General features: G+C 34.9%; 8 protein-coding genes and 5 pseudogenes across 15 annotated transcripts in view; 5 read left to right on the top strand and 8 right to left on the bottom strand.

Annotated features, from left to right (window-relative positions):
• The first annotated feature begins 5279 nt into the window (after nt 1-5279).
• On the top strand, nt 5280-6026 carry LOC148584345 (zinc finger BED domain-containing protein RICESLEEPER 1-like). Its single transcript, XM_088518161.1, has 2 exons — nt 5280-5891; nt 5991-6026. The coding sequence occupies exons 1-2, from the start codon at nt 5280-5282 to the stop codon at nt 6024-6026; spliced, it is 648 nt and encodes a 215-aa protein (XP_088374287.1).
• Nucleotides 6027-15835: 9809 nt separating this feature from the next.
• On the top strand, nt 15836-27610 carry LOC148584346 (lupeol synthase-like; annotated as a pseudogene). The gene is made up of 18 exons (XR_015912805.1): nt 15836-16030; nt 22550-22735; nt 22830-22919; nt 23025-23222; nt 23435-23519; nt 23661-23827; nt 24015-24203; nt 24370-24483; nt 24720-24839; nt 24923-25043; nt 25130-25230; nt 25389-25445; nt 25536-25586; nt 25676-25819; nt 26129-26306; nt 26590-26670; nt 26947-27030; nt 27500-27610. The product of XR_015912805.1 is annotated as a lupeol synthase-like (transcript).
• A 2504-nt stretch (nt 27611-30114) lies between these two features.
• LOC132185457 (beta-amyrin 28-monooxygenase-like) lies at nt 30115-32148 on the bottom strand (annotated as a pseudogene).
• A 661-nt stretch (nt 32149-32809) lies between these two features.
• Nucleotides 32810-39634, bottom strand: LOC132184413 (prefoldin subunit 1). Its single transcript, XM_088518099.1, has 6 exons — nt 39558-39634; nt 39393-39446; nt 35548-35653; nt 35268-35274; nt 34180-34264; nt 32810-33210 (listed from the first exon to the last, which is right to left on the bottom strand). Exons 1-6 carry the CDS (start codon nt 39579-39581, stop codon nt 33097-33099), a joined length of 390 nt encoding a protein of 129 aa, XP_088374225.1. The 5' UTR covers nt 39582-39634; the 3' UTR covers nt 32810-33096.
• Nucleotides 39635-47136: 7502 nt separating this feature from the next.
• Nucleotides 47137-49671, bottom strand: LOC148584347 (beta-amyrin 28-monooxygenase-like; annotated as a pseudogene).
• A 2153-nt stretch (nt 49672-51824) lies between these two features.
• LOC132184533 (prefoldin subunit 1-like) lies at nt 51825-58057 on the bottom strand (annotated as a pseudogene). The gene is made up of 6 exons (XR_015912853.1): nt 57977-58057; nt 57812-57865; nt 54476-54581; nt 54208-54214; nt 53100-53184; nt 51825-52126 (listed from the first exon to the last, which is right to left on the bottom strand). The product of XR_015912853.1 is annotated as a prefoldin subunit 1-like (transcript).
• Nucleotides 58058-63733: 5676 nt separating this feature from the next.
• LOC132184770 (Protein kinase superfamily protein) lies at nt 63734-69931 on the top strand. 2 transcript variants are annotated; one of them, XM_059598513.2, is made up of 6 exons: nt 63734-64342; nt 65025-65329; nt 65564-65699; nt 67663-67799; nt 68236-68359; nt 69123-69931. In XM_059598513.2, the coding sequence occupies exons 1-6, from the start codon at nt 64231-64233 to the stop codon at nt 69674-69676; spliced, it is 1368 nt and encodes a 455-aa protein (XP_059454496.1). In that variant the 5' UTR covers nt 63734-64230; the 3' UTR covers nt 69677-69931. The 2 variants fall into 2 exon arrangements, with proteins under 2 accessions (XP_059454496.1, XP_059454497.1); XM_059598514.2 differs by having other exon boundaries at nt 63735-64342; nt 65028-65329.
• Nucleotides 69932-71314: 1383 nt separating this feature from the next.
• Nucleotides 71315-83301, bottom strand: LOC132184768 (ARM repeat superfamily protein). 3 transcript variants are annotated; one of them, XM_059598511.2, is made up of 8 exons: nt 83248-83301; nt 81173-82000; nt 77923-78117; nt 77732-77834; nt 74579-75234; nt 73507-74217; nt 71887-72052; nt 71315-71593 (listed from the first exon to the last, which is right to left on the bottom strand). In XM_059598511.2, the coding sequence occupies exons 2-8, from the start codon at nt 81821-81823 to the stop codon at nt 71586-71588; spliced, it is 2490 nt and encodes an 829-aa protein (XP_059454494.2). In that variant the 5' UTR covers nt 81824-82000; nt 83248-83301; the 3' UTR covers nt 71315-71585. The 3 variants fall into 3 exon arrangements, with proteins under 3 accessions (XP_059454494.2, XP_059454493.2, XP_059454495.2); XM_059598510.2 differs by lacking the exon at nt 83248-83301 and adding an exon at nt 83039-83213; XM_059598512.2 differs by lacking the exon at nt 83248-83301 and adding an exon at nt 82612-82723.
• A 3095-nt stretch (nt 83302-86396) lies between these two features.
• LOC132183742 (cycloartenol synthase 2) lies at nt 86397-98780 on the bottom strand. Of its 2 annotated transcripts, XM_059597149.2 has the most exons (18): nt 98336-98780; nt 96819-97004; nt 96512-96601; nt 96149-96343; nt 95961-96045; nt 95151-95317; nt 93625-93813; nt 93173-93286; nt 92908-93030; nt 92671-92793; nt 92494-92592; nt 92135-92191; nt 90458-90504; nt 90223-90366; nt 89872-90049; nt 88236-88316; nt 87530-87613; nt 86397-86860 (listed from the first exon to the last, which is right to left on the bottom strand). In XM_059597149.2, exons 1-18 carry the CDS (start codon nt 98531-98533, stop codon nt 86747-86749), a joined length of 2274 nt encoding a protein of 757 aa, XP_059453132.1. In that variant the 5' UTR covers nt 98534-98780; the 3' UTR covers nt 86397-86746. The 2 variants fall into 2 exon arrangements, with proteins under 2 accessions (XP_059453132.1, XP_059453133.1); XM_059597150.2 differs by lacking the exon at nt 92494-92592.
• A 12094-nt stretch (nt 98781-110874) lies between these two features.
• LOC148584348 (uncharacterized) lies at nt 110875-111426 on the top strand. The gene has a single exon (XM_088518162.1). It carries the CDS (start codon nt 110875-110877, stop codon nt 111424-111426), a length of 552 nt encoding a protein of 183 aa, XP_088374288.1.
• A 4742-nt stretch (nt 111427-116168) lies between these two features.
• LOC132185459 (cycloartenol synthase-like) lies at nt 116169-131258 on the bottom strand. The gene is made up of 18 exons (XM_059599228.2): nt 131061-131258; nt 129915-130100; nt 128305-128394; nt 128004-128198; nt 127403-127487; nt 126391-126557; nt 125257-125445; nt 123757-123870; nt 122991-123113; nt 122723-122845; nt 121325-121423; nt 121079-121135; nt 120946-120992; nt 120166-120309; nt 118813-118990; nt 117176-117256; nt 116841-116924; nt 116169-116294 (listed from the first exon to the last, which is right to left on the bottom strand). The coding sequence occupies exons 1-18, from the start codon at nt 131256-131258 to the stop codon at nt 116169-116171; spliced, it is 2286 nt and encodes a 761-aa protein (XP_059455211.2).
• Nucleotides 131259-133739: 2481 nt separating this feature from the next.
• On the top strand, nt 133740-134994 carry LOC148584349 (uncharacterized; annotated as a pseudogene).
• Nucleotides 134995-140923: 5929 nt separating this feature from the next.
• The window catches only part of LOC132184386 (transducin family protein / WD-40 repeat family protein), a 17254-nt gene continuing 13998 nt past the window's right edge, over nt 140924-144179 (bottom strand). Inside the window, exons 13-19 of one of the 2 annotated variants that reach the window (XM_059598007.2) lie at nt 143411-143495; nt 142982-143276; nt 142416-142686; nt 142033-142252; nt 141656-141870; nt 141409-141558; nt 140924-141324 (exon numbers count right to left, since the gene is read on the bottom strand). In XM_059598007.2, coding sequence (XP_059453990.2) covers nt 141409-141558; nt 141656-141870; nt 142033-142252; nt 142416-142686; nt 142982-143276; nt 143411-143495 — 1236 coding nt within the window. In that variant the 3' untranslated portion in view covers nt 140924-141324. Of the gene's footprint in view, nt 141325-141408; nt 141559-141655; nt 141871-142032; nt 142253-142415; nt 142687-142981; nt 143277-143410; nt 143511-144179 lie in introns of both variants that reach the window. The other variant, XM_059598006.2, reaches the window with a different exon arrangement.

Genomic DNA, 144179 nt, shown 5'->3' on the forward strand with positions numbered 1-144179 from the left:
TGTTATTATTTATAGGTTTAATGTTCATCGTTCAATTCAAAAATAATAATAATAATAATAATAACAATCATAGGTTCAATGTGTGTACAATTAAATAATTAAGATCTAAGGGTATAATATAAGTTACATTATATGGACTATGTAACTATGTTATTATTTATAGGTTTAATGTCCATTGTTCAATTCAATAATAATAACAATAATAATCATAGGTTCAATGTGTGTACAATTAACTAATTAAGATCTAAGGGTATAATATAACTAACATTATATGGACTATGTAACTATATTATTATTTATAGGTTTAATGTCCATTATTCAATTCAAAAATAATAATATTAATAATAATAATCATAGGTTCAATGTGTGTACAATTAAATAATTAAGATCTAAGAATATAGTATAACTAACATTATATGGACTATGTAACTATGTTATTATTTATAGGTTTAATGTCCATTGTTCAATTCAAAAATAATAATAATAATAATAATAATAATAATAATAATAATCATAGGTTCAATGTGTGTACAATTAATTAATTAAGATCTAAGGATATAGTATAACTAACATTATATGGACTATGTTATTATTTATAGGTTTTTAATGTCCAATGTCCAATTCAAAAATAATAATAATAATAATAATCATAGTTCAATGTGTGTACAATTAACTAATTAAGATCTAAGGGTATAATATAGGTGTATAACTAACATTATATATACTATATTATTATTTATAGGTTTAATGTCTATTGTCCAATTAATAAGTTATTTAAAAACATTAAATTATATGGTACTAATTTTTTTTTTTAAAAAAAAAAAAATGTATTAAATAGTATTTAAGTTTTTAACTTTTAAGTATTGTTTAAATTTGTTAACTAATGTCTAATGGTATTGTAAAACAAATGCCAATAATGCTATTAATTCCTATAAACTAAAAGTCTAGAACCATTGTAAAATAATGGTATCTTCATAGTTTAGAGTTATGTATCTTCAAATGTATTAATTCCTAACAAATTCCTTCGTAACAAATGTATCTTCATAGTTCTAAAATAATGGTATTGGTCCAAACACACGTTTTTCAGGAAAAAAAAAAAAAAAAACCAAAAAACCAAACACACGTTTAGAGTTATTTTTAGGGTACTATTAACTAACAACTTGTTAACTTAAATAAACGGTTGTGGTTGAATTGATTGAATTTTATTAAAGATCAACGGTTTAGATCATTTATGGGAAAACAAAGAGGGGAGCTCATCTATAATTGCGCACACGGTATAATTATTTTTTTTTAATTTTGAAAAAATCAAACGTTTATCTAGATTGATTGTAGCCGTCCGATTAATTTGCATTAATCCGTAGCCGTTCGATCGTGGAAGTGGACGACAGCTGTAAACCACCCCACAAAGATATTTATCCAGTACTCCACACTACACCATAGGGTATTAATCGCACGGTCTTAACTTGAATAAAATTAATAAGATCAGAATAAACGGTCAAAAATAGTTCACGTGCAGAAAGGAAACTGGGTTCAGTCAGTCATGCCGCAGAGAATCATTTTCGGCTTCACATTTTTGCACGCAGTGCACGCGAAACGAGACTAACGCGTCTTGATAGCTTCCAGCCGTCCCTTTTTTTTAGATTAAACTGCAGCCGTTGGATTGGGAAAATGGAAGGCAGCTGTAGAGCAATCCCCGCGTGATTATTGTCCGGTGTTCCACAATACACATGAGCTCACTAATCCGAAATAAATTTTAAAATCAATCTGAGAATCAACGGTCAAGATGAAATATTGAGTATAGATTGCACCGGATTCTCCAACTCACGCACGTGGTGGATTAATTTCCAGTCTCGTTTCTTCACGCAAGCACGACAAACGAGACTGACACAACTGACTTGTATTTCAGCCATCCAATTTTTGGCGATTAAACTTCAGCTGTTAGATCAAGCTAATGGATGCCAACTATAACCCACGCCCAACCTGAGAGTAATCTAGTGTTCTGCAGAACACAATAAGCTTGCTAGAATTGACTGATCGAACGACTAAAATAAAATCAATAAATTAATCTATATAATCGACGAACTATCTAAAAGGATTACACGAGAATTTATTAGACACAGCCGTATTGGATTAAAAACTTATAAACGCATAAGTGCGACATGCGGCACGCTAGGAAAAATTTACAAAGATTTGATCAAATCCAACCGTTCATTACTAAAATTGAAATCAGATCCAACGACTGGGACTCGTTTCAGAGAAAACTAACCTAAAAAAGTAAAAATCATCTAGAACTCTCCTCTCTCGCTCAGTCGCTTGCTTTGTTCTCTATCACTTCTCTCCAAGTCTTCATTTCACTTAGAACCCTAACCAGCCAGTAACCAGGCTAACCAGAGAGGCAGAAATGCCAGAAACGATTTAAACGAAGAGACTAGAGAGGGAGCATTCAATGCATATCCTATTGTGGATTCATGGTTGGTTGAATACTTGAATGCTTGCAATAAATCCTTCTCAACCCCCTACCTACACCCCATTCATTTTAGATCCTCAATCAAGCCGTTGATGGATCATCTAATATCCATCCAATGGATTTCTAACCACTCGTACAAGTTTTGTGAGACAAACTCTCTTGATCAATCGCGTGAATCGCTGCTATTGTGAACCAGAAAAGTTCTCCTAGCCCATCCAATCTCGCCGCCTAATCCTCATTTTCTTATCTTAGTTACATTGTTTTTATTTGATTATTTGTGTTTTTTCAAGTTTTCAACTGTTCTTCTGTTCTGTGACTTTTTTGGTTGTGGTGTGGAAGAGACAAAGATGATTGCTCTTGATCTGACTGTGACGGAAATGGAAATCGAGTACTAGGCTATCAAGTACTCGATTACCATTTTTTTCTTCATTCCCAAATCCCCCTATGATCCATCCCCTTTATATACTCGAGTGTATGAACCTGATGCATCATGTATGCAAGACTTGCTTGCACGTTCCTCAAGTTGTTTGAATTTGTTTGCTCTTGCTTGCTGCTTGCTAACAAGATTCGAATCAGAAAACATTCTGATTTCTAAAGAGCCTCTTCTGCCTTTAACTTTAAGTTAAGTTTTTTTTCCTGAACCCTAATCCGAACTTTTTATATTTTTCGAGTATTCTTAATTTATTATTCCATTCTGGTTTACTGTTTTTGTTGTTCAAAAATGCACTAACTAGTAACTAATGTTGCTAATTTCATCATTTTAGGGAGTCTGGTAGCACTGAATTTGCAAATTACAACAATTTCATTTGCTTGAAGCTTCAGGTTTTTTTTTAAAAGAAACATGTTCCGTCTGTTTTCATTAATTGCTATGTTAACATCAATTGCTACATTATAAATATGACTCTGACTCTGTTAACATGAATTGCTATGTTAGGACTATGATTCTATTATGTTAAAATGTTTGCTATGTCTATCTATGATTCTGATTTTTTAAAATTAATTGATTAAAATTATTTGCTATATTAGAACTATGATTCTATTAGCATGAATTGCTATGTTAGAGCTATGTTTTTGTTATGTTAAAATGTTTGCTATGTCTATCTATGATTCTGATTTTTTAAAATTAATTTATTAAAATTGTTTGCTATGTTAGAACTTAGAACTCATGAATCTGTTTTAACATTTGCTCTCTAATTACTTATTTTATTATGTTATTTATCAAGCTTTTAAATTTTAAAAATTATTAACAGTTATGGAGAATACATTTCAACTTAATGCATTCAATGATGTTGATTTGGGTTATGATTCACTTACTGCCAACCCTACTCCTGGATCTAGTGTGTCTGCTAGTACTGAATGCACACCAGATGAACATGTTAATCTAGTTTTTCCTATTGTTGTTGAATCTGGGGATGGGGGGGATGCGGATGCGGATGCGGATGGGGCAGATGGGGATGGGGATGGGGCTGGGGCTGCGGATGAAGGTAGGTCAGCTGCCTTCCAAAGGAAGGAAAGGCAAAAGACTTCCAAAGTCTGGAATGACTTTTCTTCTATTACAGTAAATGGTGTAAAAAAATTCCAAAGTAATCAGTGTAAGAGGTTGTTTTCTGTAGGGAAATCTAGTACTACCTCCACCCTTAGTAGGCATTTAACTGGTTGTGTGAAGTTTGTGGAGTTGAATAGCCTTAAGAAGCAAAAGGCTTTGTCATTTGAACCTAGTGATGACAATGATGGTTTAGGAACTTTGACAAACTTTACTTTCAATGAGAAGTTAGAGAACTTGCTGCCCATATGGTACTTCTACATGAATATCCCTTTAATATGATGGAGCATGAACTTTTTAACAAGTTCATGAGGGCTTGCACACCATACTAAAAAAATATATATATATATTAGCAGTGCCACTGTAAAAGGTGATTGCATTGCCACTTATAACATTGAAAATAAAAAGTTGAAAACACTTCTAAATGGGATTGATAGGGTAAACATAACTACTGATATGTGGACCTCCTCCCAAAGGGTTTCATTTATGGTAGTTACTTGTCATTTTGTGGATTCTAATTGGCTACTGCAAAAGAGGATTTTAAATTTTTGTAATGTACCTCCTTCACATTCGGTTGTTGTTATTGCTGAAGCCTTAAGAAACAGTTTTATTGAATGTGGCATTTTGGATAAAGTATTTACAATAACTATTGATAATGCAAGTGCTAATGCTGCTGCCATTGACATTTTGAGAGATGATATTGAGTTGAGGGGTAGTTTACCTATTGGGGGGCTTATGTTTCATGTTAGGTGTTGTGCTCATATTGCTAATTTGTTGGTGCAAGCAGGGCTTTCAGAAATAGGGAACAAAATAGATTCTGTTAGGCAAGGGATTAAGTATATAGTGGCTTCTGAGAGGCGGTTGAATGTATTTAGTGATATAGCAAAGCATTTGGACTTGGGTTATAATAAACTTATTTTAGATGTTCCTACCCGATGGAATAGCACCTACTTGATGTTGAAGACTGCAATTAGGTTCAAGGAAGTGTTTCCTAGATACCATAGAGTAGAGCATGCTTTTCTATGGGTGGTAAGTCCTGAACAGTGGGATAAGGTTGAGAATGTGAACCAAGTTTTAGCTATTTTTAATGATGTGACCAATATTGTCTCTGGAAGTGACTACCCTACATCCAATCTGTTTCTACCTGAGGTGTGGAGAATGAAAGAAATTATGGATATTAAGGTTGTGGATAGGAATGAATATATAAGATTAATGGCAGCTAAGATGAGTGATAAATTTGATAAGTATTAGGGTGAATCTAATATGTTGATGGCCTTAGCTGCTGTGTTGGATCCTAGATACAAAATGAAGTTGATTAGGTTATGTTTTCCTATCATTTATCCACTCGATGTTCATGGTGATAACATAAAGGCTGTACTGGATACTTTGAAAGAGTTGTTTGAGGTTTATGTTGCTGCCCATAATGCATCTATCATTCAACAACAAGCAACTGCTGAAGTCAATGCTTCTACTACTACAACTGCCTCTGTTACAGAGGTAGTTTCTGGTGGTAGATCACGGTTTAGGCAACATGTTAGAAGCAATGACATCATCCGACCCATAAAAACTAATTTGGATGTTTATCTTGAAGAAGATGTATTCATTTCTGATAGTGAGAATGGTGAAGATAGTGATGCAAACTTTGACACTTTGGGATGGTGGAAATCCAATATCATAAAGTACCGCATCTTATCTAAGATGGCACGAGATGTATTGGCTGTTCCAATCAATACAGTTGCTTCAGAATCATCTTTCAGTGTGGGTGGTAGAGTTATTGAACCCCATAGAGCATCATTATCAATTGATACTGTTCAAATGCTCCTATGTGATTTAGATTGGGTTAGAGCACTTCATGGCGTTAAGAAAAAATATCGAATACATGTAAGTTACTTTATGATTCTGTTATTTTATTTATTTCCATTTTCCAAGCTCTTTTTCACTTATAATTTCACCTTATTAACTTTGTGTTTGTGTTTGTAGAAAATGGTGGAAGTGGAATTGCCAAATTTGCCGTGAATGCTATTTTCTCATTTCTGTGAGGTTATGATTCTGTTATTTTATTTATTTGAATTTTCCAAGCTCTTTTTTACTTATAATTTCACCTTATTATCTTTGTGTTTGTGTTTGTAGAAAATGGTGGAAGTGGAATTGCCAAATTTGCCGTGAATGATGTTTTCTCATTTCTGTGAGGGATTCTCTGAAAAAACTAAATCTGTTTACCGTTTTTCTTTGCTTATTAAATATGTAATTTGAATGTCACATTATATTTTAATGTTATGTTCTGTATTAATTGTTATACTTTGCTGGCTTTATTGGAACTTGGAATATTGGACATTTGGATTACCTGTTTTAAGCTTTATTATAAGTTATAACTTATAACTGCATGGAGACTCGGAATTGAGGTAATATACTAATATACTTTGTTCACTTTTCCAATTCCCTTTTGTTGTTTTCAAGTTTATCTACATTGCATATACTGGTTTTTCTTATGTGTAATCTTTATTATAAGTTCATTTTGAGTTTGCTTGTAATCTATTAGCCTATATCATGCATCAACTTGTGTTCATTCTACCCTCCCATTGTTTTTGCAAATCTGGTTTTTGAATAATCATTAAAAGCTCTATCTGAAATTTTTAATTACCAAATCTTAAGTGATAATTCTCCCTTGACATCTTGCAAGGGAGTTAAAAACATCTAACAATTTTTTTTTTCTCATTGAATGCAGTGATTGTCTGTGTGGGCCTGTGACAACTAGGGCTGTGTAATTTAGTTGCATTTTTCTCATTCGTCTAATCTTTTATCTCTTTTTTAATTTGATTATATTAACTTGTTCATGTAACTAATTTTAAATCATTGAATGTAAGTTCTTTATGATTCTGTTATTTTATTTATTTCCATTTTCCAAGCTCTTTTTTTACTTATAATTTCACCTTATTAACTTTGTGTTTGTGTTTGGGAAAAATGTTGGAAGTGGAATTGCAAAATTTGTCGTGAATGCTATTTTCTCATTTCTGTGAGGGAATCTGTTTACTGCTTTCCTTTGCTTATTAAATATGTAATTTGAATGTCACATTATATTTTGACGTTATGTTCTGTAATAATTGTTATACCTTTGCTAGCTTTGTTGGAACTTGGAATATTGGACATTTGGACAACCTGTTTTAATTGTTATACCTTTTTTGCCCTCCCATTGTTTTTACAGATCTGGTTTTTGAACAATCATTAAAATGTCCATTTGCATAATCTTAAGTAATAATTATCCCTTGACAACTTGCGAGGGAGTTAAAAACATCTAACAATTTTTTTTTTTCATTGAATGCGGTGACTCTGTGGGCCTGTGGCAACTAGGGCTATGTAATTTAGTTGTATGTTTCTTATTGGTCTAATCTTTTATCTCTTTCTAAATTTGATTATATTAACTTGTTCATGTAACTATTTTTAAATCATTGAATGCAGAGACTCAAAGAGCCAGTTTGTGGCAACTGCAAGGCTGCAACTGGGAACCAAAATTGATGTATTTTGTTTTAAGTAATCTTGTTGTTCATGTTCATTTTGAATTTGCTTGTAATCTTTATTATAGGTTTATTTTGAGTTTGCTTGTAATCTCTATTATAGGTTCATTTTGAGTTTGCTTGTAATCTCTATTATTTGTTCATTTTGAGCTTCCTTGTAATCTCTATTATAGGTTCATTTTGAATTTGCTTGTAATCTCTATTATAGGTTCATTTTGAGTTTCCTTGTAATCTCTATTATTGGTTCATTTTGAGTTTCCTTGTAATCTCTATTTTTGGTTCATTTTGAGTTTCCTTGTAATCTCTATTATAGGTTCATTTTGAGTTTCCTTGTAATCTCTATTATTGGTTCATTTTGAGTTTCCTTGTAATCTCTATTTTTGGTTCATTTTGAGTTTTCTTGTAATCTCTAATTCTCTATTATAGATTCATTTTGTGTTTGCTTGTAATCCTTGTTTTTGGTTTATTTTGAATTTGCTTGTAATCTCTATTATAGGTTCATTTTCAATTAGCTTGTAATCTCTATTAAAGGTTCATTTAAAATTTGCTTTGTAATCTCTATTATGTTTATATGTTCATTTCCAATTTGCTTGTAGTTTGTCACATGGCTGGTTGTTTGCTGATGTTGATACAATTATACAATTATATTAAATTTTTGTAATGAATGTTGTGTTTTTCTTCACTGAATTAGACTTTTTAGTGATTTTAATTTTTACTATTTTTTTATCCATTAAACAAGCCTTAAACAGGCCGAGCCACACATTTAAGGCTCGTGTGGCCCGTTAACCGGGCTCGAACTCAAAATAACTGGACCATTAAACGAGCCTTAAACGGGCCGAGCCACACATTTAAGGCTCATGTGGCCAGTTAACCGGGCTTGGGCTCGAAAAACTGGAAAAAAATCTCCTCATTTTCAAGCTCGAGCCGAGTCGAGCCACTCGAGTACTCGACTCGGCTCGAATTTCCCATTCTAGTGAGCCCAAGCTCGATCCTGAGCCAATGTAGTTTCCAATGAGCCGAGTTTGGGCAATGGTTTTCTAGCTCGGCTCGAGCTCGAGACCGGCTCGATTATTTACCCTCTGTAATGAGCCGACCCAGTATTGGCAAAGCTCGACTCGACTCGGCTCATTTACAGCCCTAGCCACACGGTGGTAGTATGGGAGGTTCTACTGTCACGTTTTAAAGTTTGAAAGTGTAAGTGCAAAAAGGGTAATCGGTCAAGGGGCTAAGGTTTGGAATATTTTCTTTTATTTCCACCAAAATCATATTTGCAAAGAATTTACTCAATTTCGTAGAGAAGAACCATCTCTATAGTAAATAAGAAACCTTTTAGGACGTAAATTCTTTATGACTTTCTCGATAACATGCCATATTTTTAATACGTGGCATTTTCTAAGTATTTTAGTGTAAAGAAACGGATTAAATTCCATAATTTAAGAATCTACAATTTATTTGAAATGGTAATAAATCATAATCCCTTATAAGACTATTTACAAATTGTTTTTACCATATTAAGAACATAAAACAATCTTTTATTGAAAAAACTTTTATTGTATAATTATTAATTAGAGGGGGAAAATCCACTTTACCCTCCTAAAGTTTTAAGGGTTTTTCAATTTGAACCCCAAAGTTTAAAAATTAGCAATGTACCCCCCCAATGTTTCAAAAATTTTTAATTTAAACCTTCCGTTACTAATTTCCGTTAAATTTGACGAAAATTTTTTAAAAAAAGCCTGAGGGTAATTATGTAATTTTAGAGATTTCCGTCCAATTTGATGGAAATTAGTTACGGGAGGTTTAAATTGAAAATTTTAGAAACATTAGAGGGGTACATTGCCAATTTTTAAACTTTGGGGTTCAAATTGAAAAATTCCTGAAACTTCAGGGGGGTGAAGTGGATTTTTCCCTAATTAGAGGCTTTAAACGACTGCCTAAGTCACCTAAGGTTGAACCGGCCTGTGAATAGGGTTTATCCTTTTTTTTTTTTGTTAGGTTCTGTGAACAAGTTTTATCAATCCTCACGGTCACGGATAGGCTGAGGAGGACGCCTAGTGGACAAGCCTTTCTTCCTCTTTATTTTCTTCCCAAGAGTCATCTTAGCATATGCAAAGAGTGTGAAATGGAGTGAAGTATAAGTCAAACTGAAATTATGGATTTGACTTATTTGAAGGGGTAATGCTACATGTCACTCTCATATTTTTCTTATATCTCCTTAAAATTAAAATCATCATTAGATTTGTGATAAATCACTATTAAATTTTGATCTAATAATAATTTTAAAATTCACATCAATTTTAAAAAGACACAAAAGGAAACATAGGGTAAAATTTAGAATTAATCCAATTAAACCACCGCGATGTGATGACACGTCAGACAACAAGACCTAAGAAGACAATCTTGTTCAAATACCTATTCAAACAAGTAGGTTCTATCAAATCAAGATCTCTCTCATTAGGGGTTGAATACCTACTACGTATTCCTCCATCAAAACTTTTCTCATTAAAGATTCAAGTTATCCAAATATCTTGTCCAAACAAGTAAGTTCTATCAAGATCTCTCTCATTACACTAGATTTCATATTTATATGTTGAAAGAAACTTAACCAACTGAATACGTTATTAATACTTGTAAACCCCAAAAAATGTTGGAAAAAAGCATTTGAAATAGACTTTTATCTCCCTTTTATAAAGTGATGTGATTTTTAACATTATTATTGGATCATCATTCAGTTTGGAATAGATCAATATTGAATTTTGATCTAATGATGATTAATTTTAAAAGTCACATCATTTTTAGGAAATAATAGGAAAATAAAAGTCACACGCATAACATTATTGTGACATATATATTAATTTAATCCGAATGCCATAATTGATTATCAACTTAATTAATTCAAGCAAGCTAACGAGCAAGATGGGGATAGCTATTACATCAGCAATGGTTATAAACCTTAAGGGATCGAAAAATCTCGTCTGCTTACTTTTCAAGTTGATATTTGTCACTTGTCAGTAACAAATATGACAGGAAAGGAAGATGGAGATTTTTCAAAGCAAACTACAAATATGGCTCCTTGTGGTGGATGTTGAACCCTTATGGGGAAAGCTGGATTTGTTGTACGTATTCTTTGAGTCACATGCAAGCTTCATAATTTCTTATTTTGTCAACTTGAAATGACCAGAAATCATTGAATTGGGGCAATGATGCAAGCCTTTCCACATCCAAAAGATTGCAATGACAGTTCAAGTACCACTTGTACTAATCTAATTGGTGGATTAATTTGTATATGGGCCCTAGATTATTTGTCTCCTTCACACCATTTACAAGCCTTTATTGCTTTTTCTAACCTAGCAACTTTAATGTAACCTACTAGCAGAGACCGAATCAAGATTTTTTTTGTGAAAGCATAAACAAAAATATATTAAGATTTACAATTAAAAAATAAAACTAGTATCCATTGGATGTTAAAAATATATATATATAAACAACATAAAACAAATAATATAATTATTTCTTAATATATTTCAATTTTCACCTTAATTATCTATCAAAATGCAATCTATGTTCTTTTTCTTTTGCTTGATGAGTGAAAAAAGGTAACACCTTTTTCCAACTCCTGAACATGTCAAATCGCCTAATAATTGGCTACGAAATGTGCATGGTAGTTTGTTACAATCTTAAGTGTTTCACATGACTTATGTACAATTTTAAATGTGTGTATATAAATAAGTTTTTGGGCACTCTCTCATTGCAAGATAATTTTTAAAAGTTAATTAGTTCTACCCAATATTTGAATTTCTGTAAAGCTCGAAAAAAACGAGCTAACTATATATATTCAAAACGAATGTTCTCTCGTGCTACTTGATGATCAAGGGGCAATTACAAGTATGATAACCCTCAATCATTATACTTAAATCGATGAATTCATATATGTATGGCCAACAGAATGCCTGACCAAATTTGATGATCAGATGGGCAAGAGCTGGTTTTTGGACCGACTCTACAATATAAATTACCCAATAAGTCAAAAAAATCATGATCATAACTAATTTGGAGTGTTCTTGATATAGCCTTCTCCCTACGAATTAAACAACCATGTTTGTTGTTATATTTGGATTACCCTAAAGTTAAGAATTTGATGAGATTGATGAAGATTAGATTACCCTAAAATTAAAGATTTGATGACTTGATGTGATTGAATCACCCTAAATTAAGAGATTTGATTTTCATCAATCTCATCAAATCCCTAACTTTAGGGTCATCCAAGTAAGCTCTCACATTTGTCCCATGCATGGATCATGCATGTGATTTGGGTTGATTTTTTGGGGCCTTCATCAGAATAATTGGAAATTTGGAAGGCTACAAGATTGACCTGGTCTTGTTGTCCATTGTCGAGTGGTATTATTGTTCTGAAAATAAGTTAGAATATTAATTAATAATTCATTTATCATTTCTTACAAATTAAGTTTTTAAATAATTGACAATTTCAAATGATTTCGTACAAGTAATCTTGAGTTTGAAATATGCCTCTGTAATTTACTTTCCATCTTTGTCAATCTCTGCAAGGTTAAGCATTTGAAGAACTGGCAATTGAACAAAAGCAATAAATGAATAAATTAAGAAATACAGAAAGAAAGTGGGACTTTAAAGATAGAAAGCCAATACGAATTGTAAATGGAGTAAAATTCTTCCCCGAGTAACGTTATATACTATATTTTTATTTTTGCAACTATCCCATAATATTTTGACACTCGCTTGCTGTTTATTAAATGATCCTTCTAGTCTTTGTAGCTTTAATGCTTTTTGATTGTTGGTTCCATGAATCACCACAAAGCTGCTCCAAATTTGGCTTGGTTCCAAGATGTAGAATCTATTTAGCTTAAAAGCACTATACTAAAGGCAATAGAGAAGATCTGCAGTAAAGACAAAAAACCAAAAACGCTCTCTTCTCTCTCCTCCAGAAAACATCTCCCTCCAAGCTCATCCTCGGCAGACATGGAGGAGGAAGCCGACCCTTTTTTCTCTATTCCCATTTTTCCCCCTCCCCCACCCTTTCTAGCCTCCTCAGAGGCCAAAATCGTCTCTTTGGAGACCCTATTTGCCTCCTCGGAGGCTTTATCTCTATCCGAAAATTGCAACGACCCATCCTCCACCACAAAACCTTCAACCATCACCATCTTCAACTACTCCAAGTCTGGGTTTAGTTTTTTTCTTGAAATCTTTGGATGTGTGTTTTTAAAAACCTGTTCTCTTGATTTCAGGAAGTCTTGGATGCACACGAGCCACTCCACAGGGTTCCTGACCGTCTCCGTCTTCACCTGCCACCAGCGATCCACCCATCTGACCTCCACACGCCGATGCGTGTTCAACACGCGCCTGCGAGTAGATCTTACTCGCGGGAGCGTGTCCCCCACGCGCCGGCATGTGAGACCTCTTTCTTGCCGCTCCATGTCTACCCACCTCCTACGCCAGTCTTCTGGTTCCCTCTCCTGTTCGTGGACCCGAGTGTCTCTGACTACTCTACCGTTGCTGGTTTTTGGACATTTTACTCTGCTTTTTAGCTTGCTTTTCTTTTCTGTAACAATGTTGTGTTTTTATTCTGTAATATGTTTGTATTGCTGTCTGTTTACCCCGATCCGGTTAGGTTTTAGACTCCTCATAAGTGCTATGGATGTTTTTTTCCTTTCTTTTTGGTTTCTTTTTGGAAACCTTTTTTCCACTGTTACTGTTACTATGCATCTAAATCTCCACGGCTTTTGTGAAAGTCTGTTTAGATGCTTCATTGGAGTATTCGTACTCTCGATGGTTTTGTCCATCAGATTGCGCCGTGGTAAGGGTTTTCTCGAGCTGCATTCGCAGACGTATTCCATCTTCACCACCTTCTTTGAGGAGTTTGTAGTCTGTTTGGATTGGGTTAAATTGTTTAAGCTGTTTAGCTTATGTGTCTGTCCTGTAACCTTCTTATGTTTTAATGAATTTTGGTACGTTACCAAAAAAAAAAAAAAAAAAAAAAGGCAGTAGAGAAGAAAGAAAGATAGGGCATTATAGCTTCAACTCAAGAAGTAGCATTCTCATCCGTATCCATTGAAGAACTATATTACAATATTGACGTGGCAATCCCAATTAGTTAGCCACGTAGACAGCAAATCACAATAAAATATCTTTGAGTAAAATTCATGGTTCTATGACTTCATGCTTTTTACAACTTGAATTTCAAATACCAACTTGAAATTGCACACAATGGGAACAACTAAGTGAGACGAGCACAAAAAACATCCAAACTAGGGGCGAGAGTGTGGCCACCTGTTTAATTATCAAGGCTTCAAAGCTAAAACCGATAAATTTTTCTCTAAATTTGATTGAAGGAATTTCTTTCAATTCAATCTATCAAATTGAGATATGTTTAAAATGCATGTGAAAATCAAATATATTTTTAACACGTCAGTTTAATATACTGAATAGGAGATATGTGGTGATCTCCAGATTAACTCCAATTCTTTTGTGACTTCTTATGCCAATAAAATGCATGTGCAATAAGACTCTTAACCACACTTATCTCATAAACAGGTAATTGAGTCATATGCCCGGCAGAATTAGGAATTAGGATTGTTCTGTTAGAGTATGACTGCAACAAAAATTAAGAATTGAAAATTGAAAAGAGAACTCATATGGAAAAATGATACGCTAATTATACCATGGGGAATAGGATGATGGGTAAGGAGGCTGAGAAATTAAAAGTTTTCTCACTTATGAGAACTCTCTCCTTTATTTAGTGAAGTCAAAACATCTAGTAAAATTAATCTATTAATCCAACGTTTGCGCCTTAATAACTCTAAGGGCATGACATTAGAAATCATCTCATCGTATAAATGTAAGATGGTTAAAATTAATTTTCTCACAAATTCTAAATATTTTTTATGGACATTTGTTGGAGAAAATTAGTAGAAAAATATTTTTTAAAAATAAATATATATATTGAGTCGCATTAGTGAAAAGTATAAGGTTCTGAAACTTTGCTAAACACTTATATGATGAGAACAATTAGCACGTAATATTGTGACTACCTTGCTGAGAACGTACGGTATGCATGTTAGGTTGATAATGGCGCAAAATATTAGTCTCACGACGGTATCGAATATTTTATGTATATTTCTAACACTAAACCACTCAAGTCTAAGAATAAGAATAATAAGTTCTTTGTTTCATATATATATATATAGTAACCTTTCTAAGGTAAGGCTACTTCGTGTACCTATTCATATGGAGCAAACTCCAGACCCATAATATTTACTTGTCATCCACAGCCTAGAACAAATAAGGTTTACAGTTGAACTAAAATGCTAGTACTCCTGTCCTTTGATTCTTTTAAATATTTTGCCTTTCTTTTTCACTCAAGTTGCCAATAGAAAAGTTGATAAAAAAAAAATTTTAAAAAAATTTAAAAAAAAAAATCATAATAATTCTAACCATGTGATATGATCGAGAGTGCTCTCATAATAATTCTACTCTTAGGCTTTGTTTGGTATCCTTTGGCCTTTGTTTGACATTTTCCTGTAGCAAGATTTGATTGATGTGAAAAAAATAAAATAAGAATTTTTTGTATGAAAAATTAAAAATAAAAATAAAAAAAATTGTTTTATAATAAATTTTTTATTTGAATAATAGTAAAAAGTGATTGATATGATGTAAAAAATAAAAATATTGAAAGTTGAATTTTAGGTCAATATTATAGAGCCATTTTTTGGCCATTGCCAAATTTGACATAAGAATGTCAAATAAGCAAACAGGAGAAGATTAGGTTAGGTGGATTTAAAATAATAGTAATAGAATAATCTATAGAAAAACATATTAGAATTTTGCTTCCAATCACCAAGCAAACTTCTTTACCTACCACACGATCTCTTCTCCCCTCTCTTTATATATATATATATATATATATATATATATATATATATATATATATATAGGGAGAGAGTCTTATGGCTTTCATGCATCTCAGTCAAGTGTTCATTTCTCTAGACGTACGTGCCAGTACTGCCACCCTTTTGTTTGTCTCTGGGGAACAAACTCAGAATTTATGTTCCTCTTAAAAAAACACTTTCAAGGTACCTCTCTTTCTTTTTTATAAATGATATCTAAGGCCATTTCAGCTGCAAATTAACACATGGCTAACTTCTTTTACCATGTTTTTTTGTTTGCTACATAATTTCTTTCCGACACTGCAAATGATCTCTCGTTTCATATATACAATATACTTGAAAATCATCTTGCATGTCTGAGTAGTAGTGTCGGTTATTTGTTACATTAATATAGAGGATGTGGAAGTTAAAGATAACCGAAGGAGGGCCGGGGCTGGTGAGCGTAAACAACTTCGTCGGACGGCAACACTGGGAATTCGACCCTGACGTCGGCACTCCCGAAGAACGTGCTCAAGTTGAAAAGGCCTGCCACAACTTCAAGAATAATCGGTTTCGGATGAGACAGAGCGCTGATCTTTTGATGAGAATGCAAGTAAGTTAAAGTATCTAATTAAATGATTAAATTTACTTCTTATTATAATTAAGTTCAAATCTTTAAATAAATATTCTACGTACGTGTTGGGTGATTTCACTTATTAAAAAGGGAATTTAAGTTCACAAATGAAAGGAAATGTTAAGTATTGATTAAACGATTCAATTTATCTCTTTTTACCAACTTAAACTTTTAAAACAAGTGATTAATGGAACCAACTCAAATCCTCACATGGCAACCAAAGCAACGTCCATATTCTCCACAAGGCAAGTGCGTGACCTGCAAGATCACAATCCTCACAAGGAATCTCAAGCAACGGCTACATCCCAAATAAGGCAAATGAAATCCTACAATCAGCCCAACGGCTAGTGCTCAACAAGGAAAACCAAGAATTTGTCATTCATTTTGTAAAATACTTTCCTTTGTAAATCTCTCAAAGAACGTGTATAAATTTAGCATGCATCAATGAAAAATACAGGCAAGCAATCACACAGAAATATCAAACTCTTTATGGTATCAGAGCTTTGAACGAGCGACTCACGTCGTCTTTTTTTTTCTCCCTTGTCTCTGAAGCATTTTTTCAAACACCTGCTGCTCTTCTCAAATGGCCTCTGCCTCCACTGAAACCACCTCCACCGAAACCACCCCAACCACTACTCCCATCAATACCCAACAAGCCCTTCCCGTAGCTCCTCTCTCCAGTTTTGCCCAATCCATCACCAAGCTCAACAAAACCAATTACATGACCTAACGTGGCCTTGTGGAGCCATTCCTCCAAGGTCATGATCTCTATGGGTTCATCGACGGCACCAATACCCCCAGCCCGCCCATCTCCACCTCCCCTGGCGGCACTTCCACCATCTCCACAGACCCAGACACCCTTCGATGCCTCCGTCAAGATCAATTGGTTCTTAGCATGTTAATGTCCTCCATCTCCGATGAATTGCTGCCTCAGGTCCTTGGTTGCAAGACTGCCCAGGAGCTATGGAAGACACTTGATAAATCCTTCACTTCAGAATCTCAAGCCCGTATATTAACCCTCCGTCTTCAACTCACCACTGCCAAGAAAGGAAATCTGAGTATCTCAGATTATTATCATCAAATCAAGCACACCACTGCCACTCTTGCTGCTGCCGGACACAAAATCAGTGATGAAGAATTCACCTCCTATCTCCTCGGCGGTTTGGGTTCCGAATACGACCCATTTGTAACCTCCGTAACCACTCGTGTGGAGCCCCTCTCCATTGACACGCTGTTTGGGCATCTCCTTGCCCACGAATCTCGGCTTGCAAAACATCATCATGAAGACTCCTCTTTTCCGACAGCCAAAGTCGCAGCTCGGAGCCCCAACTTCCACCGCAGCCGTAACAGTCATCGAGCTTTCCAGCGCTCCTCCGGCCAAGGGCAACGATGACGGGGGCGCCCTCATCAATTTCACGCTTCTGCATCCAGAAGTCAGGGAGGACCTTTAGGTAGGGGTGGGCAAAAACCCGACCGACCCGCAAACCCGCCCCGCCCCGCCCCGAGCAGTTTTTAGGCATATTTTTGCGGGTTCGGGTAGGATCTCTCCAACCCGTGCGGGGCGGGGCGGGGCGGGTTGCGGGTATAGAGATTTATTTCATGCGGGTACCCGCCCCGCCCCGATCCGACCCGCCCAACTATAAAAATATTAAAACTAAAAAAACCCTAACCTAATTTCCTAACTCTCTCTTTCAGTTTCAGCCGCCTCTCTCCCTCCCTTCCTCTCTCAGCCTCTCGTCTCTTGCTCTCTCTCCATCTCTCCATCTCTCTTGCTCTCGCTCTCGCTCTCTCTCCGTCACTCTTGCTTGCTCGTCTGCGCCGCCGCTCCACCTCAAATCACTGGCTCTTGCGCCGCTCCCACCTCCACTCCACAGACCACGATCCACGATCCAGGTTTTTCTCTCTCTCTCTAGGCCTCTTTCATGAATGGGAACCAAAAGATCTTTTATCATTCAGATCTAATCATTCTTTGGTTTTCTATTCCATTGTTTATAGGTTTGATGTTGGGTTGGGTTGTGTTTCATTGTTTCTTGGTATTCTAATGTAGGGTTTGTTTGAAAATGGAGGACAAGAAACCTGCAGAAGAGACGAAAATGGAGGAGAAGAACCCAACCCGCACAACCCGCATGAACCCGCCCCGTCCCCCCCCGCCCCGCACAACCCGAACCCGCGCGGTTTTGTTAATTTTGCTCGGGTGACGGGTTGAAAAATTCAAAACCTGCAGGGTGCGGGGCGGGTGGAAAAAAAGCCCATACCCGCCCCGCCCCGACCCGTGCCCACCCCTACCTTTAGGTCCCTTTCCCTTTCAATATAGCCCACATCAACAAATGGGCTCCTCACGGTCCAGCCCACATATGGGCTCCTCAAGGTCCAAACCCACATGTCAAGTTTGTGGCAAATTGGGCCATTCAGCCCTCACCTGCTACAACAGATTTAATCAAGCTTACCAAGCCCCTGGCCCAAGTTTCACAGCTTATAATGCAATGGCCACATCATCTCGGGATCTCAATTGGTATCCCGACACTGGTGCTTCTCACCACGTCACCTCCGATTCAAATCAATTGAATATTCAATCATAAGAGTACGATGGCCCCGATCAAATTCAAGTGGGCAATGGTACCCGCTTAGCCATTAAAAACATTGGCACTTCTCTATTCTCTCAACCTAATTTTATTTTACGTAATGTTTTGCATGTTCCAAAAATTACAAAAAATTTATTATCTGTGCAAAAATTTACTTTAGATAATAATGCTTTCATGGAATTTCACCCTTCTTGTTTTTTTGTTAAGGATCGCATCTCCGGGAAGATTTTACACAAAGGCCCGAGTAAGAATGGACTTTATCAATGGTCCCCTTCTACATCAGCAGCACCACCTAGTGTTTTTTCTAGTGAACGTGCTTCTCATCACGATTGGCACGCGCGTCTCGGTCATCCTGCTGATCGAATACTTCGTCAAGTTGTGTCTCAATTTCACCTACCCGTCACGTCTAATAAGAAGCTACCACTTTGCCCCGCCTGTCGTCGTGGCAAAAGTCACCAGCTTCCTTTTTCCATATCAGATCACCCATCACATGTTCCTCTAGAATTAATTTTTTCTGATGTTTGGGGACCTTCCCCTGTTTTATCAAATAATGGTGCTCGTTATTATGTTATTTTTGTTGATCACTTTAGCAAATTTTCTTGCTTATATCCCATCCAATGCAAATCTGATGTTTTCACCATATTTCCTAAGTTTCAGGCATATGTCGAAAGACTTTTTGATCGTAAAATTAAATCCATTCAAACCGATGGCGGTGGCGAATTTCAAAAACTCCGACATCTTTTTACATCACATGGCATCCATCATCGTTTAGCATGCCCTCACACTCACGAACAAAATGGGTCTGTAGAACGCAAGCACAGGCACATAGTCGAAATGGGCCTTACTCTACTAGCCCATTCTTCCACTCCTTTAACCTATTGGGCTGAAGCTTTCCAAACAGCGTCCTATCTCATTAATAGATTGCCCACTCCAGTCCTCAATCACCTCTCCCCCTTTCAAACACTTTTCAACCTTCGCCCAAACTACATTTTTTTACGGGTTTTCGGATGCGCGTGTTGGCCACACCTGCGCCCATATAACCGACACAAATTGGATTATCTATCTGCTGAATGCGTCTTTCTCGGCTATAGTCCCTCCCATCGTGGCTACAAATATCTTCATCTTCCTTCCGGTCGCATCTATATTTCCCGACATGTCATTTTCAATGAATCTTCTTTCCCCTTTTCTCGCCCCTCCCCTTCCACTTCGAACCCACCCTCTCAACACACTCTCCTCTATTCTCTCCCTCCTTCCCCTAACCCACCCTTCCACACTCCTCAACACCCCCATAACCCACGGAGTCACCCCCCAACTCCACCACCACCTCCCACTTTCGCTGAGGTCACCTCCCCCCCTTCATTAGCACCTACTACTACTAACACTAGTTCTCCTTCTTGTCCATAGGTTGCACCTGCAGAAACTGCTCCACCAGCTCCTCCTCCCCGACAACATGGCATGCAAACTCGCTCCAGGAACAACATTTTCAAGCCAAAGAACCTTCCAGAGGGACTCATCCAGTATCCTCTCCCAAAAGCACTCATTGCCACCACCTGCTCGAATGATGTCGAACCGACCAGCTACTCCTCTGCTGCTCCACATCCTGCCTGGCGAGCTGCCATGAATACTGAATTTGATGCATTACTCACCAATGGCACTTGGACCTTGGTCTCTCCACCCCCCAATACCAACATCGTTGGATGCAAATGGGTTTTTCGTCTGAAACGTAAAGCTGACGGCACCATTGATCGCTACAAAGCCCGACTCGTCGCCAAGGGATTTCACCAACAACCTGGCATTGACTATGGCGAGACCTACAGTCCGGTGGTTAAGCCCACCACCATTCGCTTAGTTCTTTCTCTGGCAATTTCATCCGGATGGTCTATTCGCCAGATTGATGTACAAAATGCCTTCCTTCACGGATGGCTTTCCGAAGATGTCTATATGGATCAACCTCCTGGTTTTATTCATCCCAACTACCCCAATCATGTTTGCAAGCTACACAAGGCACTGTATGGTTTAAAGCAAGCTCCCCGCGCTTGGTTTTCTCGTCTCAGTGATCGACTTCTTGAGCTTGGTTTTGTCGGATCTCGCTCCGACTCCTCCCTATTCACTCGGTGTACACCTCAACATACCACATACATCCTCATCTACGTCGATGACATACTTATCACCAGTTCCACTCCTCACGAGACCACCTCCCTTCTGCAATCCCTCCGAGTTGACTTTGCAATTAAAGACCTTGGCTCCCTTCACTTCTTCCTTGGCATGGAAGCCATTACTACACCTGATGGTCTCATTCTCTCTCAACAACGCTATATCTTGGATCTCCTTCGCAAAAGCAACATGACTGATGCTAAACCCGTCAAGTCACCCATGTCTACTGCACATACCCTATCTCTACTCTCTGGGGATCCACTCAATGACCCATCCTCTTACCGCAGCCTTGTTGGCGGCCTCCAATATCTCTCCCTCACCCACCCTGACATTTCCTTTGCAGTCAACAAAGTTTCTCAATTCATGCACCGCCCCACCTCTATCCACCTCCAAGCCGTAAAGCGCATCCTTCGCTACCTCAAATTCACCATCACCTATGGACTACTCCTCCGTCGGTCCCCCTCCCGCACCCTACAAGCTTTCTCTGATGCTGACTGGGCCGGCTGCCCCGATGACCGAAAATCCACTGGTGGCTTTTGTGTATTCCTTGGCCCTAACCTCATCTCATGGTCCTCTCGCAAACATCGCACTGTTGCCCGCTCAAGCACTGAATCTGAATATCGCACCCTCGCCATTACCGCTGCCGAACTCATTTGGCTCCAATCCTTGCTCCGTGACCTTGGCATTTTTCTTCCCCATCCCCCTACACTTTGGTGCGACAATATTGGTGCCACCTACTTATCTGCCAACCCCGCCTTCCATGCACGCACAAAACACATTGAAATCGACTTCCACTTTGTCCGCGATAAAGTCGCCTCCAACACCCTTGTCGTGCGTTTCATCTCTAGCAAAGACAACCTCGCTGACATCTTCACTAAACCCACCGCTTTCTCTCCTTTCTCTCTCATGCGAACCAAGCTCAACGTCGTGTGCCACGTGTCTCGCTTGCGGGGGCGTAATGGAACCAACTCAAATCCTCACATGGCAACCAAAGCAACGTCCATATTCTCCACAAGGCAAGTGCGTGACCTGCAAGATCACAATCCTCACAAGGAATCTCAAGCAACGGCTACATCCCAAATAAGGCAAATGAAATCCTACAATCAGCCCAACGGCTAGTGCTCAACAAGAAAGGAAAACCAAGAATTTGTCATTCATTTTGTAAAATACTTTCCTTTGTAAATCTCTCAAAGAACGTGTATAAATTTAGCATGCATCAATGAAAAATACAGGCAAGCAATCACACAGAAATATCAAACTCTTTAGTGATAACTTAAGGTTACATACCTTTACAGCTTTACCTATATATCTCTGCATGCATGCATGTCTCTTCATTCTCATATAGTTTCTTTGAGAACCATGATAGGCTGGCAGTCTGTTACGGTTAACGTGCCATAGAAGTTACTATATACTGTTGGAGGTTACTTTTTATGTAGGTTGTATTTTTGTCAACATTGGTTTGTAGAAGATCGGTGAAAATGTATGAATTCAGTGATCCCACGTGTGTGTGTTTTAGAAACTTGTATTCTCAAAATTAGGTTACCGGCTGGTAACTTGTATGAAAAGTTGCTGCAGAAGAAAATCAGATAAGAAAAAATAGACATGAGAGCCAAGTATGTTTACCTCATCCTCCCCTGTTCTTTGCATCAATGATAAGATCATATGGTTGTGATTTGTGTTAGAATCTACAAAATTTCAATTGTGAGGGCTTTGACTTATTTTTTACTTGGACATTTCTCTGTTTGATATGGAAAACTCACAGCTTAGGAAGGAGAATCCATGTCCACGAATTCCAGCACCAGTGGAAGTGAAAGAAACAGAGGCGATAACAAAAGAAGCAGTGATTATTATAATGAGAAGAGCACTGAGCTTTTATTCCTCCATTCAAGCCCATGATGGCCACTGGCCTGCTGAATCTGCTGGCCCCTTGTTTTTCCTTCAACCCTTTGTATGTTTTTTTCTCACCATTCTATATACAAATATATATGCATCCTTATTGTTGTTTCTTATCTAGCTTAATTTCATATTATTATGATATGCAGGTAATGGCATTATACATCACTGGAGGTCTCAACGCTATATTTTCACCAGCACACCAGAAGGAAATTATTCAATACTTGTATAATCATCAGGTTTTATTCTTTTATTCTTTTCTGAACATAAGTTTGTGTCTTTGAAGTCCTAGCTAGAAAACTAAAAAGTTGGCTAATTTTTAAACATGTGTATTTGTTGGATAGAACGAAGATGGAGGTTGGGGCTTCCATATAGAGGGTCACAGCACAATGTTTGGGTCAGCATTGAGCTATATTGCCTTGAGAATACTTGGAGAGGGACCTGAAGATGGTGAAGATGGGGCAGTGGCTAGAGGCTAGAAATCGATTCTTGACCATGGTGGTTTAGTGGCTATTCCTTCATGGGGAAAGTTTTGGGTCACGGTATATATGACCATTTGAAAGTTGAAACCATTACCATATGTTAGTTTTAACAAATTAGCTAACAAAACACCTAACGAGAATGATGGTAGCATATTCACTTTCAACTGTAATATATAATCTTTAGCATATTGTGATTCGTGAACTTGTGATGTAAAGTAGTCTCATTGAGTTATCTGTCAAGTGAAAACTCAAATGTCTCATCTCATGTGAAGGTACTGGGAGTGTATGAGTGGTCAGGCTACAATCCACTTCCCCTAGAGTTCTGTCTTCTTCCTAAAATCTTCCCCATGCATCCAAGTTTTTTCCACTCACGTACATCTTTTTGTTGGAAAGCACATAATAAGATATATATATATATACTACTAAAGGTGTGTGTATCAAAGAGTTAGCCTTGGTGCATGTATCTAATACTCAAGGTGTTCATTACATGAAATGTAGGCAAAATGTTATGCTATTGTCGCTTGGTTTACATGCCAATGTCTTATTTATATGGGAAGAGGTTTGTTGGTCCAATCACTGGATTGATTCAATCGCTAAGACAAGAGTTATATAATGAGCCTTACCATCAAATTAACTGGGATAAAGCCCGGAATACAATTGCAAAGGTTTGTTGAATCTTAATCCTTCTGCATTTCTTTTTTATCAGAAGCCTCTGCACAAGGCTTTTGCAAAAATGCGTTCAGCCAAGACAATAAATCATTATCACCATACATATTCAAATTACACAAGCAATTGTGAAGATTCCTGGTGAAGTTAATTCATACATAAAACTCACCCATGTTGCTAATTTAGGAGGATCTCTACTATCCGCATCCCCTCATACAAGATATGCTATGGGGATTTCTTCACCATGTAGTCGAGCCTATCCTGAGCTATTGGCCATTTTCAATGATGAGAGAGAAAGCACTCAAAGCTGCAATTGGTCATGTGCATTATGAGGATGAGAACAGCAGATACCTTTGCATTGGAAGCGTTGAAAAGGTCAATAACTAGTGTGCTAGGGTTGCAGATACAATATATATATATATATATATATATATATATATATATATATATATATATCAAATTAAGTATTTGATATTTTCATCAATGAACTGAATTTTCAAGGTTATTTTTATTACAGGTACTATGTTTGATTTTACTACAGGTACTATGTTTGATTGCCTGTTGGGCTGAAGATCCAAATGGGGAGGCATACAAGCTTCATCTAGGCAGGATTCCAGACAACTATTGGGTTGCTGAAGATGGCTTAAAAATTCAGGTTCTATATATTATCACCCCTTGCCTTTCATCTAGACTAAAGAAGAGAAAAAATCATAAAATAAAATATTCTAACATGGTCTTATGTGGAACAAGAACAAACCAATTAATTATCACATCGAGGAACATATTGAAGCATTTACCCAAAAGTCAAGCCTGCAAAATCTTGGTCCATTTAAAATCAAATATTTTATTTTGAAATGTAGTAATAAATGATACCTGGTTTATCCGATGCAGAGTTTCGAGTGTCAGATGTGGGATGCGGGTTTTGCTATTCAAGCAATTCTCTCTTGTAATCTAAACAAAGAGTATTGGCCAACCCTTCGTAAAGCACATGAATTTGTAAAGGCTTCACAGGTCAGTAAAATATATATATATACTCCTTACATTGTTTTTCCAAAGATAATGTGCTTTAACATAATAATCATGTTATTTTCTAGGTTCTAGAAAACCCTTATGGGGACTTCAAAGCTATGTATCGCCACATAAGCAAAGGAGCATGGACATTTTCCATGCAGGACCATGGCTGGCAAGTCTCTAATAGCACTGCTGAAGGGCTGAAGGTAATCACTCAACTCTATCAAAATAAATTACCAAAAATTTGTTTCATAGCAGAATCTGACATTTGGCAAAACCTTCTCTTTTGCAAGTTGCAATCTTGTTCTCAAAAAGGCTTGCAGACCTTGTTGGGGAGAAAATGGAGACAAAGCGGTTTTATGATGCTGTGAATGTCATTCTTTCTCTACAAGTAACAAGTCAACCTTCCAAATTCTATTTTTGACTCAGTTAGAAATTAAGGATACATAAAATGTTGTTTAATTGGTTTCACTTCTGAAACTTCATTATGTTTAAGCTTTCCCAAATGCTTCACATGAATAATTGAAATTCTTTCAATTGCCACTACAGAGTAATAATGGTGGCTTCCCAGCATGGGAGACTCGAAGAGCATATGCTTGGTTGGAGGTAACTTCTCAAAGCTTGACAATTAAAAATCTTCTTCTTCTATATATACCCTGCACTAGTTAACATAATTTTTTGTATCTAATTTCTCAGAAGTTCAACCCCACAGCTAGAGTTCTTTGAAGATGCCCTTATTGAGAGAGAGTAAAAATCTTCAACACAACAACGTACATATACAAAGGTTTTGCTCATATTTGCTTCCTAACAACAAGGTTGTGGCATGCACCTTATAGGTATGTAGAGTGCACTTCAGCTGCATTTCAAGCTCTGGTACTCTTTAGGAAGCTCTATCCCATGCACCGGAGGACAGAGATAGACAGTAGCATTTCTAGGGGAATTCAATACATTGAAGACATCCAAGAACCTGATGGATTATGGTAATTTAGCTCTATATTAAATTTGGAGACAATGTTCAAAACTCAGAACATTTGCTTTAATATCAAGTTGAATCATCAATCAGTTGTCTCCATACACTTGAGATGATGGTGACAGTGAAAAGCAGTCATTGGTTTTATATATATAAGATCTGATATAAAGGCTGATTTTCACTACGTACTAAATCATCAAGTTTTATTACAGTCATATCCCATTCTACTAAATAGCATTACTCTGTAGGAAATGAATAATTTAATAAATATTTTAACCTATATTAAGTATTATTGAAGGATAAAAGATCATTTTTACAGGTATGGTTGTTGGGGGATTTGCTACACCTATGGTACATGGTTTGCTGTAGGGGCACTGGCAGCCTGTGGAAAAAGCTACAAAAATTGTCCTGCATTGCGCAAAGCTTGTGAATTTTTGCTATCAAAGCAGCTACCTAATGGTGGTTGGGGAGAAAGTTACCTATCAAGCCAAAACAAGGTATGAAACAGATCATTTCAATTTGAATTTAGATTCTCAGGCAACAAATATAAGAAAGTTTTTATAAAGTTCATTTGTCCGAACAAGGAACGAGTTGCCCAAAACCTATTTAGACAGATGGGTCCTATAAGAGCGAGTGCGAATTGCTAACAAGTGAGACAACAAGATTGTTGAGAATCTCTATCCAATTATAAATATGTATACTACCAAACCATATAAAAAAAAATAAAAAAAAATTGGAGAATGAAAAGAAAGAACTCAAGTTTGTTTCTTTGTGAAATAGGTTTGGACGAATATAGAAGGAAATCATTCAAATCTAGTCCAAACCACGTGGGCTTTGTTGTCCCTCATTGAGGCTGGGCAGGTCGGTGCATCATTTTCTCTTCAAATAGTCAACTATTTGCACTGCACTATAACATAGCATTGCTAATGCTGCATAAGAAGACCAAAGAATGTAATAATATTTCGTTATAGAAAGAAAAAATATTACCAAAAAACTCTACATGCATGCATGCATATGAATAGAAAAATTAAGATCATTTACACAAATAAAGTCAAGAAAGTATGAAGCTTAGGTATTCAACTTTTAGGAAATACAAACATACCCATATGTTGATTTTGAATGTTTTCACAACTTTAGGCCGAGATATACCCAACACCAATTCATCGTGGAGTAAGAGTATTAATCAATTCACAGATAGAAGATGGTGACTTCCCTCAACAGGTAATTCATGTCTATATATTTAGAATCCAACACATTAAGATAAGTTCACAAAGTATTCCTACGGTCCATGCTATTAAATTAACATATGTCTTTACATTAGCAACGATTCTCACGTGCTTTTGAAGACATGTGTCAATTTAATAAGTAATGATACTCTTCACACTGACGTGTTTTAAATAGTTTTCATTTTTCCTAAATGGCTTACATAGAAAGCTACTTAAAATACTCAACTATAGCTGGTGTAAATTGAGTGTGCTAAATAGGTGTGAAGAGTGGCATTTCTTTCAATCCAATTTAAAGGAAAACTTTGTCCATTTAAGTGTCTGCAATTTGGTCTTTTTTTTCTTTTCTTTTTTTTCTTTTTTTTTTTCTTCCTTTTCTTTTTAATCAAAATAAGTTTTTTACATATTAAGTTTATTTTTTTAAAGCATGGTATTAGCATATAATCGATGGTTAATATTGGCAACAGGAAATCACTGGAGTATTTATGAGAAACTGTATACTAAACTACTCATCATATAGAAACATTTTTCCGATATGGGCTCTTGGAGAATATCGGAGGCGAGTTCTGTTTGCATGATAACCTGAATGCTTAACCAAATGATTGCATATTAAATGAACTTCAGGAGCCCAAGTTAGTTTGAAAGAGAATGGTCTCTCTCCAATACATATGTACAACTTTCATTCAAAGTAACAAATGTTAAGAATGCTTACCGAATAAATGCAGAAAATTCTCTGCCACTTGAAAGATGTAAATTATGTCGTAATTAGTTTGGTGTGAGACAAACAGCAACTCAATCATGTAATGCAATATAATATTAATATATGTGAGTGTTAAATGTGCAATATCATGCAATATAAACCTTATAGTTTTTTTCAAGTTTTTTTTTTTCTCTTTTTGTTTCTCTTCTAAATCTTGCATGAGGACCATGTTGCATCAATATCTTTGCATATTCAACTTTCAAATAAAGCACTTTTATTGAAGTATTAATTAAATACTTGAATTTATTATTTTTTATTAATTTAAATATATAAATAAGTGGTGATTTACCATGATATTAGATAGAGCCGAGGTACTTTTGAATTTGAATCTTAACTCTACAAATTGATTTCTCATTTCAATTAAAATAGTGTGTATTGTCTTTTGAGATAAGTAGTGATTTAAAACTTTCAATATTTTAAACTACGCCTTTCTTCCCAAAAAAAAAAAAGTTCCCGTGTTCTCTTTTTCTCTTTGAGAGGTCATTCGGTTTATAAGATGCAAACATGGAGGTAATTATCTTTGAGGAAAAAAAAATGCAAAATCAATCTCTATGGCTACATGGATTTGCAATAAACTTTATGTGGTATGCAAAAATAACAAATAAGTCTACTATTAACTTATGTGCAAAATCGTGGTGGATTATGTTAGTGAACTACGTTAGATCCAATTTTATAACGACACTTACGTGTTACTCATTATGCACATGGCACCAACTTAATTAGACCTAATTTTACACTTATTTGAAATATTTTCTTCTTCCACTCTATTTCAACTAAAAATCAATGATTCATGCCGGCCACCTAATTATTTGTAAACTGCAATTAGAGATAAATAAATAACCCAACAAAACTTAATAATAAAACACACTTCTTCATTAAAGTACTCAGTAACTATCAAATACAATAAATCAAAAATCCAAATACGTCTCTAAAATATATTCCCCCATGCAGCAACATATAGTCTGGGTCCATTAATATTTAAAAACTATAACTTCAATTGTCTCACATTCCAACTAATTAAACAAAAACAAACACTACAACACACTTATTGAAACCTCTAATTCTAATTACACTCCAACAACTCCCTCCCACATTCAGCTACCGGAGTATCTGATCAACTCGAGGAACCTGCTAATTCTGAAAAATTTACAAGAAATAAGGATGAGCGTAGGAAATGGGATTAGGGGATTTGTAAGTTTAAACAAACTAATTAATGTTTCATATTCCAAATTATTGTGAGCAAACAAAATTCCCATAGAAATATTTTTACAATAAATTTATACAAGGTCACCGTTATGCCACAAAGACATCAAATATCACAAATCAGAGATATACTTGCAAAATGTTTGTAGCTTTAACTTTCCATGTAAAAACCCATCAAGAATATAGATAAATTATATTCTTAATAAACTTTGATAATAACCAATTCTCCAAATAAAAATCCATACAATTAAGAATATAGATCAACGGTTTTAAAAAGGGGTAATACTAAACACACTCCCACTTCTTCAAACTCAATATCGCACTTCTTTGTGTAACTTTTAAAATCATCAATTAAATTACTGTTTAAAAATATTAGGTTGGGAGAGGGGGTATGGCCACCGTCCTTGCCATAAGTTAGGAGAGTGTTTGGTAAACCATTTTCCCTTTGCTACTGTAGCTAACGTGGATTAACTAATATGAATAAAAAGTAAGAATGTTTGGTATGGAAAAGTGATAAAATTTTGTTTGTAGTGATTTTTTTTATCTGAATGATAATAAAAAGTAAATTATGTGATATAAAAAATGAAAATGTGAAAATGTTTTTATGTTAATTTTTTTGGGAAAAAAGAAAATAGAGCGTGAATAGTGTTGAAGGGATGGAAAAGGGTTGCCAAACGGCGTCATGATCCTGTAAGTAAAGCTATTCAAGTTACGGTCGGTGGTGACATACAATCACATTCATGGCATGCTAAATAGCAACTAAGCTAATTAGAAACTTTGGACTAAGAGTCTGTTTGAGATTGAGTTTGAGAAATAGAGCTTTTAAATTAAAAAGAGCTTTTGAGCAAAAGCTTCATTTTTAAGCTTTTACCAAAAGTGCGTTTTGGTCATTTTTAGGCTTTTTGAACCCTTAAAAGCGCTTTTAATTTTTTTACCAAACAAGTACTTTTTTCTTCAAACGAACTTTTTGAGTGTTAAAACCACTTTTAAGCTCCTCAAACGCAATCTCAAATATGACCTAATAAAGTTATGCAACAAATTAAGTACACATTACAAGAAGAAAAATATCGATACAAGCAGAAGAAATAAATCAAATGAAATCATATCAAAAAACCCTTACTAATCCTGGAAAGGAGAAAGCCAAACTGGGGAACCCTTTGCTAGAACGGGGACCGACTCGATTTTAATTTTCTCATTGGGAAGAATTGGTTCCCATTTGGACATCTTCACTACGTAATGGAGGAAGACAAGAACAGTCACTCTAGCATACTCCTTTCCTGGGCACATCAAAGGACCTGCCCCAAAAGGAACATATGTGCAAGGAGAAGGTCCATTTTCTTCAAATCTTCTTGGATTAAACCTTTCTGGCTCCGAGAAGTATTCAGAGTTCTTCTGGGTCAAACCCACACTCCAATATATCTGAAAAAAAAAAAAAAAAAAAAAAAAAAAAAAAAAAAAATAGATAGACAAAATTTGTAATATATAATGGAAAATGAAGATGGATGAAGTAGCTAGCTATATATAATAGAAGGACATCACTTACCTTCCAAACCTTTGGAATGACAACCCTCGTAGAAAGTATCTGTCTTGGCTTCTCTAAAGGCACCTTGAACAATTGTTGTATGCCTCATCACTTCGTTCACAAAGTTCCAAGTATACTTCATCTTTTGTATGTCATCCCAACATAGTGCTTCTCTTGGCTTCATTAGCCCTATGATCTCACTTTGCTCTATCATGCAAAAGAAGTTCTACCAGCTAGTTTTGTATACATGTATGAATCAAAATAAAAACTACAAAGAGAGATATGCTTCTTAATTAGGGCTAGCAATTCGTGTTGGCATGTCGAGATCGTGGGTCAATCCACACACGAGCCATTTAGTTAACATGTCAAATCTCTAAACCCTGACACGACTTTTTTAAATAAACGGATAACACAACACAATCCGTATAACCCATTTCATAAATATATTATTTGACCAGTTTTGACTTGTATATGAATTTAAATGTAAAAAAAATGTATAATTTACTTTATACGGATTATGTGGGTCACCTATAAGTTAAGCGAGTAAGCCCATGATTGACCCGTTTAATTCAAGTCAACCCGAACTAACTCGAACTAGAACCTGTTAATTTTATGTCAGATTTATGTTGGGTCGTATTAAAAATTACTAACCATATTCTTAATACAATGCACAAATAAAAAGTAAAAATAAATAAATAAATACCTCTTACAACTTCATTATAGACGTGAGGCATCTCTGCAAGATATTTCATAGAGAGAGTGATAGTGGCAGTCGTAGTGTCATGGCCCCCAAGCAGAAATTAATGCCAAAATCTTATCTGCAATCTCCAATTCTGTCATGAACCCATCGTGGTCGCATGGCAAAGCAATCATTTGTGATAGCACACCCGGCCTGTGTTGGAGAAGCTAAATTATTTGCCAAGGCTTCCCTCCTCTCCTTCACAATCACATATATCTCTTTCCTGAGAGCTTCTGCTGCTTTTATTGCATGATAAAATGCCTTTGGTGAGATCATTGAAGTGGCACAAAAACTTGGACAATTTCTCCTTGTCATCGATGCTCATAAATAAATGGCAAGCTAAGGTGAATGTGTGCATCTTCACTAGAGGATGTACCTTAACTTCATTTTTGCCTTCCCAGTAATTCTTGAAGTGGGTTCTTGAAATGGAGTCATTTGATGCCACAAATTTGTGAGTCTCATTGAACTTGAAGAACAAGGATATGAACTTCCTGGCCTTGGCAGCGTCATTTTCAATGGGCACAAGTGCTGTGGAGGGGAAGAGCTTCTGGACCGAGGGAGGGCGCCAGCGTATGAACAACTTGCCATCATTTGAAAAGATGAATCTATTTGCAGCAGCACCAGAAAATATGATGAAATTCTCACCAAGAATACATGTTTTGAAGACTTTCGATGAGTGTTTGGTTGTTCTCTTTGAGACAAAATTTTCCAATGCTTCCTCTTGCATTGCAGCCAAAAATTGAAGGGTTTCGCCAATGATTAGCCAGCCGAAAATTCCAGGAGGGAGAGTGACATTTTCTTTGGTTGCGTAAGCTAAGGAACAAATGCCAAAAGAAATGAAAGAGGCCAAGAGTAGGGTAATGAAGAAGAAGAGGAAGAGGAGGAGCTCCATGTTGTCATTTTTAGTTAATTTTCTTTGTTATTTTTCTCTATTGTAATTACATTTTGGTGTATAAGTAAAGTATTGTAGTATCCCAAAAGGTTAAGTTGATAGAAAATGATAAATTTAAATATTTCAGGAAAAAATCAAATTTAGTTATGAATATCTTTTTATGCAATTTTAATTTATTCTCTAGGTTTTCAATTTTGCCACTTAGTCCTAAGATTTTTCTTTAATTTCAAATAAATATCTCCATCAATTTATCATTCAATTAATTTATCATGTGTCAACTGTACGTGTTGTGTGGCACAATTATTTTTAGTTACCAATGTATCCTAAATAAAAATTAAAATAATTAAATCATTTTTAACAAAAAATAATGATCGACAAGACAACCACCATTAATTGGTGAAGGGGGTTGCCTCTCACCACATGATTTTTCAAACGAGAACCATATTACATCAATTAATTAGTTTAATATAGTATATCATTAATTAATTGGACAGTAAGTTAATGGAGAAACCTACTTTAAACCTTACAGTCATGTAGGACATGTTTTCCAACTTTAAGGTCAAAATTTTGTTTTGTTACATCTAATAATGTACATGCCACATTTTTAAAAATTGTAAATGGCGTAACAATATATACACCATTAAATCCGTAAAATTTAATCTAAACCATAAAATGAATCATCTCCAATTCCCTTGAAACGAAGAGGTTTCCATATACACCATATCACTTTGAAATCTATTTGACGATTCAATAAAGACTTGTGGGAGGGATGAGAAGATAGGCATAAAAAACAAGGTCTTGCAAGAGTAGCTTCACAATTCATAACATCTCACCAGGTTTGAATACCAGACTTTTCTCAACAAACATTGCAAACTATCATTATCACTTTTTTTCCCTTTCCAAAAGGAAAATAAAGTGCACAGAAGAAAATTCTCAGAAATGTATGATTTACATTACAGTCATGGACATTATCTGCCGAGCAAGACCCGGATCTTGCTCCAAGAGCTCCTTAAGGTTGTTCTCCACCTCCACCATCTGCTTTTCTAAATATTCCTTTGATGTCTGTCCGAAGCCCAACAACAGAAAATATTGCACCAAAATTTCAGAAGAATGAGAGAAAATTAGTACATTGTCTTCCAAAAGAACGATGATTAGCTGCAGAACTCAAGCGAGGTTTCCAGGCACAGCTAAGGCCAAACAAGTAGGGGAAAGATTGGCTCATTCAAAACCTTTAGCAGTAACTAATTTCCATGGCAGTAAATAATCTACACAGTGCTAAGATCAAAAATCAACATGTAACATTTTCCTGCAAGCCTTCTTACCATAAACTCTTCTATTTGTTATTCCTTGTTAAACTAAATAATCTTGGTAACTTTTTTATGGAGATCACTCCTAGAGCAAAAATTCATTAGCCCGTTTCGCCGTTTTCACCCTACTTGTACTTCATACCTGATTGTGAATCATTTAAGGTTGCTTAAGCACACAAGGTAATCATGGTATTACAATTTCGGAATCTTTTATATAAATTCAACTGAACAAAAATTAGATCTTTCATTATCAAAAAGAAAATCAGAGGTTTCAATTTTAAAAATAAAGGGCAAAACATCTACTATTAAACAAAAAACTTTAAGCCAAACTCAGGTCAAAATTCAAAAAAAAAAAAAAAAAAAAAAAAAAAGTACCAAATGAAACGGATATGATGATTCATTATTATGATCCTCCAATCCAAATTGCTGGACTACAAACCTAAAACCTTCCAGATGGACATTATAAAAAAAACATTAGGATGGATCTAGAATTCATTTATTGCTTTCTTTGTTCATTTTGGGGGGGGGGGGGGGGGGGGGGGGGGGGGGCCTTGTGAACAATATTTAATTTCACCAGTAATTTCTCTGTAAAATGTAGTAGGAAAAATATATATTGGCCAAGAGAATATCAAAGATGAAACACAAACAAAGAAAAGGTGGGGGGGGGGAGGGGAGTGTAGAAAGAAGAGATTTTACACGGGGGAAAATGAAAAGGTTAATGCACCTGTAATGAGGCAATTGCAGTTTCGCTATCCTTCAGCTTTTGTTCCTGTTCATTCATTAAAACTGACTTGGGTTCTAACACAAACCTGGCCACCATCAGAGAGACAGAGAGAGAGATTCATCAGAGTACATCACAATGTTTTAGAAAGCAGACTGTTCAATAAACCAGAAAAGTGAAAAGGGTCAAGGGTCAGAGGTTCAACCACCAGGCTGACCGTGATCGAACCAATCATAGATATTTAATTAAAAACAAAAAGAACATATAATGACCTGTAATCCACTCAAATAAATCTATAAACTATAAAGCTTAACAGATTCTAAATTCTGCTTCAATTAGTGAAGCAAATATATACACGCACACACATGCATGTATGAATCAAAAAATAACCAAGCATTTTTGAGTGAAAGGATGCATCTAATTTATCGTTTAAACTTTATTATCTCTCACACAAGTGACCTTAAGCTATTGATGATCTAGATTATAAACAAAAACTCACCATTGGGTGAAAAAGTGGGTGAAACCATATCAATCTTCAAAGGGCACCGCCTATCTTTGTTTATCCCTTAATAATATCTATATGCAATTTTGTTTAATACTATATGCATAAATGTGTGCCAAATGATTGTTAATAATGTATGCATAAATATGGCTCATAAATAGCATTGTATTTACAGCAAAAGGTTTCCAAATGTAATTAATATTAGATAATAATATTGATTGTACCACTACTAACAAGAAGTAATGGGTGGTAATCCCTACACCCTATTGCTTTCATAAGCCTTCTTTGTGGCCGGGGGGGGCCGAGAATGAACAATCAATTGAATTGGGCCAAGGAGAGATTGGACCCCAGCCCAGGTCAAACAGCTCAATGGCTGGACCATGATTGAAAACAGCCCAATCTGGTTCATTGACCAAAATGAATAGATGGGCATGACTGGAATGGATCGAGCCCGCCGGCAGTTCATCCGGTCTCTCTGGCCAGTCCAGTCTGAATTTAAATCCTTGATCTGTCATCTATAATCTGGCAGCCCATAAATCAAGAATTTTGTGAACTTTTCTCATGCTCAAATAGATTATGCAAAACTCACGTTCTTCCTGCAAAACAAAAATAAATAAATGTCAAATTGGGAGTAGGTTGCCCAAAGTAGCACAGTTAAAACTAAAATGCCAGATATGACTGTAATTCATGATTCAAATAAAAATCAGACAGCTTCTTTTCAAAACTCTTTAGAGATAGGGATTCATTTTCTAAAACCAAAGAAAGCATTTATCATTTTAAAGCTTGAGGCACTTTGAAATACTACGTACTTATACAAAACTAGCATGGGCATTATATGCCAACTTGAGATTATGGTTTTCGTTAAATACCTATAGATTTGTAGGTATTTGTATCATCAGACAATTGTCGCAGCTCCTCCAAGGTTAGAAAAGCACGCTTTTTTTCTCCCTCCTTGTTTCGCATCTGATTCTGTACCTAAAAGACATGATAACTAAGATCAGTTCAAAGTTCTTTAATGGTAAGTAATAAATTTTATTAAGAGAAACACATAGAGGGCAACACTAGAACAAGACAAGTATACAAGAGGAACCCTTAGAGAAACAGAAGAGAAGATAAGCTCTAAAGTTACAAAGATCCAAAATCTCCACAAAAGTAAAGAGAAGCCACTAGTTGTCTTCATCCTGTTAACAAGCAATCATAAATAATAACTTCAACTAAATCACTAAAAGCTTTGTGCTGTCAGACATTCATAGCATCTCTCCCACCAAATCCAAAACCAACCTACACATATGTATAGCCCAAATAAATGCAAACAACAAAAAAAACAAGTGACCATAGTCTTCTTGCCATAGGGCAGAAGATAATAAGATCATCCGTGGTCACACCCCTCATTTACACAAACAGCACTAGTTAACTATAAAATCTTCAAGCCATACCACTGTCAACCAAAAACTACTTTCGCCATAACATTGGCTTGCCAAAAATTCCTATCAAGAAAACTTCTCTTTCTTTGCTATAACCTCTTTTTTTTTTTCTAAATACAATTGTTGCTTATTAAAATCACCAAAAGTCATATTACTAGAGGTAGAAGGCCCAGGATTTATTTTTTTTACAAGTCACAATTTTAATGAAAAGAAAAACTGGCACAACCCTCATACACAAAATGTATACAAAAGACACCACCACATTAAAGATGGCCAGAATCTAAAAAGTTTACAAGGTCTAAAAGATTCAAAAAGGAGGAAGGAAGAACATAGACTACAATCCAATCTAAGAGAGATCTTACAAAACTGGATTTTAAAGAAGGTACAGGGGTCTCACAATCCTCAAAATGGGGACAATTCCTTTCTTTCCAAATGTTCCACACTAAAAACAAAAGAATAGCTTTCCAAATAGAATATTTGGGATATCAACGTCCTTGATTCTTCCAATAATGTAACAACTCTAGGATGTTTGTAGACATAATCCATGAAACTCCAAATAAGCTGAGAACCATGTACCAAGATCAATGGTGTACTCACAGTGGATGCAGGGATGACAGTCTCCTCGTTCTTTTTGCCAAAGCAATACCAATTAATAAGAGTAAAACCACACCTTCTAAGTTTGTCAACAGTGAGGATCTACCTAAAGATGCCATCCATATAAAGAGCTATACAAGGTGGAGCCTCAACCTTCCAAATACTTTTCCAAAGAAAAGGGCAAGTCTCTCCAACTTGTAATAATTTATAATAGTTCTTCACATCAAAACTGCAACTACTAGCTAGAGTCCACAACACTCTATCTGCCTCCCCAGGATGAGTCTTTGAAGAGTATAGCAGATTGAAGAAAGAGTCTAAACATTTTAACTCCCAATCCGAACTGTCCTCATAAAACTCATATTCCAATGGGAAGAATTACTCAAGGAAACTAAATAAACTGACGCCACCTCAAAAAAAGATTTAGGAATATAGTCTTGAGAGAAGGTTCTCCACACCACTCATTATGCCAAAAGAGAAAGCGGGAACCATCCCCAACCTTGAAGGAGACAAAGTTGGAGAAATTCCCCCAGCCATTCTTGATATTCCCCCAAAGACTCACCGTAGGGCCAAGAAATTTCAGATCCAAATGTTCATATATCATATATAGAGGTTATTAATAAAGCCTTTAGTAACCCTAATATCTCAACCCTTCATGACACATATAACGAATTGGTCCTAACTATCCAAGCTCATTAAAAGTCACATACTAATCACACAATTAGCAATTTCCAACCTACAGTAAACACTCCAAAAGAATTTGAAATATTACAATCTATTAGAATTCACATTGTAGTATTTTTTTTTTAAAAATAACAAAATATTTATCAAAAAAAAAAAAAAATCACATTGTAGTAGTTGCAAGAGTTTTTATAAATCCTTTTTTTGAAGAAGAAGAAGAAGAAATGTGTTACTTTAGAACGCAAACAACCAGCAACCAGAAACAAACTCCTACATAAATTTATCTATCTCTTCAGTCCCATGGATGCAGCAATTGAGACTGCAGATAGCAAATATATATCTATGATGTTGATTACTTTGCCGAAAAAGCATGATGTGGGCAGAACTACAGCAGATAAATCTCAGCAAGATGGAAACTAAGGCTTGGATTAAAGTGATTGATTGGTGAGAAACACATAGCTGAACCAGGAAATTAAAGTGAAGGAGAAAAAGCTCACTGCACAAACTTCACTTGGACAGCAGCCTAACTAGCTCCATTAATGATTAGTTTTTCTGAATTTCTTGTTCTCTTCTCTCTCTAATTCTACTTAGGCATACTATTGTATACTGCCTGTCTAATAGAATTGCGCCCCTCTACGCGTTTGATATATACAACATTACTTAAAAAAAAGAAAAAAAAAAAAGGCTCACTGCAGATAAAGAATTAGGCCCATGTAAACACTTAAAAGAGTGAAGTATTTTATGAATCTAGTTTCAAGATCTTCAGAGGGGGCATATATACCCTTCTTAAAATGGTAACTTCAAGAAATTTCTGGGCTAACTTCTCCAATTGCACATCAATGACTAATTCTTTTGACAGCATCTCAATTTAATCATTCTAAAGGGTGAAAAGCCCTCAGGTTTGTCTCTCTAAAGCATTAACTCACATATGCAAATCAGATTCGTCATCCAATTGGCCATCAGAAACGGCAATATAACATGCTTTCAACAAGAAATTTTAGGCTTTAGGACAGCAATTTAACTTACCAGTCAGAAAACAAAAGGGAAAAGAGAGAGACTATGGGCTTTAGGATTCAGGATGAAATTTCAAAAATCATGAAGAAAACATTTTTCTCATTCCAAGACGATGAAAACTAACAATATCTTTGATTCATCTCTCGACTGAAACAAAGATACTTCCAAAATGCTAGTCAAGCAATTCCCATGAATGTTCTTTATCTTAAGCCATAACCATACAATAGTAATAACTACAACAACAACTAAAAAAGAAAAGATAAAAAATCAAATAAAGAAATGCAGAGCTGCACCAGTTGTTAGTAGCTTGAATTGTTATTTCTTGTTTATTGTTTTATTGCACATAAACCATAAAATACCAAATAATAAACCAAAAGAAAAAACAAAAACATAGGATCAATATATAGCATAATGAAATAGCGAAGTTCAACTATAAATTGAAAGGGATTTGGCTTAGGTGCTGTAAGAAAAGTATAGCACATGTGCCGTAGTTTTTCCGACTGTCCATATCTCTTTTTCAAGAAAAACTTGGAACATGTACTGTAGTGTTTTTTAACAGCGCCTAAGCCAATCCAATTGAAAGAACTATTTCACAATCCTATGAGTGTAGCAGTGTGGAAGATGGTGTTGCCATGCTTTTTGTGGTGTGTTTAGACGGAAATAAATTATAAAAGTTTTAAGGACTATGAAATGACATAGTGCAGATAAAATCTATTTTCTTAGATACTCCTTACCTTTGGGTGACAGTTGCGTTTATCTATCCTAATGCTTAGTTTATATATATATATATATATATATATATATATATATATATATATATATATATATATACTCTCTGTGTAGCTGGTTGCACAATATATTTCGATTATTTATTAAAAAAAAAAAAATCACAAGCTGCATCAAATATTCATAAATACCATGATGTAATACGAAAGAACCAAACTTTTCGTTGCAATTAAAAATAGAAAGACAAAAAAATACATATAAATCAACAGCAGACTGACCTGCTTCAGTTTTCCAGTGATCTCAATCATGCGACCTTGAATCTCTCGAAAAGCCTATGATTCCCACAAGACCCATTAGAAATTCATTCAGCTAATAAAGTTAAGGGCCCGTTTGGTTGCTGGGAAAATTGGAACGAAAATGCAAGAAAAGGTGCAAAAACTTACAGCTCTGTTCGCTTCGTCGGCCATTGCAGAAGATTAAAACGGATACCTCCGAGTAGGTAAATGAATCGGGAGTGAATACTGAGGTTCATAGTTAGATACTAGATAGTATGGATCAGATACTGGATATGGGTTTGTAATATCGGGTCGGATCTTTACTGAACTGATAGGTTTGGGTTTTGAATGGTTTAAGCCCAACTGCACCCAAAAAAAAATTCAGATTGAGCGGGCAATGGTTCAAGCCCAACTAAATATAATGATAATGCAATGTTATTTCTTTTTCTTTTTCTTTTTTTAATTTTAATCATAAAAGTAAACCCCTCCGTCAGATTTTAAATATTAAAAGTAAAACAATGACATTTATACTCCTGATTTTTTTATAAAATTTTAAATTTACCCTTAATTCCAAATTAAAAAATAAATAAATAAAAACGAAAAATCAAGTATATTTTGGTCTTTTTAGATATTTCCGTTAGAAGTTAACGGCTAAATCTGATGAAGGAGTTCAAATTGACTACAATTGAAAGTTCAGAGATTCAAATTGAGAGGTTTTAAAATTTGGAATGCTTGTCAAATTGCGTAGCAATTCAAAGGTTTAAAGTAAAGTTACCCCTTTTTTTTTTCAAAAATGATTTTCAGCGAGAACTAATCAAAACTTTCAGGAATGAGTAATGCCATAAGAAGCTCTTTTTCCTTGTATCTTCCAAAATGTGACCCGACTTTTAAAATAACCAGTAAATTAAAATTCAATGAGTATCATCTTAAATTTAATGATAATTTTAAAATCCATATCATATTTGAAATGACAAAAGGAATACTCTTGTCCCTCTTCTAGCATAAAGATATATATAGTGTTTTCATAAACATTTTGTTTTTTTTTTTTTTTTGTCAATATATTTGATTTAAAAAAATTATCAAATTGAGCCAATAGTATTTTATGATGAGAAATGCTAGGGATCAATAAGTTTTACATATTTTCCCTATATTCTCTTACAAATTCAATAGATCAATCATTAGATTTGTAAAGTCCACCATTAACTTATGTGTAATTTACATAAATTCACAAATCTAATAATTGATTTATAAGATGAAATAGGTCAAATATAAAAAAATAAAAAATAAATAAAAAAATATATTGACCCATAAACTTTGTCTTTTGTAATAAGAATGGAAAGTGGAAATAGGATAAAGCAAGATTGGGCAAATATCCAAGCCTAGGTAGGCCCAAAAAAAAAAAAAAAAAAAAAAATCCAGCCTAAATGTTTGGCTGCCTACCCTATATATATATATATATATATATATATATATATATATATATATATATATATATATAAAAGTTGAGTTTTGACGTAGAGAGTGCTTAAAATTACGACACGTGTCCATATTTTGTAATTTCTGAGAGTGCTTAGAATTGTAATACGTGTCCATGTTTTTAATATCTGAACCATTTTTTTATTTTTACCTCCGGTCTAAATCACGTCGGTCTCTCTCACTCTAAATTCACCCTCTCCTTTTACGGCAACAACATTTCAAAACTCTTTCCTATAGAAATTGACGGTTGCACAAAGTTTATTTGATCAGTTTCATGGAAATATAGAAGTTGACGGTTGAAAATTAGTATACTTTTTTCGTGCTTTTTTTTTTATGCTTTTCATTTTAAACTACACATATGGGAACGAATTTAGTTTGTTTTAATTTATTTTTTAGATTAAGGGAAGATTGAAATGATTTATTTGATTGTATTAAATATTGAGTGAAAGATTTTGTTATTTTTGTATCCATAAAAAAAATTAAAAAAAAAAAAATTGTTATTTTGCTTTACATTATTTTTTAAATGTCCAGAATTTTATGAGTTTTATTTGTATTGAAATATAATAGGTATTATACAAAAACCTATTGGGTTTAGGGTTACTTTCAATTTTGCTACCATTCTCAGTATATTGTTATAGGGTTTCGTGTTACTATTTCCTTATTTTCTGTTATAATTTATATATTATTTTTCACTCAAATTTCTTATTGTTCTTTTGTAAATTTAATTAACTTTGTTGTTCATTATGTTTTTTGTGTTCCAATATTCCTTTTACGATTTTTTATCTCTTTCTTTGATGAAAGAAATAAAACTACTCCTAGGAGAATAAATATTCTAATATGTTTTATGGGTATTATGATTTATGAGTCTTATGTTTTAACTCATTCCAACTGGTTTTAAATTATACATATAAGAATTTTTTAATATGTTTTAATTTATATGGATTAAAACTAAAATTATATATGGTTCTTTTGATAGTATATTTTTATGTGATTTATATATTCATGCAAACTTATGTGTAATTGTGTCACTATGTTCAACAATATACTTTTGAATAACCTTTAATATTTATTTATTTATTTTTATTGAAATAGGCATGATAGATTTTTTTACACAACTTTTTTAACCTATAATAAAAAATACAATGAAAATGTGTTTTAAACTTTAAAATCAAATTATAATAAATAATCTCGCGCATGGACTCTAAGCTAACTAATAATAATAATAATAATGATGAAGTTTCTAGCCTTGGCAGCATCATGTTCAATGGGCACAAGTGCCGTGGAGGCCACCATACGTATGAATTTCTTACCAAGTTTTCAATACTTTTGACTTTTGAGGAGCGCTTGCTTTTTTCTCTTTGAGAACAAATTTTCCACTGCTCTATTAAAGTAGAACGGCATTAGGACGGGCTCAACTGCCTAGGACCCTCAATTAATAAAAATATTTAAAGTCTTTATTAACGTCCATATTATTTAATTAAGGCCCCCACTACTTAAACTTTTTGTCTTAAGTATCAAAATATATCGAGCTAGCCGTAAGAGATGCATTATTTTAGTAAGATTTTAAGATTATAATTAGTAGGAGACTATATCTTATAAAACAGAGATTACTAGTTCAAATCTCTTTCCCCCAATATCAAAGCACCCAAGATGAATCCAATTGTTGGATTCAATTATCTTCACGACTTAGTAGACCTTGAATGCTCTGTGAATGATACACACAAGGTTGATGAAGTTCTTAATTAGGAGTCGATCTATTGAGAAGTTCAAGTTTAGGTATTGGTTTGGTGGTCAACACTTTTAGGTTTTTAGGACTTGTGTTGCCCCACGACAAATCTAATCATCGTTTGGTGGCCTCTTTTTAGAATGAGGGCGCTTTTTAGGTAAGCGCCTCCTTTTTTAGGCAGGCGTCCCCTTTTAAAAAAGGGGGCTCTTGCCTAAAAAGTACCCTCATTCTAAAAATGGAGTGCTTGGGCAAGCTCCCCCATTCTAAAAATGGGGCGCTCAGGTGGGCAAGCGCCCTCTTTCATAAAATAGGCGTTTACGTATAAAGCGCTCCTATTTCTATATGGGAACGCTTTCACACCGCGAAACACCTCCAATAATTAATATATAGAGAAAATATTTTTCTCATACAATCCATATATATTTTTTATTTTCTCCTGATATACAATACGCAATACAATATTGTATTGCATATTTTCTCCATAAATATTAGATTAGTCCATAAATATTTTCTTCAGAGAATGCATTGTAGCAAATCTCTACTCCCTGCCTTTGATTCTTTCAATTTTAGCTTTCTTGTTTTTTTTTTCTCAAGTTGCCAATAGAAAAGTTGATAAAAAAAAAATAAAAAATAAAAATAAAAATCATAATAATTCTGACGACATGGTGATATGATCGAGAGTGGTCTCGTAGTAATTCTATTCTTAAATAATTTGACAGAAGACTGTCAGAAAAGCAAACAGGAGATGATCAGGGGAATCGGATCCTCTCCATTTCAAATGAAATGGAGAGGATCCAGTTCACGGTTCAGATTTTTCTAAAAGATCTAACGGTGAAAAATTGTCAAGTTTTTAAAACGAAGAAAAAGCTAGTTAACGGAGGAAAATAAAACGTTGAAGTTAACGGGTTCTAAAAGTGCGTGCGCTCTCAGTCATTACCCAAAAGTTTACACTTTACACACTGGTTTCAGCTACAACGTTGACGTTTTGCCTTTGTTTTGCCGTCATGGTGGACATCATCTTCTTCGTCGTCTTCGTCTCCGAACTCCGGTTGCAGACTTAGGGGTGAGAAACGCCGTGATATTCACTAGCGATGACTCTCTCTTTAGCTGACTCCATGGCCGTACGAAACAACAGACTTCTCCGCGTTGGCAATCATTCCTTCTTTCGGGTTCTTCATCAATCATCATCATTTTTTTATAAACAGCCAAATACTAGCCTCTTTGAGGGCTTAAATAAACGCCATGTTGTCACCAAGAAAGAATTGGCTTCACATCCCTCTGATCGCAAAGGAGTAAGTTGATTCATTTGCTAACCTACTTTTATGGAGTCTCTGTCTTCATTGTTTTAATACCACCAAGTCATGTTTTACATTTGGGAATCATTAAAGCAAATAGCTTGTTGTTAAGTTGTTTGCATCATCAACAATTGCAATAGGCCACGTCTCTGACCACACTATGTATTATCAGGCACCGAAGCTTCTCTACACCCCAAAGCTCAAAGATTTGCGTCGAGCCACCTACTACTAGTGCTGAAAGAGCAACATTACTAAGTACTATTCAGTTAAAATAAGCTCGAATCCGAACATTTTCACCTCTGCACCTGCACGCACTCATACTCATACAAAGCTCACTTGTAAGTTTCAGGCAAAAGATGAGGTCCTTACATAATATACCTCCCAATGGACCCAATCTCTTTCACCACCTTACCATCAAAGCTTCTACTGTCTGTCAACTTCTGAGATGCTTAAAAGTAACAACGAAGACGAAATACTAAAAAAATAACAAATAGCGCTTTTTATTAGGCTTTTGGTGTCGTTTTGCCTTCAGTTTTTTTCTAATTTTATTTATTTATTTATTTATTTTGCGTTCAGTTGGTTGCTAGTTTTGGTGTATTTGTTTTAGTGGTATATGAAATCTAATTCATTTAAAAAAAAAAAAAAAAAATTGCAGAATTTGTTGCCTTTTCTGTTACAAGAAATTAATCATGGTCGATAATTAATCAAGGTCTATAAACTGTCCATTAAATTCACATTCTGAAATTTAGGTGACGTCAGGAAAAATTCGATTTAGCATTGGAATGGAAAAGAGAAGAAAATTCCAACATTTTTAAAAAATCATTTTTCGATTACCAATAGGAGAACCCTGCCATTTCATATGGCCATGGACGGGAGAGAGTCATTGCTACAAAACAAAGGAAAAAGGAAGATGAAGAAGAAAATTATGTCCACCATTACTACGAAACAAAGGAAAAAAGACGACTGTTGCAGCCAAGATTACTGTGTAAAGTTTCATGGGGAATGACATAGAGTGCAGACTTTTAGAACTCGTTAACTTCAACTTTTTTTCTTTTCCTCCGTTAAGTAACTTTTAAGGACGTGGCAAGTTTTCACCGTCAAATCTTTTAGAAAGATCTGAGCCGTAAACTGGATTCTCTCCATTTCAAATGAAATGGAAAGGATCCGATTCCATGATGAGGTGGGTTAGGTGGATATCCAATAATCTATAGAAAAACATATTAATTAAGTGCCAAAAATCACGTACGTTGATTTTTCACCTCTAGCTTGAATAATTAGAAGGTCCATTTCTCACAGTCACAGCCAAATTAAGGTCACGTTCTTTGGTCCAGCTAGCTAGGTTAAGTTCCAACAATACGTACAATTTGATTAAAATGAAAGTCAAAAAGAGATTAAAAAATAATAATTAAAAAAAAAAGCCAATTATATCTGGCCAGAATAGATTTGCAAAGTCGGTCAACTCTCTTATTGTTGAGCTTGTAGGGGAGCTAGATTGCTCTCTCCTTATATATATACGGATCCGGCTTCTATGCGGTAGTGAAAACTACCGCATAGAAGCTGTAGTTCAAAACGGCACCGTTTGTATCCAAACGGTGCAGTTTTGAGACCTGAAAAAGTAGGACATTTTTTAAAAATAATAAAAAACTATTAACAAATTAAAAAAATATTAAAAAAACTATAAATATTAAAACGATTAAAAAACTTTAAAAAACTAAAAATAAAAAAAGAATAAAGAAAAAGCAAAAGCAAATGAATGTCGCAACAGCATCTGAGCTGAGACCGTGGTGTTGTTGGCGGAACTGCGATCTTGACGTGGGGTCCCGGCGAACCTGAAGTGGCTTGAAGTGGGCGCCAGCAAACCTGAAGCGACATGAAGTGGGGTTCGACGAACCGATGCTTCGTCCGGCAAGAACAAATCTGAGGTGAATTTCGGTGAGATTGAGCCGAGGGTTGGCAAACCTGTGATCCGGCAAACCTATGCTGAGGTTCGGCAAGCTTGAGCCGAGGTCCGGTGAAGCTGGGGTCGTGGGGCCATTGGCGGAACTGCGAGGTTCGCTGGTTCGCCGAGGCTTGGCCGCTGGCGACTTCTGGTTCGCCGATGGTTGTCCACTGGCGAATTTGATGGTTCGCAGACGGTGAGGGTCACGATGGGAGGTGGCTCCAGCCACCCCCTTGGCCAAAATGGGGTGGCCGACCACCCCATTTTGGCCAAGGGGCCACCCCCTTTTTCTTATTTCTTATTTTTTTAATTTTTAGTTTTTTTTTTTTAAGTTTTTAATTGTTTAAATATTTATAATTTATAATTATTATTTTTTTATATTTTTTAATTTCTAAATAGTTTTTTATTATTATTTTTTTAAAATCCTATTTTTTCACTTTCCAAAACTACACCGTTTTTATCCAAACGGTGCAGTTTTGGAACTACTGCTTCCATGCGGTAGTTTTCACTACCGCATAGAAGCCGGATCCTATATATACACACACAGGAGACTCCTCTGCTAATCTTTCATCTCAGTTAAGTGTTCTTTTCTCTACACGTATCCACCCTTTTGTTTCTCTCAGGGGAACAAACTCACTTTCAAGGTGCCTCTCAAGTCTCAAGGGCTAACTTCTTTTACCATGTTTTTTTGTTTGCTGCAAATGATCTCTTGTTTCATATATATATATATATATATATTTATGTGTGTGTGTCCTTTTTTTTAAACTCATGTGAGATGCACATGAGTTTTTAATAAAATTTATTTCAATTTTGTCCCTATTATTAAAAAAAACATGTGCATCTCACATGTTAAAGGACACATGTCACTTTTATAAACTAGGTTGAAGGAAATTCCTCCAACCCAGTTTGGAGGAAAACTTTGTCTCCACAATAATTATCTACTCGAATTACTAGTAATTTGGCAAATAATGTCAAAAACTCCATATGAAACCTATTTGCACAAGTGGTTGAGCAGTTCAAAATTGATTTGGGCAAATAGAAGTCATGTAGAGTCTCTCACATTACCTACCCAAATTACTAACAATTCGAACAGGTAATTGTTGATGGCAAGGGATTGTGGGGGATCTAAATTCCCACAATGTAGCAGGTGTCAACCGTGTCATGCACATTCATGGCATGCACGCAACATGTAGCAAGCTTATGGTTAATATAGTCAACAACATACACGTTACAAGGAGAAACCTATCAATACAAACATAACAAATTAACAAAATGAAATCATATCAGAAATATAAAACCAGAAAACCTTCACTAATTATTCTGAAGAGGAGAAAGCCAAACTGGGAACCCCTTTGATGGAACAGGGGCCAACTCGATTTTAATTTTCTCGTTGGAAAGAATTGGTTCTCATTGGAACATCTTCACTACGTAATGGAGGAAGACAAGAACAGTCACTCTAGCATACTCCTTTCCTGGGCACATCAAAAGACCTATCCCATGTGTAAGGAGAAGGTCTATTTTCTTCAAATCTTCTTGGATTAAACCTTTCTGGCTCTGAGAAGTATTCAGAGTTCTTCTGGGTCGAACCCACACTCCAATATATCTGAAAAAAAATAAAAAAATAAAAATAATAAAAAAAAAAAAATGGGATAGACAAAATTTGTTATATATAATGGCAAATGACGAAGATGGATGAAGTAGCTAGAATAGAAGGACATCACTTACCTTCCAACCCTTTGGAATGACATAACCCGCGTAGGAGAAATCTATCTTGGCTTCTCTAAAAGCACCTTGAACAATTGTTGTATGCCTCATCACTTCGTTCACAAAGTTCCAAGTATGCTTCATTTTTTGTATGTCATCCCAACATAGCACTTCTCTTGGTTTCATTAGCCCTATGATCTCACTTTGCTCTATCATGCAAAAGAAGTTCTACCAGCTAGTTTTGTATACATGTATGAATCAAAATAAAAACTACAAAGAGAGACATGCTTCTTAATTAGGGCTAGCAATTCATGCTGGCATGTCGAGATCGTGGGTCAATCCACACACGAGCCATTTAGTTAACATGTCAAATCTCCCAACCTTGACACGACTTATTTAAATAAATGGGTAACACGACACAATCTGTATAACCCATTTAATAAATATATTATTTGACCAGTTTTGACTTGTATATGAATTTAAATGTAAAAACAAAACAAAAATTTAATGAATTTTAAAAATTAATTTATATGGGTTTTAGCCTTTTATTGGTTTTCTTTTTTAATTGTAAAAAAAATATAATTTACTTTATATGGGTTATGCGGGTCACCTATAAGTTAAGTGAGTAAGCACACAATTGACCCATTTAATTCAAGTCAACCCAAACTGACTCGAACTAGAACCTATTAATTTTATATGAGATTTATGTTGGGTTCGCGGGTCGTATTAAAAATTACCAACCATATTCTTAATACAATGCACAAACAAAAAATAAATACCTCTTACAACTTCATTATAGACATGAGGCATCTCTGCAAGATATTTCATAGAGAGAGTGATAGTGGCAGTCGTAGTGTCATGGCCCCCAATCAGAAATGCCAAAATCTTATCTGCAATCTCCAATTCTGTCATGAACCCATCGTGGACGCATGGCAAAGCAATCATTTGTGATAGCACATCCTGTGTTGGAGAAGCTAAATTATTTGCCAAGGCTTCCCTCCTCTCCTTCACAATCACATAAATCTCTTTCCTGAGAGCTTCTGCTGCTTTTATTGCATGATAAAATGGTGTACCCGGGACGTTTAAATGTACAGATAAAATGCCCTTGGTGAGATCATTGAAGTGGCACAAAAACTTGGACAATTTCTCCTTGTCATCGATGCTCATAAATAAATGGCAAGCTAAGGTGAATGTGTGCATTTTCACTAGAGGATGTACCTTAACTTCATTTTTGCCTTCCCAGTAATTCTTGAAGTGGGTTCTTGAAATGGAGTCAATTGATGCCACAAATTTGTGAGTCTCATTGAACTTGAAGAACAAGGATATGAACTTCCTGACCTTGGCAGCATCATTTTCAATGGGCACAAGTATCAGGAACTCAAAGTATTTTGAGTTTCTGTAACTGCGATCGAATGCAATCTCGCACTGTTAATAAGTGCGATCGATCGCACTATCAGAGAAGAAATAAAAACTCTCGGGTAGTGCAATCGATCGCCTTCATGCAGTGCGATCGATCGCCTTCATGCAATGCGATCGATCGCACTCGCAGTAGGCTAAAAACACTGAAGCACGATGACGGGATGAAGCTGCTGAAGACTAAAACTGTTATTCTTTCTGTTAAGCTTGGTTTGTAAATAACAACCTATTGTTATGTAGTTAGTAGTTAGTATATACTATATATACTGTAAATGTACAAAATCAATTGATTGAATAAAGTTTTACAAAAAGAGAATTTTTCTCTCAATAGGCAGCATCATTTTCAATGGGCACAAGTGCTATGGAGGGGAAGAGCTTCTGGACCGAGGGAGGGCGCCAGCGTATGAACAACTTGCCATCATTTGAAAAGATGAATCTATTTGCAGCAGCACCAGAAAATATGATGAAATTCTCACCAAGAATACAAGTTTTGAAGACTTTTGATGAGTGTTTGGTTGTTCTCTTTGAGACAAAATTTTCCACTGCTCCCTCTTGCACTGCAGCCAAAAATTGAAGGGTTTCGCCAATGATTGGCCAGCCGAAACTTCCAGGAGGGAGAGTGACATTTTCTTTGGTTGCATAAGCCAAGGAACAAATGCCAAAAGAAATGGAAGAAGCCAAGAGTAGGGTAATCAAGAAGAAGAAGAAGAAGAGGAGGAGCTCCATGTAGGGAATTATTGATACACACAACCTGATCCACTATTTCAAGTTTTTAGCAATTATTGAGATACACCTACCACTGACAGAAGACATGGCAAGAAATCAGTCACCAAGGGATTGGGGCCATTCATGACACCTCTCATGTGTAACTGTACGTGTCGCGTGGCACAATCATCTTCAATTACCAACGTATCCTAAATAAAAACTAAAATAATTAAATCATTTTTAACCAAAAAAAATAGTGGTCAACCAGAAAACCATCGGCCCTGTTTGTCGATGGCCTTGGAACGGTACTATTTCAGAGTTGGTACTGTAGCAACTTTTTAGGAATATGTATTTGATTGGTTTTAGTGAAAATGTTTTGTGAGGAAAAGTGAAAAAATATATTTTATATGAAAAAATGTAAAAAATTTGTTTTGTAGTGATTTTTTTATTTAAATAATAATAATAATAAATGATTGATATGGTATAAAAAGTAGAGATATTGAGATTAATTTTGAGGTAAAAATTTTTTTTTTTTTTTTGGGATTGAGGGAGGCCCTGGAACAATACCGTTCCAGGGCCATTGGCAAACACACCCATCATTAACCAGTGAAGGGGGCTGCCTCTCAACACATGTCAAACGAGAACCATATGACATCAATTAATTAGTTTAATATAGTATATCATTAATTAATTGGACAGTAAATTAATGAAGAAACCTACTTTAAATCTTATGGTCATGTAGGACACATTTTCTAACCTTACGGTCAAAATTTTGTTTTATTGCATCTAATAGTGTATATGATGTTATATTTTAAAAAGAAGAAACTTCACTTTAACTCTCTGAACTTTCCAGCCGATTTTATAAACCTCCCCTGAACTTTCAAAACTCTCACTTTGGACCCTTGAACTTTGATTTGCTCTCACTTTGGACCTCTCTGTTGGTTTTCAACGTTAAACTCAAACGGTTTAACTTTTTATGCCCATTATACCCCCACCCAGTCCACTTGAAATTCCGAAAATGCCCAAAACTATAACACCCACCTCAGCCAAAAACGACACCATTTTGGGCATTAAAATTATATTTTTTTCTTAAAAAAAAAAAAAAAAAAAACACCCCAGCCCAAAATGGTGTTGCTTTGGGCATTAAAAATAAATTGGGGTGGCTCCAATGGCCAGTCTGAGGATGGTCAAACCACCCCCAGGCCCTTAGGGGTGGTCCGACCAATCCAAAAGGCCAAAAAAAAAAAAAAAAAGGGATTGGGTGGCTTTGGGATTTTGGGGGTGGTCAAAGGCCTAGGGGTGGTTTCGGCCACCCCCTACGGCCAGTATGGGGGTGGCCGAAACCACCCCCAAGGACCGGCCACCCCTAAAAGCCCAAACCCATCCAATCAACCCCTCCCCCCCCCCCCCCCCCCCCCCTTTTTTGTGGGGGGGGGGGGGGTTGGGGTGGCCAAACCACCAAGTGCTTGGGATTGGTTCGCACACCCCCATACCGGCCATAGAGGGTGGCCTAACCACCCCCAAGCCCTTGGGGGTGGTCCGGCCACCCCCAAAAGCCCAAAACCACCTAATCCACTTTCTTTTTTTTTTTTTTTTTTTTTTTCTTCTAACCTTTTGGAGGTGGCTAAACCCACCCCCAAGGGCCTGGGAGTGGTTCGACCACCCCCAGACCGGCCAGAGAACCACCCCAATTTTTTTTATTTATTTTTTTTATTATTTTTTATATATATATTTTGCTTTTTTTTTAAATAATAATAATAATAATTTTAATGCCCAAAACGACGTCGTTTTGGATTGGGTGGGCATTGTAGTTTTGGGGCCCAAAATGATGTAGTTTTAACGTAGGAGTATAATGGGCATAAAAAGTCAAACCGTTTGAATTTAACGTTGAAAACTAACAGAGAGGTCTAAAGTGATAGAAATTTAAAGTTTATGGGTTCAAAGTGAGAGATTTGAAAGTTCAGAGAGGGTTTGTAAAATCGACTGAAAGTTTAGGGGGCTAAAAAAAAGTTTCCCCTTTCTAAAAATTGTAAATGGCGTAACAATATATACACCATTAAATCCGTAAAATTTAATCTAAACCATAAAATGAATCATCTCCAACTCCCTTAAAACGAAGAGGTTTCCATATACACCATATCACTTTGAAATCTATTTGACGATTCAATAAAGACTTGTGGGAGGATGAGAAGATAGGCATAAAAAACAAGGTCTTGCAAGAGTAGCTTCACAATTCATAACATCTCACCAGGTTTGAATACCAGACTTTTCTCAACAAACATTGCAAACTATCATTATCACTTTTTTTCCCTTTCCAAAAGGAAAATAAAGCACACACAAGAAAATTCTCAGAATGTATGATTTACATTACAGTCATGGACATTATCTGCCGAGCAAGACCCGGATCTTGCTCCAAGAGCTCCTTAAGGTTGTTATCCACCTCCACCATCTGCTTTTCTAAATATTCCTTTGATGTCTGTCCGGAGCCCAACAACAGAAAATATTTGCACAAAAATTTCTGAAGAAAGAGAGAAAATTAGTACAATGTCTTTCAAAAGAACGATGATTAGCTGCAGAACATAAGCGAGGTTTCCAGGCACAGCTAAGGCCAAACAAGTAGGGGAAAGATTGGCTATTTGGCTCATTCAAAACCTTAAACAGTAGCTAATTTCCATGGCAGTAAATAATCTACACGGTGCTAAGATCAAAAATCAACATGTACCATTTTCCTGCAAGCCTTCTTACTATAAACTCTTCTATTTGTTATTCCTTGTTAAACTAAATAATCTTGGTAACTTTTTTATGGAGATCACTCCTAGAGAAAAAATTCATTAGCCCGTTTCGCCGATTTCACCCTACTTGTACTTTATACCTGATTGTGAATCATTTAAGGTTGCTTAAGCACACAAGGAAATCATGGTATTACATTTTCAGAATCTTTTAGATAAATTCAACTGAACAAAAATTAGATCTTTCATTATCGAAAAGAAAATCAGAGGTTTCAATTTTAAAAATAAAGGGCAAAACATCTATTAAAGAAAAAACTTTAAGCCAAACTCAGGTCAAAATTCAAAAAAAAAAAAAGACCAAATGAAACGGATATGATGATTCATTATTATGATCCTCCAATCCAAATTGCTGGACTACAAACCTAAAACCTTCCAGATGGACATTATAAAAAAAAACATTAGGATGGATCTAGAATTCATGTATTGCTTTCTTTGTTCATTTTGGGTTGGGGGGGGGGGGGGGGGGGGCCTTGTGAACAATATTTAATTTCACCAGTAATTTCTCTGTAATATGTATTAGGAAAAATATATATTGGCCAAGAGAATATCAAAGATGAAACACAAACAAAGAAAAGGTAGGGGGGGGGGGGGGGGGGCGGGGTGGGGGTGAGTGTAGAAAGAAGAGATTTTGCACGGGGAAAAATGAAAAGGCTAATGTACCTGTAATGAGGCAATTGCAGTTTCGCTATCCTTCCGCTTTTGTTCCTGTTCATTCATTAAAACTGACTTGGGTTCTTACACAAACCTGGCCACCATCAGAGAGACAGAGAGAGAGATTCATCAGAGTACATCACAATGTTTTAGAAAGCAGACTGTTCAATAAACCAGAAAAGTGAAAAGGGTCAAGGGTCAGAGGTTCAACCACCAGGCTGACCGTGATCGAACCAATCATAGATATTTAATTAAAAACAAAAAGAATATATAATGACATGTAATCCATTCAAATAAATCTATAAACTATAAAGCTTAACAGATTCTAAATTCTGCTTCAATTAGTGAAGCAAATATATACACACACACACATTTACTTGGATTATGCATGTATGAATCAAAAAATAACCAAGCATTTTTGAGTGAAATGATGCATCTAATTTATCGTTTAAACTTTATTATCTCTCACACAAGTGACCTTAAGCTATTGATGATCAAGATTATAAACAAAAACTCACCATTGGGTGAAAAAGTGGGTGAAACCATATCAATCTTCATAGGGCACCGCCTATCTTATTTTATCCCTTTATAATATCTATATGCTATTTTGTGTAATACTATATGCATAAATGTGTGCCAAATGATTGTTAATAATGTGTGCATAAATATGGCTCATGAATAACTTTTGTAATTACAGCAAAAGGTTTCCAAATGTAATTAATATTAGATAATAATATTGATTGTACCACTACTAACAGAAAGTAATGGGTGGTAAATCATACACCCTATTGCTTTCATAAGCCTTCTTTTTTTTTTTTTTGTGGGGGGGCGGAGAATGAACAATCAATTGAATTGGGCCAAGGAGAGATTGGACCCCAGCCCAGGTCAAACAGCTCAATGGCTGGACCATGATTGACAACAGCCCAATCTGGTTCATTGACCAAAATGAATAGATGGGCATGACTGGAATGGATCGAGCCCGCCGGCAGTTCATCCAGTCTCTCTGGCCAGTCCAGTCTGAATTTAAATCCTTGATCTGTCATCTATAATCTGGCAGCCCATAAATCAAGAATTTTGTGAACTTTTCTCATGCTCAAATAGATTATGCAAAACTCACGTTCTCCCTGCAAAACAAAAATAAATAAATGTCAAATTGGGAGTAGGTTGCCCAAAGTAGCACAGTTAAAACTAAAATGCCAGATATGACTCTAATTCATGATTCAAATAAAAATCAGACAGCCTCTTTTCAAAACTCTTTAGAGATAGGGATTCATTTTCTAAAACCAAAGAAAGCATTTATATTTTAAAGCTTGAGGCACTTTGAAATACTACATACTTATACGAAACTAGCATGCCAACTTGAGATTATGGTTTTCTTTAAATACCTATAGATTTGTAGGTATTTGTATCATCAGACAATTGTCGCAGCTCCTCCAAGGTTAGAAAAGCACGCTTTTTGTCTCCCTCCTTGTTTCACATCTGATTCTGCACCTGAAAGACATGATAACTAAGATCAGTTCAAAGTTCTTTAATGGTAAGTAATAAATTTTATTAAGAGAAACACATAGAGGGCAACACTAGAACAAGACAAGTATACAAGAGGAACCCTTAGAAAAACAGAAGACAAGATAAGCTCTAAAGTTACAAAGATCCAAAATCTCCACATGAGAAAGTAAAAAGAAGCCACTAGTTGTCTTCATCCTGTTAACAAGCAATCATAAATAATAACTTCAACTAAATCACTAAAAGCTTTGTGCTGTCAGACATTCATAGCATTTCTCTCCCACCAAATCCAAAACCAACCTACACATATGTATAGCTCAAATAAATGCAAACAACAGAAAAACAAGTGACCATAGTCTTCTTGCCATAGGGCAGAAGATAATAAGATCATCCATGGTCACGAGCCTGATTTACACAAACAGCACTAGTTAACTATTATCTTCAAGCCATACCGCTGTCAACCAAAAACTACTTTCGCCATAACATTGGCTTGCCAAAAAGTCTTATCAAGAAAACTTCTCCTTCTTTCCTATAACGTCTTTTTTTTTTTTTTTTAAACACAATTGTTACTTATTAAAATAACCAAAAGTCATATTACTAGAGGTAGAAGGCCCAGGATTTATTTTTTTTTTATAAGTCACAATTTTAATGAAAAAAAAAAACTGGCACAACCCTCGTAAATGTATACAAAAGACACCACCACATTAAAGATGGCTAAAATCTAAAAAGTTTACAAGGTCTAAAAGATTTGAAAAGGAGGAAGGAAGAACATAGACTACAATCCAATCTAAGAGAGATCTTACAAAACTGGATTTTAAAGAAAGTACAGGGGTCTCGCAATCCTCAAAATGGGGACAATTCTTTTCTCTCCAAATGTTCCACACTTAAAAAAAAAGGAATAGCTTTCCAAATAGAATATTTGAAATATCGACGCCCTTGATTCTTCCAACAATGTAACAACTCTAGGATGTTTGTAGACATAATCCAAAAAACTGCAAATAAGCTGAGAACCATGTACTAAGATCAATGGTGTACTCAAAGTGGATGCGGGGATGACAGTCTCCTCGTTCTTTTTGCCAAAGCAACACCAATTAATAAGAGTAAAACCACACCTTCTCAGTTTGTCAACAGTGAGGATCTACCTAAAGATGTCATCCATATAAAGAGCTATACAAGGCGGAGCCTTAACCTTCCAAATACTTTTCCAAAGAAAAGGGCAAGTCTCTCCAACCTGTATTAATTTATAATAGTTCTTCACATCAAAACTGCAACTACTAGCTAGAGTCCACAACACTCTATCTGCCTCCCCAGGATGAGTCTTTGAAGAGTATAGCAGATTGAAGAAAGAGTCTAAAGATTTCAACTCCCAATCCGAACTGTCCTCATAAAACTCATATTCCAATGGGAAGAATGACTCAAGGAAACTAAGTAAACTGACACCACCTCAAAAAAAGATTTAGGAATATAGTCTTGAGATAAGGTTCTCCACACCACTCATTATGCCAAGAGAAAGCGGGAACCATCCCCAACCTTGAAGGAGACAAAGTTGGAGGAATTCCCCTAGCCTTTCTTGATATTCCTCCAAAGACTCACTGTAGGGCCAAGAAATTTCAGATCCAAATATTCATATATCATATATAGAGGTTATTAATAAAGCCTTTAGTAACCCTAATATCTCAACCCTTCATGACACATATAACGAATTGGTCCTAACTATCCAAGCTCATTAAAAGTCACATACTAATCACACAATTAGCAATTTCCAACCTACAGTAAACACTCCAAAAGAGTTTGAAATATTACGATCTATTAGAATTCACATTGTAGTAGTTGCAAGAGTTTTTATAAATCCTTTTTTTCTTTTTTGAAGAATAAGAAGAAGAAGAAAAAAATGTGTTACTTTCGAACGCAAACGACCAGCAACCAGAAACAAACTCCAGCATAACTTTATCTATCTCTTCAGTCCCATGGATGCAGCAATTGAGACTGCAGATAGCCTTCTTAAAATGGTAACTTCAAGAAATTTCTGGGCTAACTTCTCCAATTGCACATCAATGACTAATTCTTTTGACAGCATCTCAATTTAAATCATTCTAAAGGATGAAAAGCCATCAGGTTTGTCTCTCTAAAGTAAATCAGATTCCTCATCCAATTGGCCATCAGAAACAGCAATATAACATGCTTTCAACAAGAAATTTTAGGCTTTAGGACGCCAATTTAACTTACCAGTCAGAAAACAAAAGGGAAGAGAGAGAGAGAGAGAGAGAGAGAGAGAGAGAGAGAGATTTTGGGCTTTAGGATTCAGGATGAAATTTCAAAAATCATGAAGAAAACATTTTTCTCATTCCAAGACGATGAAAACTAACAATATCTTTGATTCATCTCTCAACTGAAACAAAGATACTTCCAAAATGCTAGTCAAGCAATTCCCATGAATGTTCTTTATCCTAAGCCATAACTATACAATAGTAATAACTACAACAACAACTGAAAAAGAAAAGATAAAAATCAAATAAAGAAATGCAGAGCTGCACCAGTTGTTAGTAGCTTGGATTTTTATTTCTTGTTTATTGTTTTAGTGCACATAAACCATAAAATACCAAATAATATACCAAAAGAAAAAACAAAAACATAGGATCAATATATAGCATAATGAAATATTGAAGTTCAACTATAAATTGAAACAGATTTGGCTTAGGTGCTGTAAAAGAACTGCAGCACATGTACCGTAGTTTTTTCAACGGTCCACATCTCTTTTTCATGAAAAACTTGGAACATGTACTATAGTTTTTTTTTTTTTACAGCGTCTAAGCCAATCCAATTGAAAGAACTATTTCACAATCCTCTGAGTGTAGCAGTGTGGAAGATGGTGTTGCCATGCTTTTTATGGTGTCTTTAGAGGGAAATAAATTATAAAAGTTTTAAGGACTGTGAAAGGACATAGTGCAGATAAAACCTTCTTAGATACTCCTTACCTTTGGGAGACAGTTGCGTTTAACTATCCTAATGCTTAGGTTTTATAATTTTTTTTTTTATACTTTCTGTGTAGCTGGCTGCACAACATATTTCGATTATTTATTAAAAAAATTAAAAACAAAAAATCACAAGCTGCATCAAATATTCATAAATACCATGACGTAATACGAAAGAACCAAGCTTTTCGTTGCAATTAAAAATAGAAAGACAAAAAAATACAAATAAATCAATAGCAGACTGACCTGCTTCAGTTTTCTAGTGATCTCAATCATGCGACCTTGAATCTCTCGAAAAGCCTATGATTCCCACACGACCCATTAGAAATTCATTCAGCTAATAAAGTTAAGGGCCCGTTTGGTTGCTGGGAAAATTGGAACGAAAATGCAAGAAAAGGTGCAAAAACTTACAGCTCTGTTCGCTTCGTCGGCCATTGCAGAAGATTAAAACGGATACTCCGAGTTGGTAAATGAATCGGTAGTGAAAGCTGAGGTTCATAGTTAGATACTAGATAGTATGGATCAGATACTGGATATGGGTTTGTAATATCGGGTCGGATCTTTACTGAACTGATCAGTTTGGGTTTTGAATGGTTTAAGCCCAACTGCACCCAAAAAAAAATTCAGATTGAGCGGGTAATGGTTTAAAAGCCCAACTAAATATAATGATAATGCAATGTTTTTTTTTTTTTTTTTTTTTTTTAAATTTTAAACATAAAAGTGAACCTCTCCGTAGTCAGATTTTAAACATTAAAGGTGAGATAATGATGTTTATACCCCTGACTTTTTTATAAAATTTCAAATTTACCCTTAATTCCAAATTAAAAAATAAAAAATAAAAACGAAAATTAGGTATATTTTGATTTTTTTAGATATTTTCATTAGAAGTTAACGGCTAAATCTGATGGACGGAGGGGTTCAAATTGACTGCAATTGAAAGTTCAGGGGTTCAAATTAAGAAGTTTTAAAGTTTAGGGGGCTTGTCAAATTGCGTAGTAATTCAGGAATTTAAAGTGAAGTTATCCATTCTTTAAAAAAAAAAAAATGGTTTTCAATGAGAACAAATCAAAACTTTCAGGAATGAGTAATGCTAGAAGAAACTCTTTTTCTTTGTATCCTCCAAAATGTGACCCAACTTTTAAAATTACTAATTGATTAAAATTAAATGGTTATCATCTCAAATTTAATAATAATTTTAAAATACATATCATATTTGGGATGACAAAAGGAAGACTCTTGTCCCTTTTCTAGCATATATATATATATAGTGTTTTCATAAACATTTTGTATTTTTTTGTTGTTTGTTAATATATTTGATTAAAAAATTATCAAATTGAGCCAATAGTATTTTGTGATGAGAAATGTTAAGAATCAATAAGTTTTATGTATTTGACTTATATTCTTCTACAAATTCAATAGATCAACTATTAGATTTGTAGAGTCTATTATTGACTTATGTATAATCCATATAAATTTACAAATCTAATAATTGGTTTATAAAATAAAATGGATCAAATATAAAAAAATAAAAAATAAAATATTGACCCATAAACTTTATCTTTATTGGGCAAATATCCAAGCCTAGCTAGGCCCAAAAAAAAAAAAAAAAATCCAGTCTAGCTCGCCTAAGTGTTTGGCTGCCTACCCTAAAAAACAATGCCGCCCCTTGTATCTATAGCCGGGGGGATATTGAAACAAACAATGCACGCCGCACTTGTCACTTGTCAAACAATTTTTTCTTATGCGGCTTCAAGTGTTTTTTTTGTCCTTTTTTCTCAACTTTCTCTTCTCAAATTAAAGCAATTAAAAGGTGAGTGAGTCACTCATTGCTGCGGCCATTTTTTGTCTTCTTCTTAAAACCCTCTTTTCAAAGGAATCAAAACGTGACCAAGGGTGGGACTTTTCTTTTTTTTCTTTTCTTTTTAAGTACATCAAACAATATTGACTATAATGAAACAACAGGAAAGGCCGACAACTCAATAATAAGCCCAAAAATAAACAAATAAATGTATAATGAATCAAATAAGAATTAAGATCTTCTTTATTTTATTTAAATTATATAATATCTAGTTAGTTATATTAGAGGGATGTTTTTGTTTTATTAAAAAGTGAAAAGATAAAATATTCCTCTAATATAACTAACTAGATATTATCTAGTTCAAATGAATTGTGAAGAATTATGTTCCATTAAATAAAGAACACGATTCTATGCATTATTGGCATGAACATCAAGAATTGTGGTTGCTAATAAAGGCGGTTAAGCGAGCCCCTTAACCCTATCCAAACCACATAACTCTCAAAATACTCTTCAACCTTACTCAAACTCAAGTTAGGTAACAACTACACCAAAAACATAAGGTGAGACTTTAAGTTGCAATAGGATTTGAAGTTATTGCATTTTATAGTATATGTAAAGTCATCAATATCTTTTATTCAAAATTTATCTTTTGTCAAGGCAGTTACAACTTACAAACCAACTCTGTGCTGTCAAACTTAAAAATAACTCTGATTTCTAGCCTCTCAATTAAAAACTTATCAAAGTAATTAGAATCCTTTGCCTCTTTAAAGTAAACCCTTAAATAGATCAACCACACACTTTTAAAAATAGAAATGAGAAAACTTCATTTATTATCTTGATTTTTTTATTACTTTTGTCATCATATTTTTTAATTTTAAAAAGTGTTAATTTAGAGTCATTATCTTTCAAAAGTTTATAATGTCAACTCTCCCGTCCAATTAAATCCTAACAACGAAAATGAAATTCCTAAAATACTTTAGTCTAAATTCAATATGTTTTTGTAATTTAATAAACATCTTCACTCATCAATAATTTAATTACACTTTACAAAACACATTAACAATACTTGTATACCTAAAGAAAAAAAAAATGCAAAAAGAAAAAAATGATAAAATACAGAGCACAAATAAAAATAAAAAATAAAAAATAAAAAATGCAAAAAAGAAACTGGGAGATAGTGTCATACAACGTGACAGGACCAACATGGCCCATGCATCCGTCATATCGCCGTACGTGCAACATGATCAGTACGAAAATGGCCCCTCATCACCGACCTTTCCTTTCCTTTCCTTCGAGACTCGAGCTCCACCAGGAAACGATGCCGTCTCTCCTTAGTTGTTGGTGCGGCGCCTGTTGGCATCGTCGTCTTCCTCTTGGTGCATTCCAACCTGGTCTGATTGATTGTTTCTCCCAAACCAAATGCTCTCCTCCACATGCTTTCTCTCGTAGCCTCAGCTTTATTCTCTCATATGATTAATGCTAGAAATGTGCATTATTATTATTATTATTATTATTATTATTATTTTGTTTAATAATGACTTAAAAACTGATTTACACTACCCCGATATAGTGTGAATATATACTGACGAAATAGAAATATATGTTTTAGTATTAATTTTCTTATATTAATATTACACCTACATCTACATGCTACAACTATTTTATAATTTGTTCATACAAGTGTTAATGTGTGACTAGTGTAGTAGTACCACGTTAGTCATTAATTTTTTTTTTTTAAAGCCTCAGAGTATATATATATATTATTAACACATGCCAACGAGTTCTAAAGGAGTTGGAAATGAATGGTATATTTTTCTATTTCTAAACTTTTCAATAAAAATAAAAAAAGGTTGTTACTCGAAACCCCAATTTTGGAACTTTTCTCTCTCTCTCTCTCTCTCTCTCACTTCATGCTATTAATTGATACGATCGAGTTGTCCTCATCCACAGAAGGACGCTTTCTCATCTCCTCAACCCGAAATAGTTGAGAATTATGGTTTTTTTTTTTTTAAGGTATTTCTTGGAACCAATTCAGAGGATACAGAATTTGAATGCCTCCTTGCCCACAACCACCGACCAAAAAAAAAAAAAAAAAAAGGAAAAGGAAAGGAGGCGTTTTACTTGAGGGTAGAAAATTTATCGTAGGTTCACGAAACTTCGAGGAACTTACCAAAAGCTTTGACGGCATTGACATCACTTTTTTTATTAAAAAAAAATATATGTTTCATGAATATTTTATAAAAGAGAGCCTTTTTGACGTTTTATAAAACTTTATTTTTAAGGCCTCTAAATAAAATTTTGACACATTAGCTAAAAATACCAAATAGAATAAGAATGTAAATTAAGTAGCCAATCCATCAACAAATTGGGGCACTTTTATCTTTTCCTTTCATGGTCTAGCTGGATTTGGACATGCACGATACTGCGATGCACCTACACCCACGACCCATTCTCCGCCACAGGCAACTACGGCCGCCGACCCTTGCCATGTTGGCTGAGTTATTTAACCTCCACAACAACTCCAACCTACCACTAGTTTGGCCATATTTGGGCAACGGTCACTACCCTGTGGTTGTGGTTGCTTGTTGCAAATTCAACTATACGTTCTCATTACTCTCAATCTTCTCCTCTTCTCGACAACAATTTCTCCGCCCAATTCTCGTTGTCTGTACCGACAATGTCCGGCCGGCTTTACCTCACAAGGGCAAGGGTTGCTGCCCTGTAGTTGGCTGTTGCAAGTCCGATCACCACCGGGTCACAACCTAGTTGTGGAATGCAATAGTTGCTACGAATGTGTCAATGATTGGCTGTTTATTTAAAGATTTAGTTTGTTTGAATAATGTTATGAACCATTTTTTTATCCTCCTAATTAAAGTTATTGTGGCTTTTAAAATCACAATGATAAAAAGATGGTTCTTAGCATTACTCCTAGTGTTTTTATCTTCACTTTATTTAATGTTTTTAACTGATGTGTCAAATTACCATTGGATGCCGTAAAAGAGAAGTTTTACACCATAACCTAATTGAGGGTATTCTCTTTATGAGAGAAAATTGATGTTATAAGGTCTATAAATTATTGAATTTTTTTGTTCTTACAAGAACTAATCAAAGGGCAATTAAATCCAACCACTTAATTTTTATGGGATATGATATGTAGCATGGGTTCTGTCAACAAGGAGTTCGGGTTCATTGCTGTGGATAAAATGGATTTTTGTTTTTTTTTTTTTTGTGTGTATTTTTGAGCAATTTTTTTAAGAATAATTGAAATTGTACAAGAATTTTGTATATAAGAAAATTGACAACTCAATCACTAATTAACTAAATTGAGAAGTCAAATATTTTGGTTAATTATTTTACCATTTTTTTATATAATTAAAAAGGGAGGAGTGGACAACTATAGTGGTCGCTCTATCTAAATGTGACCATGGTAATACCTACTCCTGGAAGCCGCACATAAGGGCTTAAACAGTAGAAATTACATATGCTCCTTCAAGTTCAATTGAATTATAGCATGACCCAATCTCATAAGGATATCAATGCGATCAATGGTGATTTGCACTAATCAAGTATGAAGATTCACATTGTTGGATTTGAACTCATACCCTAGTATATATCTAACTATTTTAGAGATTTCTTTGAAACCACTTAATATAAAATTAGCAGATTAAGATTTAATAAATATGATTTGTGTCAAATTGGGTCAACCCCAACTATATATCATTAATAAAAAGGTCAATTGGTGTCAACTTCGCTTAACATATAGATGACTTGCATAACTCCTTTAATTTAAAACATTTTTTTTAACCATTAAAAATTATAACCCAAATTTCTAAGACAAGAAATTACCTTCAATCCTATGTTTAGTTGTAAATATTTGATTCAAGAACATAATTAATTTTTATGTTCAATAATTAAGAATTATTATGCCAAGGTGTTTTCTTAAAATGGCATTTTCTTGCTCAATGGTTGAGAATTTTGTTAATTAAACCAGTTATGCAAGTCGCGTCGGGTCACTTGTCTATTTAAATGGACTAACACATTTAATTAAATAGGCTAATTCACTTTGACCCATATGATATATATTCATACCTTAATATAACTCCAACTCAACATGCTAACATAAATTATCACCCCATACAAAAAAGAGAAATGATAAAGACCCCAAAAGGTTTTTTCAAATTCATGTTCCCAAAAAATCTAGACCCCACGTTTATTTAAAAGAAAAAAATAAATAAACATAGTTATTTCTTGAATGGACTGATCACTTGAGAAAAAGTTTCGGGTGTTTAGCATTTCTCGGAGAAGAAGAAGAAGACCAAAAAAAAAAAAAAAGACGGAGCCCTAAAGATTGGAAATTAAAACCCAATGGTAAATTCTGTAATAAACCCGAACCCGGTTACAGGTATGGAAGGCCCAAGAGCAACCCAACTAGACTTCTGCCCACGCTCTGATTGGCGCATTCTGCGTCTGTTGCTCTAAACCATTGGAATCATATTATCCTCTCTCTCTCTCTCTCTCTCTCTCTCTATCTTTGCTGCCTTTCCCCAAAGTTTTGGCCTTTTCTTTGACACAAAAATTGTTTTAAAAAAAAATTCCGGTGACCCGAATCGGAATCGGGGACGATCCACAGAAATTCCGGTGACCCATTTCGGATTTGGACCCACCCAGATCGGATTCGGACTCTCGTTGTGGGGAAAACACTGGGGCCCGCATTGATTTCCGATGTTTTTAAGATAAAAATCCCACAGTTGTTTGAGTTTGACCATATGAGTTTGATGATGACGATGACGAAAGAGAAATAGGGTATTGTAGAATTTTAAAATGAGAAGATGAATGTAAATCTGGGTTGGGGTTTAGGCTAAGATTCATGGGGATTTGTTTCAGTATCGAAGAAAAACAATTACAACAACAGCAGCAGCAGCAACAACTGCTGCAAAAACAAGATCCACTGCAACAGCAGTTTATGAAGAGGAGTCAAGGTATTTCTTTTCGATCAATTAAGTCAACATTTATTTGTTTGTTACATTTATGGGCATCATTAAATCTGTTTAATGTACTTTTGTTTTGTTTTAAGTATATTTATTGATGATGTACTTCTATTTCCATTTAAAGGCACTTCGGTTATGTGTGATCCATATATGCTCTATGATTGGACAAGACATTATATTAGAGAGAGTCAAAATGCAAAGAATTATAAATGGGTGGCATTTTTATCTTGTTTACATCCCTCTCAAGATTTCCCCGCAATGACATCAAATTAACCTTGAGATTTCTGAGTCATTGTACTAGTTTTTGAATGTAATGTTGATGTGTAATACTTGAAGAAATAGAAATTAGAGGTTTATGCCATTAGTCTTGCATGTTCGTGTTGTTTATCTTTTCTTAATTATGAATTAATTTGTTATTGCAAACAGCATTGAGCAAGAGAGTTATTGATTATATCTTTGTTCTGTTTTGACCATTCCAAAAATCTAAATCAACTGAAATTGCAAAAAGTTGTCCAGCTCCATATAACAATGTGCTGAATTTTCATGAGAGAGAGAGAGAGAGAGAGAGAGAGAGAGAGAGGTTGATATAAGCAACTAAACAATAATAATTAATATCATCATTGATTTTTAGCTCAGCAACATTCTTTTTTCTCATGTGAATTTTCGGTTGAAGTAGGACATGAATCAGCTACACCTCCGAATACACTAGAAAGAAGTGCGAGTAGCACTCCTTTGCCTCCCAAAAATGTTAAAGATCTCCGTGAAAATCCTGGATATAGTAATGTTGATATCTTTACATATGAGGAAATGCGGTTGGCCACAAAGTGTTTCCGGCCAGATTTGATTCTTGGGGAGGGTGGGTTTGGAATTGTATACAAAGGAGTTATTGATGAGAATGTGAGGCCAGGTTACAAGACCACCCAAGTTGCCATTAAGGAGCTTAACCGAGAAGGGTTCCAAGGTGACAGGGAATGGCTGGTATTTAACTTATCTCTCAGTTCATTTATTTTACTCCAATATGAGGCTTTACATGGAAAATGTGACTCCAATATTTTGACTCCCAGGACCACTTGTTTATGCCGTTGGGCAGAAACTAAGCTTGCTATTAGTAATGATCATTCCATGTAAAGAACTTATAAAAAATAAAATGATCATACCATGTAAAGTGGAGATTAAATTGCTGTATGCACCATATCTTTGTTCATTTTGCAGACAGAAGTTAATTATTTAGGGCAGCTCCGTCACTCCAATCTTGTGAAGCTCATTGGGTACTGCTGTGAAGATGAGCACAGGCTGTTAGTTTATGAGTACATGGCAAGCGGGAGCCTGGAAAGACATCTTTTTCGAAGTAAGTATCCAATCAAATCTTTTATGACTTGATAACGGAATGAGGTCTTGAGTGAGTTAGTTACTCTTAAAGATTAAAATATAGTTTATCTCTATCATGAACTCATATATACTAGAGTATTACGGGAAGGTCCTAGTTGGTTTTTATCTTGGTCTCCATTTATTCATGACTAAACTCCTGTCTGCCATGTGTACAATATCCTTTTGCTCTTTTCTACCATTCAAGCCAGTAGTCAGCTAGCCCCATGCTTCAACATGGTTCATTACTCGTTTCTACCGTTGAAGCTAGTAGGCAACTAGTTTCTCTTTCCGACCATTGCCAAGCCCACCCCTAAGTCAGATGTCCTATGCTGCATGCCCACGACCTCATCCTTGTGTGATGCCTGCTTAGCTGCTAGAACCAAAGCATTTTGCACACGCTACCTTCTAGTCATGTGAAGAATGTAGTGATTGCATCGTCTAGATCAAAATTCATATGGTTCTATGTATAAATAATATTTTAGTTCTGGTTGTATCTTCTCTTGAATTGTGCACTTTCTCAGGATTGCTGCATGTTGGAAATATGCTTGTTCTAAATTTTACTTGATTTTGTAGGATATGTACTATCTAAGGTATTTCGAATTCAAAATAAATGAGAATTTTTTTTTTTTTTTTTAACATTTCTTCTATTCCTTGGGCCTGAAGAATGACTTGTAGAAGAGATAATCAGACCTATTACTCAACTTCACGGTCGGTAGTTTGTGTAAAATGATATGGACCCTACATCATGCAAATATGCTCTAAAGCCCTTCCTGCATGCTTGTAGACTTTGAACGTTAAAACAAATAACTATATGAAAATTTCCTTAAATTGGTTAAAATACTCAAAACCTCCTAGTTAAATTAAGCGATGGATACACAGGACGCCCCACCCCAGTTAAATTTTTTTTCCTCTTCATAGTGTCAGACAAAATCATGAAAAATTAGAGGTAGGCCCTGCTTAAAAAAATATTTTCTAGATGTATAAAACATCCCTTAAAACTTTCTAGGTAAGATATCAATTGTTAGAACCGAGTTATTAACAACCAATTAGATTATGACACATAAGCAATCCCCTATTTCAACTCTTTGAATTATATACAGATGGCTGTCTTTTTGATTATTTGTCTTGGGTGTGTCTTAGGTGAAAAGCTTACGATTCAATAATTTTCTTCACACTCTTTTGAACTGAGAAGGAGGGAAAAACAAGAGGAAATGGGGAACACTATGGCAAATGAAGAGGGAAAGTACAAAATGAAGTAATCAGCAAAGCAATTCTGTTCTACTTAAATTTTCACGCTCTCTTAATTCTACAGCCTTCGAAAACCAGTTACTGAACTCAACCTTTAAAATTGTTTACTATCTGTCTTTTTGGTCAATTACCATCCCCAATTTATCTTTTTTCTTATATGATATATACTTGTTGTCTTCACTGTTTCTTTTGTTGCGATTGATATATTGTTATTTGATATTGATTTTTGACACTGTTATTCATGAGTTAACGGCATAATTTTGAAAAATGATACTTTTGGTTTCTAATTTCTTTTACAGAGACATGGCTTTAATGAACTTTTGTCCCTTTTTTTTTTTTTTTTTTTTGCTGAGATTCAATAAAACCCTTAGGGAAATGCTATGTTTGTTACTTATTGCATCACTGTTTTTGGTTTTGGCTGTTTACTTTTATATCTGTCCTCACTTTCATTACATCGATATGGATTGCCTCGTGAAATAGCAACCATGATGACCTGGCTCCTTCCTGGTTCCATCATCAATGCTCCTTATAGTGTTGCGCGTAATGTTTTGCTATATCACTCCATTGATAGTGGAAAGTAGTGGATACCTTTGAAAATTATAAACTTAAATGTCCTGCATAAATTGATGAAAATATTTATGCATTTTAAAGAAATTTAAGCCTCTGTCACTTGCTGTTTCTTCATCCTATTGTAGGAGTGGGCTCTACACTAACTTGGTCAAAAAGAATGAAGATTGCATTAGACACTGCTAAAGGTCTTGCTTTTCTTCATGGTGCCGAAAGATCTGTCATATACCGGGACTTCAAGACGTCAAACATCTTGCTGGATGTGGTTAGTTGTCTTTTCTTTGACACACACATATACACTCTCGCGTACATAATATATATATATATATATATATATATATATATATATATATATATATATAGAGAGAGAGAGAGAGAGAGAGAGAGAGTGCTTTTATAAAATGAAGTACATCATATTTTAGTTGCCATTTGGAAAATTAAGAAGACTGGCCTTCTGAGCATTGGGTTAGTAAAAATTCAACTTCCACTAGCGAAGCTCTAAGTCAGAACTTTGATATGGAAATAGACAAGAGAGAAGATGAAAGGCCCATAAAGTGAAATTATGCATTTTTTTTTCCCTTTCCCTTTTTTGGGCAAATAAATACTAGTATCCATTTTATCAAACAAGGATAAGCATGAATGATTTTACTGAGGATGTTTGGTTGGCTTCCACTGAATAAATTTGAAATAAAAACGTGCAGGACTTTAATGCGAAGCTTTCAGACTTTGGCCTTGCAAAGGATGGGCCAATGGGAGATCAAACCCATGTTTCAACACGAGTGATGGGTACTTATGGATATGCTGCTCCTGAGTATGTAATGACTGGTGAGTTTTTTATTTTGTTTAACAGTAAACAGTGCTGATATTTTTTAGTTAGTGATTTTTTTTTTCTTTCTTGTTTTAAGATTTTGAATTTTTCACTTTTTCCATATAAAGGAGGATTTTGTTTACTTTTTCTTGCGACTATAGAACCTTCGCTATTTCTAGTTGGCATTGAAGAACTGATATAAGATGTTCTCATCACTTTCAAGTAGGAAAATGATAACATAGATTGCATAAAGATTTGGACCTTTCCAGTTTGTAATTGACTGAAATTTCCCAAGTTCTTTTGTTGCAAAGTTGGAAAGAAAGAGGAAGAAATTTCTTAGTTTTCGTGCTCTTCTATATATATATAATAAAAAACACAAAGAAGCTTTCGTGCTCTTCTCTCCCTTATGGGTTGAAAAGTTATTGTTAAAACTGGAGAGGGCCTGTGAGAAGCAAAATAAATAAAAGTAACAATTTAGATATTTTCTTTCTGGCTTGTTTTCTCTCCTTCAAAAAAGAACAAAAAAAAAAAAAAAATTGCTTGCTTCTCCAGCTTTATTTGCACAACCAGGCATCAAAATAATATAAAATATTTTCCCTTTTGTCTCTACAATTGTACCTCTTCTCAAATAAAACAAACAAAAAATGAGTACCTCATTTGAAAGGAAATATATGATCATATAAATCAACATTCATACACAACACTACAATGTAACAGCTATAGATTGGAAGTAGAAACTACTTATAGTCCATGAACTAAAGTTTAAACTTATCTTGCCAGGGCATTTAACGGCTCGCAGTGATGTTTATGGATTTGGGGTAGTACTACTTGAGTTGCTCATCGGAAGGAGAGCATTGGACAAGAGCAGACCAAGCCGAGAACACAACTTGGTCGAGTGGGCCCGCCCACTCTTGAACCATAACAAGAAGCTTCTGAGGATCTTAGATCCTAGGCTGGAGGGGCAGTACTCAGAGAAAGCAGCAATGAAGGTGGCCCATTTGGCATACCAATGCCTTAGCCAAAACCCCAAAGGGAGGCCTGTCATGAGCCAGGTTGTCAACATCCTGGAGAATTTTCAGTCGAAGGCAGAAAACCAGGAGGAGGCATTGCTTCACAATGGAGGAGGCAGTAGTCTAACCCTTTATGAGGTTCCAAAGGATACCCCTGCCACTGAGTCAGAGAAGAGACACCCATCCAGAAGTGAGAGGGAGCCTGAGGTGCAGAGGAGCAAACCAGGGAAAGTAAGGAGCAAAAGTGAGCCTTCCCATGATTGTGATCTATTTAGCCATTCTCCCCATTTGTCTGATGAGAAATATGCTTCTTTCAGAAATTGAACCTGTAAGTTAACTTGTATAAGATCTGTAACTTTTCTGTCCACTCCATGTTTTGAGATAATTATTCTTCTTCTCTAAAAAAAAATTGTGAATTCATGCCCTTCTCATTTTATTCTATTTTATGAGCAATCAGGGAAAGAGTCTTTGTATCTTCATCATCCAATAGTTGGGGAGGATGAAAATAAGCCAGTTTATCAATGGTCTTGTAATATAGTGGTATTTCTCCCAATTTGAAGGATGTATGGAGTTTCAATTCGCTTACATAAGTATGGAATTTTGTAGAATTATAAGACGACTTGCCGTTGAGAAGTGCTGTTGGTGTGAGTCACTTTGGTAAGTGATGGTTAATTTGTCGAATTATAATGTCATTGCAGAGTGCTCCCACCAAGAACTGATATAACGGCATTAGTTCGCCACCACTCTTGTCATTTGGTTCATTACTTGTCTATGTACAATGACCATCCTCATTCTTGTCTTTTCTTATTTTCTTTAAATTGGTAACTCCGTCAATTAAATTAACATTTGTTTTTTTATTTGACATTACTTGTTAGAGCATATAATTATCATATAGGCTTTTAAAATGCATGTAAGAATTGTAGGCTGTGTTTGGCAATAGAATGGAAAAAGTGAGTGAAACGGTACTGTAGCAGATTTGATTGATATGAGAAAAAAAAAAACAAGAATATTTTTGTATAAAAAAGTAAAAAAATTTGTTTTGTAGTGATTTTTTATTTGAATAATAATAAAAAATAATTGATGTCATGTCAAAAGTAAGAATGTTTGAGTTAATTTTGAAAAGAATGTTTTTGATTTTTGAGTTCGGTCTGGTCCGGCCTTTTGCCAAACACAGCTGTATATAGCATTGTTAATGTTATTAGAAATGCATGAAAAAATTAGATGCAATAAAAGTGTTATTTTAGTAGGCTTTGTTTAGGAATTTCCTCCGAGAACCCCGGTTTTGACCAAAAAACTTGTCCCTTTTACCACATGTTTGCAGCAGAAGAGGTTACACCCTTTTTTTTTCCTTATATTTTTAGGCCCCAGATTTGTGATGTCTCTTAATTTTCACCAGAGACATAAATTTCCTCCAAATCAATTAAAAAGATATATCCTCTAACTAATTTAAAATAGTACCAAGTATCCATAAACATTTAAAACATTAGTCTAAGTAAACTATAATTAATGACCTTAAAAATTTAATGTGCGTTTTACACTTGGCACTATTTTAAATAAGTTGAACGATATTTCCTTTAGACTGATTTGGAAAAAATTTCTGTCCATTGTCACAATTATATCCTCAGAGTTTGACAACCTACATCCATTTTGTTTGACATGATAGAATCAATCTGACATTTGAGAGACAAAACTAATGTTTTTAGCATTACAATTTACACAGAAAATACAAGGACGAAAAATGCATTATATTATAGATGAACCAGGAGCACCACCTAACCAACAGAGAGCGAGACAGAACTAGGGCATATCCATAAATGCACCAGTCAATAGCACCCTATACATTAGCATACTATTTCTGGTCATTTTGTGCGGCTGCTCAGGCTGATAGTGACTAATTACAGCTCAGCTTTAGAACGAAAATATTCTAAATCTTCGAAGAAAACGCCACAAATAATCAAGCCAAAAAAATAAAATCTCATCACAATTACAGCTCTTGGATTGACTTAGAAAGCCCAACACATGTTCTAAGGATAAAGAAAAAAAACAAAAGATTTGGTCTTTACAGAATGAAATACATGGCGCTGAAAATTGTATCACATTGTTGGGATGACCGTACTACATACTCTCATTTGGCTACCAATCTACAGTTCTCTTTTACTGCACATACTACAAGTTCCTACCTCGAATCTGCATATCCTCGAACACCATGCTTTTGATCATATGACAATCAGGATCATTTTCCTACAGAAACAGAAATCACATTGTTAGCCCCGTTTTCCTGTGTATCGCTCTTGTAGTATACATGGATAGAGATTTTTAGCAATTTTACAGTCCAAATTGCAAGCATTTTAGACAGCGAATATGAGAAATCAATTTTTTTTTTTGGCTCCTCATATTTGTTTTTCTTTGGGTATGCCCTTGCAACTTTCTACGGTTTATTTTGATATAAATCACTTACTACCCCCAAAACTATTATGAAAATGTAACTTTTCCATGCAATGTGCATGAATAAGCAGAGATGAAGAGTAGCTTACCCCATACATTGTGCAATTTCATTGCTAGTTGAGTAACAATTCTTCTCTCCATAGGATTAGAAAACTCCATGTTCATAGCCTCCTGAATTGCAGACAAAAATTCTCGCCTTGCTTTTGCAGAAAGATTAAGGTAATTTGGTCCATGAATAGCGCTTAAATCCACAGCCTAAAATGAGAAACAAATATATAAACCTGGTTGGGAAGATTAATTACATTCCTACAGAAACATAGGTGATAAATGGTTTAAAAAAGACAAGAAAATACTCCAATTAATTGATTCTATTTTAAATAATTTAAAAGCATAATCAAAACAGCAATAAGCCACATCAGAAGAATGGGGGGTTTTTTTTTCTGTTGTCTAATGATGTATGAAGGTTCATTTGTGACATCAGAACTGAATCGAGGTTCATTTATGTTGTTTCATGATGCATTAGAATGGAGTTGACAATACATGAACGGCTAGGTTAAATGTTTAACTATTTTAATATAATGAATCATAATAAAATAGTGACATCAATCTCAACAATTAGGAAGAGAAATTGAAATTGAGAAAGCAAACCACTAATACTGCATTTTTGAGAACTACGGGTCCCAGCATAATAGCTGGATAGTTTAGTTTGACTCAAAAAGGACCACCTTTCCACCATCGTGACTTCAGACAGAGACCACCTTAGAACTAAGATGAGCTAAGCTAAAGCATAAAGCAATGAGAATGAACAAACCTAAAATTATCCAAATAAGCATATGGAAGAAATCCAGTTTGCAAATGTTACTCATTTCAGGATTTTACTGTACAAACTCGAAACCAATTTATAGTGATGACGTGTCATTGTAATACACGGTAGTCCCCATAAAGTCAAAAAACAGATCATATATATATATATATATATATAGAGAGAGAGAGAGAGAGAGAGAGAGAGGATTGGTTCGTTATTTTTGAACTTCAATCCTTTACATAAAAAATTATAAAAATTTATAAGTTCTTTACAGTTTCTAAGTTTTTATGCATATAAAATAGTTATGAACACATTTACACAAAATAACATAATTATGTATCTTTGAGCGGGTGTGAGCATGTGTCTGTATATGTTTGTGCGAATACAATTAAATATGTATGCACATAGACTTATACAGATACCGTGAGTGTGAGAGGAGGAAAGACAGGGAGGGGAAGTTCATGATGGAAGGTGTTGGCATATCAACATGACTTTCCATTTTTGGCATATCGACAAAATGCTTTTCTTCTCATGACAAGACGAGTTGAAAGAAAAACTTACATGGTTCCTTCTATTTCTAATCGTATGCCATGTTGACATAGATGTACCTGTTAACATATTTCTTTTACAATTTTTTTTTTTATAGATCCTCAACAGTTGTAAGTTATGCACCATCACCAAAGAAAAAGATGATAAAACCCAAGCGTTCATTTGCCCAGCCTATGTACCTAGGTTCACTGAAACACTCACCCTTCACAACATTGGTATGCACGAAGTTGTAAGAATGCAAGCAAGCAATTTGGGTTCAATTAACTACCTCAGAAAGCATGCATGGACAGCATGGTATAAACAATCGGCATTTGCATCATAATTGGATGCTTAGTAAATGTGTAAAAGAACTTGCCTGCTGCAACCAAGGGATTATGGAGTTCATAAATCTTTGCTCCAGGAGATATGATGCCAAAGTACTGAGAATATCACTGACAGTCTTGGGTGACAACCTTTCCAGAATAGGACCAGTTCTATCAAGTAGTTCAACGAGAACAAGTTCATCATGTGAACAGAGAGCTTCCACATACGCAGAGTCTAGGTCCCCTTCACACAAAAAACCCTTCACACGTTTCCAAAGGCTATTCTTATTTTCCAAGCCATTTTGTCTGACAATAGCACTAGAACCTGGAGGAAAAATAGCACCGTCCTTTCTTATTTGACCACAACCCACATTTTGCATTCCGTGCCCAGAACTTTTCTGCATGTCTTTCCCCATAGGATTCCTAGTAATATTTACCTTAGCATTTATCCACATATCTGTATCTTGTTTAGCAGAAATGCTTGACCTGCCCCTACCAACTGCATTTACCTCTCGAATATCGGAACTTTTTACAGACAGCAATGAAGACTGTCTATTGAGAATATCAACAGATGGCCGGGGAGTGCAGGTAGAGAGTCGAGGTGAATGCACAGTCTGGCTCTGCTTCACAAGTCTGGAACTTGCTAAGTCAGAATTTCGCCCCCGGTGTACAACATCCTGTGCTAGTCTATCTACTACATGCTCTAAACCTACCACCCTTGATTGAATCGAAGTCAAGCTGTCCATTATGCCGGTTGTAAAAACCTGCAGATAACTTTAATACATAAGACATACTATACAGTTGCCTTTGCCAATGGCTAAGCAGTATCATGACAGAATGGCATGAATGATAAGACAAAAAACATCGAAGATGGACAATATAGGATGTTCTGGAGTGGCAAAAAACAGAAAACAGGGATTCATAAATCGAAAATAATGCCTACCCTTTATGTCTCAACAGCAAGTTAGTGTTATCAAATAATCTTACATGTGCATATTAAGCAAAGAGTGGATGCCTCAGGGTGTTTATGAGAAACTAAAAAGTCTGTATCATATGGATGTAAGAATAGTTTATGCAAATAAAGTTACTTCACGTATATGAATATCCTAGAATCCCACTATTTACCTGTAAGAGATCCATTAGGTTTGACTGTTTGTTTTCAATCTCCAAAAGTTGTTTTCTGATGAAAACCATTTCGTTTGCCATTTGTGAACAACATCCACTAGCAGTTTGGGAAAAAGACTCAGTAACAGTAGAATCAAGACTTCTACGGTCCTGCATTTTTGCTGAGTAAATTTGTTCATCACTAATCTCTTCAGCTGCAAACCGTTGAGTTCTTCGAATTGGCTTGACTGAACTACCCTCCTCAAGACATTCATGAGAAACTGCCACGAACTTAGTCTCAAAATTATCAGTTGCAAGAGTGCACACAGAAGAACACTCTTGTTTGTCGTCCATTGGCACATATTCATACCCAATATCCTGTGCGCTTGTAACATCAGTACTCATTCTTTCTAAAGTCTTGGTAACAGAACTACCCTCAGATTCTTCATTATGAAATTCTCCTAAAGAAACATTATGGCTTTTAGGAACTGCAATTTCAATATTCCAATCATCTGCTTTAGAATGTTGATTTCCCACATAATTTTGACATGTTTTTCTGATAGACAAAGGAATTGTGCCCTTATTTGAGCCTCTACTAGCTTTCTTGAGGGTGGCATCCTTCCATCCAGATTCACTGGTACTGGTGAGATCACTGTAGTCACCTCCACAGAAATTTTCTGTAAAAGATGCATGATAAGAAGATATGATAGAGAAGGGAAGCATTGAAAGAGAGAATTGAAAATGCCCACATCATAAGAACATGCCAGTAACTATAACTTCCTTTATTGAAGACATTGAGTAAAAGATTCAATGTGATGATGAAGTCCAATAACAGTTCAAGATGAAAGTTCTCTACTTCCTTCGACTGATTGATATGAAAATATATGAACAAGACTTCCTGACGAACCATAGAAAGGAGAAGATCACCCAGATAATTAAGAAATGAATCCAGGCTTATTACACAGAGTAATCATTGTAATTTCAATTTAATGTAGGCCAATAAAATACAAGTCACGGAGTTTTTGAAAACATAAAGAGGAATAGGATATTATCAAACAATATCATATTCCCATCACGATGTTTTCCCTTGCAGCTTCCCCCTTACAGATGCACCAGTTCTTTTTCTTGTAACATTCTCTGTTTTTCTATAAACTTATGGTATCCAGTATAACAGGCAAATTGATTCTCAGTTTCAAATAAGTGTACCAACAATAGCACATTGAAAGTTCGTGGAAATATTGAACTAAAGAGCAAGAAATATGAAAGACAAGTGAACAATTTGAACGACTATGTTCGCTGCTCTTCTGTATTACTTTTTTTTATAAGTAACTGGCTCCAAGGGGAGGGAGAAGGGGAAACTTGAACAACACTATGTTCGCTGCTCCTGTATTAAATAACCCAGAAAACAACATTAAAAGTCCAACTATATTTAGGGAACATGTGTCTGACTTGTCTAAGAAGGTTTCTAAAGAAGTACAGATACCCAATTAAGAAGTTACAACAAATGTCTTATACAGCCATCCTACCAAATAGACCGTCAAAAAACAGAATCAAATGCATTGAATATCATAAGTTCAATCGAAGAAAATGCTCATGACCAATTTCAGAAATCAAATGTGGCAATGCAAATTTAGAAACATGATGGTCATTTGTATTTGAACAAAATGAGAGAAAGGATGGTCCACATAAATTGGGGAAAGGAACTTTTCACCAAGTGTCACACTGCTTTCAATAGAAACTTAAGTTTAATTTGATTTGAAAAAGAAAAGGAAAAAGTAGACACTTTTGATCATTTGGATGACCCAGTGTCTCAAGATGTGAAGATTAGAAAAAGATTTGCACAACAATATGCACCAATTAAATGTCATGCAAAAGCTTACTATCTTCAAGATTAGATATGCGCATAGAAATTCTCAAAATTATCTCTTGCCCATACTTATCAAACCATTGACTATAGAGTAGGTTGAACCACTGAACTGATAACCTGATGGTTTTATTGAGTTATCCCACCAACGACCTCAAAGAATTAGGGGCCCATTTGGTTTGCGGAATAGACCCTTAGAATAGAATAACTATTCCATAAGAATAGCCATTCTTTTGTTTGATAAGTGTCTATTTATAGGAATAGTTATTCCCGTGAGAATCGTTAACTCTTTTTTTTATTATTATTATTATTATTATTCCAGTGCCTACTGTGGGTGGCTGGCCGCCCATTAGGGTGGTCGACCACCACACGTTCAACCTTTTCTTTTTCTTTTTTTAATTTGATTTTTGAAAAAATTAGAAATCAAATGGACTTTTTAATAATTTTAGTTCAATCCCAATTATAAAACATGTGTTGCTACCAAACTAAAGAATTGGAATAATTATTCTATTTCAACATTTTCTATTATCAGTAATACCTATTCCTTTTCTTAATGAAATACCCATTCTGCAAACCAAACAGGGCCTAGATGTTTTAGCTTTACCTAGTCAACCACTGCACTGCAGACCCTACTATGCACTATAAAAATACCATGTCTCTAACAGACCAAAATGCAAAGGAATGCATTAGCATGGTTAGGCATGCCTTAAAAATTCCATTAACTCGTTAAGGAGGATAAACATAATTTTATAGTAAAAATAGCCTTCACAAATGCAAAGCATGTCCTCACTTCAAATGAGGTTTGATGATGCAAAAGCATTAGGCATCAAATGAACTACATGAAAAGTCACATTTATGTGTGCTTGGGTTTAACTGCCCAAACGCCTGAATTGATACTAATGACCTCTGGGAATATTTTAGCCAAAGCACAGCATGTAGAAGTTTACCTTTAATCCAAAACATTAACTTCATGAACTACTTGCCTTGGGCTATCTAAAGTCAGTCAGTCTTTCACATTCCATATATGATCAAATTCTACTTGAACTACTTTAACCAATCCCACAGCAACATTGCAGTCCATGTAGCACTCAATATGCATCCCAAAATATCCATAACCCAATAAGATGCTTTTAGTTTATGATTCTTCTTATACAGATTTGCATGCCTTAAAAAACAAGAAGAACAAATTCAGAAAAATACTAGTAAAACAGTGCACAAACAAAAACATATAATCAATATTGAAAGTAAAGACCAAACATAAAACCAATCTGAACAAGCATGTCAAATACAATGGGCATCAGTCACTAAACCTTTTATAGAAGATCCAGCGTCTGAAGGTTCAGGAGTATCGGGCCCTGGAAGACTTCTCCAGTACTGTAGGGCCTGCAATACTGCATCCCTAACTGGTTTAACCTATAAGTAACACAAGAAGCATCTAAAGGATCCAGTTTAATCATTTGCAAGAAACTTCTTTGAACATAGATCTTTGATTAACACTAACCTTATCAAAACGGCAAGATTCAAGAGAACGGATGGAGGAAGCCCTAAAGGATCCCAAGAAGGATCGACCACTTGCAGCAATGTCCCCTAATGCAAGAGAAGCAGCTTTTCGTGTTGTCCAGTCACTGTTTTTGAGAGCTTCTTGGATGCCAGCCATTGCAACAGATAAAATATTTTGTGTGGGAGCACCCCCAACCTGAAGTAGAGATTGGAAAGCTTAATTTTTCTTTGATTTGAAAGTGCATTAAGAAAAAAGATGTGCAATTAAATGAAGTGTGAAAAAGAAAACATTTTCTAGAAAATAATGAAGTAAAACCATATATAGGAAGTATCAAAAGTAGCTTGGCAGCTTGATAGCCTAGACCCAAATACTATTTTGATTGATGGTCACACCATTTTTCATCATTTAAACAAAGCCCAAACATTCTCTCATATTTCTTGAAATAACAAAGCCAAAAAAAAAAAAAAAAAAAAACCTTAAAACAAGAAGGTACACAACTCACAATATTAATTATGTCCCTTGAAGAACACACGCCACTTAATTTATCAAAAAGAAGAAGAAAAAGAAGAAGAAGAAGAAAAACACAGAAGTGATTTGTATTTGAGTATATTCCTCCTTAGATGAAGTATACTCAAAAGCTTACACAAATTAAAGATGCACTTCTAAATATATCTATAAATGTCATTCTACCAACATATTAGGCCCCTGAACCTTTTTTTTTTTAAGTAAATGTTTTATTAGAAAGAGAATTTCTAAAAGCAAGCAATATACAGAAAATTCTTCTAATAAATTACAAGCTTAAATCAAATTATCGACAAAGTCTAAAAAAAGGGATATGGATACTAACAAAACCACTAAATCACTCATACAGTGACTTAAAAATAAAAACTTTCAAGAAGAGATAACTCATTGTGATCAATGTTGTGGTTATTCTTCTCTCCATTTCGTCCATATATGGCAAAAAAGGATGCTTCCAATAATATTGCTGCATCTATGTCTTCTGAATAGACCTTTGCAACTAATAACATAAGAACAATTTCTGAGGCATTATCCATTGAACCCAAAATCACAAAAATGAAAAACAATAACTCACTAGCAATTACGGTTTGGTAAAACCTGCCTGATAAGGCATCGAGCTGCTGTTACCAAGCCGACTAGTTAGCTCTCAATGAGCCTCAGGTCGGGGTTAGTAATGGGTCGGAATTAATTATGCAAAAGAAAAAACTGAATTTCAACTCAACCTGGTAATATAATAAAAAAAATTAAAATCATTTAATATATACATTTCTTTTCAAAAAACCCTAAGTGACCTCATGCGGCAATCTCTTCTCTTTCATTTCATTTTTGCTACCTCTCCCCAATCCCTGCACCAATCTCCTTGTTGCCGCCAACTGCTCCTTGCCACCATTGTCTTCGCATTCATCTTCTTCTTCGCCTAGCTCCTCCCAGCCTCCTCGACGTTGTTCCCATTCCTAAACCTACCCTGCCATCATTGCCACCAAACTCCACAAAGATGTCCTCAACATTGCGAGGTTTGTACCAAAAACCCTGGGCCGCGACAAAGTTAGAGCTCACAAACTCCACCTCCAAAAGTCCCTCGCTGTAAATGTCGTAGATCTAGCGCTTTTGATGGTCGCTTAGCACTGTAGAGGTCATAGTTCTAACCCAAACATATGAAGTTAGGGCTCACAAATTCTATTGCATGAAGCCCTTCCTCATCGTAGAGGTCATAAATCTGGTGCTTTTGAGAGTCGTTGAGCGCATGGAGATCATAAATCTAGCCCAAATTGAAAAAGTTAACGCCCCTCGGTGGAGTTAGGGCTCTTAAACTCCACCGCTTGAAGCCCCTCCTCGTTGTAGAGGTTGTAGATCTAGCCCTGCCCAATGGTAAACCCGAATTCCAAGCCGGCCCAAGATCTCTCACTATGCACGAAATTCGGCTCAGCTCGGAAACCACTCAATTCCGATCCAAAGGGGTTGATCAATCAACCCTACTAGCAATTGGGCAATGAATTAAACTAATGATCAACCATCTCATCACCAAAATACATATCATGCATAGAGATGAACACTTCTACCATTTCTTACTACATATGATACAGAACGCTAGAAACCTCTCCCAACCTTCTTTTGTGTTACATAAAAGACTGCACACATAAGGTCTCCTTAATAAACTTAAAATCCACAGACCCCAAACCTCCTCATATTTTACCCTAGTTACACGTCTCCATCCTTCCTCACTAGTTGAAAATAGTTAATTTTATTACCCCAACCCTCCATATCGTAGAGTCGAACAAACTAGATTCCAATCCACCAAATGAAGCTTAAATTCCTCACATATTCCTTTTGACAAAAATCACACTACAAAACTTCTCTAGCCGATTGGCTATGCGAGTAGGAATAGTGAATAACGATAGAAAATAAGTGGGTAAACTAGAGAGTGTACACTTAATAACAATATGTCTACCACCCTTGGACAAATAAAGTTTCTTCCAACCTGCCAAGCTCTTCTCCATCCTTTCAATAACAGAATTCCAACATGATACGGCCTTAAAAGAAGATCCAAAGGCATTACATTGGATGAAGAAACCACTTCACAACACAAAAGACCAGCCAGCTCCTCCACACCGCCAACTTCACCCATTGGGACTCACTCACTCTTTACCCAAACATGTCAAACACCAGAACAGCTTGTAGGCAAGGCATGATATCAGTTAATATCTGTGAAGCAGCCTACATAATTAGAGAATTATCAGAGGATAAACTAATTGTCATTCCATATAGATATATAACTAACAACCAGAAATTCCAACTGCCATATTGAGAAATGGATAAGAAAAGTTTTGATCGTTCATTAAGAACTGGATAAGAAAAGTAGAAAGCATATAACAACAAATAATTTAAGTACATAAGTTTGATTGTTGCATCAAATGTGTAGCGTAAGCAGACAAAACCGAATGCATGATCCCATGCCTTGTTTTCGGTTATCAAATAGTATTTATCACTGATGCCCTCTCTTGTTTTTGGTGATCAAAAGTACTCTCTACGTGCACGACATGTACTAAACAGAGAACAGAAAAACTTTGATCGTCAAATATCGTTATATATTTTATGGCCTTGGAGCAAAAATACAGAAACAAAAAATAATAATAAAAATAAATAAATAAATATTATACCAAAATCATTATCCATGATGAAAAATCAATGACATTTTAGGCAAATCAAAGTTGGGTACTACAGTTAAACTGACCTGAATAATACTTCTATTCAACTCAATCACTGCTGGTTTTGCCATAAAATGTGGATTCTTGAGAAACTTTGTGGTCCGAGTCAACATCTTGTGCAAAATTGAGATGGGAGGATCATGAGTGTTGTCAATGATCCTCGCCAAGCACAACGCCGAACCTGACTGCACCTGCCTGTTTTGTTCACCCAAAGCTTCAAAAAGCGGCTTCACTAACACAACAAAGACACCATCAGCCTCACCCCCATGATTACTCAATTTTGAAGCCAGAATACCGACTGTTTCCACACATGCATCCCTCACAACTGAGTCTGGGTCCTTGAGCCGCTTAACAATGCTAGCAACCATCTTACCAAGATGTGGTCCAATAAGACCCTCATGAAATCTCGCTAACGTACCCATCAGTCTAATACATTCCTTTCTAACCGCGCTCTTTTGTTCTGAATCAGTATCCAATATACACGACAGAAATGGAGCAATCCTCTCTGGGGTTAAACATTCAGCAGTTTTCTCAAGCTCATCAACCCCAATCTGGCAGGTATCTCTATCCGCAAGCTTGTTCAGCGCGACAACCACTTTATGCTTTAGCTCAAAAATCACCTGTTGTGAATTTACCCTGGTAGGTCCGCGCGCTTTCATATGCGCATGTGTCTTCATCTTGACAATATAAATTGAGACCAACGTTATAAATAGGCACAGTTTGTGCCTTTCAAAGTTCACGTTGTTGATGGCTTAAAGTATCAGTGAAAGCTCTACTTAAACCATCAATGCTTGAACCTAGTAACAGTATGGATAATACGGGAAACATTTTATTCTTCACATGTATCAAAAACCCTACAATGTCACAATAGAAAAGGTCAGAGAAAGAAAACTAGAAATTACACATTCTCACATTCACATTAACACTATGTTTGATCAGAGAAAAAATTTGGGCAAACAAATTATTAAATTAAGTAAAAAGAAGAGTAAAATAACTAAACTATAGAAAGCAAATAGTGACTGAAAAGCTAACTTTTGGAGTTATAGGGAATTAGCAAAAATATTTATAGGGAATTAAATATAAAAATCTTCCCATTCTTTTCCTCTTCTCTTCTTTCCACCCCACCCCACTAGAACAATTCATGCACGCCGTTTTTTAAGACAGATTTCAGCCAAAAAACAAAATAACAGAAAGCCTAGAGATCTAACGTTAACAATGCATAGCGCCCACTCACTCAAAACCTCTGTTTGGTTCCTTCGAAAATATATGGCAAAAAAAATTTAAAAAAAAAAAAAAAAAAAAAAAAAAAACTGTAACCAAACTAAGAAGTCGGAGAAAGCCAACTGTAACTTACGCATTCACATTAACGGTATGTTTGACCATTGAGAAAATTTAGGGAAATACACTATTCAATCTGAGAAAACTTTAAAAATAATTTAAAGTAAACGGAAGACACAAAGCTTACTTTCGGGATTATTTGGAGCTTGGCAAACTCACAAGGACATAGAAATTTAAATCCCCCATTATTTTCTTCTTCTTTTCTTTTCTCAGCACCCAAACAGAAGCTAAACGAAAATACGAAGAGGAGAAACATGCATTCATTGTACCAATTCATGCTTATGAGTTAAGATGTCTCAAATGATATTCAAAAGAGAACCCTAAGCATTTGACGGCAACAACGCACAAGGTCAAATCAGTCAAAAAAAAATCCGTAGTTTGGTTCCTTAGAAAATATGCGGGAACAACGAAATATAAATATATGTACACTGTAACTAAAGCAATACACCTAGAGCTCACTTAATTTTCTTCACATTTCCATCAGTATTCTCGGCAGCCAAACAGAGCCTAGATCTCAAAAAAAAAAAAAAAAAAAAAAGAAGAAATTAACTTACACCGAAGCAACGGTACCCGAGAGGGAGAGAGAGGAAAAAGAAAGAAATTAGTCAACAAGAATGGAATTGCGTTTTACTTCCAGATTTCAGAGACCAACTAAAACATATGGCGAAAATTTTGAGGCAAAATTCAAAATTAATTATTAAATTAATAAAAAGCGAACGAATCTCTGTGTACTTCTTCGTAAAGCTCAGTGAGACAATCTTACCCCTTAAATCTCTCTCTCTCACGCACGCACGCACGCACAGAGAGAGAGAGAGAGTTTATTTATTAGAATTAATTTTCTTTTGTTTTTTTAGGGACGGGGAATTGAATTTTCGCGGTTTCTGCTGGGATTCGAATTTGGGGGAGCGTGTGTGATGATGTGGGGTCTACTCTTGGGGTCTTGTGCCTTTGGATTGGCGCCACGTGGTTTGGTCAGGCGAGTTCATAGCCGACTATCTGGATTTGGTTATACTGTTCCCGCCTGACACCCTAGACAGTTCAAAGTTTCAAACTTTCAAATTTCAATCAAATTACTATTTGGACCATCTTACTTTTTGGCCCCATTTGGTAAACCCATTTTCTTTTTTCCTTCCCTTTTCCTCGCTTTTTCCTTACTAAATCAACTTCAAAACTTTTTTTCTTCGTTATTATTAAGGGTATGTTTAGAATTGCATTTAAAAAAAATAGAGTTTTTAAGCTAAAAAGAATTTTTAGGTAAAAGTTTTATTTTTAAACTTTTGTCAAAAATACTTTTTGATTATTTTTAGACTTTTTGGACCATTAAAAGTGCTTTTAATTTTTTTACCAAACGAATACGTTTTTCTTCAAACGGACTTTTTGAATGTTAAAAGCACTTTTAGGCCTTTCAAACGCAATTTCAAACAGACCCTAAAAATGGGATAAGGTTTTCCTCCAAATTGGATTAGATAAATTTTCTTCAATCCAGTCTATAAAAATGACATTCGTCATTTGAACATGTGAGATGTACATTTTTTTTAATAGCAAGAACAAAGTTGAAATAACTAATATTAAAAACTCATGTGCATCTCATATGTTATTAAAAAAATGGACAAATGTCATTTTTATAGATTGGATTGAATGAAGTTCATCCAACTCAGTTTGGAAGAAAAATTTGTCCTTAAAAATGATTGATGTGGTATAAAATTTTAAATTTTTTTGTATTTAAAGTAAAAATGTTTTGTTTTGTAGTGATTTTTTTATTTAAATAAAAATATTTTATTTTGTAGTGAATGAAAAGTGAATGATGTGATATAAAACGTATTAATATATAATATAAAGTGAAAAAAAAGTTAATATATTTTGATATTGATTTTTTTTTAGAAATGGTGTGTAAACAATAAGTCAATAACAAGGGGATGAAAGGGTTTGCCCTTTTACCCTTTTTTTTTTTTTTTTTTTTAACTATTCAAGTAAAAAAAAAAAATCACTACAAAACATAACATTTGTCATTTATCCATACAAAACATTCAAAACTTGTTTCTACTTTATATCACATCAATTAATTTCTACTACTATTAAAAATTAAAATTAAAACTTCACCTCCAAAACCTTTAACAAACAAGTCATTTTGTTCCGTTTGGGTAATCGGCCATCCCATAAGGGAGATGACAAATACAATTGATTTTTTTTTTTTTTTTTGCAAAGAAAATAGTGATTTTTTTGGATATATTATTTTTATAAGCAAGGGTATTTTAGAAAAAATCATTGAAATCTGATTAAATTCGAGTTAGGAAATGTGTTCATTTAGGTGTTGTTGCCAAACAAATTAATAGGAGTGGTTATTCAATTTCAGTTTCTGTATTCTTGGTAATACTCGTTCATACTCTTAAGTAATCATCATTCTAATGCACCAAAAGCTTCATTGTGGTGTTCGTGCCTTAACAATCTCTTAGAGGCATGACCTTTTTACCCCTTATAGAGGTGCAACTTTAAGTGGTAGTCGATGCATGGTCACCACCCATGTTTAGGGGTGTAAACGAGCCGAGCTTGAGCGAGCTTCCCTTGTTTAGGCTTGGCTTGTTTAAATTTTACTCGAACTTGAGCTCGAGTCAAGCTCAAGGACGAGCCAAAAAAATCGAGTTCGAGCTAATAATAAGTCGAACCAAGCCAGCACACGAGCTAGCTCTTATATTTAATGTTTTTGTTTTTTTTTAAAAAAAATTTAACTTCGAGTACTCTTAAATGACTTAAGAAGTTAGTTTGCATATGAGCATTTGCTTAACCTAGTTAGTCGAGTATGGAGCCCGAGTCAATACAGTAAGGCATTTGGGTTCAAAGAGAGAAGATATGCATCATTTTATAAATAAGCAAACTTAGAGATTAATGTTTTTTTAACAATGTGGGACAAGTTAATATGTTGCATTCAGACTGTATTGGGACAACGCTCCCTACAAAAAACTATTTTTTCAACGTCTCTCTCTCAATCTCCTTCATCAGTCACAGTGCATCTTCCACCTGAACTCTCATTTCCCACTCTCTCACTCTCGCTCATCAAGTAGGTAGTGATTGTGTTTGAGTTTGTATGATTCTTCAATAGTTTATACCTTTTGCAATCTCCCTCAATAGTTTCTGCTAGATTCTTCTTCATTTCGTTTAGATCTGCTCTAATTGAATCGAGGTCTTTTTAATGATTGCTTTCTCTCTCTCTTTGATCATAAAGGGTTTAGAATTTTTCATTCTCTAACGCTTAAATATAAATGCAATTTTAAGATTTTAATAATTATGAGATTTATAATTAATTATGTATTACTTAGTTTATATATATACACACACACGAGCTTATATGAGCTTGCTCACGAGCCTAGCCGAGTCGAGCCGAGCTTGTTTCGTTTAATATTCGAGTCGAGCACAAGCCGAGCCCGAGCTTGCTTGCGAAACGCTTCGCTCACTTAACAACCCTACCCATATTGCGATCAACATGCGGCCGCTAGATCTGCACAATAGTCAACTCATGTTGCAACCACCTATTGACCACCAAATCTATGTGGCGGCCACCATGTGTTAAGGAGGGAATCACTAAGAAATCTATCAAGAATACATCAATTTACATTTTTAAACAAAACTTTAACCCAAAAACTTAAGCAAAATTAAGCTAATAGGTTTGAGTCCACTTATGCATATTAAACATTCGCTCTACTTATTTTTCATCAATGTGTGGCTCAACACTCAAACGTTCGCTCACACCAAATTTTCCCCTTTAAGTGTGGGTTTCTTTCATATTGACACTTCACCTTGCATGTGAGTCCAAGAGTATCACATATACAAGAGTTGTACTAATTGCATGCCACCAAATGCAACTATGCAACTTGGCTTGCGAATGCAACTTCACTAAAAAAGCCTCCCACAATCTTTATTGGAGTTAAACCAATAGGTAGTAAAATTATATTTAACCCAAAAACAATTAATTCATAACACTTCAAAGCTCAGGCCAGAACCCAAGTATATCACTTACCCAGCACAACAGAAACCATACGGTCCATACTATATGTTGCATGGGCTAGTGAATTGTTAAAAGTTTTACATTTTTTGGTCTTTTGTTTTTTTTTTCGAATTGTTTTGCATTCAGGCGATTTCTACAACGATTTACTTGTAATTTCCAAAGGAACTAGAGGAAGCTATATGAAAACAAAAAAGGCCTAAAAATGACTAGAAATTAGGAAAAAAATTCGGAAAATGGTACTGAGAATGACGACATTGTTAGCTTAAGGAGCCTGCAATACCCGACAGCGGTACTCTCCTAATGCCCAAATAGGAAAAATGTTCCTGTAAGCAGCGTAGGTAATCATACAGTTCCTGTTGAAGACCCCCATGATTTCCTGTAATAAGAAAACATAAAAATTATTAAATAGAATCTTAGCATTGGAAATAAAAACCATTCTTGCATGTCCTATACTACATATAATCTTTTCATTATAATCACTATGCCGCTTTAGCTGTACTCATCACCAATAATGACACTGTTAATTGAAATAGTGAAATGCAATAATATTATTGATATTGGGAAACAATAACCCAAAAAAAAAAGGAAATTGAGTCACAGCCCCGTTTGTTTTGGCATAAAACATTTTATGTTGAGCTGAAAACATGTTTCGAAAAAAGTTGCTATTTTTCACTTTGTTTGCAACATTGAAAATAGATCGAAAACATTTTTCAACATTTGGCTCGTATGAAAAATTGTCGAAGGAGAAAATATTGCTTGCAAGCAATACGAATAAGCAATTACAAGAGGACCCTTGTAGAGCCCACATGCTCAGACAAGTGTTTTGGTAGAGGTAGGCCTCATAACGGGCCCTCTGGCAATAGCCTATTTGGGAGTGTGAGATTGTGACAGAAAATAGAAAATGGTTTACATATATGAGAAGCATGAACCATTTTATGCCTCATTCAGGTTATTTTCCTTGGTCATTTTCAGTTGACTAATATTTTAGTCCGAAACAAATAAGGCCTTATATAAACATGCTATATGGGATACACTATAGAATTACCTCTTGAGGAAAATCTCCATTCTCCATTTGAGAATTTACCAAAACCCTAGCTGCACGGTGCAACGGCATTGGGTCTCTCTCAGCCTGATCCAACAAAAGTACAAGAATAATAAAATTGTGTGATCAAGAAAAAAAAGCTGACAACGTGTTTATCAGCACACAGATATCAAATCAGCGTCCTTCAGAGTTCTCACAAGGAATTCCAACTTGAGCTGGCTAACCAGAGTCACTGGATTTATGGTCGACAAATGAGATCGTGCCAAATCATTCAAAAAATGACCGGTTCATTTTACATTATTATTATTATTTTAAATAAGGGACTGCGTTTCATGCAGAGTTGATGTGCACAAGAGTGATCTTTTAATCCGATCCATGACCAAAGATTGCCGAATAACACATGGAATTCCAATTGGAACTCTAGAGAGCCAAAGCCACACAAATCCTTATCAACACTAGAAGATTTCTGTATATATAATACATGTAGCAGAGATTCTATGAGCTAATTCATATGATTTAACTACTCATGTACGAAAAGGGAAATTTCTGAATTTTAATAATATTCTGAACATGCCTCTGCAGTAAAGTCAAAAGATGTCAAATGGGCTGAAGGATTCGATAAATTAAATCAAGAATGGCTGTCAAAATCACAAGCGATATAATCCCACGTCAATATAGAAAAGCTGATGGACTAAAATTTGATAAATACCTGTCCAGCATCTATAAGCGCCAGCATCGCCCATCCAGTATTTACAACATGAGACCTGTTTCCCTCTATATTTGAATACACCTGCAAAGAAAAGCACTTAACATAATGATGGAGATGAACTACATAGAAATATGAGCATCAAGCATTAAAATTAGTCTTCTCATCCAATAATAGTGGTTTTATAAGCTGAATCAACTAATCCAGAATACCATTTCCATCAAGTGAAAGCCCATAAATTCAAAAATTTGAAAAACACACCAAAGTAACATACTGCAGAAGGGTGTTAGGTTTCTCCTATTAAATGAAAATTAATTTTTGTATTTGTGTCTCCTCCATATTGGTTGTATTGATTTCGAAACAATTTACCTCTACTATACATATGTGAACAATCACCAAAAGTTGGCAATTTTACATTCTGTATCAGGGCAAAACAAGAGGTTTCTTGCTAATTTTCTTCAGCTAACCGTTATTGAAGACAGAGGTGACTATGCAGAACAGAAGGCGTAGTATGATTAGATCTCCTTCTAGCTAGACTCCAACATTTAAATCCATAAGGAATTCCTTCAATCCACAAGAAAAGAAACTTTGACTTAGACTCTGTTTGTTTCGACGTAAAACGTTTTCTATTGAAAAATGTTTTCAGAAAAATCATTTTTCAGGAAAATGATTTCAACTGAAAACATTTTTGGCGTTTGGCTCGTACAGAAAATCAGCGACAGCAACAGCAACAGTAGTGACAACGGCCAACGTCCAGCTGAGACGGCTTGCAGCGACCTCTCATGACGGCGGCTTGCGACCTCTGACAGCCGAAGGAGAAGAATTACTAGAGAGTACGTGCGAGAAGGAGAAGTTCAAACTCGGAAAATTGTTTACGGAAATAAGAAAGAAAAACCATTTTACACAGCTTAAGAGGTTTTCCTGATTAAACAAAAATGGTTTTGGTTTGACCAATATTTTCGGTCATACCAAACACTAGAAAATAAGGAAAAAAATAAGAAACATCTCAAAGAGAATATTATTCAAATATAAAAAGTTGTGGATTTTGTTTTAGACATGGAAGGCTAATTTAAATGCTCTAAAACTTCCAAATAAGAATTTTCCTAAACATAGCCTAATCAATATACTACTACATAAGGACCATATTTTGTTGAACGTTGTTGATCTCCTTAAGGAGATTAAGGACATGCCCTTCACTATTAAGTATTGTCTCCCATTGGGTTTTCAATTAGTTCATTCTTGCTAACCTATTCTCCTGCCTCTGCACCTCCTTTTCTATACTTGCTACCCTATACAATGTCATAACTATTTCAAAAGGAAACATAGAAGTAAACAAATATAAGCTATAGTGGTTTAGGTATGAGCTTGATACGGATTATTGGCCCAGTTCCTCATAGCTTAACCTTTTAGGGACTAGTGGTTACTAATAGCTATGCCAGCTTCAAAGCACAACAAAAGGAATCACTTAAAATTCAATATATTTAAGAGATAAGAAGAGCAAAAATTACAGATACACGCTAGCGAAACCTTTATAGTAGTTCAGAATCACAAAGTTGACATGATTAAAGACCCAACTATTAAATGTCACGCATGCCTTCAACAAGAAAAGCACATTTGATGTAATATTGATAAACTCAACCTTGTTTTGACATGAAAGATAGCTCTCTCCCCAGCCACCTGAAGGAAGCTGCTTAGACAGCAGAAAATCACAAGCTTTGCGGATACTAGAGCAATTATTGAAGTTCTTTCCAGCAGCCACCAACCCTTTTACGCCAAACCATGTACCATAGGTGAAGCAAACAGCCCAAGAACCATACCTGTTCAGCACTTTTACATATTAAAAGTATGTACCCGTTAAGTAAATAAAAGAAGCGAACCAATAGTCACACTTGAAAAGCTTGCATGCCTCGAACGTGTATCTCAAAGTCTAATAAACCATAAAATAATTAAGCAAGAGAAAGCTTATGGACAAATAGATGTGGAAACAAACCAGGAACCATCTGATGCTTGTATCCTTTCAATGAACATAGCAGCTCTTTTGATACAGCAATCTACTTCTTCTTGCCGATGCTTGGGATATGATTTCTTAAACAATGTCAGAGCTTGAATTGCTGCTGACGTACATTCCACATAACTACACAGCCACTAAAGGTATTAACAAACAATAAATTTAGCTTAACAAGAGAATATAGCAACTAATTTAAGTCAAGGCACCGATATCTTACGGATAATCAATAACAATGTCCCCAAAGGTTTCAGCAGGGTTGATCAACTGAAAATACAAAAGAAACAATGGAGTCGGATTTTCGTTTCCATGATCTACAACTTAGTAAAGATAAAACACATATTTCACTGCATTATATCCTACGCAAAGGCAAACTTATGACTTTTGTAGGGTGCAGTTTAACGAAAAAAAATTTCCCAAATCTTTCAGGAAGATTATAGTAGGTGACTTACAATATGGCTCATATTATTAATATGCAATAGCATAGCATGTTCCATGAACCATTTACATTCATACCAATACCACAAATCTCAATGAAAATGTATTGACAATGTCATGGCTTTTAAATGGTAGTGAATGACTATAAATACTTCATTCCACGCACCAAAAGAAAAGAAGAAGAAAAAAAAAACAGAAGGAAAAACAAGTACTTAATCCCCATTTTTGCACTAATAAAAGTATTTAATTTTTGGGAAAAGGGTACATTCTGTTGGTAAATGATTTAGTCTGATATCGAGCTGGTTAGAGGCAACTTCATCCCAAATTATGGCATCTTCATTTCTCAAAACAATAGAAAAGGAATTGTGAGGTCCACAGCACCTTGACTTCACCCAAAGACCTAACAATCCAACCCAGGAAGAAGACTTGAGGACTGACAAAACTAGAAACCAATACAATATGAGAAAGCATATAGTTCTGCGCCCACAAAAAAACAGAGATAATTCACCGAATCCTTGGGACACAATGAATTACTCTCTCTGTCCCTATTTAATTGTCTTGATCTGAAATGTGACACTTATTAATAAAAGGTAAAAATATAGCGATCATTCTATAATATTCTTTACATAAGGAGTGGCATGACTCTTAACAAGAATCTTTTTTGCTTTTTTGAAAAAAGATACAGGTACAATAAGAAATTGAAAAGGTAAGAACTTCCAATTTTAGAAAGTAGACATCTTTTGAGACGCTTCAAAAAGAATGCAAGACATTTTTATTCAAGGAGAGAGTATAAGGTACCAGATAAAGTAAACTAGAACTCTTCTAATCAACAGTGTAAGCAAAAAATACACCATTAACAACAATAGTCCACCGTGTAGGGTCATGTAGTATGATCTTTATTGTTACCATGTAATTTCAGCTCTCAAGACTATAAACCATGCACATGCACTTGAAAGCTTGAGGGTTGAACTCGAATGGGGGAACAAATTCAGTAAAACATTAACCAGTGTGTTTTTTCATTCTTTTTCTTTGTTTGATAAATATAAAATACGACATATTTCCTCAATTACCTAGTTGGTTGCAAATGAAATTTAGTTTACCACTATCATGGCTTTGAAAAAGCCAGAAGATGGTAGAAATCACGGATCAGTCAAGCATGTTCTAATGTAAGTGGAAGAGATGATATCCAACCACCAAAAAAAAGCAAATATAAAATAAAAAGAAAACATCCCCACAGCATGTCAAAATCATAACAACGACAACTTCTAGACATATAAAAAGAACAAAATGAAGGCTTATAGTTGATTGTAATAAGCATACCCTAGCATGCTGCTTAAGGAAGGAGACTTTTAAAGGCAAAATCATTATTGGGCACAAGCCCTACAACTGGGTAAAATACAGTATTACAAAATAACAAAGGTTAAAACTATAACGGAAAGAAATATCAAAAGGAGACTACCTCCAACCAGGCATAGGATCTTGTGAGCTCATATGTTGCAAAGCTACCATCTGTATTCTGCATTAAAGAAAAAGACTATAATAAATTATCCTAACAGAATGACTGACACTGTCATAGACGGAATCAACAAGTGGCATGAAAAATCTTAACAACATTTAATTTATTATACAATTTGCTAACTTTCCATGTTTTATAAACAGAAAACAAAATTAGGAAACCCATAAGTATGTTCACATAAAATGGAAGCCACATATAACCACTCTCAAAGAAGTGCTCAATAAATTGATTAGAAATGATTGGTGATGCATTGGCTGGTAAACCAGGATAATATGTAATTAGATGATTAGGACACAAGCTACCTGCAATGAGAGAATGACATTTACAGCATCATATAATCGCTCTTCAACTATTGGTTCACCAATAACATCAGGCGGAATTTTAGATAATAAAAGAGCAGCCTGAAATATAAAAAGCAACCAAAGTTATAAAACAACAGCATAAGCATAGAGAATAGTTTGAGTTTAATAAACTATTACTTTCAATCCTTCTGCCGTGCAGTCTGATATTGGCCATCCGTGATCGGCAGTTGAGAAAGGCCAAGCACCTTTTGAAATGTGGCGATACCAAAAATCAAGATCACCTGGGCAATCTTCTTGAACCTTTAGAGCGAAGAAAAACCAAGCAACAAATTAAAACGTGAAGGAGTTGAATTACTCACAGTACTAAGAAGCTGTCAACATATAAATTCCAATAAATAAAGACAAAGAAATCACCTGTGATTTTTTTATGTACATATGTGCTTTTTCGAGAGTTGGACCATACTCTTCAAAAAGGTTGGTTGAAATGATAGCTTGAACAGCAAATGCAGTATCCCATAACTGACTTCCATTATAACCCTGCAACAATGCCATTGTGTATGGACCATAAAGTAAAATTTAGCATATAATCACAGTCAACATCAATGAGGGCATTCATTCAAAAGTGTAACTTCACAGCAATTACATATTCATATTGGTTCTATAAAGGGACAGTATGGACCTGCATTTTCATTCCATCTTCAGCAATCCACAAATAGTCATATATTCTTGGAAGATGCAACTTAAAAGCCTCAGAATTTGGATCTTCCACCCAACAGCAGAGCATATTTAGCACCTGTAAATCAGAGTAACCTCAAACAATGTCTCTCAAATTGAAATAAGAAAGAGGAGAAAGGAGCCCAATGTATAGAGAGTACTGACAAATAATGCCACAATTATTGAGAAACAAGAAAACAAAATAGAAAATCAGAGGACAGAGTAAAGTCATCCAGAATAGGATCAAAGAGTAACTGAGGACAAAGAAGGCGTTAAAAGAATTTAAATGATTAGATTATGAACCAACGGGATCTGTATAATTCTCAATAATCATTGTTTCTTCATAGTTGCTAGACAACTGCCAGCATTTACTCTAGAAAGTTCAACCTAAAAAAGAGTACTATGGAGACAGAATACCTTGTTTACAGGTCCTATGCAAATATAACGAGTATTTTCATCTTCATAGTGTATATGTTCCATTGCAGTGTGAAGAGCTTTTTCTCTGAGTCTTTTTCCAGGCCAACACATTAAAACGGGTTCAACAAGCTTATGAAGAGATGTCCAAAGTATATCCTGCACCAGCGGATGTGGGTAGTACAGATCTTCCTGAAAAAGAAAGCAATACATCCTTTTGTCAATATAGCACTATCCAAATCAAATTATATCCTGGTAGCTGTTAAACACCAGAAAAATTAACTACAGAATTGTGCTTTTCTTTTCTTTTTTATATTACCCTGCATTTTATTTAAACCAAAGCATGCAGTCTTTCCATTCGACCTTATTTGCCTGGTCTTTGGGATATCTAAAAACCATATAATTGAGCTCCTTGAGGCATCTGAAATTCATACCAGTTACAAATAGGATACAGAACCTCAACTTTAATGTACTATTTTTTCCCATGGTATAAAAAATGACCACCCAAAATGGATATTAAATCATCAATGAGTTTCTGATGTTCAAAAATAGCTCATATCAATGGCATTTTTACAAATGGCATGTTCAGGACTTTAGTATCAACACGGAATTTGCACCGCATTACAATTACGAACTAAGCTAAAATTTGAAAAGGATTGATATAAACTATGTCAAGTTACACCTAACATTTGCTCCACCTTCAGCTTTAAGAACAAAAAACAAATTGGATGGGTAACAATAAATAGATCCAAACACGTTATTGATTCATCAAAATTCATGTTTTATATTCTATTAGCTCCAATTTAATGATAGAATAACTATGGCACCCAGAGTCAGAAACTCAAGCACCGTGAGAGAATTACAATAAAGACATGATACGGTTTGATATTCTATACAGGGCTTATCAAGGGACCCAACAACCTGACTACACCAACAGCAATGAGATTAAAGCTAAGCTTCTTCTGGATAAATCTGGGAACGCGAACACAAGCGACATCAATCAATTTCCAACAGAGAGTATATAGGAGAAACATTTAGCTAGAAGGAATTAATTAGTTTTCTTCTGAAATACTTTTTATGTACCAAGAAAATTATATTTCGATTACTTATAAAAAATAAATAAATAAACTGATTAGTTAACATAGCTTTAAAAAATAAAAAAAGTTCACACTAATATTAACATACAAGTAAGATGCTACAGTAATTTCAACAGGAGTTTTAACAACTCCATTTCTATGCATGTTTCTTGTGTCCTTAGTATATGATTTTAGCAAGCCTCTATTATATCGTAGCTGTATCTAAGCAAAATTGGGTTCTCCAATGCACCCACCTCTACTTCTCTCTCTTAAATTTTCTCCAACAATCTATCCATTCTCAACATCCTTATCTTCACACACCAATCTCTTAGTTTCTTTCGGTTTTCTCAAGAAAGTTGAAGATCAGAGTGAAAAGCCATGTAAAGGGCTTAAAAATGTATCTTTAGATGAGAAGCTTAGGTTCGACAAGCCCAAAAAAATAGTTTGACGGACCTTTGCACATAGGTTGCGTGCCCGATTCCAATCTATTTCATGATAAGGGACAGTATAAAGCTCCTTCCTCAAAGATAAAACTGTTGGCGTTATTGGACCAACAAATCTCTTCCCATATAAGTAAGACATTGGCAAATACACCATCCTACAGTGACACCACATTCTTCCTGCAGAGTGAAAAGAAAATTAATTGCCTCCATTTGACATAATTATGGTGCAAGATTTAGACACTTTACTTATGGCCCTAACAAACCAAGTTCACTTTGAAAATGTTTAACAAATAGAAACTTATGCATGACTTCTTGAAAAAAAAAAAAAATGCTAATCAGAAAACGAACGGCATATCATGGGGAAGATGCTAAAACAGAATACAAATAAAAAAAAAAAGCAATCATTTCAAATAAGACACAGAATTTATTATTTCACAAAAGACTCAGAACTATCACCTTGTTCAGCTAAAAACCATCATTTTCATTCCCCCCAAAAAAATCCAATTCATTTGACAAAGTCTCATGATTTTAGTCATTACCAAACATTGGTCATCATCATCATTCTAGTGATATCATTAGAATATAATCAAGTAAATTTTCTTTTCAACCATTAAACATATCAAATATTCAACTATGACCCTGAAAATCAAGGCTATGTCAAATACAAATGTATTCAGAAGTAATGTTCATAACCTCAATCAACAGAACTTTCAGAAGTAAAACTTGAGTAATCAACTGTGATTTGGACTGTGGTATAAAACCCATTTATTCTCTTTGATATTTGTGTTTGTTTTGCGAAGTATACTAAATGGGCATATACCTGGATGAAGAGGGAGCATGTAAGGAAGAAGCCATATCTCAGGTGGAAGGGGATTATTGCCAGACCATTCAAATACTCCAAGTACCTATTACCAGTAAGCAGTATAACAGAAGTTAAATAAATGCCAAAGAGTACCAGCAAACATTAAGTTGACTGTTTAAACTAAGATAAAGGAATAAGTTCTCAACTGAAAGCCACATCTTTCCCCATGATGTAATTGCAGTAGCACCGCCATGTTCCAGAATCCACTTACGCCCTCTCTCAATCGCTCCTTGCCCATCATTAGCTCCTTCACCAAGCAACCTTAATGTAACATAACTTAAGACAGTACCAAACATGGTACTTGGGCCCTCAATGTGTAATCCCCACCCACCGTCTTTGTTCTGCAAGCACATATCTCTACATTAAGAAAGTGTTTGATCAAAGTGCAAGACTCCGAAAAGGAAAGACTCCAACAAACTGTTGAAAATAACCAAGAACCGGAAAATGTGTAATATAGGAAAAAGGCATGATAAGCTATACTTGTAACATTGTAGCATAATGATCCTTACCTGATGATTGTAGAGGTAACGGCACATTTCCTTTTTATGTTCTTCAGATAAAACTGTATTTAGCGCTCCAACAATAGACAGCGTGATTACCTGATCCATTATATGAACAGAAAATATGTCAAGACTAACATGATTATTTCTCTTTTAGCAAATTATAAAAAGAAGACATGTACTTTGACACCCCTCATGCATTTCCTCAAGGCAAATACAATTGTAATCAAATACAATTCACTGGTCATATAATTAATGAGATTGTCAGAATCACTTCCCCAACAAACCAGGTGCCAGTGGCAAGATTAGCACTTACCAAGCCAGGCATAAGAAACATTGGACCTCCATAGTCCCCTGACCAATGTCCATCATGGGCCTGGAGAGTTGAATGGAAACTTATAGCCCTTCTTAACGTCCTTGTCACCATCTCCTCTGTAACATCATCTGTTTCATTTACTTTGACTTGGGGTAGAACTGCACCACGTGGGTTCTCCTTGGCAAACTACATTTCAAAGGGAAGGCCAATAATTAAACTAAATGATGAAATTTAAACACAAGTTTACACCTGGAAGGCACCCCATGTGGATTATGATTGAGAAAATATACGATGCCTACTGAATTTCTAATTTATTTGATTTAGTTCATAATTGACAGAATAATCCACATTGGAGTTAATCATATTATTAAACAGTCACAAAATAGTTTGAATGATTATTATTGAAAAACGAATACTGTCTTCCCACAATCTGACGATACAAAGAAAGAATTTTCTCCTCTTATTTCAAGAAATGCAGACCCTTCTTGTGAAAGAAACATGATTCAATCTCAGAAAACACAATATGAAGACCACAATCAGATTTCTTAGATCTTTTAAATCTTGGGTTGTAGATTCTAGAGGTCCTTTTGTATACTCATGTACTCGAGCTGTACATCCCCCCTTTCATGTCATATTAGAACACTTCAAATCAAAAACCAAAAAACCCCCCAAAACACATTAACAAATAGGGCCTATAATTCCGGATTATGAAGTGAAAGAAAGAAAAAAGGACTACAATAATTTTTGGAATGAAGGGATTCTTAAGGATTATTTAAAAACAAAAATGAAAAGACAAGTTAGAAATGAAGATCAGAAGTCAAAAGAACCCACATTTTCCTAGCAACTGGTAACAACTAGAACAGTTGACAAAAATCAAAATTAAGAAAACGCTATCACAATAGTATTAACACTACTACCTGTTACTATTGTTGACTCTACAATGCCGCACATAGTTTGACTTGATCACTATGAACAACTTTGAAAACAAATTTAAATTTAAATAGACTCATCTAACCAAGACTACACAATTAATTCCATCTGAAATCAATTGAGTTCTTGCTAAAAGATTTTGATGGCCTAATCATTCAAACATGTCCAACACATAAAATCTCTATATGCTAAAAATAAAAACATAGTCGTTAACCAACTACCAACTCTCTCTCTCTCTCTCTCTCTCTCTCTCTAACAGAAGTCAGTCAATTCACTTCTTGATTGTGAATAAAATCTTCATACAATCTCTGTTAAGTATAAATACGGAAAACATTCATAATTGAATATTTACCAAAAAAAAATTCATAATCATATAGAGAAATTACTGAATCACTTCAAATTATTAAAAGAAAAATGACTTAGATGCAAAATTTACACTCAAAAGAAATTCACTTCAGAACAATCAGAGTTTGAATACTTACCAAACAAAATCAAACTCAGTGCCTGAGTGCCACTAATGCATGCACTGTGCACATGTACATATACATGTATGTACGTATGTATGTACATATGCATATAAATTTTACCTGAATCCGCATAAGTAGATCTGAGCTATGTTTTTTCTCGAAACGACTCTCAGAGAAGCTTCCGCGAGCTCTTTCGATCTCGGCAAGCTCTTCAGGAGACCCGATGTTGGGATCGAATTCCCAAACTTGTCGTCCGACGTGATTGTTCAACGTCCGTAGCCATGGACTCCCTCCCTCCGCGATCTTCAGCTTCCACATTGTCTACTACTCGCACAATGATTACCAATCAGCCACGCAACTGAGAGAAAATTGATCACTCTAGCGTACGGAGAAAAATGTTCACAGAAAATAAAGAAAAACAAAATTCAGAATGTGTATTTGAGAGAGAGAAGGAGACAGATTTCTGACATTATTTATTTACTTTCGTAAGTATTTATGATATTATTTTTGCAGCACTGAGAAAAATGAAAGAGAAAGATTGAGTGTTTGGTTCCAGAGAAAACAACAAAAGGTACGAGCAAAAGGAAAGAGAGAGAGAGAGAGAGACAGAGAGAGGGGGGAAGGGATTCGGAGCATTCGCACGGCATAGAGTGAGACAGAGGTGAGACAATGCACGTGGCCCTACCAAAATAAAAATATTTTTGGTCCGTCCGATCAGGATTTAGTCGAGCACGTGGCACTTTTATTACTTAGAAAAGTAAATAGCAATTAATGGTTGAGAACGACTGCGTCGTTGCGCACGGAACTACTCTGCTATTAGACGAGAGGATTCTTGCCTCGCTTTTCCAGCGGCCAGTGCCACGTAAAACAGAATCTTGTTTACATATGACTGGACCATGAATGTATTCACTTTATTCTGATGGGCTTACTATTTTTGTAATCAACTTTTATTATTACATTTAAATAATGAGATTGAAGAAGATTTTATTTTTTTATTCAAAGTGAGTGAAGAGTATTTGCTATTAGTGAGTTAAGAAAGTTTTCTCTCTAAATCTAGAGAGAAAAAACCAGACCTGCGGGCCCTCCCCTCTTCTTGTTGTTTTCCATTTCTTTTTTTAGTTTATTTTTTTTGGTTTTTTAACCAGTTTAGTTGCTCCGGCCATTCTTTTACTTATGTTACGCTGCCTCTATCCGCCCTTCACCATACTACGCTGCTCTTCGCCTTTCCAAAATCGGTTGGACTTTTCGCTTCCCTCGCCTTGGCTGTTGTAGTTGTTTGCTGGTTCTTTTCATTGTATTTTTGTATTTTTTTTTGAATAAGTGTTTGACTTCTCTTTAGATATGTTTTCATGAATGATCTTTGGGGTGAAGGTTTTTGTCCTGACCTTTTTGGTCGAGGGGGATTAGTTTCGGTGTGAGGGTTTTGCTCTTATCGCCGAAAAAATAAAAGTTGAAAATATGGGCTACCTGTGTATTATATTAGGTCTGCCTGAAATAAATATGGTTTATAACTGAAGTTTGGACATGGGTTAGCAGATGTTGAAGTCATACATAAAACTTGATTGTAAGATTTTATGTTTGTCTCTATGATGTTGTAACCTCATAATTTTGGTTATGATTTATCAGAGCTTTATGCTCTCTGATGTAAGGGTTTTATACTTTTGATATTTTTTCAATGAATGAATATGAAAGATTCTAAAAAAATAGTGAGTGTGTTCACTCACTATTTTTTTTTTTTTTTTTTTTTCTCTCATTAAAATGGTGAGGCCGAAAAGGAAAGTTTTTAGTCACTTTTACCAAATTGCCTCACCAAAATAACTAAAAAATAGTTTTAGTGAGGCTGCAAATAGTGCTATAAAATAATGACATATTTTCAAAATAATAAATTACATAAAATTTTGACACATTATTTAAGGAATGAATTTGAAAAAAATATATTTGAAAGTAAAGCATTTTTCTAATCGGATTATTCATATCCAGAATTCAATTTATATATATAGTGGCGGAGCTAGAATCCGGTTAATGGAGGGGCGAGAATAATATTTTAATACAATTTACTAAAAAATCAATATAAATATTTTATTTTATTCCAAACACCCTACAAAAAAAATTGATGTCCAATTAACTGTTTTAAATATTTAATTATTTATTATTGTTATGCAATTATTTTAAAGTTACTTTTCAACACAGTAAATATAAGTATTTTGAAATTAAAATGCAGTGGAATATAAATAAAATATATAGAAGTATTTCATTATTCCACGTTAAATAATAGAATGCAAATTTATTAACCCAATCAATTCAGAATCGAGATTCCCTACAAGTACCTACAATACCCAACTTGGAATCATTATGCTATTAATGCAATCTACACCTTTAAAAAAAAATTAAAATCTTGAGCGGTCAAAATATATGTGAATTGGTTTGAGGAAGCTTGCTTCCTCCCCCTCCCCCCCGCATGTACGGTTTTCCCTTTTATTCCGTTTTTATTTAGAGTTTATTTTTCTCTCTTGGTGCCTTATAGCACAGCGGCCGTCGTGACTCTGCCTTGTCATCTCCACCGTGCTGCCGATCTCCACCGCATCTCTTCATCGTCGTTTTTTCGCGTCACCGGCAGCCTCCTCCGCTCCTTGCTCCAATAGTTGCTGCTATTTTGTGGCTTTTTTTTTTTTCCTTGCTTATTTTGTTGTCCTAGCATTTGTGCTTAGGACGTGAATAATTTTCTGGCCTTTCGGGTCGAAAATGACTTGTTTTGGTGTAGTACTTTTGCTCATGCTTGAAGAATGGCTACTTATGTCCCGGATTGAGTCTGCACCGAGCAAATCTGTTTTATAAGCCAAAGATTGGGCATGGGTTAGCGGCTGTAGACGACATAGGATTTCAATGTAAGATTTATTTGTTTTTTACCTCTATATCATTTAATCATGTAGCTTCGACTGGGAATTTTAGAGCTTTATACTTTATGATTGTGAGATTTTTTACGCTCTTGATTATTCATCAATAAAATCGGAATATATATATATATATATATATATATATATATATATATATATATATAGCGGATGTAGACGACATAGGATTTCAATGTAAGATTTATTTGTTTTTTACCTCTATATCACTTAATTATTTAGCTTTGGCTATGAATTTTAGAGCTTTATACTCTATGATTGTGAGATTTTTTACGCTCTTGATTATTCATCAATAAAATCGGAATATATATATATGATGGTTCTAGTTAGGCCTGGTTAGTTATGTTCCCCTTTGGGATTAGTATAATTATATAAGTATAAGATTATATAAGTTAACTATAATTTGATTTATTTAATTAAATGGATTAGATTCTTCAACCTTAATCTACTAATTTTATATTGAATTCTCAGGTCAAGTTGAAAATTACTAACCTTATATGTCACATGTCAGATTCAAGTTGTGTCAAAATATGCGTATAAGACTATATAAGTGTCAAAATTTATTAATTCTAAACCTAGTGGAGTGGTTTGGCCCCTCCAAATTCCAAAATGGTGGTTCGGGATCATAAATATTGAGATTAAGTTTTTTTTGTTGGTAGTTGGGCATTGGTGACATGATTTGGACTATTCATTATAAATTAATGGTCCAAACAAATTGTATTGTAACTCTAGATATTGCATGGGATATGAATCGAATATAATAATAAGATTTTTTGTTTTAATATTGAAAGATGTTTTAGAGAAAATATTTCCGATTCCGGAATCCCTGTTAGTTTTCATGGTCTGTGTGATTCCTATTAGTTTTCATGGTCTGTATAGACTACGTTAACTGTCAGGTGGTGTTTGGCAAAAGCCCCACGCAGCCTAGACACTGTTCAGTCAAAATTGTGGGTCCTTTCCCTGACGTGCAATTACCCTTTTACCCTTCAATTGTTTTTTCAAAAAAATCCCAGCGCCCGGCCATTTCCTCCAGGTCCCTTCATTTCCTCCAGCTCCCTGTCTTCTCCTTCATGAGTCAGCACCAACCCTTGCTAAAACTTGCTAGCCCGTTTCATCCCCCACCCCCAAACTCCCTCTTCATTCTTCTGCTCTCCCTTTCTTCAGGGCTCTGAAGTCAACGCCACTTCTCTCATCATATAATAGAAAACATAGAGAGACAGATTTGATAAAATTCCACACTGGTGGTGGCACAGATGCTGATGGCCCCCAAAATTCCTATTTCAACCAATACCCTTTTTTTTTTTTTTTTTTTTTTTTCTTCTCATCAATTTCCCAAAACCGTTGGCAAATTTTCTCTCTGCCCAATCAGTCCCAACACCCACCTAAAAAGACAATATGCAATTTTCATGCCCGAGAGAGACCCTATGGTCTCTAAAGACGAACATTAAAAATAAATAATTAAAAGAAATAAAAAAGAAATAAAAGAGAGAGAGAAGCAGAACAAAACAAAAACAGAGCAAATAAGCAAACCCCTCTCCCCATCAAACCTTGTTTTTCACTCTTTCATCCCTTCTTTTCCACCCAAATCACACCAATCTCTTTTTTTCTCTCTTTCTCGGTGGTTTTGGAGACGGACCCATCAATGGAAAGTTGCTCGAAACCCCAAGAAAGAGAGAACCCATCTCCCATCAACTCCCCGACCAGCAATGTCACCAACAGCGTCAGCAGCAGCAACATCAATGGCCTCCAAAGTCCACATAAACCCATCCCCAGATCTGCTGACTCCAACCCCTACCCGACAACCTTTTGTCCAAGCGTGGGATTTATGTCTGGAAAAATTTAGGAGAGAGGGGCAATATGGTAAAAAACAAGATAAACTTTGAAGGAAAAAATTGGTCAACAGGTCAGACACTGAACAGTGTCTAGGTGCTGACCGTTGCCAAACGAACCAGTAACTGTCCTATCAAGTCACAGTGAACTAGTTGAAGGTTGAGGTGTAGGGGTTATGATTTAAATTAAGTTAACTCAACGAAATGGGAAAACCTCTTATGCGGTCGAGCTGCAAAAGTTGCCTTTTGCAGCAACTAATACGGTGGGTACACATCAGATAGCTGCACATAATAGAATAGGATCGAAAACATTGAATTTTTTTTTTTCTCTCTCCCACTTTCTCTCCTCTCTTTTCTTCTCTGGTTCATTCATCTTCACCGAAAATATTTTTTCCTCTTTCTCTCCCACCATTCACCCACCACATCCACTGAGTAGCAAAATCTATTAGATTTCTTTTGGTAGAACCTCCTGGAATTCGAACAGAGAAATCATAGAGAAATTCCATCACAGAGCAATCACCCAGAAATTCCAACAAAACCCATAATCAATTCAAACAGACCAGAATCTTAAGCTTCAAATTCAATCAAAGCAAGAACTTTTCTCTACCCATGGAGTTGGGTTCGGCCGGAGACAGAGATTCTGGTTAACGGAGATGGTTGAATACTGGTAGTAACCATCTCTCTGTCTGCGGTCGAACCCACGGCTGCTCTACCGTGACCCGCGTGGGTCACTGTCGTTTCCAACTTTCCACAAAAAAAAATTTCTCAAACGGTTTGTTGAACGCCCATCTGATATTTGCAGGAACTGGTTTATTGAATTTATTAGATGTTTGGGTGATTGGGTTCAATGAATTTATTAGATGTTCCATTGGGAAAGTTTTCTCAAACCAAAGATGGAGAGCAACCCAAAGGTGAAAATGGAGAGTGAGTCGTTTGAAAAGGAGAAGCAAAATGCTGATTGTGTTGAGGATGGCGCCAGCCATGGGTACGGCAAAGTGAAGGTCGTAAATGGCAGGTTGGGTGATGAGTTTTCCAGTTGGGTTCCAGTTGAGGTGGGTTTGGCCCGTTGGGTGATGGGTTTTCCAGTTGGGTTCCGGCCGTCCGTGAGGGGAGAGGGAAGAGGAAAGAGAGAGAAAGAGAAAGTGGAAAAGGAAACAGAGAGGAAGAAAGATGAAGAAGACTGAAGAAGAACGCAAAGACTCGAGTGGGATGAAGAAGAAATCCCGTGTTTTCGATCTTATTTCATAAGCTGTGCTTCCCTTACGTGTCACATTTGTATTGGGTGCTGCAAAAGGCTGGGTTTACAGACCGACCGCATAGTAGGGTCACTCCAAGGAAATAGATCTATCTGCAAAAGAAAAAAAAAATTATGAATTGTTTAAATGCTCTTCTCCTATAGCAAGAAATTACTTATGATTTGTCTCTCAAAGAATAACATGGCTGATAAAATTATCATTAGACTCATAATTAATTATTATTAAATTTTGATAAAATAATTTTTTAAAAGCCATCTCACTTTTTTAGAACATGAGAGGATCTGGATTCTAATTAGTTATACTTGAAGAATATTTTTGTCTTTTTCACTTTTCGAGGGACAAAAATACTCTTCAAATATAATTAATTGAATATTCTACAGTTAAAATGAATTGAAAAGGATCATAATTCGTCGGATAATAATTGCATGCCGTTAGTTATATTTTAGAGGTATTTTTGTCATTTCAAAAAGTGAAAAGACAAAAATACCTTTTCAAATATAACTAAGTCTATATTTTTCAGTTCAAATAAATTGGAGAGGATTATGTTCCAACTTTTTTAGCCTTTCTAGTCAATAGCGTAATCGAGGAACATGATTTTTTAATTATATTTTAGGAGTATTTTTGTCTCTCTTTTTTTTTTGGACAAAAATACGAGTAATGCTACAAGTCCTTATTGAGTCTCTTCAAAAATGATGTGGCTATTAAAATTACCATTGGGCTTGTGATTGATTATTATTGAATTTTGATCAAATGGTAATTTTAATAGCCACATCATTTTTAGAATGACTCAAGAGGAACATAAGAGGGACTTATAGAATTATTCCAAAAAATGCTTCTCAGATATAACTAATTGAATATTCTCCTGTTCAAATGAATCGGAGAGGGTCCTAATTCGCCAATTGGGTGCAGAGCTTATTTACTAATTCGTCAATTGGGCGTGGGGCTTATTTACTATAAATACAAACTATTTAATATCATATAATATAGTGAAATGGAGAACCCATATATATATATATATATATATATATATGTTTGTGAAAATGTATATTGGATTTGATGTGTCAAGTAAGAATCGACATTGAATTGACATAAATAATAATAGTTGGTGCATGATGTGATTCATCATAACAACAATTAAGAGATTTGGTGAAGGGTCGAGACGTGGGGTTTTGCTGCACTCTTCAGTCTCTTCTAGGATATATATTCAACAAAAGTGATCGGATTCTTCAATAATTTTTGTGTCATTTTATTTTATCTTCTCTAAAGATAATATATTGGACCAAAATAATGGCATTAATATAGCGGACCATACTACCATATTGGACCACACTTAGGTCATTAATATTAATGTAGACCAAAGCAAACTACTCCCTGCCTCCACTGGCACTCATTCAATGAATGAAGCAATTGTTGTGGAAGACGGCTGACGGCTGTTATCAGTCAGTGTTCATAGGAGATCAATTATCGGTGGTTTCTCTCACTCTGAAAGCCGAAAGGTACCAAATATTTTTATTGCGCTCAAAATAATTAAAAAAAAAAATCAATAAATAAGCTCCACACCGATTTACTATTTATCTTTCCATAAAATATTTGGCTTGAATCGAGGTCACATGCATGAAGTTTCTTTGCAAGTATAGGGAAAAATATAAAATTAGTCCATATAATTTACTTAATTTACAATTAATCCCTTGCGATATTAAAATGAACTCAAAGGTCTCAGTTAAAATATACCAAAAAAAAAAAAAAAATAGTCCTTACAGCCAAATTTTATTTACTGACTTAACAGATTCCAATAGCGTGAAACGTTAGAACCAATAAAATTGTGATACTCGTTATATATATATTATTTTTTTGGCATATCTTAAGAACTTTTGAGTTCATAAGATGATGACACATCACTTTAAAACGAATTTTGAAGAGAAAATTTGTTAAGATAAGGGAGAATCTTCTAGGTGTTGATAGATAGAGTCAGAGGGAGGGCTTGAAACTTCCGGAACTGAGAGGCTGGCCCGACGTGAAAGACTGGCTGAACCTTTTTGGAGGAGGGAAATTGATTGACGCCACTACTTTTTGGATGGCTTGGGGAAGATGAAAGATGCATGGTTAATTGGTTATTGCATTGCTTCCAACAGGAGAAAGATGTTATGGGTACTGTTGGTGGAGCTGGGTCATGGTGGTGAGTCACTCAGTGGCAAGACACGTGTGAAGAGGAAGGGGAAGACTCTAGAAGATTGCTCTGCACAGCTGGCATCCCTTATCATTTAAATGCTTTATTTTATTTACCTTGTCATTTTACCTTGAATTTATGTTTGTATTCACGCTGCTGTGTTTGTAATATCCCCTTATGCTGTCATTTGTCAGCTTGTGTGAATAGGTGAAATTCTGTTAGAATCCTTTCTAACAGAATGCTGGATATAAGGGCTAGACTAGAGGGGTAGAAGGAGATTTTGGGGGGGAATATTGTATTACCTGAGTCTATGGAGAGTAGCTCTCTCGAAGCAGCTTATCTTTAATATTACTGCACTCTGTTTTTTCTCCATTATCATCTTCAACCTTCCTTCATTTTGCCACAATATCCCCTGTAATTCTGCACTGCCAGTAAACACCCCCTTACATTTGGTATCAGAGTCCGTTCCTCCCTTCATTTGCTTCCATACCACCAATTTTTTTTTTTTTTTTTTTCTCTCCATGGCTGACGGCACTCGTTTAGCTCAAATATCAGATTTGGTGAAGGAATGCCAAGATAAATGGACTCAGCAGCAAGTTGTCAATGACACCGTGGATGGGAAACTTAATGAACTCACTGAGATGATTCGTACTGTATTGGCAAACCAGACTAATCAACCCCTTGAGCCCCCACCAGACAGACGACATGAACCATCCCGCAGAGACGCACGCGCACGACAAGAGAGGCGTGTCCATGACAATGATCGTAGGGAAGAAAGAGATGAGCGATGGTTCCAGGAGGATGACGATAACGAAAATTTCAGAGACAGACAGATTCGTACCAGGGGTATTCGTCTTGATTTTCCTCGCTTTAATGGTGAAGATCCCGCAGGCTGGTCTTATAAGGTTAACCAGTTTTTTGACTACTACCAAACTCCTCTGTACCAGCGCATTCGAATCGCCTCCTTTCACATGGAAGGTGAGGCACTGGTTTGGTTCCAGGACTCAGATGAAACAGGTCAGTTCCCTACTTGGGATATTTTTCTTCAAGCTCTGCTCACTCGATTTGGTCCAACCTATGACGATCCCATGGAGTCCATGGTCAAGCTTCGACAGACCTCTACGGTGGCAGAATATACAGCCCAGTTTGAGTCTCTCTCTAATCGCCTCCGTGGACTCTCCGATGCATATAAACTGAGTTGCTATCTCAGTGGTCTTAAAGATGAGGTTTGTCTTCCCTTGAGGATGTTGGCACCTCGCACTCTAGTAGCAGCCTTTGGCTTGGCTAAGTTGCAAGAGGAGTATCTGTCCAGCTCCCGCAGAACCTTTAAACCTCAAGGTTCTTCCTTTTCCTATAGTCGGCAACAATGGGGACCGCCTGGAGCTTCTACCAGCCAACATGGGGGGTCTCAGATGTCTCAATACTCCTCTACATCCAAAGCTTCAACTCTAGTACCTGTTCAGAAATTTCACCAGCTCAAATGCACGAACGAAGAGAGAAAGGCTTATGTTACAACTGCGAAGAAAAGTGGAGTCCCACTCACAAATGTAAGGCCCCTAAACTCTATCTTTTGCATGGAACTGAAGTATCTGTTGATGACAAGACCGAGGAAATTTTCTATGATACCTCTGATAAGGTAGAACCTTTGTCAGAACCTATTATTCATGAGATGTTAGAACCTGAAATTTCGTTAAATGCTATATCTGGCTCATTGAACCCTAATACTATGCGAGTAGTGGGGGTCATTAAAAATCAGAGGGTTGTGATTTTAATCGATTCGGGTAGCACTCATAATTTTATCGATACATCTGTGTTCAACAAGGTCTCTTTGGGTTTAATTCTACCACACAATCTACAAGTGAGGGTAGCGAATGGGGCAACAATCTTGAGTGAGGGTATGTGTAAATCTGTTTCTCTCAGGATGCAAGGTCATTCCATTACTACAGATTTTTACCTTATTCCATTGGGCGGTTGTGACGTTGTGTTGGGAGTGGAATGGTTAAGAACCCTAGGACCTATATTGTGGGATTTCTCTCGTATGACAATGCAATTTGGTCATGGTCCTAACCTCACATTGTTCAAGGGTTTACACCCTACGGGTTTAACTATGGAAGATGGCCACCAATTTCTAAGGTCCTCTAATTTTGAGAATAAGGGGTTCTTCTTACAACTTTTGACTCAAGTAGTGGGCTCTGACATTCCAGATTGCCCTGTTCAGATCAGGGAATTATTGGAAGGGTTTAAGAAGGTTTTTGAGGAACCTAAGGAGTTACCACCACCTAGAAGTCACGACCATCAAATCCAACTTAAGGGGACACAACCTATTAGTGTAAGACCCTATAGGTACCCTTACTTTCAGAAGTCAAAAATTGAAAAGATTGTGAAAGAACTCTTGCAGACAGGGGTTATTCGACCTAGCCAAAGTCCTTTTTCCTCCCCGGTCTTGTTGGTTCGTAAGGCGGATGGAAGTTGGCGTATGTGTGTCGACTACAGGGCTTTAAATCATGACACCATCAAGGATAAATATCCTATTCCCGTCATCGATGAGCTGCTGGATGAGCTCTTTGGAGCTCAAATTTTTTCTAAGCTGGATTTGCGATCCAGGTATCACCAAATACGAGTCCGACCGGAGGATGTGCCTAAAACAGCATTTCGGACTCATGAAGGGCACTATGAATTTCTTGTCATGCCCTTCGGCCTCACCAATGCACCCTCAACATTCCAAAGTTTAATGAATGACCTATTCAAGCCTTTCCTACGGAAATTTGTCTTGGTTTTCTTCGATGACATATTGGTCTATAGTAAGTCATTGGAAGAGCACCTAACACACTTGGAAACAGTTTTGGGTATCTTACAAACTAACCATCTGTTTGCTAAGGCTTCTAAATGCAAGTTCGGCGTCTCGGAGATCGACTACTTGGGTCATTTGATATCCAGCCAAGGTGTACGGGCTGACCCATCTAAGCTTGACTCTATGCTACAATGGCCACTTCCTCATTCCATAAAGTCCCTACGAGGATTTTTGGGATTGACGGGCTACTACCGGAAATTCATTCGGGGTTATGGGATGATAGCGGCCCCTCTCACAGATCTCCTCAAGAAGAACTCTTTTTCCTGGACCCCCTCGGCTACTGCAGCATTTAACAAACTCAAGGAGGCTGTCACAAGTCCTCCGGTATTGCAACTCCCGGATTTCACTCAAACCTTCACTATTGAGTGCGACGCATGTGGTACAGGCCTAGGGGCAGTTTTGATGCAGGGTGGGCATCCTATAGCTTTCTTTAGTAAGGCTTTGAAAGGGCAGGCTTTGTATCTCTCCACATATGAAAAAGAGCTCCTTTCATTGATCTCGGCTGTCCAAAAGTGGCGTCCTTACTTACTCGGACAATCCTTCAAGGTGAAGACTGACCAGCAAGCACTCAAATTTCTCTTGGAGCAGAAAGTAGGTACACCTTCCCAACAAAAGTGGATTTCCAAACTCTTAGGGTATGACTTTGTGATAGAGTATAAGAAGGGGAAAGAAAACTTGGTGGCTGATGCCTTATCAAGGAGGTTTGAAGAGCCAAGCAAAGAGGGGGAATTATCCATTTCCCTCATCTCCTTTCCAACTCCATCTTGGGTTGCTGAATTGAAGGAATCTTATTTACAAGATCATGAGACAAAGGCCTTACTCATTGCCTTACAACAAGGCCACTCTACGCCTAAAGGTTACTCCTTACAACAAGGGCTGATTTTGAGGAAGGGGAGGCTGTGGATTGTTAAAGGTTCTCCATTCCAACTACAACTCCTCGACTACATTCACTCTAATCCCATGGCTGGCCATTCTGGTTACCACAAAACTGTTCAAAGAGCCAAGACGGATTTTTATTGGAAGGGTATGCGGAAGGACATCAAGAAGGTAGTCAAGGAATGTGAGGTATGCCAAGTCAACAAACATGAGACAATTCATCCTGCTGGGCTACTACAGCCACTCCCTATTCCATCTAGAGCTTGGTCGGATATCTCGATGGATTTCATAGAGGGGTTGCCGCCCTCTTATGGGTGTAATGTAATCCTTGTCGTGGTGGATAGGTTTACAAAATATGGCCATTTTCTATCTCTTTCTCACCCTTATACAGCTTCTAAGGTGGCCCATATTTTTTTGACTCACATCTTCAAGCTACACAGCATGCCTAAGACAATCGTTTCTGACCGAGACCCTACATTTACTAGTACTTTTTGGAGAGAGCTCTTTCATCTTCAGGGTATATCCCTTGCTTTCAGTTCTGCTTATCACCCACAGTCTGATGGGCAAACCGAAGCACTAAATAAATGCTTAGAGACATATCTAAGGTGTTATGCAGGAGCCAAACCTAAGGAATGGAACACATGGCTTCCTATGGCGGAATGGTGATACAATACCAATCACCATTCCTCTACAGGATTGACCCCATTTGAGGCTGTCTATGGGTATCCTCCACCCTCCCTTTTATCTTATGTTCCTGGCACCTCAGCAAACATGGCAGTAGACACACAACTCAAAGATCGCAACGTTGTCATTACTATTCTGAAGGAACACCTGCAGCAAGCCCAAAACCGTATGAAGACCCAAGCGGATAAGAAAAGAACAGAGAGAGAATTCCAGGAACAGGATTGGGTTTACCTTAAATTGCAGCCTTATCGACAGAAATCAATTGCTATGCGAAAAAATCTGAAGCTGTCTCCTCGATTTTTTGGCCCATTCCAAATTCTGAAAAAGATTGGTTCTGTCGCATATAAACTGAATTTACCCCCTGATGCACGCATCCATCCCGTCTTCCATGTTTCATGCCTTAAGAAAAAATTGGGCAAACACTCCACTCCACTACCAACACTGCCTCCTGTTGATATGCATGGAGAACTCAAGCCCGAACCTGAACTAATCTTGGATCGGCGTTTGATAAAAAAGAAGGGCAAGGCTGTTACCGAAGTTTTGATTCACTGGAAGGGTGCTCCGTCTGAGGATGACACTTGGGAGAACCTTTGGAATTTACACAATCAATACCCGCACCTTGTGGGCAAGGTGCTTTGAAGGGGGGAGACTTGTTATGGGTGATGTTGGTGGAGCTGGGTCATGGTGGTGAGTCACTCAGTGCCAAGACACGTGTGAAGAGGAAGGGGAAGACTCTAGAAGATTGCTCTGCACAGCTGGCATCCCTTATCATTTAAATGCTTTATTTTATTTACCTTGTCATTTTACCTTGAATTTATGTTTGTATTCACGCTGCTGTGTTTGTAATATCCCCTCATGCTGTCATTTGTCAGCTTGTGTGAATAGGTGAAATTCTGTTAGAATCCTTTCTAACAGAATGCTGGATATAAGGGCTAGACTAGAGGGGTAGAAGGAGATTTTGGGGGGAATATTGTATTACCTGAGTCTATGGAGAGTAGCTCTCTCGAAGCAGCTTATCTTTAATATTACTGCACTCTGTTTTTTCTCCATTATCATCTTCAACCTTCCTTCATTTTGCCACAATATCCCCTGTAATTCTGCACTGCCAGTAAACACCCCCTTACAAAAGAATTAACGCAAATATTGGTATGCGCCACCATCTTGTTCCCCTGTTTTATTGATTTTTAGGTCACCATCTTGTTTCCATGTGAAAAACTTAATATGACTCCAAACGACACTTAGAAGGGGGTTGAATAGGTGTATTCAAATAAAATGCGGAATTAAAATATTAACCAATCAAATCAATCTTTCACCAAAATATGTAAAACAACAAATCATAGAGATACAGATATTTTGGTTACGAAGAGAAAACTATTTAGAGAACTCTCTACAATATAAAACCTCTCCGAGACAGCGAAACCCAAGAAATCAACTAAATTAGTAAAAGAATAAGAATTACAAGAAGTTCACACTTAAAAAACTTTTGAAGCTGACACTCTCTTGCATAAGTCAAGCGACCCACTTGACTTCTACCGCAGTAGTCCTTTCTAGAATATCTGGCACAATCCTTCTACGTGATCTCCCTTCACCGAAACTCCGGTTGACTTCAATTGTGTACAATTTGTGATACAAGCACAACCTTTTACTCTCTAAGAGAGACTCGCCCTAACGCTTACTATCTTAAACGCTCTCTTAGCACAAACTACCGAACTTTAGATGTAGAATTCGTGTCTCTCCAATTCTATAAAGATGTATTTATAACATCTACAAAACCCCAGACTTGGGCTCACATTAAAAACACGTTTTTGGCATAAAATCTACGGGCCGTCCAAATGGGTTAAGTGCCTGTCCGGATGGGCCCTTGCGATGATTGGAAAACTGAGTTTCTACTTCTACTATCCGGACACGGTTGCTCCATGTTTGGATAGCCATTGTGTTGATGGGCTTGCTGGATCTGCTGTTCGGACAGGGTAAGGGCCTGTCCAGACAGGGCCTGCATTAAGGATACTTCTGACTTGCGTTGGTGTCTTGTGGATGAGTCTTGGTGCTTTGGAACTACCGTTTGAACACCGAATTAACCAACACAAGAACTAACACCTTGTTTTATTGTTTTTTAGCATGATTGAGCTTAAACCTATGGACTTAAGCTTTTGATTGGTGTGATGTCTCGGCATGCTATATTATAATAAGTTCACTAAAAGCTTTCCTAAGGTATCTATCTCTTTAATAAGTGGTATTAGAGTTGATAGTAGCTAGTGTGCATTATGGTGGACAAAAAGGTGCAAGGTATGAGTATGGATGAACATTGTTCTTGAAGTGAAGGACAAAAAGGTTCATAGGATGGGCTAGCACAAGAATTCCTAGAGTAGGGATAAAAATCTGTAATCTATGAGCATGAAACCGGCCGTGGTTCCTGGCCGAGTAAGAAGTAAAAATGTGCATGACACGAACACAAATGAGAGTCCATAGAGTACGGACAAAGGTGTGGTGCGACCCACATAGTCCTCAAGTGACCTTGGAGAGGACCCATAAATTATAAAAAATATTTTCACTTTGAAAGGAAGTGTAGTAATGTGGTGATGAACTCACACATGAAGAGGAGATTGTTGAGTATATACGTGTGAGTGTAAAAATGTTTGAGTTCCACATGCATGAGTGTAAGATAGTAGAATCATGTGTGGTGTCCCAACATGCCATATTATGAGCTTCACTTAAAAAACTCCTCCAAGTTTCAATCTTCTCAACAGATTAAGCTCAACCACTCAACATTGGCCTTCTTGTTTTGGATCTCTTCTCATGTAACACGGCTGGAAAACTTGTGACTTTTAAAAGTAATCTTTAATTTTCTGTCCGCACCAAGAACCATATGAGTATATTTATTATGCTCATTATGGACTAGTTGAAATAAATGGATACTTCTCATTAGGCCTAGGTATCGGTCAAAACGGTCCGATTTTGGCTCTTATCTGTTATTAACCGATAATTTTCGGTTAAATGGTTTATTAACCGATACCGGACCAATAAGAATTTTAATCGAAATTATCGATTGTAACAGTACACGGTTTAACGGTTCAGTTAAACCAGTTAACCAGTTTAATCGTGGGCTTTATATTGATTGATTTTGTTGGGCTAAAAAATGAGTTTTTGACTTTTGAGAGCCCAAATACATTTTGTTGGGCTAAAATAACTTATTAAAAATGAGTTGTTTTAGGGCCCAAATACTTTTTGTTGAGACCCAAATATTTGTTTTTTGAGCTAAAAATTAAAGCTTTTTTATATTGATCTACCACAACTTTTTTTATATTATAAAATACATTTTTTCCAAAGCAAATGGACTAATTAACATAATGAATGCTAATTAGACTAACAAAACTAGTTACTGAAAAATGCTTTCACCAAAGGCAAAGAAATCCCATCCAATGTCATCACTAAAAAAAAAAAATCAAACCTACTCAAACCCAAATTAAGATAAAATTACATAGGTATATATATAATCCCAAAACTACATCGTTTTGGCATCCCTACTTAACAGTTTATATCGGTTAAACGGTTAACCAATATGAAATTTCTAACCGGACCGATAAGCATACCGGTATAAAAAATTTAACCAATAAGAATATCGGTATATCGGTTACGGTTAATATCGGTACCACTACAAAAAAATCATTATTTTCTGACGTGGCAAACAGTACATGATTTTTGCCATGTCACCATTTTCTGATGTGGCAAAAAATGCCACGGCAGAAAATAAATATTTTCTGACGTGCTAAAAATAGCACGTCAGAATTTTCTGACGTATTGAAATAGCACGTCAGAAAATTCTGACGCGTTGAAATAGCATGTCAGAAAATTCTAACGCGCCAAAAATTTTCTGATGTGTCCAACTGGCACTTAAGAATTTTCTGACGTGCTAAAAATAGCGCGTCAGAAGAAAAAAAAAAAAAAAAAAAAAAAAAAGGGGCGGATTTTTGAAAATTTTCCCTCTTCTTATTTTCCCTCAATTTTTTCCTCTTTTTATTCTTCCCTCCTCATTTATTTTCCCTACACTCTCTCTCTCCTCTCCTCTCTCTCTCCACGGCAGATCAAAGAAAGCAGAAGAAGGAGAAGAAAAAGAAAAGGAGAAGAGAAGAAGAAAAAGAAAGGGAGAAGAGAAGAAGAAGAGAAGTAAAAGAAAAAGAAAAAGAAGGGAGAAGAGAAGAAGAAGAAGAGAAGTAGAAGAAAAAGAAGGGAGAAGAGAAGAAGAAGAAGAAGAAGAGAAGCATGCTTCTGCGCGCAGAAGAAAAAAAAAAAAAAAAAGGAGGAGAAGAGAAGAGAAGAGAAGAAGATTTTTTATGTTTTTGAAGATTTGTTGGGTTTGACATTTAGGTTTTTGATTTTTCAGACTGTTTTTTTTATTTGTGTTTTTTGATTTTTTGATTTGGGTTTTTGATTGTTTGAAGATTTTTCAGTGTAAGTTTGGGTTTTTGAAAATGGAGATCGAAAAGAAGTGAGAAAACGGAGAAAAGATTTTGGAGAAAACTTTTGCAAAAACAAGATAATTTTTTCGTGGTTTTAAAATCTTCTCTGCACCACTTCACTGCACCAGTGGTGCAGAGAAACGAGTGGTACAGAGAAATTCGTTTCTATGCACCACTCAATAAATTACAAAAAAAAAAAATTAAATTAATACATTTTTTAATTGAAAAAAAAAAATTCAGAAATTTTTTTTTAAAAAATTATTATTTTTTAATTAATTTTTAAATTTCCAATATAACACGTCAGAAAATTTTCTGACTTGTCAAATTGACACATCATGAAAATTTTTTGAAGTGTTAAATCCAACACGTCAGAATTTTCTGACATGTTGGATTTAACACGTCAGGAATTTCTGACGTGCCATCTTTGGCATGTTAGAAATTTTTCATTCCTGACACCCACAATCTTAACGCTTGAAACATGTCAAAATAGCCCCGTCAGGAGGATTTGCTGACGTGTCAGGTGGCCTGACACGCCAGAAAACTTATGTCAATAAAAAAATCTTTTTTTTTATAGTGTACACAGCCGGTAATCGATAACCAGTTAATTTGCCCACCCTTACGTCTCATTGCAGGTTTTCCATTATAAGAGATATTATCAAGCCGAATATTGACTTTCGTACTCACTCGATAGCATAGTGGGTGTGATCTGGATCCCTCTCTAAATGTAGATTTTTGTTTTTTGCGTTCAACAATTTCAATTAATGTAAGTTTCATTGTACACAACAAGAATTAACACACCGCAGCAAAAGGGAAGATATTAAGAAGAAAGAGTCAAAGACCAACACAAGAAGCAAAAACTGAAATTCATCATCCTTTTATACATTTATACATGGTGAGTGATTTTCTTCACTTCGATGCATACCTTCAGCACTGCTTTGTTGAAGTCAGCAATACACGATTGCGATACTCTCCAAGGGCCCATATGGGAAAGATGTTTCTATAGGCTGAATAACTGATCATGCAGCTCTTGTTGAAAACTCCTATGATTTCCTATAGATTCAAAAGCCAAAAAAAAAAAAAAAAGAAAGAAAGAAAGAAATAAAACTAATTAATAATGCATCCCAATTAGCGTTTCACCCAACTCATGAGCTTCTAAATTATATGTACGACTACTAAATGGTTTGATAACTAAACTAGAATCCAGTTGCTTAAAAAACCTCCCCCATTTGGATATGGTGCAATATATTAAATGAACGGTCCAATTATGACAACAATGTAATAAAAAATAAATTTTTTTAAAAAAAAAGAGAGAAAGAGTGGCCAAACTACGTACCCCACTCCCAAACTGCTCATCCGAAATGGTTTGTTAAGGGAATAGTTCAGTCACCCCAAACCGACCACTCTTAAATCACTTTTTACAGGTGGCTTTGTGGGGTTATGTCAACCCAACAGTCAATCATTTGATTTTTTTTTTCTTTGCATTGCTGTAATGATATGAACCGTTCATTTAAAATGAGCTGAAAAAAAAAGACAAAAAAAAAAAAAAGAATTTGTGAATCCCCTCCCCCCCCCCCCCTCTTCTTTGTATAAATTTACCTGTTGAGGAAAATCTCCATTTTCCATTTGTGAATTAATCAACACCTTTGCCGCCCGATGTAAGGGGGTCAGATCTCGCTCGGCCTATTCCATCAGATTGGTAACCAAAAAAAAAAAAAAAAAAAAAAAAGGGTTGAATTGCTTACAAATTCTATCTCACTCTCGTATCACTGTACTGATCATATGACAGTGCCTATCAGTCTTTGAATCAATCTTTATTTAAAAAAAAAAAAAATCAAAACTTGATGAGGATTGTTATATCAGCCTAAGTATATAAGAGTGAGACGAAAATTAATATTTAACTAGAAGTAAGCTTAGATAATATTGTATCGTACCTGGCCAGCTTCAATGAGAGCTAACATAGCCCACCCAGTATTTACTATGTGTGCTTTGTCCCCTTCCAGATTTTTGTATACCTATTCACGGTGCATATGATATATAGTTACAAAAATTATGAGCCATATATATAGGTAACTTTTTTTGTGTGATTGAAACCTTAAATTTTCCTTAACTTTGTCAAAAGAACTTGGAATCAGTATTGGTATTAGATCTTTGGTTTTAGGGAAAATTACATTTTACCCTCTCCAAAGTTGACAGTGTTTTTTAATTTGAACACAAAAGTTTCAATTTTTGCAATCCGCCCCCCAAAGTTTCAAATTTTTGCAATTTGACAAATTGTATCCAAAACTTCCCATATTGCCCCTAATTTATTATTATTTTTATTTATTTTTTTATTTTTTATAAAAAAATTTTAAAAAAAATTGGGGTGGCCCTTTGGCCATCTGGCCATTTTTGCACCCCAATTTTTTTTTTTTTTAATAAAAAATAAAAATTAGGGGCAATATGAAAATTTTGAGATAATATTGGTCTAATTGAAAAAAATTGAAACTTTGTAGGAGTGGATTGCAAAAACTAAAACTTTAGTGTTTAAATTAAAAAAAACTATCAACTTTGAGGGGGTAACTGTAATTTTTCCATAATGTTATTACTTTTGAAACAATTATAATCTAATTTGTTTTTTTCTTTCTTCCTTCAAGCAAAAAGGGTACAAGGGGAGACCGGTCGTGGAGATCCTATCTAAACGTACATGACCATAATAACTACTTCTACCTACTTAGAGCATTCCCAATGGAAGAGCCAAATGCTACTTTTATCTAGAATGGTTCTTAAAATGTTCAAAAAACCTCCTACATTGGATGAGCCAAAAATAAATGTAAAATAGATATTTGATTAGAAGAGCTAAAAAAAAAGTTAAATGTAGCAGCACTTTTTAAGGGAGCCATTTATCTTTTATTGTTTTTCTCACCTGTTTTATCTTTTTCCCAAATCGTTTCCTACTTTTTCTCTGCATGTTCTCTTTTTCCCAAAAACTTTTCTTACTTTTAATAATATTTTAATAGAATATATAGAAATATAACTAATCGGATGTAGAGACATTTAAAAATGGCTTAACTAAACTAGATAAAAGTGAATTTTGAAGAGCTATTTTACATAAAAATATGGCTCCTCCATTGGAATGCTCTTAGAAGTTATAAGTGATAGGCAAGTGGGTTCAATAACCATCCCCCAAAGTCCTAATTGCATCAGGTGGTAGCAACAATAGTCTTAAAAATAACCAATTTGTCCTAAGATTTGATACCAAGATCTAATTCACACCTACCTTTTGCCACTGGACCAGTACACCTCATGTGGCAACATAAGTCAATAGTTTGAACCCTCACTTAATTCATTAGGTCCACTCCACACCTACACCTACCCCACTGGACTTATATATTGAATTATGTAGCACAATCCCATAATATGAGGATTTAAATTTTTTTTTAAATCCTTTTTATTTTTTATTATAATTGGATTAACTAATGGTCCAAAATCCAAGAAAAATTAGGTGTTTAAAAAAGTTGTAAGAATAAATATAATTGAGGAACTTGAAGAGACCAGCTTAAATAAGATGTACCCTTGAAATAGATGTTACCTTATCTTGGCATGAAAGGTAGCTCTCTCCCCAACCGCCTGAGTGAAGCTGTTTGGAGAGTAAGAAATGGGATGCTCTTCTAATGCTGTGGCTGTTTTGGTATGTCCTACCAGCAGCCACCAGTCCCTTTATTCCAAACCATGTTGCATAGGTGTAGCAAACTCCCCAACTCCCATACCTGCATGTTTTCCAATATGGTCATGCATGCATGCTCAATGGTAAAGAAATTAATCACCTTAATATTTTTTTGTTAACGACAATAACAATAATACTTCAAAAACCCAGCTGAGAGTAAGTGTTTGAATAGAATATTAAAGTATTAATTAAATTTTTTTTTTTTTATCGGTTTAAGCTTTTGATATTATTGTAGTATGACTTGAATTACTCAAGTTAATTTGTGGGGTGTCACTAAGGAAAATGGTTGTTTTTCTCTCACATGTTTCCACCTCTACAAGTTGGTGTTGGAATTCACTTTTTCAGCCTAAGTGATCGAATCTCTAGTCTAAGTCTGATTTGGACTTCTTGTTTTAGTCGACATGCAGTGTTCTATTTCAAATTGGATTTGGAGTCTCTCTTTAACCGACGTTGATTTGAGCATATTAAGGCTTTGGGCTTTGAGTGGTTTTCTCCTTACTCTTTTGGACTTCATCTTTTGATAGTGAATTTCCTAAAGATAGTTTTCACCAGTAGATATAAGCTTAGCGTCTTGTGTGATTGATTTGTTTTTATTATTATTTTTTTTTCTACTTCTTTGGGATCATAAATTTAGTTCCATGTATAACAGACATAAATGATGATTTAGATTGTTATGTTAAGCAAATTCCACAAACCCCGACTGTAGTACGTACCTACCTTTGACGTTGCTTGATTTTCATGAACAAAAATATATGGAGAAAGAATATTTACTCCCACTAACTATTAAACAATTTGCAATGTTCATTCCAAACTACTATTGGGATTGCAATGTTCCCTTTTTGTGCATAAAATGACAAAAATTCAGGAAAATGTTAATAACTAGCTCCACTTGACATTATAGATGGCTAGTGGACTTGGCTTGTCCTTTGAAATCTCTTATAATTGACTGTTTGAATTGCGTGAAACTCGGGCAGCCCTTTCATTGTTAGGAATGCTCGAACTGAGTGTAGTTCAGACAACATGCATATATGTTCGCTTCATATTCTTTCCAATATTTTGAAGTGTGTGTGTGTTTTCTTTATTTCTATATTTTTGGTGTTTATTAATTCTGTTGTTTTTAAATCAATTTAATTCCAATCTTTGTTCCCCTTCCACCCGACAAATGGGCAAATATTTGGTAAATGTGATGAGTATAAGTTGAAAGGAGCGAAAACAAACCAAGAGCCATCAGCAAGTTGTATGCTCTCAATGAAATGAATTGCCTTTTCGATGCATGCTTCTATTTCTTTCCTCCGATGTCCAGGATGCTGTCTCATGAATGATACAAGACCCTGAATCGCTGCTGAAGTGCATTCCACATACCTGCATTATGTGGTTAATTAAAACACAAGTAAAAAATTATAGTTGTGTATTTTTTTTTTCTTCTTTTTATCATATTTATTATAAAGATTTAAGACATAGAAACAAAGTAAAGATACATGTAATAACAACCATAATTAACTATAAACTTGAGTACAGTCTCCCTGACTTTGCTGTTTCAAAATGTGTTATTTCAAAAATAGAGATTTTTGAATGTGCGACACTACAAAAAAAGGGCATTTTATGCCTTTTTTTTAATGCCGTTTTAGGCTATATAAACGACACTAAACAGTTAATACTGTTTAATTAATGCCGTTTCTCAAACAGCATTAAAGTTCCGGTTAAAAACGTTATTTTTAAATTTCCGGCATTAAAGTTCCGATAAGAAATGTCATTAAAGTTCTAAGTCGCATCTTTAAAACGTTATTTTTAAAAACACAGTTAAGCAGTTGGTTAAATAGCGATTTGAACTTTTAAATCGCAGTCTAGCCTTTAAAATAGTGCGTTTTTAAAAACACACCCCTTGCCTGCGATGAGTTTTCTATGTTTTACGATCGCACTTTTAACTTGTAAGATTATAAGACCAAACGGAGTCACAATAATTTGTAAGTAAATTATAGGCATAGTACTTGATCTTACTGATAATCAATAATAATATCTCCAAACGTTTCGGACGGGTTGATAATCTGTGAAAGAATCATCGTCATGTGTTAGCTTTGTGTAAGGTTCAACTCTACAAACCAAATTGGAAAAGAAAGAATGTGTTAATTACCTCCAACCATGCATAGGATCTTGTGAGCTCGTATGAAGCAAATCCACCATTGTTGTTCTGTAATATTGCATGTCAAGGAGCAAATAGATTCATATGCAGAATTATTAATATGCAAAAGCATTGATATAGAGAACCTTGTTTTCCTCGAGTCTATTGCACCGACAAATATCTAAAATACATGTGATTTTTAATAGAAAATGTAAATTTTAAATACATTTTGAACTTCATAATATGACAAACTTGTACCTGTAATGATAAAATCACATTAACGGCGTCGTACAGTTGATCTATTGCTATCGCCTCTCCAGCAATGTCAGATGGCATTCTTGATAACAAGAGTGCTGCCTGTTAACAAACAATTAAAGGATAAATCAGGCACCAGCAGATCATGCAACAGATAGTTATGCAGCAACAAATTATGCAGATATATGCAGATAACTATGAACAAAAGATAAATATATATAGTTGGTGTCACTATAATTACATATTTAAGAATACACATAATAATCATGTGCTCTCTCTCTCTCTCTCTCTCTCTCTCTCTCTCTATATATATATATATATATATATGAGTTTATATAAAAATACATGTGAAAATTATACATTTTAAATGTTAAATCACCGGTGATCCCAAAAGTTTAACATGATAGAAATAGGTAAATTTAATAATATAATCAATATATATATATATATATATATATATATATATATATATATATATTTTGACATATCCGCACAAGAAGGGGGAGGAAGATTCGAACTAGTGACATCCGCTTCATTAGACGTGGTCCCAGCCGACTGAGCTACTTCTTGGGAATCAATACTTTAACACTCTCATTCACGTGTGCGCTTAAACTTCATTTTAATAGGTAAGTTTCAATACGTGAAATATTTAATTGAAATGAAGGATAAATTGTGGAGTCAAGATTTTAACTCATCATGACTTTTTAGCTCTTACACCATGTTAAATTATCACTTCTGTGATAAATGGCTATTTAACATAATATGATATGGTATCAGAGCCAAATCTTTTGAGTTCGAATATTGACTCCTTAAAGTCACCCTCATATATATATATATATATATATATATATATAATTTTTTAAAAACTAAGTGTTGGATCTTACTTATTAAAATGGAGTTTGAGCTTATACGCGAAGAAAAATGTTAAAGTGTTGATTAAATTTACTTGTTCCTATCAGCTTAAGCTTTTAGTATAAATAATGATTTAACATTACGGATAAATACTAGTTTAACAGGCTGTGTTGAAAGAATTTTCTTCAGCCCAGTTTGAAAGAAAGCTTTATCCAAACTTATTTAACACAGCGTAAACCATTCACTATGTGCAGCTTGCACGCCAACTAAGAACCACCTTAGAATTGATAACATTAATTTAAGACGAAATTAATTAAGGTGGTGTTTGTTCACCTCATTTTTCAAAAAAAAATCAATATCAAAACATTCTCACTTTTTATATCACACAATTTACTTTTTACTACCATTCAAATAAAAATATCACTACAATTTTATTTTATTTTTCACTTTTCTATACCAAACATTATTCTTTTTTTTTTAAAAAAAAAAAAAAAAATTTCAAAAATGCATGAACAGTGCCGTGTTGTTTACCAAACAGGGCCTAATTACCTTCAAAGCTTCTGATGTACAATCCGATACAATCCAACCATTTTCTGGAGTCGAGAAAGGCCATCCACCCTTTGAAATGTGGCGATACCAGTAATTAAGATCACCTGAGCTCTCTATTCTAACCTTCATACTCGACCCCAGTCGAAATTTGAAAATTATTAATATTAATTTGAAGCCAAAAATAAGAATAAGAATTTCAAAATAGATAATTCTTTTTTATTATTGATCTATATAAATGTTTTAAATTTAGAGGTAGCATATATATTACTTGTGCTTTTTTGATAAAATTGTTTGCCTTTCTTAGCATTGAACCATATTCATCCACGAGGTTGGTAGCGAGGATTGCTTGAACAGCAAGAGTGACATCCCATAATTGAGAACCATTATATCCCTGTCATTGAAACATTTAAACATTTACATTGATGTCATATGATCACAGTCAAACTCACACAATAAAAATAAATAAAAAATTGTAACGACAATAAAGTTTCATAATCTAAAGAAAGTACAAATAAAATAGATGAGAATTAAGGTACTTTCAATATGGCCTACGTCCACCCGTTAAGACATTTTCTTCACTACATTTTTCATTATTTGATTTCATGTATACAAGACTCAATTTATAGAGAAAGAGCATGAACACGCATCTTCTATGAAAAAAGTTAATTTTTTTGAATGGATCAAATCATTTAGGAACTAGAATTTGGAAGAAAAAAAATTTGTGGTATGTAGCATTTTTCATGTGCTATTATTTTAAGAAAACTAATCAACTTACAATTAGAGCTTTCTATAATCATTGTGGGACTTAACACCCGTGAGTTCCTTAATTTATAATCCACTCATTTTATTTGGACAATTGATCTTTTTAATGTAGAACTAATTTTTTGGAGTGTCACGAAAAAATCTTTAATTTCATTTTTTATTCAACCTTAATTGAACTTTTTACACGAACTTTAGTTTTTGTGGTGTCAAATTAACTAAAGAAACGGAGAAAAATTAAGTATAGATTGGCATAAAAGGAATTAAATTAGAACCTGCATTTTCATTCCATCTTCAGCCACCCATAGGTAATCTTTGATTCTTGGAAGGTGAAACTTATAAGCCTCTGAATTTGGATCCTCCACCCAACAACAGATCATGTTCAGTACCTGCATGTGTTCATGGATGAGTGTGTTTTAATTTGCTTCAAAACTAATTAATATGAACAATTTTTTGTTTTTTTTTTTTTTTCAATTCAATGCAGGGAAAAGAGGAAGATAGTATCACTTATGATGCTTAAGGAAACAGGTTTCTTTAAAAAAAAAATGTACAAAACAATGGGAAAGTTCTTTTTATCAAGGTATGTATGAATATTTTTATGAATATTACAACTTTTATTATAAATTTATTAAAAATTGATGTAGCAATTCATGTGTCATTTACCACATCAACTACTAAATAATTATACTTGATTATGGCTCAAGTAGCAATACAACATAGAATGACACGTCAGTTTGTGAGTCCATTTGGTACTTACTACGTTAATCGCTAAACAATTAAATCGATGTGAGAGCAAGAGTGGAACCGCCCCTAGCCTTAAGGGGTCTTGGGCTCCTCTAAAAGTAAAAAAATGCTATACAAATTGGAAAATTTTCTTTTAAATTTAGATATCTTTATGAAATGGACTCTTCAAAATTAGTTTTTATTCTTAAAATTTATTTATTTATTTTATTTTGTCCCCTAATTCCGCCCCTGCGTGAGAATACTATATGGAAGTGTTATGAAATTGATGTTGATTTGTTGATTGGCATTTGGCAGTACCTATCAGGCTATCAAGATGTGCCGACAAAAAAGAAGTCTTTTGAGAAATTGATGTTGATAACTTCCATGATGGTGCCATGCATTGTTGTTATGAACCATATCGTAGAAGCTGATGAAAGTACCAATCAAATAAAGAAAGAAATGACACAAAATCGTAAGGGAAAACAATAGCACCAAAGTCCAAGAGAACTAGGGCAGTGTTTGGCAAACCTTTTCAAGGTTTTGTTATTGTTCACGCTTCATTTTCTCAAAAAAATTAACAGCAAAACATTCTCACTTCTTCTTTTCTTTCCTCTCTCTTTTTTTTTTTTTTTTTTTTTTAATATATCAATTATTCAAGAGTCAAGTCATCCATAGGAAAAAAAAAATCATTATTTTTGACGGTGAAATTGATTAAAACTTAGGCAAAACTTAGGAACCTTATCCTTGAAATTAAAAATCTAATAAATAAATCAAAAAAAAAAAAAAACTTAGGACTAAATATAATTTTTCCCTAATTAATAATAATAATAACGCTACAGCTCTTCTAACATCGGCCATTTAATTTTAATTAATTTTTTTTTTTTGTAACGAATTTCAATTATAAGCAAGTTGTAAAAAAGTTGTAAACTATTTATAGGTCTAGCATTTTTTTTTTTTTGTTTACTTTAAAAACAAAAAACAAAAGAACAACTACCTTGATAATAAAAAAACTATATTTTTATTCCACAATTATCACACAAAGTGTAAAATACCTTATTAACCGGGCCAAGGCAGAGATAGCGAGTGTTTTCATCTTCATAGTGGATGTGTTGCATCACAGTGTGAAGAGCCTTCTGTCTTAGCTTTGAGAAAGGCCATTGCACAAGAAGAGGTTCCACCACCTTCTGAAGACTATCCCACAACATATCTTGTATCTTCGGGTGTGGGCTGTACAGGTCCTCCTGTCAAACGCACCGTTTTCCTTCTTTTACAAATTTTTTTTTTTTTTGATGTAACATAAATGTGAAAGTTATTTTTTGTATATTTAAAAAATTATTTTTTATAAAATATTCTTGCTTATTTTGAGGAAAGAGACGGTCACAACCTGATCGGCAAATGAGTACGTCATGCTAATCACTGATTATTTGTTTTGTATTTTTTTTTATTTGGAGGGAAATTTTATTTCTAGGTTGAGAAGCTTCAATCACAATCCAAACCACCTCTAACCACTGATTATTTTAAAAGATATTGATCATAAAAATTCCTCCTTCATACTAAATATTCTTTTTGGTACATAAAAGAAATATTTCAATCTCAGGCCAACCTGACCATGCCACGCCTTATCCCTTATATCATAATGATTTAAAAACGATAAAGAGATAGAAGATTTTATGAATTTCTTTAATGTTATTTTTTTTTTAATACATGATCCCTATGCCATGTGATCAGGTTGATTTAATTACATAATAACCATATTTAAATCAGATTATTCAGATTTTATGCTTGTTTGATGATATCAATTGGACCAATCACAAAAATCTTTTTGACCATTGATTATTATTAATTCAACTTAAGTTGCTTCATCTGTGTGTTGGAGCTCAAACTCTTTAGTTATTGTATAATATTTAAATAAAATAAAAAATAAATTACGAAGATAAAGTTTGAATTAAGATGTTAATTCTAATACCATATTAATCATCAATTATTTTAAGAGTTTGACCTGATATATAAAAAATAATAGATTTAATTATTTAATCAATTAAATATAAAAAAAATAAAGTGATTAGAAACGAGGTAATTGAATAAAATTAAAATCCAGGTAGTTGAATAAAAAAAATGGAAAGCATAAATAATACGAAAGATAATTTATTTTTTAAAAAAAAAAAATTAAAAAATAAAAGACGTACCTTAGCACACAAATTTCTAGCTTTGTCCCAATTAATAAGATGATATCGTAGGGTATAGAGCTCTTTTCTGAGGGACAAAATAATGCCGTTGACAGGACCCACGTATCTTCTCCCATACAAATAAGACATGGGCAGATATACCATCCTACAGTGACACCACATTCGTCCTGCATGGGGTTGCACTACATGTTATTTCTTCCTCTTCCTTTTCTTCGTATAAAAATTTTCTCTAAATAGTCTGGAAGAAATATTTTCTAATTTATGTAAAATAGTGTCAAATGTCTATAAACATTTAAAATGTACATTAAATTCTTAACCTCATTAATAGCAATTTACTAACTTAGACTAAATTTAATGTGACTTTTAAATGTTTATAGACACGTGGCACTATTTTATATGGATTGAAAGATATTTCCTCCAAACTGGTTTGGAAGAAATTTCTGTCCCCTTTTCTTTTTCATTTTTTTAATATATAATTTCAAATACAATTAGAAGAGATTTAATTCAATTTATTAAATTGACATGTGTGTAAATATATATTTAAAAAATCACCTACTCTTTCTTTTAACCAATTTAAAGGAAAATTTGTCATTTTCTTTTTTTCTAACTATTTTTTGGCCGAGGCAATAACTTTTTTTAACTTTGTGATTTTAATTTGGTTAGTCTAATTATATTCTTATATGCATGTCTAAGTTTAAATTGAAATCCGAGGCCGCTAAGCATTTCAACACTTTTTCCCAAATGATTTGGACTCCACATTCATTTAAGGGAAAAAAAAAAAATATATATATATATATATATAAATTTATTTATTGAATGGACCACATCATTAGGAAAAATGAATTTGGGAAAAAAGTGTTGGGATGTCTAATATTATCCTTGAAAACCAGAAAAATAACAAAGCCTATTAAAAATATAAATATTAAAAAGTGCACCATATAAAAATTCAAGAAAGAAAAAAGAAGTTTGAAAGAAGAAAGATATTAAGAAAATAATTAAAAAAATGATGAACCTGGGTGTATGGGGAGAAAGTAAGGAAGAAGCCATATTTCAGGAGGAAGTGGATTATTGCCACTCCACTCGTAGACTCCGAGTACCTACACAAAATTTTCAAAGAATTATTATAATTTACATTATTTTTAATGTTAATTTTGATAATGACACCAACATTAATAGATCTAGATGGTAATTTAACTGATGTAATCACTTACATAATCATGAAAATTTGTATAATATTATGTAGACACTTGAGGACCACTATATATATGACCCATTGAAAATTTTTCAAATAAAAAAATATATATGACAACAAAGAAAATGAACAACAAGGACAATTATAGTTATGATGATAATATAAATATTCATCCTTATGTGTACATATATATATACAACAAATGTAATCCAACATTCATGATTAATTAATCATCCATCCAAACTTAGGACCACTCACTAACGCTTTGATATAAAGAAATAATAATCAGGGTCGGGCTATCTCCTGATTTTAAAATTTGTGCATAATTTAAGACAGAATCATAAGGGACCGGGCCCGACCAGGAAAGAGATCAGAAATATTATGATTTTTTTTTTATTTTTTTATTTTTTGTACACTTAACTGAAAGCCACATTTTCCCCCATGATGGAATGGAGGTGACGCCACCGCGATGAAGAATCCATTCCCTTGCCTTCTCCATGGCACCATCTCCACCATCCATTGCTTCTCCTAGCAATCGTAAGGTGACGTAGCAGAGACCTGTGCCGAACATTGTGCTAGGCCCTTCTATATGTAATCCCCACCCTCCATCTCTATTCTGCATATGCATGCCGACGGAGATATATATATAAGAAGAGGAAATGGGAAAAAGGAAAATATATATATATATATATATATATATATATATATATATATATATATACCTGATGGTTATATAGATAGCGGCAGATCTCATGGCGATGCTCCGGCGAAAAGATTGTATTGAGGGCCCCCATTACAGACAAGCCGATGACCTACGTACGACATATGATTGGGTTACACAATATATATATATATATATATCATCAAACATGGACCAGCAATAATGTGGGAGCAAGACCCAGTTAAATGTAAAGTTGCTGTCTACAAAATTTTAATCTTTTTGAGGGTAATAATGTGGATCATCGTACAAATATTTATTATATCTATTTACTAAAATGATTATGACATTAAATTGGTCCATATGATACCACAACTTATTCGGACAATAGCAAGCTTGGGGTGGGGGACCATAATTAATGAATGAAAATGAGGTACACATTAATTGTTTCTAAGTACCGTTAAGTATCCCATAATTAATGTTGACATGTTAGTCCAAATATTGATCGGGACCGTCACGTTAATCATTTTCACAAGGAGCCAAGAATATTGTTTCATCAACAAAAATTCTTGTATATGGATTTCACTTCTTTCATATTGTTTTTAGGTATTAATATGTATTACTTTATATATATATATATATACTATTGACAATTATCTTCATTAATTAGTTGAAAAAATATTTACGTAACTAAGCCCAATCAAATTGAATTAAAAATTAATTGATTAAATCATCATTTCCATATATATATAGGGCATATAATTATACTAAATGCATTATGATAGCCTTAGTTTAATTATAATTTGAAAAATAGAAAGGAGGGGAACATATATTCACTGAAAATGATATAAGCATTTCTATTGTTTCTTCTAAAATTTAATGGCAAACATTGTCCTCATTTTAGACCTTTACAGTCAGACTTTATCAAAATATCATATTCATTCAGGTATATTCTTATAAAATAATTAAGACCAAGAACATTTTTGTTGTTATTATTATTATTATTAATTTTCCGTACAAGAGGAAAACATCAATATATGCATATATTTTTATTTATTTTATGGGTTCTTTGCATGTTGATATGATGTTCTTATTTGTAATCAGTTTTTCAAGATAGATAAGTGCTATGGTTCTTTTTGTAGTTCTCCTAACTTTACGTGGATATTGTTTTCTAAAAAAGTAGGAAAAAAACTTACCCCACCGATCCCTTATATTATTTTTTAAAAACATTATCCACTTAGGATGAAAAAAAAAAAAAAAAAAAAAAAAATCTATAGCATTCCTCTTTGAGATATATCAAATAAGAGCAAAATTTAATGGAGACAATTGTCTACATTAAATTATAAAAGAAAAGATAGTCTTGGTCCAAATTTGTAATATTTTGATTTTGATTTTGATTTTTTTTTTTTTTTTGGGTTGGCCCCTTGAAGCTTTTGGATATATACTGTATAGAGACAAAAAGAAAAAGAAGTTGAAGCTGGAACTAAATTACTGCATTAATTAAGAGTTAATTGACGGTACCACATTAGAAACGTGACCAGATAAAAGTGTTGTGTATTGCATTACTTCACTATTAAATACAACAAAATAAAATTTTAACCGTAAAATATATTATAAATAACTGTTTTACCTTATAAATAGGATTAAAGAGGGCAAGTGAATAGAGAAAATTACCAAGCCAGGCAGGAGAAATAGTGGTCCACCATAGTCACCCGGCCAGAACCCATCTTCAGCCTGCAGAGTTGAATAGAATCTCAAGGCTCTTCTCAATACCGTTGCCACTGCTTCCTCACTTATTTCTCCTTCACTTTTAACTTTCACCTCAGGTAGCATCATCTCACTTGGATTATCCTTTGCAAACTATATATATATATACACCATCCAATTATCATATATAAGAGAGGTATAAATAATATATGTATAACAACATGTTTTCTGGAATTTGAACAATGCCTTGAGATAAAATCAAAACGGCCTTGCTTTATGCCTAATATTTCCATAAAGTTGGTGCTTTTGAAGAATATTAATTATCAACTTCAAGATTTTTTTAATATATATAGCAATGTTATATACCATATTTTATTCCACCATGTTGATATTGTAGTCCTAACCAACTCTTTAATTTATTTTAAAAAATGATTATGGCTATCACATTTTCATTGTGGGATAATTATAAAATAAAAATATGGTTTTTAGTTTTAATATTTTCTCTCATATATAGGGAAATGCTAGGTTTTCTCTTAATCATAAGTAGATATTATTCTAAAAACTAAGTGAAAGAAATAAGAGTCTTTTTTTTTTTTTTTTTGCGTATTTAAAAAATATATAATATCTACATAGGACCAAGAGAACACCAAAGAACACTAAGAGAGCACCCATTATTCTCCATATATATATATATATATATGTGTGTGTGCGCGCGCGCGCGTTTCACAACTTTTTTGTAATGTTCATGTAGCAATTCTAACCAATCTTTGAATTTTTCTTTTACCAAAGATTGTGACTGCCATGTCATCATCATGTAATAGTTGTAAGATAAAAATATAGTTTCGAGAGTTACTATATATATATATATATATATATATATATAAACACACACGCAAATATTGAGCATTCACCTTTCTATTTTATATGTAAAAAAATGGACTTTGATGGTGCATGGTTTTCATAATTACTAGGAGAACTTACTCGTACGTTTCAGAATTCCAAAATATTCAACATATATAACTGCAAGAAGGTTTTCTTTACAAATGGATATAATTAAGAAAGATGAATATATATATATATATAGAGAGAGAGAGAGAGAGAAATGAGTTTGACCTGAAGTCTAATCAAGAGATCAGAACTTTGTTTAGCTTGAAACCTATTAATCTTAAACCCATGACGGGCTCTCTCCACTTGAGCTCGCTCTTCGGGTGTTCCAAGATTCGGGTCGAACTCCCAATATTGTCTTCCAATATGATTACACACGCTCTTAACCCACCCATCATTCCCTTCAGAAACCTTCAGCTTCCACATTCTTCTTCTATATACCACACTGCACTCACAAATTAATATTCATCATATATATAACTATCTACAATACTTGGCTTAATTAGCTTCTTCTTTGATAAATAAAAAAAAAAGGTTACAATATTAAACAAAAGAGTAATAATCAAGTGTGAGTTGTAATATATTAGCTAGAGAGTAGTTTAGTTGCAGAAGGGTCATCATAAAGAAATAGTACGTAAAATTATTGAAGTTCAAAGCCAGAAACAATGGAATTCATTTTACCTTGTTCAAGTGAAAGGCTGTGGAGGGAGGAGAGTTTATGTTGAATAAGCTTTTCTTATTACGAGTTGCACATGATTATGGTCCTTATATAGAAACCTTGTGGTGACAGAATTACTAGAATGGCCCTTCCGTTTCCACATGGGCGGGCCATGGCTGATAGTACTTAGCTTGATGCAAAAATAGTGTGGGGATGGCAAAAACTAAAAAGAAAGACTTTTTGGGTAAAAATATATTAATTTTGGAGGATTTATCTTATAGTAAGACATAAATTAGAGGATCTTTTTAAAACGTGTGGGGAGCGGGGATCTAATAGTTTAAATCATGGTTATCTTAGAGTTTAATAAGTTAATAAGAATGGAAGACGGAGTGAGAGCTTAGGATGGGTAGGGGCTAAGGGCAAAAAATTTTAGTAAGGGTCAATAGGCAAAAAAAAAAAAAAAAAAAAACATTTACCTTTAAAATTTTTTTTTTCTTGGATTGGGGGGCCATGGCCTATACTGGCCACCCTCTAGTTCCGTCCCTGAAGCCAGTGTAGAGTGCATCTAGGGGCGGAGGAAGGGGTCCAAAGGGATCAAATGCCCTCCCCCCACCCCAACCCCAAAAAAATAAATAAATAAATAAAATTGCTTCTAAGTTAAGCAATGCACAGGCACAGAGATTAAAAAAAGAAAAAATTCATTTGACATTGTGACAGATAGCCAGGCTATAAGTGATATAGGTCTTAGAGTCCTATTTATTTATGGTTTACTTGTATAACACAAGAAAGAAAATAATAATAATAATAAAAAAGAGTTTTATTTTCACACACCAACTTAAAGTGTAGTAAAAGTTTTTTTTTAAAAATACTTGTACTATTATGAATAGGTTTTTAGGTTCAATTTTTAATAAGTGAATACCACATGTTACCCTGGTCCACAACATGAACGGCGGCTACGGAGCATGCAATTTGCAAACTTGTGATTGGCAATTGTTTCAGTATTTTGAAAAGTGAAGGTAATTAGGATATTGAATCCTTTTCTCTTCAGAGTTTGTCAAATTTCTCTCCGTCACGACAATCATCAATTCAAATACAGTGAAAAGGCGATACAGTTGAACAAAAAGTCAGCTCTTTTTTTTTTGTATTTTTTGACAATTTCTCTTTCTTGAGGAGTTAAATGATAAAAATGTCTCTTTCTTTTATATTTAGATTGCTTTTTTAAAATTAATTTTTATGAATATATATAGTTTTTGTTTCATATTTTAATTGTATGAAATATATAATTGTAGCTGCCTGAGACTATAGATGACAACAATGGTTCCATTGAAGTCCAATCAAAATCTAAACAAGCTCATATTGAAGTAGATTTAATAAATCTGTCATTAAATCATTGCTTCAGGATAAAAATTTCTGATTACCATCCTAATGATAGAGACCAAATTTAAAGAGCATATTTACAAAAATGAGCTTGCCAACTAGTTGACCATAATTTTTCAAAAACAGGATTTTGAAAATTATGGCGTCGTTTCAATCCAGCATGGTTCAAAGAATATGATGGTTGGTTGGAATACAACATTTCAAAAGATGTTGCGTATTGCTTATATTGTTATCTTTTCAAATCATACACTAGAAATCAAGGGGTGCTCACAATAGTGCACATAATCAAGCTCGACGAAGATGTGAAGCTTTGTTAAACCAGAAACAAAGCATCATAACATTTTTTGACAAGCAATCAAATCAACAGAAAATGGAATATAGAACTCATTTGAATGCATCAGTTGATTGTATTCGTGTTTTACAGCAATAAGGATTAGCATTTCGTGGCCATGATGAATCTAAATACTCAAGTAATCAGGAAAATTTTCGTGAATTGTTGTTGTTTCTTGTGAAACATAATGAAGAAATTGACAAGGTAGTCTTAGAAAATACTCATAAAAATCATCAAATGACTACACTAGACATTCAAAAAGAAATAGCAAATACTGCAGCAAATGAAACTCTATATGCTATTCTTAAATATCATGGAAACTCTTCATTTGCTATACTAATTGATGAATCCTGTGATATATCTATTAAAAAACAATTGACAATCGTTTTTCGTTATGTCAATAAGCGATGCCATGTGATTGAACGTTTTTTAGGTATTACACATGTTTGCAATACCACAATTGCAGTATTGAAGAAAACAATTGAGTCTGTACTTAGCAAGTATCATTTAAGTATTAGCAAATTGCGAGGATAAGGATACGATGGAGCAAACAATATGCGAGGTGAGTTGAATGGACTTAAAACACTTATTTTGAATGACAACTCATCTACCTATTATGTTCATTGCTTTGCACATCAACTTCAATTGACTTTAGTTGCTGTTGCTAAAATCACATCCAAATTGCAACTTTTTTTAGCGTGGTTAATAGTGTTTTTAATGTTATTGGAACATCATACAAACGTCGTGATGTACTTCGTGAAAAATGAACTGTTGAAGTTGTGGAAGCACTATGAAATAAGGAAATTTCTATTGGTCGTGGCCTGAATCAAGAAATTAATCTAAAGAGACCTGGAGATACGTGTTGGAGTTCTCATTATGGTGTAGTTGTTAGTCTTATTTTCATGTTTTCTTCTGTCATTGATGCTATTGAAGATACTGTGGAAGATGATTTATATTCTGAACAAAGAGCTTAAGCAAATATACTAGTTCAATCGCTCCAAACTTTTGAATTTGCTTTCAATTTATATTTGATGAGAACTATTTTGGGGATTACAAATGAGTTATCTCAAGCATTACAACGAAAAGATCAAGATATTTTGAATGCAATGAAGTTAGTTGAAGTTTCAAAGCAACGTTTACAAGCTATGAGAAAAGATGGGTGAAACACTTTCTTTGAAGAAGTTTTTAAGTTTTGTGCCAAAAACAATATTAATGTTCCTAATATGGATGAGTTTTACAGACAAAAAGCTCAAAGAATGAACAATTCACATCATTATCGTGTGAAACTTTATTATACTATTATAGACATGCAACTCCAAGAACTTAACAATCATTTTAACGAGGCGAATTCTGAATTATTACTTTGTGTTGCATGCTTGAGTCCAGATGATTCGTTTACTGCTTTTAGTAAGGAGAAATTACTTCGTCTTCCTCAATTTTATACGAATGATTTTTCAGTAGCTCAACTTATCACCTTGGACAACCAACTTGAAACATATATCATTGACATGCGTTCTAGTGATGCATTCGCAACACTCAAAGGGATTGGATAGTTTGCTGAGAAGATGGCAGAGATGAAAAAAGATATTGTGTATCCATTGGTTTATTTATTGGTGAAATTTTCATTGATTTTGCTAGTTGCGACCACAACAGTTGAAAGAGCATTTTCAACAATGAATATTGTTAAAAATCGTTTACGTAATAGAATTGGAGATCAGTGGATGAATGATTGTTTGGTCACGTACATTGAAAATGATATATTCAAGACTATTAGCAATCAACAAATCATGCAGTGATTTCAAGGTATGAAGAATTGTCGATGACAACTGAATAAATTAACACAAGGTGTAACAAAATAAATTGTAAGTTACATTTATATTTTTTAAATAATAATTAATTTTTGCTGAATTATTTATTTGTTGAGTTAGTTATATATTTTTTTAATATTTTTAATTAATTTTTGTTCCGCTTTAATTTTTTTTATTCATTATTAAAAAAAAAAAAAAAAATTATCTTGACCCCCATGACCTAAAATCTTGGCTCCGCCACTAAATGTATCCGTGCATTTGAATATGAAAGCAAAAAGTAATTTGGTTTCTTAAATTTAGGAAAACTAAAGTGAGTGCTTTAAAGATTAAACATGAATGATATGGTATTGCTATATATAGTATATACACAGTTAGATATAACTAAATAAAATTTTGATTGTGAAATGATTCATCTCTATTTTAAATGAAATGGAAAGGATCTTTATCCATTTAGGAGAGAGACCCGATACTTAATCATACTTAATTGAAGTTCTTATATATTTGATTACTTCCTAAATACCTGCTTCAATTCAATGAATTGAAAAATGGGAGAAGATTTCAAAGATAAGAGTACTGCTATTCTTCACACTGACTAAACGAATTTTAAGTGGTTTTTCATGTTAAACACTTACAAAAAAAAAAAAAAAAAAAAAAAAAAAAAGAAGAAGTAAAAGAGAAGCTATTTAAAACACGTTCCCAAGGGGTAGCTCAATCGACTGGAGACCACGTCTCTTGAAGCGGAGGTTGCTAGTTTGAATACCTCCCCTCCTCTTGTGTGGACATGCAAAAAAAAAAAAAAGTCACTTCATCCGATATGACATGAGCGTAAAGAGTAGCATTACTTCAAAGATAACCATTTAGATGATAAAATATGAATCATTTATATATTTTTAAAAACTCTACCAGCTTGTAAAATCAATTTAAAAATATATTCTAAAAAATCTGGATGTTATATATGTTAAACCCAGCCTCTCCCCCTAATTGTGCAACCGATATTAATGATGATCATGGGCAGGGAGAGAGAGAGAGAGAGAAACCCTGGTATGATTTTTGCAGGAACCTTAAATAGATAGCCCCAACTGATCTAATTACTTGCTTAATCTAATAATTAAATGCTGGAGCTGGAAATTAAAAAATCACATTTTTCCTTCCTTAATTGCAAACCCGTATTTAATTAGCTTCCTGATTCAAAGATTTGATTAAGTGGATAAAATTTATCATTCAATACTAATTAATTAATTAACAGAAAACTCCTGGCTTTGGCAAATCCCCAGAGATTTTATTTATTTATTCGCTTCACTTAATTTCCATGTCTGGATCGAATGGTCTTATCCAATTATTATATATATATAACAACAGAAACATGAGGTGGTCATCATCAATGGACAATGGCACTCTTCTGGGTAGTTTTGTTTTCTGCCGTGGCGGCCATTTCTAGCGCAGAAGCAGCCTTTTACAATAACGGCGTTTGCTACGGAGCGTCCCACAACGGCGTTCCTGACTTGGCAGTTGCAATCCCTCTGTACAGAAAGAGTGGGATTCCCAGAATCAGGCTTATGGAGTACGAGTCGTACGACTCGTATGATGTTGGGGCGCTGGAAGCGATGGGATTGGAGGTGAGTTTTGGAGTGAATAATGACGAATTGCAGACACTGGCGGCGAGCTACGAAGCAGTGGCGTTTTTTTTTTTTTTTTTTTTTTTTTGAAAATCAGCTTCTATCATTTCATTCTCAAAAAAGATCAACATACATTCAGAGCAGATTTCTCTGCGTCAATAATCTTCCGCATACAATCTGGGATTTCATAGGTCCACTTCCTATCTACTACCTGCGTCGTAGCCAGTCTTGCCAAAGCGTGAGCAGTGGCGTATTGGTTTGAGAAGAAGGTGCAAAAATATATTGATTATAATTTTTTTGTAATCGATTATATTGTTGTTGGGAATGAGGCCATCCCAGGCCCTCTTGCCCAATATATGTTTTGCCTGTCGTAGCTTCTCTTATAAGACTACTCCAGTCTAAGAAAAAACCTCTGATTCAGCTGATCAATCTTTTTTTTTTTTCTTTTTTTTTTTGTCTTTTTAAACTGCTCTTTTTGGCTTTTAAAAAAACTCTATTTTTCAATGCAATTTCAAAAAAGTTCTTTAAGTAACCTATAAATGAAACATTTTGGTATTTTAGTTCATGCATTTTGAGAATATTTCTTTTTTCGAGAAATGATGTTTAGCAGATTCTTAATTATACTATTGCTATAAAACTATGATGATCATGTGGTATAAAAATCAGCCAGTGATTTTCTTTTTCTTTTTGTTTGTTGTTGTTTTTTTTTTTTTTTTGCAAGTCCAATAAGGGCTAATTTTCACTGCCTAGTAATGTTACATGTCACCTCATGTTTTCCTTGTGTTTCTCTAAAATTGATATAGCTTTCAAAATCATATTCAGTAGTGTGATCGATCACAAGTTACATCCATTAATTTTAGAGACACAAGAAAAATATGAGTCTTATATTTAGCATTATTCCTCACTTCAAAGCCAACATAATGATATATATGGCAATTATAATAATTATATAATAAGAGTCTATTACATAGGTTTTTTTTTTAGAAAAAAAAATAAAAAATAAAAAATAAAGGGAAAAACTTCACTTCAAACTCTTGAACTACCACACGATTTGACATACCCCTTCGAACTTTGAAACCTCTCAATTTAAATCCCTAAACTTTCAATTGCAATCAATTTACACTATTCATCATTTTTTGCCGTTAAAATCACTAAAAAGACAGATTACCCTTTAATTTTCTTTTTATTAAAAAAAAATTGAAATTTTTTTTTTTGAAAAAAAAAGGGTCACAAGGTGGCCCAACCGGGGTCACCTTGTGATTTTTTTTAAAAAAAAAATTATATAATATATATTTTTTATTTTTAATTTGAAATTAAGAAATTAAGAGTAAATTTGAAATTTTATAAAAAAGTCAGGGAGTATAAACATTATTGTTTCACTTTTAACGTTTAAAATCTCATGAAGGAATTTAAATTGACTACAATTAAAAGTTCAGAAATCTAAATTGAGAGGTTTCAAAGTTCGAAGAGTACGCTAAATCACGTGGTACTTCACTTTTCAAAAAAAAAAAAAATTATGTAACTGAATTTCTCCAAGTGTTACGTACGTACGCGCGTAGGTGACAACTGCAGTGTCCCCGGTCGTTATGTCGAATATTTTGCCACCATCGCAAGCTGTATTCACGGCGGAGACGCGTAAGGATGTGGTGCCGGTTCTCTACACTTTAGCAGAATGGGGTTTTCCACTTATGATAAAAGTGTATCCTTCCAAGTATCACGCAGTAGGCCTCATAAGCAAGGATTTCGCGACATTCACCGCCCGTTATGGATACCCACCTGTGTTTCAGGATGGGAATTTGTCATACTGGAACATGTTTGATGTCATGTTGGATTCTTTGATGTCATGGTGGATTCTTTCCTTTGGGCGATGGAGAAGGAGGTCGTGCCAGATGGCGGGACTATTGTTGTCGGCGAGACGGGTTGGCCCTCTGCCGGTAACGGTAACTTTACCACGCCGGAGCTCGCGAGGACATATAATCAGAACTTTTTGAATCATATAACGTCCAAGGATGGGACACCCAAAAGACCTTACGTTATGAATGAAGGTTTTCTTTACTCCAAGTTCGATGACAATCTGAAACCGGAAGGTGCAGACCAACATTTTGGACTTTTCCATATTGACAACGAACCTGTTTATCATATAGTGGTTCCTAATGATTCAGATATTATTGAAGGAGTTTTGCATGGAGGACATATATATGAACACAACACTTAGTCGTCAATCGTCACTGCTAGCTGTTTGTTTGATCTTTATTCGGTGGAGGTAGCTAGGTTATAAACCGAACCGGCCAAAGTCTTCATTTTTATTTTTCTCGTTGATTATATTTTCTTCAAATAGTACTAATATATAGTAGAATAAAAAGACTGTCCAAGTGAAAGGACAAAGTCGTAGTTTTATTTAAATAAAGTACTCTCAAGTTGAGATTCAAGAGTCTAGTAGTAATTATCTCACTGTGATAATCTATGATAGTTATCTTCAACAATAGGGTCATTTGTACTAATTCAACCATGTTTAGTGAATAAAACTTGGCATTAAATTATCTTTAAATTTGTGTACGTCAAAAGTCTAAATTCCCTTTAAGAATCTAAAGGTCTAAGTTCCCTCTACAAACTTGATGATATCAGTTAATTACAGCAAAGATAATAAAATTTCTCTTTATTTATAGAATTTTTTTTTTTTCATTGTCCAAAGATACTTTTCAAGTCAAAAGTGCATTTTTAAACAAAAATTGCAAAATGTTTCCTATTTCGGTTTGTTTAAAATGGAAAACCTGCTATGCTGTCCATTGCAAAAGCTGAGTATTGCAGCAACCAATAGAAGATGTAAACCTAAGCTAGATACAATTAATAGAATAGGACCTCCAACACTGGAATAAAAACACTTAATATACTCATTGTTTATCTTATTCATCCCTAACAAACTAAAGACACGTCCCTGCTCCCCTGCCCAAGCCCAACACACAAGCCTTTGCCGCCCTTGCTCAAAGCCTCGCCCAATCACTGCCGCCCCTGACGCTCAATCGTATTCGGCAGATTCTTTTTTTGTTGGTTTGTTCCTTCCAGCAAGGTGAGTTTGTTGCAATTTTTTTTATTTAAATTTTTTCATTCTTTTGTTCCACTACCCAAGCTCTGTTTTTTCTATTTTTGTTGAATGATTATTGCTTGGACTTGCCTCTATTTGATACTGAGAGATTAAATTTAGTGAATCATTTTTTACCTTTGTAGTGATAGTCATTTTTGGATTAAACAAATGGATCTTTGCTCATTCAGTATTGTTGCTATTCAAAATTTTAAGGAAATTCCTTGGGGTTTGTTGAAATAATTTTAAGGAAATTCCTTTGGGTTTGCCGCCCAACCTAGAACGCTGCTGCCACCCAACCCAGAACGTTGCCGGCCAGCATCCCAGCGTGGGTCTGGAATGCTGCCACCCAGAACACCCGCCCAAATCGGCCAACATCCCACCCAGAACGCTGCCGGTTGCACACAATGCTGCCCAAAACGCCAACCCAGAACGCTGCTGGGCATTTGCCAGACCCACGGCGCCGCAACCCATTCTGTACATGAAAAAATCGACAAACATAGAAAAAGAAGAGAAGAGAAGAGTGTTTCAGAGAGAAGAAGAAGAAGAGAAATCGGAACCTATTTGATTTATTAAAGAGAATAGGAATTTATTAGGTGTTTTAGTTTTACTTGTATAATCAGGTGCTGTGTCAATCAACTATTAAATGCTGCAACAAGCATTGTTTGCACATGGACCACATATATAGTAGGGGCACTCCGTTTAAAAACATGAAAAAATTCATTTCAAAACGCACGAAACAATAAAAGTGGCATTGCACACTTTTTAAAGTGTGATACATTAAATTAAGAGTATTTAAAGTTTAAGAGAATGATTGCAAAAGCACTAAAAGTTTAAGAGGTAAGTGAAATTTTCCAAACATTAAATCTGTTCATAAGAAGGACGACTGAGAATTTTGTTTTTAGAGAATTTCTTGAAACTAATTAGCTTCCACGGGGACATTGCACTTATTTTTGCAGACCATTTCTGCACCTATTTCGTCTTAAATTGAGCTTGGTTTCAGGTCGTTTAAGTTATATTTACAGCCAGTTTGCAGTAGAATCTATTGCATCAAGTGGCCACAACAAAACCCAAAAGCATTACAAGCTGAAAATAGCTATATTCTCGGCGTTTGCACGTTCATGCGCAAGCCACAAATTTGAGAGAAATTTACTTCATTATCCACACAGATAAGATGCGGCCAAAACAGGGGAATCACTGTGGAATGAAATGAAATGAAGAATACAACGAAAACACAAGGATGGATTAAAATTTACCACACCAAAGCCACTGCAATTTTAGGGCTTGGGATCAATATTTCAAAATTTTCTTTTCCTTTCTCTGGGTATGGAGTTGAGTTTACAACGCTATAGCTTACAACATATCAAGAGATGCCTTGTTTGGAAGCAAATTTAGGATTAGGTTATGTGAAAAAAAAAAATCAAAGTTATACCTCAGTTTTTGATATGGCATCCACGCTCGGGTATAAGCTCCAAACGCCCAAAACATCCGTAACTGCATTGGGTTTTTGAAATTCAGGATCCATATTTGAGTTGGGTCCTCTTCCGCCGCCAATAACACACTACGTTCCTTTGATTGATTTAGCCATTGAAATACTTCGATCCCATGCAGTCCCAGCTCCATCTAATGGATCACTGTAGCTGTTGAGACTATTCCTATTGCCTGAACGAACTAAATTAGAATAACAAAATAAGGAAGGGATTTTACCTATAATTGTGAATCGCTAAGAAAAGCGACCATGCATCTAGTACTCTGGAACAGTCTATCTACTCTCTCCCATACTGTGCACTGGATATCTCGAAGCTTCTTCGCCTTATCCTGTAATCTCGACCAACGCCTAATTGTTTCCCCATGGATCTAATAGCCAGAAAGAGGAGAAGATGTTAGACAGCCTCAATAACCAGTACATTTCTTTGGTTTAAAACACCCGCAAAAAACAGTAAAAGATCTATACCTTCAGAAACAAACAGATGACAGCTTGAATAAACTCAAAATTATTTCTGCAGGAAATCTCATGTATTAAGTAATCCAGAAGTAGTTCAATTGAAAACAATTCAGGCCTTTCATCTGGTTCTTGCCAATCGTCGTCATCGATAATTTGAAGCATTCGAAGTTCCATATCCAAAGTTGATGGAGATAAACCTTTGATATAATCAGTAAATGCCGAAACTGCAAGTATTAAGTGCATGAATTAAAGAACAGTGATGTGCTTCCAAAGATAGAAAGATATTTCACAAGAGTAAAAAATGAAAAAATGCCACAAACTTATAAATGATTATTTTATGATGCACAGCATTGATATATAAATACAGAAAGAGTCGGCATACTTACAATTTTTCATCTCTGTAGAGGATTGAAGAAGTTTTAAAAATTGGGATGCTGGCATATCAAATTCCCTCTTGTTTTCCACCTCATCACCTTTTGCATCCTTCTTCTCATCTGCTGTTTTACTAGGCTTAAACAATATTTCTCCAGATAGAGATGGAACAGAAGGCAAGAAGAAGGGAGCCTTTTCCGGTTTCTTTGGAGGCTCAATTGGTTTATTGCGGGCCTGGAAATTGCAGGTTCATCACAAACTAGTAATAAATCACTATCCAAGCGCATCAGAAAAGGACAACAAAACAAAATAGACGGAAGTTGTTGTACTTTTATTTTTTGCAGATAGACTTATCAAGTTAGACTGAGAACAATAAAGAATGGAGGCAAAGAAAGACCTTTATGATGTCTAGATTGATTAAGCCTTGCCACTGGCTTTTAGGCAATAATGAGAGAGTAACTAAATCTGGGATTTGCTGATCTTGAGACAGAAAAGCAGAAGCAGAAGCATCCTGCAAGTGGGTCACAATAGGCTCAACAGGCACATCAGAAATATCAGCTTGACGACTTCCCTTCGAAGAGAGAGGTGGCAGCTTAATGCTCACAACTTCTTTTCCACTTGAGTAGGAATCAACATTTGAAGCTCCAGAAAACATTAACTGATTTACCCTGATAAAAAAAATTTTCTCTACGATGAATTTTCTTTTTTTATTATATGATTAGGCCAAGAAAAAACTATCATGGACATTAGCATTATATTTTGCATGCTATATTCTGATAGAATATCGAACTATCATTATCGCTTTATCTACCCAAAAACGTTTTTGCTTTGACCATATAATAGTTTTTGAAAGCAAAGATACGGTATCAATCACATTAATAACATTTGTTTCCCCTTCTAGCTTGTTACTGCCTATCAGGAATCCAGTTTGAAAGCAAACATGAGATAGAGCTAAAAACTTACCACAGGTAGACTCCATTTTGATCAACATGGGTAGTTGCTAAAAAATCCATATTTGGTGATAGAGACAATGCTGTGATAGACACATCAACATGCATTGCATCTATCTGTCTTCCTAAGATAACATCCCAGATTCGAAGACTTCCATCCATACTGGATGACAAAAGCCATTTCCCGTCCTCACTGAAACACAAATCTGTAATGCGATCTGTATGACCTTCAAATTTACGAACCAGTCTTGATGCCACAACATCAAACAAACGGATAATGAAATCGTCTGCCACAGTAGCCAAAAGACCTGAAAATTATGTCAAAATTAGTTTGATACAATTGAAGGACTTGAATATTAAGAGTTCTAGTGAGCAGATAAGCAAGATAAAGAAAGATAATAAAGCAACAAATTAAAAAGAATCAAAACAACATAAGAGTTACCATTAGGACGATGGTAAACAATCTTAACAAGAGAACAACCGATTTCCCATCTGGATTTTAGTTGACGCCCCTTGAAATCCCATACCTGCACATTAAAACACTTAGGAACGAATTTTCCAGCAGATACTCATCATAAGTAAAAAACTTTTCTCTGTTGTACTAAGCATCATAAATTATTTAAGTGCTTATTGCTTGCCAAAGATCCTATAAGCTGGAAGTTAATGAGTGCGTAGATTCGCCCCAACAGTTCCGCACCACAAAAATTGAAAATGAAAAATTAGAACTTTCTTGGAAAGCTTTCACAGGCATCAGATTGGTAGGAAAAAATTCCTTCTCTAGGCCTTTCACATAATATCAGGTCAGAGACCTGTTAGCTCGGTAGTTACAGGTATGAAATATAACTGGATTATGAAACAGCAACTGATCCATCTGATGGGTTAGAAGGGTGGTCACCGCATTTGGCGCGCAAGACACACACACACAAAGTATTCTAACGGCATAAAGGGGACTTATATGAACATTGGATAAGCTTGAAATTGGCAACATGGAAAATACAAAATCAAATTGTGAACTCAGTAGAAGATAATTCTTGATTGGCTATCTCTTCATGGGAAATCAGCTATGCCTACCTAAAGGTTCACTGAGATTGTTTTTCATTGAAGAGTTGCATGGTGGCGGATTGGTGGACATTTTGAGCAAGACAAAACTGAAGCTCTTGTGAAACTGAGGTACTTTTGGCCAACTTTGAAGTGTAATGTTAGTATTAGAG

This window comes from Corylus avellana, chromosome 7 (assembly GCF_965113065.1).
Source record: "Corylus avellana chromosome 7, dhCorAvel1.hap1.2, whole genome shotgun sequence".
NCBI classification, from domain to species: domain Eukaryota; kingdom Viridiplantae; phylum Streptophyta; class Magnoliopsida; order Fagales; family Betulaceae; genus Corylus; species Corylus avellana.

What these genes read in the sequence shown, in the direction of transcription:
- LOC148584345 (XM_088518161.1), top strand. Translation starts at nt 5,280, where the DNA reads ATGGCCTTAGCTGCTGTGTTGGATCCTAGATACAAAATGAAGTTGATT. An exon ending in AGAAAAAATATCGAATACAT is followed by an intron (nt 5,892 to 5,990) that starts GTAAGTTACTTT and finishes TTGTGTTTGTAG; the next exon opens with AAAATGGTGGAAGTGGAATT.
- LOC132184413 (XM_088518099.1), bottom strand. Translation starts at nt 39,581, where the DNA reads ATGGCCGACGAAGCGAACAGAGCT. An exon ending in TCACTGGAAAACTGAAGCAG is followed by an intron (nt 35,654 to 39,392) that starts GTCAGTCTGCTG and finishes CATGTCTTTTAG; the next exon opens with GTACAGAATCAGATGCGAAA. An exon ending in CTGCAATTGCCTCATTACAG is followed by an intron (nt 33,211 to 34,179) that starts GTGCATTAACCT and finishes GGCTTCGGACAG; the next exon opens with ACATCAAAGGAATATTTAGA.
- LOC132184770 (XM_059598513.2), top strand. Translation starts at nt 64,231, where the DNA reads ATGGGGATTTGTTTCAGTATCGAAGAAAAACAATTACAACAACAGCAG. An exon ending in GTTTATGAAGAGGAGTCAAG is followed by an intron (nt 64,343 to 65,024) that starts GTATTTCTTTTC and finishes TTTCGGTTGAAG; the next exon opens with TAGGACATGAATCAGCTACA. An exon ending in CAAACATCTTGCTGGATGTG is followed by an intron (nt 67,800 to 68,235) that starts GTTAGTTGTCTT and finishes AAAAACGTGCAG; the next exon opens with GACTTTAATGCGAAGCTTTC.
- LOC132184768 (XM_059598511.2), bottom strand. Translation starts at nt 81,823, where the DNA reads ATGAAGACACATGCGCATATGAAAGCGCGCGGACCTACCAGGGTAAAT. An exon ending in ACCTAATGGATCTCTTACAG is followed by an intron (nt 74,218 to 74,578) that starts GTAAATAGTGGG and finishes AGTTATCTGCAG; the next exon opens with GTTTTTACAACCGGCATAAT. An exon ending in TAATCCCTTGGTTGCAGCAG is followed by an intron (nt 72,053 to 73,506) that starts GCAAGTTCTTTT and finishes TTCTCATTTTAG; the next exon opens with GCTGTGGATTTAAGCGCTAT.
- LOC132183742 (XM_059597149.2), bottom strand. Translation starts at nt 98,533, where the DNA reads ATGTGGAAGCTGAAGATCGCGGAGGGAGGGAGTCCATGGCTACGGACG. An exon ending in CATGCTCCCTCTTCATCCAG is followed by an intron (nt 95,318 to 95,960) that starts GTATATGCCCAT and finishes TTCACTCTGCAG; the next exon opens with GAAGAATGTGGTGTCACTGT. An exon ending in TGTACATAAAAAAATCACAG is followed by an intron (nt 92,794 to 92,907) that starts GTGATTTCTTTG and finishes TTCGCTCTAAAG; the next exon opens with GTTCAAGAAGATTGCCCAGG.
- LOC148584348 (XM_088518162.1), top strand. Translation starts at nt 110,875, where the DNA reads ATGGCAGTAGACACACAACTCAAAGATCGCAACGTTGTCATTACTATT.
- LOC132185459 (XM_059599228.2), bottom strand. Translation starts at nt 131,258, where the DNA reads ATGTGGAAGCTGAAGGTTTCTGAAGGGAATGATGGGTGGGTTAAGAGC. An exon ending in ATCTCTTGATTAGACTTCAG is followed by an intron (nt 130,101 to 131,060) that starts GTCAAACTCATT and finishes ATATATATATAG; the next exon opens with TTTGCAAAGGATAATCCAAG. An exon ending in TATTTCTCCTGCCTGGCTTG is followed by an intron (nt 128,395 to 129,914) that starts GTAATTTTCTCT and finishes TGTCGTACGTAG; the next exon opens with GTCATCGGCTTGTCTGTAAT.